The sequence below is a fragment of the Leucopleurus acutus genome, assembly GCF_964270905.1.
Source record: "Leucopleurus acutus genome assembly, chromosome: X".
NCBI lineage: Eukaryota > Metazoa > Chordata > Mammalia > Artiodactyla > Delphinidae > Leucopleurus > Leucopleurus acutus.
Window position 1 is genome coordinate 85,212,103 of NC_139148.1, and position 144,179 is coordinate 85,356,281.

Below are 144,179 nucleotides of genomic sequence, written 5' to 3' on the forward strand. Positions count from 1 at the left end.
TATTATTATTATAACTAACATATACTGAGCATTATACATTGAACCGGCTACTGTGCTAAGTGTCTAACTTGTAGTACTTTTGTAATTCTTTCCAGGATCACCTTAGTTTAGTACCATTATTGTGTACTAGGTACTTGTTAAATGCTTTATTGATGTTCTCTCATTTATCCTTCCAACAATCCTAGGATTTGGCTACTATCATTTACTTTCATTTTCAGGTCAGGACACAGCAGTTTTGAGAGGTTAGATAACTTTCACAAGGTGGCACAGCTCCTCTGTGGTTGAGATAGGATATGAAGCTAGTTTGTCTGATTCCAGAAACCATACTTTCAGCCACAAAATTGTACATCCCCTTCTTCAAGATTCTAAATATTCTGAGTCATAATGGGAAATCTCAAGCAGTTACCAAACAGATGTGGAACACAATTGTGTCTTGACTTTTAAAATTTAATAGGCATAATTTTAGTTGAAGAGGCCTGATTTGATAGTCATGAGTGAAGCTCTGCTTAGTCATAGAACAATATTAAATCCTTCATTTGCTACCAAGATTTAATGCTCCCACCCTGACCAATGCATGCCATCTTCCAGGGCCAGCTCTTTCATTAAGGGCTGGCCAGTTTGGACTCATTATAACTTCACTGAGAGTTAGAACTTAGTACTTTAAGTCTTAGACTCTACCAGCATTTAATCATTCTAATTGTTTTGTTACCTGTCATGGCATGAATATAATTGCCTTTGTTTCAACATTTTGTATTCCTCCATAGGAATCTCTTAAATATGACTTTTATCTCTTGTAAACTGGAGTAAATAAAATACAAAGGAGTTGTGTGCAACATAAGCCTCATATGTCACTAGCATTCTCTTTTGTCCTTTTATATTGTGGTGCTAAGCTTCTAGATAAATACTATTTTATGAATTTAAACAACTTTTCTTGATCATAGTTTTCTTCCATCTACTATACCTTGTTTCCAATCAATTCTTACCAATTCATTTTTATCATGATTTGAATTTTTAAAATTTCTCTTTTTTGCCTTAATATACCAATTTCCCACCATTTCATTCTGTTTTCTGTGTAATGTTTTAATTCTAATACAGTGACATTTTTACCTTCATCACTTGGTGAGTTTCCTCATCAATCTTGATCAATTCTTATTCAGTAGGTTATTTTTCTACATGCCTTGCTAATTACTGGCTTGGCAACATAGCTTTAAGCTTTGTGGTATAGATGCATTTGTTGTCCTTAATATCTCCTATTGGTTTTTTCTTTCCTTTCATAAACCTCATCACCAGGTCTGGTTTTCATATTTATCAAGGTTTGTCATTTCAAAGGTAAATGTTTTCATCCTTTCTACAACTGATGTTCACATTTGTCACAACTTTGTCAACCAACATAATTTCTCTTAACAAATCTTTAAATATTATGAACACTGATTAGATAAGCTCATAAATATTCACCAAACTAACACACATACCCAAGAAAACATGTCATTGGAAATATTAACAGTATGATTAAACAGCAGCAAAAGGAGCTTGACTAAATCACAAAAAGAAAATATTTTAGGCTTAAATGCAAATATATGAGCACAGACTACCTTGCCACAAAGCAAAACTTAGCAAATTATTAGCCACCCAATTAAACCTAGTACCAGCACTGAGATAAGTAAAAATTGCAAAGAAATTATATCCATGTAACTGGGCTTGAAATTATTCATCTGAAAAGTTGTATAAGATATCAGCTATGGGGACTTCCCTGGTGATGCAGTGGCTAAGAATCCACCTGCCAATACAGAATACCTGGGTTTGATCCCTGCTCTGGGGAGATCTCACATGCCACAGAGCAGCTAAGCCTGTGCACAACAACTACTGAGCCTGTGCTCCAGAGCCCACATGCCACAACTACTGAAGCCCACACACTCTAGGGCCCGTGTGCCACAACTACTGAGTCTGAGTGCTGCAACTACTGAAGCCCGTGTGCCTGGATCCCGTGCTCTGCAACAAAAGAAGCCACTGCAATGAGAAGCCCACACACTGCAACAAAGAGTAAGCCCCCTCACCACAACTAGAGAAAGCCCACATACAGCAACGAAGACCCAATGCAGCCAAAAAAAAAAAAAGATATCAGCTATGCAAGATTGATGAGACTGAATGGCTTTGGCCTCAGTAAGGAGACACTATAGAATGTAAAGTCAGCCTCACTTGGACTCCAGAGTGTATTTATATGAATTTTATGTTCAGGGCTGATATTACTATAATAGGAGTAAAGGGAAAGCTGCACACGTACAAACTTTTGCATGAGATGAATAAGGTAAAGTGCATTTCAAAAACTATATGGCAATTTTGTAACCTGCCAAGTTGGATAAGCTTCTGGCCAAAAAAGGTACACAAAATAATCAAAACTCCAGAGGCTATGTTCATGATTTGTTGCCATGAAAATTAAGGTTTGGGCCAAAAATGAAATAATGAATTTCTTAACTTTACTTTTCTCTATTAATTAAAATTTTAACTCAGGATGATTTGTTCATTCCTTTGATTGACCTCATTGGTATCTCCCAAGCCTGAAATAGCTCTCTCTAGGAAGTGGCATTCTTACAGGATTTCCATTTTTTTAATGTATAATAAAATATCTGGCAATCAGCAACACTTGAAAACTCAGGCTTTGCATATTTAAAAATCCCAGAAAGACAACTTAAACTGCTCTATACTAAGAGAACAAAGTTTAGAAATACATACACTTTATATTAGAATACTAAAATTGACCAAATCACAATGTTTTTAATAATGATGAAAGAGAACCCATAAAATATTTGTAAAGTCAGTATAGCAATGTAATGGCTTTAAAGAGAGTCTGCAGCTCTTACATCCTGTGACAACATTTTGGCTATATGTGTTAGTCAGTCTCTAAGGTAACCCCCAATGAATTCTGCCTCTGGATATTCATGTCCTTGCTCCATTCTCCCTTTGAGTGAGGACCAGATGACTCGTGACTCCCTTTTAAACAATAGAATACAGCAAAAGTGAAGGGATGTCACATACGAGAATAGGTTACCAAGAGATTACACCCTTGGGTGGCCTCTTTTGCTCTCTCACTGTCTTGCTCACTCACTCTGAGTTGTCATGTTTTGAGCTGCCTTACGGAGAGTCCCACATGGCAAGGAATCGATGTCTCCATCTATCAGCCATTGAAGACCTGCAGCCTTCCAAGAACTATGTGAGTACATTTGGAAGTGGATCCTCCCTTAGTAGCACCTTGAGGTGACTGCAGAACCTACTGATAACTACTTAATTGCAGCCTTGTGAGAGACTTTGTGTCAGAGACACACAGATGAGGCACATCTAGATTTCTGACCCACAGAAAATGTGAGATAATAAATGTTTGTTGTTTTAAGCCACTATATATTAGGGTTATTTGGTAGACTGCAATAGACAACTAATGCACCATAGTAGCGTTATTTATTATTTTTTGTTCATTATGACTAAGGATCTTCTTATATATTAGTAATGTAGATGAAAAGAGATAAGACAAAATACTTTAAATTAAAACTCTATTGTTAACTTTGGAAGGTAATTTACACACCAAGGACTTTGATGATTCTCTCTTTAAAATGTTGCTTTCTATCGTCACTTCATAGTTTTAATAGGATCTAAGCATTAACCCACATGAGGCTTGCATTACAGAGAAGTTAAACTGCAAATATGATGATTTGCAACAAGGTAAGTGTGAAAGTAGAGAGAAAATATCACTATAGTCTTGCTGGAGAAGGACATTAAGACAGAATTCTCCTTCAGCTTCTCCATTGAAAACTACCTCTCAACATTAAGTATTACCATATATATCTAGTTAGTCACACCAGAGCTCAGCTTCGTACCTGAACCTAAGTAAACACTGGGGATACCGTCATGCTTTTGTTTTCCCACACAAAATTTAGTGAAATTAGAAGGAAGAACAATAAGAAAAAGAGTTCAGTTCATAAGTATGCCAAAATGGGGAGGGGAAACATCTTCTTGTAAGTTCACTGTGAGGAACTCACTGATTTTTCTTCATTTTTTGTTTTGTTTTGTTTTGTTTTGTGAGACACTTCAAGACTGTTGGAAGGTATGCTCAGATATGCAACAGATTATGAACTGATTTGCAGGGGAAGTATTTTTTCTTTGGCAGTAAGTATGAAAGCTGAGACAGTTCCAATCTGCACAGCCTCATTGGCCACAGAAAGTAGTAAGTTGTCATTAACATCTACTGCTAGTCACTGTAGAGTGTTCTCAAGTGATAGACCCATGGAGAAGATGGAAATCTTGTAGGCATAGAGAAGTATTAATTCAAATGAATTATTAAAAGAATCGAATTAAGGAACTTTCTAAATATATTCATTTCCTAGGGTTGCTGTAACAAAGTGTCACAAACCAGGTAACTTAAAACAATAGAAATTTAGTTCAGGAGGCCAGACATCCAAAATCAAGGTGTTGGCAGGGATGGTTCATTTTGGAGGCTCTGAGAGAGAAACCATCCATACCTGTCTCCTAGCTTCTGGTGGTTGTTGATAAGCCTTGGCATTCCTTGACTTGTAGACACATCACTCTGATGTCTGCCTCCATCTTAACATTATATTCTATTTTGTGTCTCTGAGTCCTCTCCACTTCTCTAAAGGACACCAGTCATTGGATTTAAGATCCTCCCTAAATCCTGAATGATTTCATGTAGAGATCCTTAATTAATTACCTCTGCAAAACCCTATTTCCAAATAAGATCATATTCTGAGGTTTCAGATAGACATGAATTTTGGGAGGACATTATTCACCCCACTACACTAAAGTTAGGTGTATAAAAAAGGTAGTGATGTCCTGCTTGAATATTTGTATGAACTAAATTTACAAACACAGTCAGGCACTGGTTAAGATTTATCCAAAAATTTTAAAAGATTCAAAATCAAATGTAGGATAGATACTTACAATAAGATTTTGGAGTCTTTATTTTTGTTTGAGAGATCAGACTTATTAGAATATTGTCAGACAGTATTAAAAAAGATGTCAGTCACCATGGTCCCCTCAAGGATATTTGGCAAATATGCTAGGCATTCTGCACTGCAAACTTCATGAACAATGCAAAGGCAGAAATTCTCAACTCTAAACATTTGCTGAAGGATATGCATTCTGGAATAGGCAATTAATTCATGCATGGGTGACACTGAATCACTCAGTAAATGACCCAGTGGTAAACCATATGATTCCTACTTTGATTCACTAACTTTCAATAAAATCAAATTGACTTAAGGATAGGAAGTTGAACTACTTCTTACAAGTTTCTACATGCTGCTCCATGTTGCTTTTCTCTTCATTTCACATATTTGCCTGGATAATGGTTTGTTATTGGAGTATATATCACTTGCCTAACCTCTAATAAATTAGTGTTTAAAATTACTAATAAATTAATATTTAACATTTTGAAAAGTAGCATTCCAGTGTTGGGGAGCATAGAATGAAATAAATACTACCAGACGTTGCTAATGAGAATTATCTTCCATAGAGCCTTTCTAGTGAGAATTCTGAAAATATGTCACAAGTCTTAAGAATACTCATATTCTTGTCAAAACATCCACTTAAAAATAAATTGATAGCACTTCCGTGGTGGCACATTGGTTGAGGGTCCGCCTGCCAATGCAGGGGACACGGGTTCATGACCCAGTCCAGGAGGATCCCACATGCTGTGGAGTGGCTGGGACCGTGAGCCATGGCCACTGAGCCTGTGCATCCGGAGCCTGTGCTCTGCAACGGGAGAGACCACAGCAGTGACAGGCCCACATACAGCAAAAAAAAAAAATAAATAAAAGATAAGTACACAAAAACGTATGTTCTAGAATATTCATGGCAGTATTGTTTGTGAGTGAAAAAAAAGGAAATATCCTAAATGTCCCAAACAAGGTTTTGATTAGATACAAGTGAAGACATAGAAAAAAATAGAATGAAATACTATGTAGTCATTAAAAGTAATTTAGTTGAAAAATACTTAATGACATAAAGGATCTTTATGGGTGATTGTGAAGTGAAAAAAAGTAAAACAAGACAATATAAAAATGTGACCTCATTTATGTAAAAAAATGCCAAGAAAGAAAATCCTAAATGTATATAGATTAAAATGTTAATGGGGGGGGGCAAGGGGAAGATAAAGGAAGAGTAAGACGCGGAGATCACCTTCCTCCCCACAGATACACCAGAAACACATCTACACGTGGAACAGGACACCTACTGAACGCTGGCAGAAGACCTCAGACTTTCCAAAAGGCAAGAAACCCCCCAAATACCTGGGTAGGGCAAAAGAAAAAAAGAAAAAACAGAGACAAAAGGATAGGGATGGGACCTGCACCAGTTGGAGGGAGCTGTGAAGGAGGAAAGGTTTCCACACACTAGAAGCCCCTTTGTGGGCGGAGACTGCGGGTGGTGGAGGGGGGAGCTTCGGAGCCGCAGAGGAGAGCACAGCAACAGGGGTGCGGAGGGCAAAGTGGGGAGATTTCCGCACAGAGGATAGGTGCCTACTGGCACTGACCAGCCTGAGAGGCTTGTCTGCTCACACGCTGGGGTGGGAGGTGCTGCGATCGGAGGCTTTGCAGAGAGGACTGGGGTTGGCCGCGTGAACACAGCCTGCAGGGGGTTACTGCATCACGGCTAGCCGGGAGGGAGTCCAGGAAAAGGTCTGGAGCTGCCGAAGAGACAAGAGACTTTTTCTTCCCTCTTTGTTTCCTGGTGCGCCAGGAGAGGGGATTAAGAGCTCTGCTTAAAGGAGCTCCAGAGACAGGCGCGAGCTGCAGCTAAAAGCGCAGACCCCAGAGAAGAGCAGGAGACGTTAAGGCTGCTGCTGCCACCACCAAGAAGCCTGTGTGCGAGCACAGGTCACTATCCACACCTCCCTTCCGGGGAGACTGTGTGGCCCGTCACTGCCATTTTCCCGGGATCCAGGGACAACTTCCCCGGGAGAACGCACGGTGAGCCTCAGGCTGCTGCAACGTCATGCCAGCCTCTGCAGACGCAGGCTCGCCCCACACTCCGTGCCCCTCCCTCCCCGCAGCCTGAGCAAGCCAGAGTCCCCAAATAAGCGGCTCCTTTAACCACGTCCTGTCTGAGCGAAAAACAGACACCCACCGGTGACCTACATGCAGAGGCGGGGCCAAATCCAAAGCTGAGCCCTTGGGAGCTGTGAAAACAAAGAAGAGAAAGGGAAATCTCTCCCAGCAGCCTCAGAAGCAGTGGATTAAAGCTCCACAATCAACTTGATGTACCCTGAATCTGTGGAATATATGAAAGGACAACAAATAAACCCAAATTGAGGAGGTGGACTTTGAGAGCAAGATTTATGAATTTTTCCACTTTTCCCCTTTTTTCTGAGCCGTGCGGATGAAAGGCTCTTGATGCTACAACCAGGAGTCAGTGCTGTGCCTCTGAGGTGGGAGAGCCAACTTCAGGACTCTGGTCAAAAAGAGACCTCCCAGCTCCACATAATATCAAACGGCAAAAATCTCCCAGAGATCTCCATCTCAATGCCAGCACCCAGCTTCATTCAACGACCAGCAAGCTACAGTGCTGGAAACCCTATGCCAAAAAGCTAGCAAAACAGGAACACAACCCCACCAATTAGCAGAGAGGCTGCCTAAAATCATAATAAGTCCACAGACACCCCAAAACACACCACCAGACTTGGACCTGCCCACCAGAGAAACAAGATCCAGCTTCTTCCACCAGAACACAGGCACAAGTCTCCTCCACCAGGAAGCCTACACAACCCACTGAACCAACCATAGCCACTGGGGACAAACACCAAAAACAAAGGGAACTACGAACCAGCAGCCTGCAAAAAGGAGACCCCAAACACAGTAATTTAAGCAAAATGACAAGACATAAAAACACACTGAAGATGAAGAAGGAAGGTAAAACCCCACCAGACCTAACGAATGAAGACAAAATAGGCAGTCTACCTGAAAAAGAATTCAGAATAATGATAGTAAAGATGATCCAAAATCTTGGAAATAGAATAGACAAAATGCAAGAAACATTTAACAAGGACCTAGAAGAAACAAAGATGAAATAAACAACGATGAACAATACAGTAAATGAAATTTAAAATACTCTAGATGGGATCAATAGGAGGATAACTGAGGCAGAAGAATGGATAAGTGACCTGGAAGATAAAAGAGTGGAAATAACTACTGCAGGGCAGAATAAAGACAAAAGAATGAAAAGAACTGAGGACAGGCTCAGAAACCTCTGGGACAACATTAAATGCACCAACATTTGAATTAAAGGGGTTCCAGAAGAAGAAGAGAAAAAGAAAGGGACTGAGAAAATATTTGAAGAGATTATAGTGGAAAACTTCCCTAATATGGGAAAGGATATAGTTAAAAGTCCAGGAAGCAGAGAGAGTCCCATACACGATAAATCCAAGGAGAAACATGCCAAAACACATATTAATCAAACTGTCAAAAATTAAATACAATGAAAGCATATTAAAAGCAGCAAGAGAAAAACAACAAATAACACACGGGAATCCCCATAAGGTTACCAGCTGATCTTTCAGCAGAAACTCTGCAAGGCAGAAGGGAGTGGCAGGACATATTTAAGTGATGAAGGAGAAAAACCTACAACCAAGATTACTCTACCCAGCAAGGATCTCATTCAGATTTGATGGAGAAATTAAAACCTTTACAGACAAGCAAAAGCTGAGAGAGTTCAGCACCACCAAACCAGCTTTACAACAAATGCTAAAGGATCTTCTCTAGGCAAGAAACACAAGAGGAGAAAAAGACCTACGATAACGAACCCAAAACAATTAAGAAAATGGGAATAGGAACATACATATAGATAATTACCTTAATTGTAAATGGACTAAATGCTCCCACCAAAAGACACAGGCTGGCTGAATGGATACAAAAACAAGACCCATATATATGCTGCTTACAAGAGCACCACTTCAGACCTAGAGACACATACAGACTGAAAGTAAGTTGATGGAAAAAGATATTCCATGCAAATGGAAACCAAAAGAAAGCTGGAATAGCAATTCTCATATCAGAGAAAATAGACTCTAAAATAAAGACTATTAAAAGAGACAAAGAAGGACACTACATAATGACCAAGGGATCGATCCAAGAAGAAGATATAACAATTGTAAATTTTTATGCATCCAACATAGGAGCACCAAAATACATAAGGCAAATACTAACAGCCATAAAAGGGGAAATCGGTAGTAACACATTCATAGTAAGGGACTTTAACACCCTACTTTCACCAATGGACAGATCATCCAAAATGAAAATAAATAAGAAAACACAAGCTTTAAATGATCCATTAAACAAGATGGACTTAATTGATATTTATAGGACACTCCATCCAAAAACAACAGGATACACTTTTTTCTCAAGTGCTCATGGAACATTCTCCAGGATAGATCATATCTTGGGTCACACATCAAGCATTGGTAAATTTAAGAAAATTGAAATTGTATCAAGTGTCTTTTCCGACGACAATGCTATGAGACTAGATATCAATTAAAGGAAAAGATCTGTAAAAAATGCAAACACAGGGAAGCTAAACAATACACTACTTATTAACGAAGTGATCACTGAAGAAATCAAAGAGTAAATCAAAAAATACCTAGAAACAAATGATAATGGAGTGATGACGACCAATATCTATGGTATGCAGCAAAAGCAGTTCTAAGAGGGAAGTTTATAGCAATACAAGCTCACCTTAAGAAACAGGAAACATCTAGAATAAACAACCTAACCTTGCACCTAAAGCAATTAGAGAAAGAAGAACAAAAAAACCCCAAAGTTAGCAGAAGGAAACAAATCATAAAAATCAGATCAGAAATAAATGAAAAGAAATGAAGGAAACTAGAGCAAAGATCAATGAAACTAAAAGCTGGTTCTTTGAGAAGATAAACAAAATAGATAAAGTATTAGCCAGACTCATCAAGAATAAAAGGGAGAAGACTCAAATCAATAGATTTAGAAATGATAAAGGAGAAGTAGCACTGACACTGCAGAAGTACAAAAGATCATGAGAGATTACTACAAGCAACTCTATGCCAATAAAATGGACAACCTGGAAGAAATGGACAAATTCTTAGAAATGCACAACCTGCCAAGACTGAATCAGGAAGAAATAGAAAATATGAACAGACCAATCACAAGCACTCTAATTGAAACTGTGATTAAAAATCTTCCAACAAACAAAAGCCCAGGACCAGATGGCTTCACAGGCGAATTCTATCAAACATTTAGAGGAGAGCTAACACCTACCCTTCTCAAACTCCTCCAAAATATAACAGAGGGAGGAACACTCCCAAACTCCTTCTACGAGGCCACCATCACCCTGATACCAAAACCAGACAAGGCTGTCACAAAGAAAGAAAACTACAGGCCAATATCACTGATGAACATAGATGCAAAAATCCTCAACAAAATACTAGCAAACAGAATCCAACAACAAATTAAAAAGATCATACACCATGATCAAGTGGGGTTTATTCAAGGAATGCAAGGATTCATCAATATATGCAAATCAATCAATGTGATAAACCATATTAACAAATTGAAGGAGAAAAACCATATGATCATCTCAATAGATGCAGAGAAAGCTTTTGACAAAATTTAACACCCATTTATGATAAAACCCCACAGAAAGTAGGCATAGAGGGAACTTTCCTCAACATAATAAAGGCCATATATGACAAACCCACAGCCAACATCGTCCTCAATGGTGAAAAACTGAAAGCATTTCCACTAAGATCAGGAACAAGACAAGGTTGCCCACTCTCACCACTCTTATTCAACATATTTTTTTGACGTTTTAGCCACAGCAATCGAGAAGAAATGGAAATAAAAGTAATCCAAATGAGAAAAGAAGAAGTAAAGAGGTCACTGTTTGCAGATGACATGATACTATACATAGAGAATCCTAAAGATGCTACCAGAAAACTACTAGAGCTAATCAATGAATTTGTAAAGTTGCAGGATACAAAATTAATGCACAGAAATCTCTGGCATTCCTATACACTAATGATCGAAAATCTGAAAGTGAATTGAAGAAAACACTCCCATTTACCATTGCAACAAAAAGAATAAAATATCTAGTAATAAACCTACCTAAGGAGACAAAAGATGTGTATGCAGAAAATTATAAGACACTGATGAAAGGAATTAAAGATGATACAAAGAGATGGAGAGATATACCATGTTCTTGGATTGGAAGAATCAAAATTGTGAAAATGACTCTACTACCCAAAGCAATCTACAGAGTCAATGCTATCCCTATCAAACTACTACTGGCATTTTTCACAGAACTAGAACAAAAAAATTTCACAATTTGTATGGAAACACAAAAGACCCCGAATAACCAAAGCAATCTTGAGAAGGAAAAATGGAGCTGGAGGAATCAGGCTTCCTGACCTCAGACTATACTACAAAGCTACAGTAATCAAGACGGTATGGAACTGGCACAAAAACAGGAAGATAGATCAATGGAAAAGGATAGAAAGCCCAGAGACAAACCCACACATATATGGTCACCTTATCTTTGATAAAGGTGGCAGAAATGTACAGTGGAGAAAGGACTGCCTCTTCAATAAGTGTTGCTGGGGAAACTGGACTGGTACATGTAAAAGTATGAGATTAGGTCACTCCCTAACACCATACACAAAAATAAGCTCAAAATGGATTAAAGACCTAAATGTAAGGCCAGAAACTGTCAAATTCTTAGAGGAAAACGTAGGCAGAACACTCTGTGACATAAATCACAGCAAGATCCTTTTTGACCCACCTCCTAGAGAAATGGAAATAAAAACAAAAATAAACAAATGGGACCTAATGAAACTTCATATCTTTTGCACAGCAAAGGAAACCATAAACAAGACCAAAAGACAATCCTCAGAATGGAAGAAAATATTTGCAAATGAAGCAACTGACAAAGGATTAATCTCCAAAATTTACAAGCAGCTCTTGCAGCTCAAGAACAAGAAAACAAACAACCCAATCCATAAATGGGCAGAAGACCTAAATAGACATTTCTCCAAAGAAGATATACAGACTGCCAAGAAACTCAGGAAAGAATGCTCAACATCATTAATCATTAGAGAAATGCAAATCAAAACTACAATGAGATATCATCTCACACCAGTCAGAATGGCCATCATCAAAAAATCTAGAAACAATAAATGCTGGAGAGGGTGTGGAGAAAAGGGAACACTCTTGCACTGCTGGTGGGAATGTGAATTGGTTCAGCCACTATGGAGAACAGTATGGAGGTTCCTTAAAAAACTACAAATAGAACTACCATATGACCCAGCAATCCCACTACTGGGCATATAACCTGAGAAAACCATAATTCAAAAAGTCATGTACCAAAATGTTCATTGCAGCTCTATTTACAATAGCCCAGAGATGGAAACATCCTAAGTGCCCATCATCGGATGAATGGATAAAGAAGGTGTGGCACATATATACAATGGAATATTACTCAGCCATAAAAAAATGAAATTGAGCTATTTGTAATGATGTGCATAGACCTAGAGTCTGTCATATAGAGTGAAGTAAGTCAGAAATAGAAAGACAAATACCGTATGCTAACACATATATATGGAATTTAAGAAAAAAAATGTCATGTTGAACCTAAGGGTAAGACAGGAATAAAGACACAGACCTACTAGAGAATGGACTTGAGGATATGAGGAGGGGGAATGGTGAGCTGTGACAAAGCAAAAGAGAGGCATGGACTTATATACACTACCAAACGTAAGCTAGATAGCTAGTTGGAAGCAGCCGCCTAGCACAGGGAGATCAGCTCGTTGCTTTGTGACCACCTGTAGGGGTGGGTTAGGGAGGGTGGGAAGGAGGGAGACGCAAGAGGGAAGAGATATCGGAACTTATGTATATGTATAACTGATTCACTTTGTTATAAAGCAGAAACTAGCACACCATTGTAAAGCAATTATACCCCAATAAAGATGTTAAAAAATGTTAATGGGTCATTTATTACCTTTTTCTTTTTCCTAATCTGTATTTTGTAATTAGAAAAATAAACACATTTAATTAGAAAACATATCAATAAGTGGTAACAAATTCTTAGCTTAAAATGTGAGTTTATTAGGGCATGTATTCCCAAATATTTTCCTCTTCTCCTGTCAACTTAATTTACTAACTCAGTATCTCAATTTTTAAAAAGTAAAGCAAAGGGAGATTTTCTAAACTTTAGCTAAACTGAAATCAATTTATTTTATTAAAGTTGTCCTTACATGTTTTTTATATTTAGGTGATTATGTTTTCCTGAGCAAACTTAAAAACAAATCTAACCACTAGAAAAAAAGAAAGCTTTCCAAATGCTCTTACACTGCCATTTATCAAACTATCCTTGGGGAACAACTAGCATATCTTAGGCCAGGCCATTGGGCATTATAAGATCCCTCTCTTGTTGACACCTCAATATTGTATCATTGATTTCTTCTTCATTGTAAGTTATTATTGCAATTCATACCACTACAAGATCCCTGGTAAATACAATTATTTTCTATCTACTGTCCAGTCATTTTCGTCTAGCATAAAGAGAGCTATTTTGAATGTAAAGCATTCGACAGCAAGGCATCAACACATATTTCATATGATTTGATTTTTATGAATTATCAGATGACAGGAATAAATTTGAACAACTGAAAGAAAAATAAATCTTGCTACTGGAGAACAATTAATCTACTCAAAAATAGTCATTTACTATGGAAAAAGAGTAAACTCTTCTCATATCCATCAGAATTACAACAGACATTCTACTACAGTTGTTATATGCATTCATTGAATCCTTTCCTAAACACTGAAGCCATTTCTTTTTGAAAAACTGGAAATACATCTACATTAGAGATTTAAGAGCCACACTTTCATTTTCTCACCAGGTAGGTGTGCAATCAAGCAGTAAAAAATTTCTTGTAGGAAAACAACTCTAATACTTAAATCATAATTAATTTCACTGCTGTAACTTTTCCAAATGTAATATTCATTTTCATGACATTCCAAAAAATTAATTAAAATATTCAAATTAACACACGACTAATTTGATGGTTCCATTCCAAGACCTAGTAGGCATGAGTTCAAATTTCTAACAACTTTTCAATGCAAAGAGAAATGACTTAGTCTCCCATAGGAAAATGAATGAAAAGTTCTTGTGTTTAAAACAAGGAACCTGAAAATCGTCTCTTGGTTTAAATTCCTCAACCACCAAGTGGAGAGGTGTCATAGCCTATAATGCACAACTCAGGAAATAATCTCAAGCATTAATGAAAAACCAAAGAAAACAGAGTGTGATCATAACCAAGTTACATAACGTTTCCTCATCTGTAAAATGTATGTGGTGATACACCACGTGTAGGGTCTTCATGACAGTTACATGAGATAATATATGCCTGTTTAGTCACAGGCTTAAATTTGGAATATATTCTAGCCTGGAGGTGGTAGCAAACTTAGTATTTATATTCATTTTGTGATCTTGACAGCTTTGGAACAAGCTGCCCTATGAATCTCGTTCAACCAGAAAGCTGGCCCCTGTTTCTATCTCCAATTCTTCTAACTCTCTACTTGACCACCATGGACAAGAGAAGAGATACAGTAACCTTTCTATTTCATGGTCTCCTATGTGGAGATCAGTCTTTCCATTTCTGAACCTGCAGGAAACAGTTTCCACAAGAGATGCTATGATCATTCATCTACGTCTACACAGTGACCACCTTTAGATATTTTTACAATAGAAAAATAGACTATTTCTGGGGCTGAGTATATCAGTGAGTTTGTATCACACTATGAATCCAGGTTATTTTTCTATCTCCTAAATTATAATTTTGCTGCTGCTTCTCAGATTATTTCCATCAAAGTACTAAAAAGCACGAGAAGATGATACGTACAGCAAGGAGAGGGTAAGAATGGGGTGGGGTGGGTTCGGCACTGTTGCAGGGTGAGGATTTAGTTTAAGTCATGTTTTATCCAATCATACAAAGTTTGCATTTCACCCCACAATATATCATGCTTGTATATGTATAACATATAAAATATACGCTGGTCATAATATTTTTAAAATGTTTTATCATTGAGTAAAACTGACTCTTCCAGAATATATTCTATCTTCAGATGAAGTATCTAAAGCTACAAGTATCTCTCTCCCTGCATACAAATGTGTACCCCAGTTTTAAGGCAGACATGTAGTGTTTCTAAGAAATTTACTAAAGAATATTGGTGAGGATTACACTACCTCAATGTGTAATCAAAAATGATTGGTTACTCCTCATTAAGAGTAGGTCCTTTGTTAGCTAAATCATAAGCAATAAGTTCTTTTTTTTTTAACATCTTTATTGGGGTATAATTGCTTTACAATGGTGTGTTAGTTTCTGCTTTATAACAAAGTGAATCAGTCATACATAAACATATGTTCCCATATGTCTTCCCTCTTGCGTCTCCCTCCCTCCCACCCTCCCTATCCCACCCCTCCAGGCTGTCACAAAGCACCGAGCCAATATTCCTGTGCCATGCGGCTGCTTCCCACTAGCTATCTACCTTACTACGTTTGTTAGTGTGTATATGCCCATGACTCTTTCTCGCCCTGTCACAGCTCACCCTTCCCCCTCCCCATAACCTCAAGTCCGTTCTCTAGGAGGTCTGCGTCTTTCTTCCTGCCTTACCCCTAGGTTCTTCATGACATTTTTTTTCTTAAATTCCATATATATGTGTTAGCATACGGGATTTGTCTTTTTCTTTCTGACTTACTTCACTCTGTATGACAGACTCTAGGTCTATCCACCTCATTACAAATAGCTCAATTTCGTTTCTTTTTATGGTGGAGTAATATTCCATTGTATATATGTGCCACATCTTCTTTATCCATTCATCTGATGATGGGCACTTAGGTTGTTTCCATCTCCAGGCTATTGTAAATAGAGCTGCAATGAACATTTTGGTACATGACTCTTTTTGAATTATGGTTTTCTCAGGGTATATGCCTAGTAGTGGGATTGCTGGGTCATATGGTAGTTCTATTTGTAGTTTTTTAAGGAACCTCCATACTGTTCTCCATAGTGGCTGAACCAATTCACATTCCCACCAGCAGTGCAAGAGTGTTCCCTTTTCTCCACACCCTCTCCAGCATTTATTGTTTCTAGATTTTTTGATGATGGCCATTCTGACTGGTGTGAGATGATATCTCATTGTAGTTTTGATTTGCATTTCTCTAATGATTAATGATGTTGAGCATTCTTTCATGTGTTTGTTGGCAGTCTGTATATCTTCTTTGGAGAAATGTCTATTTAGGTCTTCTGCCCATTTTTGGATTGGGTTGTTTGTTTTCTTGTTCTTGAGCTGCATGAGCTGCTTGTAAATTTTGGAGATTAATCCTTTGTCGGTTGCTTCATTTGCAAATATTTTCTCCCATTCTGAGGGTTGTCTTTTGGTCTTGTTTATGGTTTCCTCTGCTGTGCAAAAGCTTTGAAGTTTCATTAGGTCCCATTTGTTTATTTTTGTTTTTATTTCCATTACTCTAGGAGGTGGGTCAGAAAGGATCTTGCTTTGATTTATGTCATAGAGTGTCCTGCCTATGTTTTCCTCTAAGAGTTTGATAGTTTCTGGCCTTACATTTAGGTCTTTAATCCATTTTGAGCTTATTTTTGTGTATGGTGTTAGGGAGTGATCGAATCTCATGCTTTTACATGTACCTGTCCAGTTTTCCCAGCACCACTTACTGAAGAGGCTGTCCTTTCTCTACTGTACATTACTGCCACCTTTATCAAAGATAAGGTGTCCATATGTGCATGGGTTTATCTCTGGGCTTTCTATCCTGTTCCATTGATCTATCTTTCTGTTTTTGTGCCAGTACCATACCGCCTTGATAACTGTAGCTTTGTAGTATAGTCTGAAGTCAGGGAGCCTGATTCCTCCAGTTCCTTCTTTCGTTCTCAAGATTGCTTTGGCTATTCGGGGTCTTTTGTGTTTCCATACAAATTGCAAAATTTTTTGTTCTAGTTCTGTGAAAAATGCCAGTGGTAGTTTGATAGGGATTGCATTGAATCTATAGATTGCTTTGGGTAGTAGAGTCATTTACACAATGTTGATTCTTCCAATCCAAGAACATGGTATGTCTCTCCATCTATTTGTATCATCTTTAATTTCTTTCATCAGTGTCTGATAATTTTCTGCATACAGGTCTTTTGTCTCCTTAGGTAGGTTTATTCCTAGATATTTTATTCTTTTTGTTGCAATGGTAAATGGGAGTGTTTTCTTGATTTCACTTTCAGATTTTTCATCCTTAGTATATAGGAATGCCAGAGATTTCTGTGCATTAATTTTGTATCCTGCCACTTTACCAAATTCATTGATTAGCTCTAGTAGTTTTCTGGTAGCATCTTTAGGATTCTCTATGTATAGAATCATGTCATCTGCAAACAGTGACAGCTTTACTTCTTCTTTTCCGATTTGGATTCCTTTTATTTCCTTTTCTTCTCTGATTGCTGTGGCTAAAACTTACAAAACTATGTTGAATAAGAGTGGTGAGAGTGGGCAACCTTGTCTTGTTCCTGATCTTAGTGGAAATGCTTTCAGTTTTTCACCATTGAGGATGATGTTGGCTGTGGGTTTGTCATATATGGCCTTTATTATGTTGAGGAAAGTTCCCTCTATGCCTACTTTCTGCAGGGTTTTTATCATAAATGGGTGTTGAATTTTGTCAAAAGCTTTCTCTGCATCTATTGAGATGATCATATGGTTTTTCTCCTTCAATTTGTTAATATGGTTTATCACATTGATTGATTTGCATATATTGACGAATCCTTGCATTCCTGGAATAAACCCCACTTGATCATGGTGTATGATCCTTTTTATGTGCTGTTGGATTCTGTTTGCTAGTATTTTGTTGAGGATTTTTGCATCTATGTTCATCAGTGATATTGGCCGGTAGTTTTCTCTCTTTGTTACATCCTTATCTGGTTTTGGTATCAAGGTGATGGTGGCCTTGTAGAAGGAGTTTGGGAGTGTTCCTCCCTCTGCTATATTTTGGAAGAGTTTGAGAAGGATAGGTGTTAGCTCTTCTCTAAATGTTTGATAGAATTCGCCTGTGAAGCCATCTGGTCCTGGGCTTTTGTTTGTTGGAAGATTTTTAATCACAGTTTCAATTAGAGTGCTTGTGATTGGTCTGTTCATATTTTCTATTTCTTCCTGATTCAGTCTTGGCAGGTTGTGCATTTCTAAGAATTTGTCCATTTCTTCCAGATTGTCCATTTTATTGGCATAGAGTTGCTTGTAGTAATCTCTCATGATCTCTTTTATTTCTGCAGTGTCAGTTGTTACCTCTCCCTTTTCATTTCTAATTCTATTGATTTGAGTCTTCTCCCTTTTTTTCTTGATGAGTCTGGCTAGTGGTTTATCTATTTTGTTTATCTTCTCAAAGAACCAGCTTTTAGTTTTATTGATCTTTGCTATTGTTTCCTTCATTTCTTTTCGTTTATTTCTGATCTGATTTTTATGATTTTTTTCCTTCTGCTAGCTTTGGGGTTTTTTTGTTCTTCTTTCTCTAATTGCTTGAGGTGCAAGGTTAGGTTGTTTATTCGAGATGTTTCCTGCTTCTTAAGGTGGGCTTGTATTGCTATAAACTTCCCCCTTAGAACTGCTTTTGCTGCATCCCACAGGTTTTGGGTCGTTGTGTCTCCATTGTCATTTGTTTCTAGGTATTTTTTGATTTCCTCTTTGATTTCTTCAGTGATCACTTCATTATTAAGTAGTGTATTGTTTAGCCTCCATGTGTTTGTATTTTTTTACGGATCTTTTCCTGTAATTGATATCTAGTCTCATGGCATTGTGGTCAGAAAAGATACTTGATACAATTTCAATTTTCTTAAATTTACCAAGGCTTGATTTGTGACCTAAGATATGATCTATCCTGGAGAACGTTCCATGAGCACTTGAGAAATATGTGTATTCTGTTGTTTTTGGATGGAGTGTCCTATAAATATCAATTAAGTCCATCTTGTTTAATGTATCATTTAAAGCTTGTGTTTCCTTATTTATTTTCATTTTGGATGATCTGTCAATGGGTGAAAGTGGGGTGTTTAAGTCCCCTACTATGAATGTGTTACTGTCGATTTCCCCTTTTATGGCTGTTAGTATTTGCCTTATGTATTGAGGTGCTCCTATGTTGGGTGCATAAATATTTACAATGGTTATATCTTCTTCTTGGATCGATCCCTTGATCATTATGTAGTGTCCTTCTTTGTCTCTTTTAATAGTCCTTATTTTAAAGTCTATTTTGTCTGATATGAGAATTGCTACTCCAGCTTTCTTTTGGTTTCCATTTGCATGGAATATCTTTTTCCATCCCCTTACTTTCAGTCTGTATGTGTCTCTAGGTCTGAAGTGGGTCTCTTGTAGACAGCATATATAAGGGTCTTGTTTTTGTATCCATTCAGCTAATCTGTGTCTTTTGGTGGGAGCATTTAGTTCATTTACGTTTAAGGTAATTATCGATATGTATGTTCCTATTCCCATTTTCTAAATTGTTTTGGGTTCATTATTATAGGTCTTTTCCTTCTCTTGTGTTTCTTGCCTAGAGAAGATCCTTTAGCATTTGTTGTAAAGCTGGTTTGGTGGTGCTGAACTCTCTCAGTTTTTGCTTGTCTGTAAAGCTTTTAATTTCTCCATCAAATCTGAATGAGATTCTTGCTGGGTAGAGTAGTCTTGGCTGCAGGTTTTTCTCCTTCATCACTTTCAGTATGTCCTGCCACTCCCTTCTGGCTTGTAGGGTTTCTGCTGAGAGATCAGCTGTTAACCTTATGGGGATTCCCTTATGTGTTATTTGTTGTTTTTCCCTTGCTGCTTTTAATATGTTTTCTTTGTTTAATTTTTGACAGTTTGATTAATATGTGTCTTGGCGTATTTCTCCTTGTATTTATCCTGTATGGGACTCTCTGTGCTTCCTGGACTTGATTAACTATTTCCTTTCCCATATTAGGGAAGTTTTCAACTATAATCTCTTCAAATATTTTCTCAGTCCCTTTCTTTTTCTCTTCTTCTTCTGGAACCCCTATAATTTGAATGTTGGTGTGTTTAATGTTTTCCCAGAGGTCTCTGAGACTGTCCTCAGTTCTTTTCATTCTTTTTTCTTTATTCTGCTCTGCAGTAGTTATTTCCACTATTTTATCTTCCAGGTCACTTATCCGTTCTTCTGCCTCAGTTATTCTGCTATTGATCCCATCTAGAGTACTTTTAATTTCATTTGTTGTGTTGTTCATCGTTGCTTGTTTCATTTTTATTTCTTCTAGGTCCTTGTTAACTGATTCTTGCATTTTGTCCATTCTATTTCCAAGATTTCGGATCATCCTTACCATCATTAATCTGAATTCTTTTTCAGGTAGACTGGCTATTTCCTCTTCATTTGTTAGGTCTGGTGCATTTTTATCTTGCTCCTTCACCTTCTGTGTGTTTTTCTGTCTTCTCATTTTGCTTATCTTACTGTGTTTGGGGTCTCCTTTTTGCAGACTGCAGGTTCGTAGTTCCCGCGGTTTTTGATGTCTGTCTCCAGTGGCTAAGGTTGGTTCAGTGGGTTGTGTAGGCTTCCTGGTGGAGGGGACTAGTGCCTCTGTTGTGGTGGATGAGGCTGGATCTTGTCTCTCTAGTGAGCAGGTTCACGTCTGGTGGTGTGTTTTGGCATGTCTGTGGCCTTATTATGATTTTAGGCAGGCTCTCTGCTAATGGGTGGGGTTGTGTTCCTGTTTTGCTAGTTGTTTGGCATAGGTTGTCCAGCACTGTGGCTTGCTGGTCATTGAGTGAAGCTGGGTGCTGGTGTTAAGGTGGAGGTCTCTGGGAGATTTTCGCCATTTGATATTATGTGGAGCTGGGAGGTCTCTTGTGGACCAGTGTCCTGAAGTTGGCTCTCCTACCTCAGAGGCAGAGCCCTGACTCCTGGCTGGAGCACCAAGAGCCTTTCATCCACACGGCTCAGAATAAAAGGGAGAAAAAGTAGAGGGAATTAGTAGAAGTATGAGGAAAGAAAGAAGGAAAGGAGGGAACCAAAGAAGGAAGGAAGGAAGGAAGAAAGAAAGAAAGAAGCAAAGAAGGAAAGAAGGCAAGATGGAAAGAAAGGAGGGAGGGAGGGAGGGAGGAAGGAAGGAAGGAGGGAAAGAAGGAAAAATAGAAAGAAAGAAGATACAGTAAAAATAAAGTATAATAAAGTTATTGAATTAAAAAATTCTTATTTAGAAAAAAAAAAGGGACGGATAGAACCTTAGGACAAATGTTGGAAGCAAAGCTATACAGACAAAATCTTACACAGAAGCATACACATACACCCTCACTAAAAGAGGTAAAGGGGGAAAAATCATAAATCTTGCTCTCAGAGACCACCTCCTCAATGTGGGATGATTCGTTGTCTAAAGGAGGGAAGGAAGGAAGGAAGGAAAGAAAGAAAGAAAGGACGAAGGTAAAGTATAATAACGTTATTAAAATTAAAATTGATTATTAAGAAAAAAATTTTAAGGAAAAACCATGGACGGATAGAACCCTAGGACAAATGATGGAAGCAAGACTATACAGACAAGATCTCACACAGAAGCATACACATACACACTCACCAAAAGAGGAATAGGGAAAAAAATCATAGATCTTGTTCCTAAAGTCCACTTCCTTAATTTAGGATGATTGGTTGTCTATTCATGTATTCCACAGATGCAGGGTATATCAAGTTGATTGTGGAGCTTTAATCCGCTGCTTCTGAGGCTGCTGGGAGAGATTTCCCTTTCTCTTCTTTGTTCTCACAGCTCACAGGGGCTCAGCTTTGGATTTGGCCCTGCCTCTGCATGTAGGTCGCTGGAGGGCGTCTGTTTTTTGCTCAGACAGGACGGGGTTAAAGGAGCCGCTGATTCGGGGGTTCTGGCGCACTGAGGCCGGTGGGGAGGGAGGGGCACGGAGTGCGGGGCGGGCCTGCGGCGGCAAAGTCTGAGCGTGACTTTGCACCAGCCTGAGGCCCGCAGTGCATTCTCCCGGGGTAGTTGTCACTGGATCCCGGGAACCTGGCAGTGGCGGGCTGCACAGGCTCCGCGGAAGAGGGGTGTGGAGAGTGACCTGTGCTCGCACACAGGCCCCTTGGTGGTGGCAGCAGCAGACTTAACGCCTCCCGCCCGTCTCTGGGGTCCGCGCTTTCAGCCACGGCTCGTGCCCGTCTCTGGGGTCCGCGCTTTCAGCCGCGGCTCACGCCCGTCTCTGGGGTTTCTTTAAGCAGCGTTCTTAAACCCCTCTCCTCACGCCCCAGGAAACAGAGAGGGAAGAAAAAGTCTCTTGCCTCTTCGGCAGGTGCAGACCTTTCCCCGGACTCCCTCCCGGCTAGCTGTGGTGCACTAACCCCTTCAGGCTATGTTCAAGCCGCCAACCCCAGTCCTCTCCCTGCACTCGGTCCGAAACCCGAGCCTCAGAGCCTCAGCTCGCAGCCCCGCCCACCCCGGCTGGTGAGTAGACAAGCCTCTCGGGCTGGTGAGTGCCAGTCGGCACTGATCCTCTGTGAGGGAATCTCCCCGCTTTGCCCTCCACACCCGTTGCTGTGCTCTCCTCCGCGGCTTCGAAGCTCCCCCCTCCGCCTCCCGCAGTCTCCGCCCGGGAAGGGGCTTCCTAGTGTGTGGAAACTTTTCCTCCTTCACAGCTCCCTCCCACTGGTGCAGGTGCCGTCCCTATTCTTTTGTCTCTGTTTTTTCTTTTTTTCTTTTGCCCTACCCAGGTACGTGGGGAGTTTCTTGCCTTTTGGGAGGTCTGAGGTCTTCTGCCAGTCTTCAGTAGGTGTTCTGTAGGAGTTGTTCCACGTGTAGATGTATTTCTGGTGTATCTGTGGGGAGGAAGGTGATCTCCGCGTCTTACTCTTCCGCCATCTTCCAGCAATAAGTTCTTAGTACACCTTTTCATAAAAAGTTTTGGCAAAAAATCAGTGACTGTAAAGCAGTGCAACATTGTTTAACAGTGATTAGAGTGAGGTATTGGAAGACAACTCTGAGTGTTGTGTAGCAAGAGAATCTCAAAGAACAAAGAGCCTTGCCATTTTGACTTGCCCAGGAAAATGAAAGTAGAACAAATGTGTCTAATTCTCTTTTCACCTTCAAATAGTTTCCATAAGTAGTCAAGATTGTAAACTTTTATATTCTTATTCTTTATTTTCCGGAATCACAGAATTTGAAGATAATCAATTAAAATTTCATAACATCTCTTTGGCTCTAAGAAATAGTGTCATCACATTTATTTTATTATGTGTGACCATCAATTAAGGCATTCCTAGCTCAGAAATTATGTGGTAGTTTGTGAATCAGTAGTGAATAGTCAATAGGAACACATGGCATTAGCTGGGGTACAACATTACATCTGGAGGGATCTTCATTTGAAAACATCAACTTTCCCACTGGAAGAGAGTCTAAATTTGAAAAATCTTTCAAGTGACATTATTTTATGGTGTTTCATGCAAGGACTGACTTAAAGCTTATCTGGTTCATACTTCACAGTTTTCAACAATTGAGTTTCTCTCTCTTTCTCTCTCTCCTCTCTCTCTCTCTCTCTCTCTCTCTCTTTCTATCTCCCCCAAGTAGGTTACCTGTACTTCTTTCATAGAATAACATTCATAATGGTCCTGGGCTGAAAGAAGTACTAGTTCGGTTTTAAATATAATTGTCATTTTGGAAATGCAGATTTGAACAATAATAAAGTCACAGTGGAAATAGTTTAACAGCTTCTAGGTGGCCTTGGTTTAATCTGGCTATTTAAAAATTACAATGCTGTAAGAATTTACTGACCAAGGCTGCAGAAGGACTGACCATTGCCAGGTTTGTGAAGCAGTTTTGTTTGACCTGCTAAATTATGTGTCATCATACAGCGACCTGATTTATCAGGGTTCATCAGATAGTATCAAAAAATAGTTTGGAGTATTGTAGTCAAAGGATAATACATTTGCATCATCTCTTTTAGGAAAATAAAACACAAAAATTAAAGAGCTGAGCTTTGCTCAGATATGCAGTCTCTTTCCATCTGACCTTCGTCATATATTGCCTTGTTTTTTAAGATTTTATGTAGCTGCTATTTCTCATAGAAGATAAGTTCCTTGAAGCTGTGGGCTGGCTTACACTTCACATTCCTCAGAGGACTTACCTTTTACATCTTGCACATGGTAACAAAGAGCTTCAGTAGATATTTTTTGAATGAATGCAACCTTTTTTCCTTACCAGCTTCCTGATCTGTGTCCATACACAAAGGCATTCTCAGAACATATGCTAATGACACAGTTTTCTTGTATACATACAAGTAAGTCATCTGCAACTGTTCAGACTGAATGAACAGGATTTCCAAAAAATTACTGAGTAGTTAGAGAGTAATCAAGTTATGCTGAATCTCAACAAAACAATTACAATTTTATTTTATTATACTTAAAGACTTGATAAAAAAAGGCACTTCTTAGAAATTAATGTTAATGGTACTATAGTTTACGTTAAAACATTAGCTTAACAATGTATCTGGGTGTAAAACTAAAACCAAATTCAGTCATTCAAAGACAGTTTAACAGATCTAATTGGGGAAGTAGCATCAAAATGGATTTTTACTGACTCGTTAGACAATGTTTATCACACAGAGCAGCAGAGGAAGCCTGCAATGCATCGATCCTGTCCCACTTTAGCTATGGGAAGACAACCTGAGTCAATGTTCAAACAAAAAGTTTTAAGATAAACTGTAATATTTTAGAAAACATTCAACTAGGTGAGTTATGCCAAATAACAACTGAAAAAGAAAAATACTTTCACCGCAACTTTGCTGAAGTGAATCAATTCCGTCTTAGGATGAAAACAAAGATTCCAAGATTCCTAGCCTTAGTTGACAAAAACTAATTAGAAAAATTAATGTGTTAACGGTCTTCTCATCAGCAATGGATTATGTATCATAATTATCTCAATGTTTTAGTTATAGCTGAGTTTAAAAATAGAGATTGGAGCTACCTAAAAACGACTGTGCTATATATACGATTCAGCTCATTAGACTGACACTGGGATTTTCTTTGAGACAGAATTCTATCTAAGGTGGCAATTTAGATGCCAAGTATTAGCCAGATACAATTTAGAACGAATGTGAAATAGCTCAGAGGAATAAAAGAAATGCTGATAATGAAAATGCTGACAAAGTTGAACCACTGGAAGCTGCCCAATGCCACCCACTACAAAGTAAACCTCCAAGTACGGAAAGACCAATTTCATAATATAAACGATTGTAATGAAAGATTCACTTGATACTCAAAAAAACTACTGCATGCACTATAAATGTTTGTTAGTAAATAAATTGTTAATGTATTAGAGAGACCATTTCAAGATAAAAAATATTGGAAAAGCCCTATCTCTAGTTTTTGGTGCAATCTCTGGAATAACTCCCAGATTTTATTTTATAAATTATGTATGATTTTCTGCTTGATGGAGTTGACTGGTTGCAATGGGCCTGTTCAATATTTCTGTGTTTGATTGTGATTTGTCCTCCAATGAGATATTCTTAAGCATTAATTTCTATGGTACAGGAACATTACTGAAACTTGTTTTCAAAGATAATGTAATGCTTTCTACTCACATTGTCGGCAGCATAATTGATGAGAGTGATATTTAATTTCCAGGGTACAGTTATCTTGAAATCAAAGGGGTGGAATGATAAGATCAAGGATGTTCTGCAATGTTGATGTGGTTAGTGCTGTCAACAGTCTTGTCAAATGAGATAGAGAATCCACTCTGTTCTGCTTCCAACATAGAATATTGTTTTTACTATTGTCATATTTCATGTGTCAACTCTTCCTACCTAGATTGCATTCAAGCCATCCTAACTTCTTAGTATCAAAGTATAATATTTTATCTGTTTATACAAAATTGTATATAGACAAGTGTGATGTAACTCATGAGTGCTGAATAATGTATTTTGAAAGACCACAGGCTTTCAGGCTATACAGATCTGAGTTCAAATCCCAGTTTAATCTCTAACTAGTTATGTGCTTATGGGCAAATCATTTAGCCTCTCCGAGACTTAGTTTCTCCATCTGCAAAATGAGCCTAATACAACATATCTTGGCTTGTTGTGAAGATTACAGACAACATGTAGAAAAGTGCCTAACATTGCCTAAACTGTCTTGAGGTCCATAACATGTCTTTCTCTGCTCCATTTTAGTGCTTTTGCTTCAGGATCTTTGCAGGTTCTCTCTTCCACACTGTCTATCAAGGATCCCCAACTTCAACAGAGCTCTAGTCTCAGCAGAGACTCAGCTTCCTTTCCCATCACTCAAAGTTTTTGGAAAGAAAGTTGGACAAGCACAGTGCCTGGCATATTGCACTTGTTTGATAAATATTTAAGATTATTATATTATGTATACATTGTGAAATAAAATTAATGTTTTAGGGAAAGACAAGAAAGATTTAAGCACAAAAATTTTCTCTGCCTTTTGGCCTCTCTCTCCTCACTGTGCATCATGTATCTGTATTATGCATCAACCAAACCTCATCCATTGGCAGAAGTACCTGCTCAACCATAAGAACAACACTCTCCCAGCACCAACAGGACAACTCTTTAGAAAATAACCTTCCTTGTAAGGGGTCACAATGACCCACCACTTTGCACTTGCAGATCTGGATTGTATAAACTGTCAATAATAAGTCATTTAATGTATAGCGTTCTGTTTCAAAAAACTTATATAACTGCATTATGACCTATAATGGGCAGGCAGAACAGTTCTTGGAGCTTTCTGAGATGCGGTTCCCAGGTTATAATCCTCAATTCAGCTCAGATAAAATCCATTTCTTTCTTAGATTGACTGATTAACTTTTCACCAACAACACTTTTGTATGTGTCTAAAAAAACTATCAATGTATATACAGAATATTCATGGTGTACTGTTGAAGTAAACGTCTTTTTAATTTTGCCAGCCAAACATCATAATTCATGTATCTTTCTTTTAGCATTACTCTCACTTTCCTATGAGGAACCAATTGCCATTCAGTTTTCTCAATGCATCTGGTTTGAGTGAAGTTCTTGGTCTCAGAAATAAGAGTGTGATTCAGGCTTGATCAACATCACAGATATTTGTTTATCCACATAGGACCAATGCAAATAAGAGTGAACACTCAGAGTTTTGTTGGGTCACTTCTTTATGTTAGGATTGCTAGCTTGTAGAAGTAACCCTGGGGTTGTTGCCATGACCTAGGGAAAGTCTGCCTGCATAGAGAAAATCTGCCACAGAAAAAAGCACATAAAGCAAGTACAGATAAAAGCTGAGCCAGGAGATGCAAGGAGATCAAGTCTTGATGAAAATGTTTAAGCTCCTGAATTCAGACCTGCTTATAGCTGGATCTTCTTGGACATTTTAGTTTTGTGAGTCAAAATGCTTTAACATGAATTATCATCATCATCATCACTATCATCGTATCGTTCAATCATTCAAGCCAATTTCAGATGAGTCTTCGTCACTTGCAATCAAAAGTCCTAATACAGTTGATTTTTTTCCACAGAAATACCTCCCCACATACAGGTGGAAGCATAACTACTAACCAGAATTCTTTTCAAATTCCAATACTTTCTAAAGTGGTATCAACAATGATAGCAATAATGTAACAAACACAAGTTAAAAAAAATACTCACCACACCGAAAATAATCATGTATCACCATCATTTCTGAAGACCCCATTAAAAACCTCACTACTGAACATTTAAAGAGAGAGAAAAATAGCTCTATAATAGAGTTGGGCTAGATCTTTTATTCCTGGTCTGCTTTGAAATTGTGACACTTTAGGTATTTGAGTTCATGACTTCCAATAACCATGCTATGTGGCATAATTTTGTGATTTGGAAGGAATTAAAAGTAATTTTGTTTTGAGAATTTTTTGACAGCTCCTGACATTCTTGGAGACAACTTGAGTTGTTACACAACCAGGATTAGGAATCATGGCCTTAGGCTCTCTTTACACAATAGAAGATCAACTGGCAAAAAAAAAAAAAATCTGTCAAGTGGTTTTTGAGCTACAAAAAAAAATGTATCATTTCCTGGAATTTTTTTTACCACTGAGTTAACTAGATGTTTGATTGAGCTGACTAGCTTAACCTATGGTTTTGGAATCATGTAGACATGGCTTCATAAATAAGAGCATGTTTTTCCTTATTCAGTTATACAGAATGAAGTTCATAGAGGCCAAGTTTAAAAGTTTTAATATTGTCCAGCTGTTTTCCCAGACTGGAAGACTCCACATAGCATAGATTTATGCTGTCCTGCTGAGATTAGAATTCTCTTATAGTTCAAATACCTCATTGGTCTGTATGCAGTTCTTTATCAGGTTGCACGTGTCTACCTTTGGAGATTATAACAACTAGCACTCTATTCCTAACAATAATTCTAATATTTATGAACCCATGGAATTGTTTTACTTTGAAAATGGCTAAATGACAAAATGGAAAAAAAATTCAACTACCACATCGACAAACAGTTCATCATTAAACTGTTATTGAGTGCCATTAGTTGAAGAGCTAACACTACAGGAGGTTTGATACCTTCCAAAGACAATTTTCAAACAACCATAGATGAATCAGGCACTTTAACCTGTAAGAACAAGATTTCTCAGGAGATGAAAATATTTTGGACAATAACCACTTAAATATTAAACTATTTCCTTAGATTTCATTTTTGCATGTATCTTGACAACAGGAAGTCTCTAATAGAAATGTGTTTCCTCACAATAGAAACTAATACTAAAAAGGATATACCTCTCACATATCACTTTTTAAAACCTTGTTATACTTTGTTCTGCATGTACTTCAAAGTGATGGCCTCCCATGGTCCTCAACACAGGAGCCTGGCACAAAAGATAAAACAGCCTGGTGCTACTATAAGATGACAGACAAAATATTTTGTCCAAACTCCTACTGGCAGTGGTTTGCATAGGCAGACAGCCTGCCCTCTGCCCCTTGTTGGCTAAAACTTAGCAACCAAACATGTAACTACCAGTTTATCTGTCTTTTTTTTTCTTTTTCTCCAAGGACAGCCCCATTATTCTAATTCAAACATATAATTTTCAAATATAAAAGTATTAACTTTTCAGACTACCTTGCAGCCTGAGGCAGCTATCAACAAAAAGGGGAAGAGGAAAGAAGAACACCCAACCTGAGAAAGCTGAAGAGAGCCAGAGAGAAGCCAATGTGGGAAGTCAGGACCAAGACCTATCAAGTAAGCTGGGAGAACCAACTGTGAGATGACTTTGGCAAATGGTAAAGGAGAAAGTGAATTTTTTGGGTGTAAGCAATTCAATGACATAAGGGGGTCATGATGAGGAGGAGAGGAGGAGGGAGGGAAAAGGAGGAGTTTGGAAAGGAGAACAAAGAGTATTAAAACCTGTCAGTGAGGTGCATTTAAGAAATACAGCAGAGGAAGCCTGAGTTCCAGATTTCTTCTTCCCTAGTGCAGAATGTCTGATCAACTCATGCTAGTTTCTTGTGATGCCTATTTATTTAACCAATTATTCATTCTCTGCTTTAGTTAATTCACATTTTTCTTCAGGTCTCATGTAAACTCCATACAGACTTTGAAGATTTTGTCTCTTTAAATCACAAATGATTTCCAAGTATTACCTTCTTCACTCTTCTGTTTTGAAATTTACAACTTGTAGAACATGGATTTTTTTTTCTGGGGGCGAGGTGGGGGGAGACAGGGTGGGGTGGGCTTGGAGACCGGGTGCAGGGGAAACCTTCAAGATGGTGAAGGAGTAAGACGTGGAGATCACCTTCCTCCCCACAAATACATCAGAAATACATCAACATGTGTTAACAACTCCTACAGAACACATACTGAATGCTGGCAGAAGATCTCAGACTTACCCAAATACAAGAAACTCCCCACGTACCAGGGTAGGGCAAAAGAAAAAAGAATAAACAGAGACAAAAGAATAGGGACAGGACCTGCACCAGTGGGAGGGAGCTGTGAAGGCGGAAAGGTTTCCACACACTAGGAAGACCCTTCACAGGCGGAGACTGCAGGAGGAAGAGGGGGGAAGCTTCGGAGCTGCGGAGGAGGGTGCAGCAACAGGAGTGTGGAGGGCAAAGTGGAGAAATTCCTGTACGGAGGATCAGTGCCAACCGGCACTCACCAGCCTGAGAGGCTTGTCTGCTCATCCGTCGGGGCGGGCGGGGCTGGGAGCTGAGGCTCGGACTTCAGTGGGAGAGCAGGGAGAGGACTGGGGTTGGCTGTGTGAACACAGCCTGAAGGGACTAGTGCACCACGGCTAGCCGGGAGGGAGTCCAGAAAAGAGCCTAGAATTGCCGAAGAGGCAAGAGACCATTGTTTCGGGTGCGTGAGGACAGGGGATTCAGAGCACTGCCAAAACGATCTTCAGAGACAGGCACTAGCCGCTCTATCAGTGTGGACCCCAGAGACGGGCATGAAACACTAAGGCTGTTGCTGCAGCCACCAAGAAGCCTGTGTGCAAGCACAGGTCACTATCCACACCTCCCCTCCTGGGAACCTGTGCAGCCCGCCACTGCCAGGGTCCCGTGATCCAGGGACAACTTCCGCAGAAGAATGCACAGTGTGCCACAGGTTGGTGCAAAGACCCACTGGCCTCTGCTGCCGCAGGCTCACCCTGCATCTGTACCCCTCCTTCTCCCAGGCCTGAGTGAGCCAGAGCCCCTGAATCAGCTGCTTCTTTAACCCCGTCCTGTCTGAGTGAAGAACAGACGCCCTCCGGCGACCTACGCGCAGAGGCGGGGCCAAATCCAAAGCTCAACCCCAGGAGCTGTGTGAACAAAGAAGAGAAAGGGAGATTTCGCCCAGCAGCCTCAGGAGCAGCAGATTAAGTCTCCACAATCAACTTGATGTACCCTGCATCTGTGGAACACATGAATAGACAACGAATCATCCCAAAATTGAGACGGTGGACTTTGGGAGCATTTATAGACTTGGGGTGTGCTGTATGAGACTGACTGGTTTATGGTTTTATGTTTATCTTAGTTTAGTATTTAGAGATTATAATCATTGGTAGATTTATTGATTTGGTTGCTTTCTTCCTTTCTTTTAAAAATATATATATATATAATTTCCCTTTTCTCTTTTGGTGAGTGTGTACGTGTATGTGTGATTTGTCTGTATCATACAGACAAATAGCTTTGCTTTTACCATTTATCATAGGGTTCTGTCTCTCTGATTTTTTTTTTTAATAATACAGCTTTTAGCAATTGTTATGATTGGTGGATTTGTTTTTGGTTTGGTTGCTCTCTTCTTTCTTTCTTTTTACTTTTTTATTTTTAATAATTTATTTATTTTTTATTTTAATAAACTTATTTTATTTTATATTTTTCTTTCCTTGTTTCTTTTTTACTCCCTTTTCTTCTGAGCCGTGTGGCTGACAGGGTCTTAGTGCTATGGCCAGATGTCAGGGCTGTGCCTTGGAGGTGGGAGAGCTGAGTTCAAGACATTGGTCCATCAGAGACCTCCCAGCTTCACATAATATCAAACGGCAAAAACTCTCCCAGAGATCTCCATCTCAATGCTAAGAACCAGCTCCACTCAACGACCAACAAGGTACAGTGCTGGACACCCTATGCCAAAAACTAGCAAGAGAGGAAAGCAACCCCACTCATTAGCAGAGAGACTGCCTAAAATCATACTAAGGTCACAGACACCCCAAAACACACCACCAGATGTGGTCTTGCCCTCCAGAAAGACAAGATCCAGCCTCATCCACCAAAACACAGGAAACAGTGCACTCCACCAGTAAGCCAACAAACCCACTGAACCAAATTTAGCCACTGGGGGCAGACAAAACAAAAAAATGGGAAACATGAATCTGCAGCCTGCGACAAGGAGACCACAAACACAGTAAGTTAAGCAAAATGAGAAGAGAAACACACAGTAGATGAATGAGCAAGGTAAAACCCACCAGACCAAACAAATGAAGAGGAAATCGGCAGTCTACCTGGAATGTAACTCACAGTAATGATAGTAAAGGTGATCCAAAATCTTGGAAATAGAATGGAGGAAATACAAGAAACGTTTAACAAGGACCTAGAAGAACTAAAGAGAAAACAAACAATGATGAACAACACAATAAATGAAATTAAAAGTTCTCTAGAAAGAATCAATAGCAGAATAACTGAAGCAGAAGACTGGATAAGTGACCTGGAAGATAAAATAGTGGAAATAACAACTGAAGACAAGAATAAAGAGAAAAGAATGAAAAGAATTGAGGACAAAAAAAAAAAAGAATTGAGGACAGTCTTAGAGACTCAAGGACAACATTAAACACAACAATATTTGAACTATAGTGGTTCCAGAAGAAGAGAAAAAGAAAAGGACTGAGAAAACATTTGAAGAGTTTATAGTTGAAAACTACACTAATATGGGAAAGGAAATATTTAATCAACTCCAGGAAGTGTAGAGAGTCCAATATAGGATAAACCCAAGGAGACACACGCCAAGACACATATTAATCAAACTATCAAAAATTGAATATAAAGAAAAAACACTAAAAGCAGCAAGGGAAAAACAACAAATAACATACAAGGGAATCCCCATAAGGTTAACAGCTGATCTTTCAGCAGATACTCTGCAAGCCAGAAGGGAGTTGCAGACATATTTAAAGTGATGAAAGGGCAAAACCTACAATCAAGATTACTCTACCCAGCAAGAATCTCATTCAGATTTGATGGAGAAATTAAAACCTTTACAGACAAGTAAAAATTAAGAGAATTCAGCACCACCAAACCAGCTTTACACCCAATGCTAAAGGAACTTCTCTAGGCAGGAAACACAAGAGAAAGAAAAGACCTACAATAACAAATCAAAAACAATTAAGAAAATGGTAATAGGAGCATACATATAGATAATTACCTTAAATGTAAATGGATTAACTGTTCCCACCAAAAGGCACAGACTGGCTGAATGGATACAAAAACAAGACCCATATATATGTTGTCTACAAGAGACCCACTTCAGACCTAGGGAAACACACAGACTGAAAGTGAGGGATTGGAAAAAGATATACCATGCAAGTGGAAATCAAAAGAAAGTGGGAGCAGCAGTTCTCATATCAGACAAAATAGACTTTAAAATAATGACTATTACAAGAGACAATGAAGGACACTACATAACAATTCAAGAAGAAGCTATAACAATTGTAAAATTTCATGCACTCAACATAGGAGCACCTCAATAGATAATGCAAATTCCAACAGCCATAAAAGGGGAAATCGACAGTAACACAATCATAGTACTGGACTTTAACACCCCACTTTCACCCATGGACAGATCATCCAAATGAAAATAAATAAGGAAAAACAAGCTTTAAAAGATACATTAAACAGGATGGACTTAATTGACATTTATAGGATGTTCTATCCAAAAACAACAGAATACACTTTCTTCTCAAGTACTCAGGGAACATTCTTCAGGATAGATCATATCCATATTTTGGATAAGAAATCAAGCCTTGGAAAATTTAAGAAAATTGAAATTGTATCAAGTAACATTTCTGACCACAGTGCTCTGAGACTAGATACCAGTTACAGGAAAAAAATCTGTAAAAACTACAAACACATGGAGGCTAAGCAATACACTAATTAATAACCAAGAGATAACTGAAAAAATGAAAGAGGAAATCAAAAAATACCTAGAAAAAAATAACAGTGAAAACACCACGACCCCAAACCTATGGGATGCAGCCAAAGCAGTTCTAAGAGGGAAGTTTAAAGTAATACAATCCTACCTCAGGAAACAAGAAACATCTCATATAAACAACTTAAGCTTACACCTAAAGCAATTAGAGAAAGAAGAACAAAAACCCCAATGTTAGCAGAAGGAAAGAAATCATAAAGATCAGATCAGAAATAAATAAAAAAGAAATGAAAGAAATAATAACAAAGATCAATAAAACTAAAAGCTGGTTCTTTGAGAAGATAAACAAAACTAATAAACCATTAGCCAGACTCATCAAGAATAATAGGAAGAAGACTCAAATCAATAGATTTAGAAATGAAAAAGGAGAAGTAACAACTGACACTGCAGAAATACAAAGGATCATGAGTGATTACTACAAGCAACTCTATTCCAAAAAAATGGGCAACCTGGAAGAAATGGGCAAATTCTGAAAAAAGCACAAACTTCTGAGACTGTACCAGGAAGAAAGAGAAAATATAAACAGACCAATCCCAAGCACTGAAATTGAGCCTGTGGTTAAAAACCTTCCAACAGGGCTTCCCTGGTGGCGCAGTGGTTGAGAGTCCGCCTGCCCATGCAGGGGACACGGGTTCGTGCCCCGGTCTGGGAAGATCCCACATGCCATGGAGCACCTGGACCCATGAGCCATGGCTGCTGAGCCTGTGTGTCCAGAGCCTGTGCTCTGCAATGGGAGAGGCCACAACAGTGAGAGGCCCATGTACCGCATAAAAAAAAAAAAATCTTTCAACAAACAAAAGCCCAGGACCAGATGGCTTCACAGGCAAATTCTATCAAACACTTAGAGAGGAGCTACCACCCATATCTCTCAAACTCTTCCAAAATATAGCAGAGGGAGGAATACTTCCAAATTCATTCCACAAAGCCAGCATCACCCTGATACCAAAACCAGACAAAGATGTCACAAAGAAAGAAATCTACAGGCCAATTTCACTGATGAACATAGTTGCAAAAATTCTCAACAAAATACTAGCAAACAGGATCCAACAGCACATTAAAAGGATCATACACCATGATCAAGTTGGATTTACCCCAGGAATGCAAGGACTCTTCAATATATGCAAATCAATCAGTGTGATAAAACATATTAACAACTTGAAGGAGAAAAACCATATGATCATCTCAATAGATGCAGAAAAAGCTTTCAACAAAATTCAACACCCATTTATGATAAAAACCCCACAGAAAGTAGGCATTGAGGGAATTTACCTCAACATAATAAAGACCATATATGACAAACCCACAGCCAACATCATTCTCAATGGTAAAAAACTGAAAACATTTCCTCTCAGATCAGGAACAAGACAAGGGTTTCCACTCTCACCACTATTATTCAACATACTTTTGGAAGTTTTAGCCACAGCAATTAGAGAAGAAAAAGAAATAAAATAAATCCAAATCAGAAAAGAAGAAGCAAAGCTGTCACTGTTTGCAGATGACAGGATGCTATACATAGAGAATCCTAAAGATGCTAACAGAAAACTACTAGAGCTAAGCAATGAATTTCATAGAGTAGCAGGATACAAAATTAATGCACAGAAAACTCTTGCATTCCTATACACTAATGATGAAAAATTTTAGAAAAGAAATTAAGGAAATACTCCCATTTACCATTACAACAAAAATAATAAAATACACAGGAATAAACCTACCAAAGGAGACAAAAGACATCTATGCAGAAAAATAAAAGCCACTGATGAAAGAAATTAAAAATGATACAGCAGATGGAGAGATATACCATGTTCTTGGATTGGAAGAATCAACATTGTGAAAATGACTATACTACCCACAGCAATCCACAGACTCAATGCAATCCCTGTCAAACTAACAATGGCATTTTTTCACAGAACTAGAACAAAAAATTTCACAATTTGTATGGAAACACAAAAGACCCCAAATAGCCAAAGCAATCTTGAAAATGAAAAACGGAGCTGGAGGAATCAGCCTCCCTGACTTCAGACTATACTACAAAGCTACAGTAATCAAGACAGTATGGTACTGGCACAAAAACAGAAAGATAGATCAATGGAACAGGATAGAAAGCCTAGAGATAAACCCACACACACATGATCAACGTATCATTGATAATGGAGGCAAGAATATACAATGGAGAAAAGATAGCGTCTTCAATAAATGGTGATGTGAAAACTGGAGAGCTACATGTAAAAGAATGAAATTAGAACTTCCTAACACCATACATGAAAATAAAATCAAAATGGATTAAAGACCTAAATTTAAGGCCGGATACTATAAAACCCTTAGAGGCAAACATAGACCAAACACTCTATGACATAAATCACAGCAAGATCCTTGCTGACACCCCTCCTAGAGAAATGGAAATAAAAACAAAAATAAACAAATGGGACCTAATGAAACTTCAAAGCTTTTGCACAGCAAAGGAAACCGTAAACAAGATGAAAAGACAACACTCAGAACAGGAGAAAATATTTGCTAATGAAGCAACTGACAAAGGATTAATGTACAAAATATACAAGCAGTTCAATATCAAAAAAGCAGACAACCCAATCCAAACATGGGCAGAAGACCTAAACAGACCTTTCTCCAAAGAAGATATACAGATTGCCAACAAACACATGAACGGATGCTCAACATCACTAATCATTAGAGAAATGCAAATCAGAACTACAATGAGGTATCACCTCACACCTGTCAGAATGGCCATCATCAAAAAATCTATAAACAATAAATGCTGGAGAGGGTGTGGAGAAAAGGGAACCCTCTTGCACTGTTGGTGGGAATGTACATTGATACAGCCACTATGGAGAAGAGTATGCTGGTTCCTTAAAAAAACTAAAACTAGAACTACCATACAACCCAGCAATACCGCTACTGGGCATGTACCCTGAGAAAACAATATTTCAAAATGAGTCATGTACCACAATGTTCATTGTAGCTCCATTTACAGTAGCCAGGACATGGACGCAACCTAAGTGTCCATCGACAAATGAATAGATAAAGATGTGTCACATATATACAATGGAATATTACTCAGCCATAAAGAGAAACGAAATTGAGTTATTTGTTGAGGTTGATGGACCTTGAGACTGTCATACAGAGTGAAGTAAGTCAGAAAGAGAAAAATAAATACCATATATTAACACATATATATGGAATCTAAAAAAAAATAAAATGGTTCTGAAGAACCTAGGGGCAAGACAGGAATAATGATGCAGAGGTAGAGAATGGACTTGTGGACATGGGTAGGGGGAAGGATATGCTGGTATGAAGTTAGAGAGTTGCATGGACTTATATATACTACCAAATGTAAATTAAATAGCTATTGGGAAGCAGCCGCCTAGCATAAGGAGATCAGTCCTGTGCTTTGTGACCACCTAAAGGGGTGACAAAGGGAGGGTGGGAGGGAGATGCAAGAGGGAGCGGATATGTGGATATATGTATACATATAGCTGATTCACTTTGTTATCAAACAGAAACTAACACACCATTGTAAAGCAATTATACTCCAATAAAGATGTTAAAAATAAATAAATCAATAAAACCTTCACTATGTTCTCAGTTCAAGATGTTTTATACTCTTCGATATATACTGCTATTTTGGTGGTTCTTCCAACTTTATAATACACTGTTTAAAAAAATGAAAGTAGACAGTTTGGGGCTTTGGTTCACAGCAGGAATGTTTTACTTAATCTTTTATATTTTACAAGGCAATGGGCCCTTTTGAAGGTCTGATCGGGGGTAGGAGAGAAGAAAGGCCTCAGAAAGAAAGCTTTTAGTTTATAATGGACAAGAAGTATAGCAGTCAGAAAATCAGCATGGTACTGCCTTGATTCTACTTTCCTTTAGCGTATGAAATGGCTGCTAGAACCATCAGGGGGGAAATGCTAGCCTTTGTGACAAGGTCTTTTAGAAGGAAAATGTCATTGGATTGAATAATAGGGGAAACACCTATATAAACATAATATATTATATCAATATTGTTCCTGGGTTCAGATGCTTATTTTCAATGAGGCTGTTTATACGAGGTCTAAAGGAAAGGTGTGAGGAAGGGAGGAGAGCTGCTCTGGGACACAAGAGTTTGTGCAGCTGTTCAAAACATGTAACTGCTTTTGAAACATTGGCAAGATCACACTCACAGGGGCTTCAACTGACCTCTTCTGGGTGGAAAAGAACAAAAAAAGAATGCCATCAAGAAGTGAGAAAAAAAAACTTTGCTCATGAAGAGAAAAACACATTTTTATTTATTTCTGCTCTTCTGACAGTCCCTGAGATAGAACACATTAGTTGACAGTAGCCTTTATATACAAAAGGACTCTTTTTGATACACTTCCTTCTCACCAAGTCATTACCAGAGTTCATTGTCAGCCAGGTCATAAGAGAGAGCTCTTTTAGTACAGCATGAATAGTGTCTGGATTACTTTTTAAAAGGTAGAATGGAAAGTTTTGGGCTTTGGCAAGCCTTGTTTGGTGATGAGAGTCAGAAAGAGATGAGACTTGTATTTAATTTTCATTAAAATATTTTATACAGAATAATACATGATTTTTTTGAAAAAACGTCAAACAGTAAAGAAATATAAACAGTTAAAAGTGTTCTCTCTTCCCCCCTCATTTCCACTCTTAAGAGATGAACACCAATAACATTTTAATGTGTGTCCTTTAGCATTTTTTCTATGAACATACAGGTACATCTACATATGTGTAAACATATACATCATATATATATATAAATGTTATATATATTCATATATAATATATATATGTCATATGTATTATATTCTTTTTATATAAAAAATATATAAAACATTTCTTTTCACAAAAATGGAATTATTTTCCAACTTTCTGGGCAACTTGCTTTTTTCAGTAAATGTATCAAAGATTAACTTCTATGTAAGAACATACAAATATCCCACATTCTTTGTGATGGATGCAAAGCATCCCATTTTATGTGTACCATAATTTATTTACTCTCCTGATATGAACACTTTGGTTGTTTCTAGTCAGTTGCTATAAAAAATAAAGCTGTAATGAATGTCCTTTAACATATGTCCTTACATAGTTATGCAACAATTTTTGTATAATACTTTGTATTAATCATTATGTCTATCAGGTATTATTTGAAATGATTAAAATAACTATAACATATATTTAACATATGAAGCACAATAACTAAGTGAATAATTATGAATCCATCACTCAAGAATTAAGGCATTGACATTCCTTTGTATCTCCCTGTGTACTTGGTCCCTATTTCTATCCCATTCCCCTGACTCCACTGCCTGCAACTCACTTAGAGTTTGCTGGATTTTTGTATGTTGCTTTTTTTAAAGTTTTTTCTATTATTACTGAATGCATAAATGATGAACTTGATTTGAATGTTTTTGACCTTTATAAACTTTTTATTTTACTGTGTGTAGTCTGCAGCTTGCTTTTTTTCATCAATATTATATTAAGGGTTTACCCACATTGTTGTGTGTATCTATGGCTAATTAATTTTCATTTTTAAACATTACAATTTGTAACTATACTATAACTTATTAATCCATTCTCCTGCATTGCTGGATCATATAATATGTATATGTTCAAATTTCCAAGACAGTTCAAAATTGTTTTCCAGAATGATTGTAGAATTTCAAAGTTTCATTAGCAGAATATCAGAATGTAAGTATTATGGTTGTTCCACATTTTGGTATCATCACACTTTTTAATTTTAATAGACTTCTTAAATTTTGCCAATTTTTTTGGTGTGTGTATCTCATTTTGCTAGTAATTTGAATCTCTCTGGTTCCTAATGAGGTTAAAAAACTTTTAAATATATTCATGGTTCTTTTGTTTTCCCTATATTGTGAAATGGTTATTCATGCTTCTGCCCAGTTTTCTATTGAACTGTTTGTCATTTTCTTATTGATTTGTGACAATTCTTTATATATTCTAGATAATAAAATTTTGTCAGTTTTATGTACTTCAAATATCCTCTCCTAGTTTTTCGTTTGTCTTCCCACTTTCTTTATTGTGTCTTTTCATGAACAGACATTCTTATTTTAATCTAATTAAATTTATTAATCTTGTATTTTATGGTTAGTGCTTTGTGTGTTTTTAAAAAAATTCCTTCCTTACTTTGAGGCCATAAAGCACTCCTCCTGTAAGTTTCCAGGTTTTGCCTTTCACGTTTAGTCCTTAATCAATCAGAAATTGATTTTGGTGTTTGTGAGATAAGGATACTACATCTTTCTCTTATATATAATCAGTTGCCTCAGCACAACTTATGAAATAGTCCATCCTTTCCCACTGATCTTCCATGGCACCTCAATCATAGATTGTTTATACATATGCCAGATTGTGGCTGAGTCTGTATTCCAAAGATGGCTGCACAAAGAGTCCATGTTTGCTCCCCTTTAATCTGGCCATGTCAGTGACTACAGTGGGAGTCTCACTGGTTGAGATTTTTCTTTTTTGGCTGCACAGCCGGGCATGTGGGATCTTAGTTCCCTAACGAGAGATCAAACTGGGGCCCTCAGCAGTGAGAGTATGGAGTCCTAACCACTGGACTGCCAGGGAATTCCCCACACTGGTTGACTTCTGAGGCTAGAGCATAAAAGATGATGCAGCTTCTTTTTGTCTGGCTGGCTCAGACATGTGGCTTTTGAGCCTGAAGTCACCATGGAAGAATTCTGGCTGTATTAAAGCTAACATGCAGAAAAAGACAAGTGAAATAGATTTAAATTCTCAAGGTGCCCCAAGTATTCCAGCCCCCAGCTGTCTGAGTTTTCCCAGTGTCGGCACCAAAGCCTTTGAGAGGGCCCCTGGCTTACCACCATCTGACAACAACCTAATGAGACCCCAAGCTAGATCCTCCCAGCTGAGCACTCCCAAATTCCTAACCCACAGAAACTGTGACAGGGAATAAATAATTGCTGTTGATTCAAGCCACTAAGTTTTTGGGATGATTTGTTACATAGCATTAACAGAAAGATCATTAAGTCTCCTTCCAAAATCTCTATGTGTTCATTGGTCAGTTTTTTTATTACTTAACTTCTTTGCAATTCAGTCTTTTAAAGTGTAAAATAAAGAAAAGGAACACAGCAATACCACTCCTGGGCATATACCTGGAGAAAACTATAATTCAAAGATACATGCAACCCAATGTTCACTGCCGCACTATTTACAATAACCAGGACATGGAAGCAACCTAAATGTCTAATGACAGAGGAATGGATAAAGAAGATGTGGTACATATATACAGCAAAATATTACTCAGCCAAAAAAAGGACAAAATAATGCCATTAACTACAATGTGGATGGACCTAGAGATTGTCATACTGAGTGAAGTAAAAGAGAAAGGCAAATATCCTGTTATCACTTATATGTGGGATCTATAAAAAATGATACAAATGAACTTATTTACAAAACAGGAGTAGAATTATGGATGTATGAAAAAAACTTATGGTTACCAGGGGATAACGGGGGGAGGGATAAGTTGGGAGATTGGGATTGACATATACACACTGCTATATATAAAATAGATAACTTCTAAGAACCTGCTGTATAGCACAAGGAACTCTACTCAATACTCTATAATGGCCTATATGGGAAAATAATTCAAAAAAAAAAAGAAGAGTGAATATATGTATATGCATAACTGATTCACTTTTCTGTACACCTGAAACTAACAGAACATTGTAAATCAACTGTACTCCAATAATTTTTTTAAAAAAATAGCTTCATAAAAAAAAAAGAAAGATAGAAAAGGAACACTCTCCTCATAAGGTTGTAGTGAAGATTAAATGTTTTTTATCAGTGCCTAGCATATAGCACATAGTAAGTGCCATATAAGTGTCAACTATTACTAGTGGTACCACTAGGACTACTACTAATGATTAAAATTATTATTATGTTTGAACGTGTAACATATTATAATTTTCATATCATTATTATTGTTCATAATATCCAGTAGGGTTATTTCCCCTATCTTTTTTTTCTTCTTCCTCATGTTTCTTTTGACTATTCCTGGATGTTTGTTCTTTCATATAAATTTTGGAACTGCTTGTAAATTTCCTCAAAATAATATGTTCATATTTATTTTTTTACATATTTATTGGAGTATCATTGTTTACAATGGTGTGTTAGTTTCTGCTATATAACAAAGTGAATCAGTTATACATATACATATGTTCCCATATCTCTTCCCTCTTATGTCTTGCTCCCTCCCACCCTCCCTATCCCACCTATCTAGGTGGTCACAAAGCATTGAGCTGATCTCCCTGTGCTATGCAGCTGCTTCCCAATAGCTATCTATTTTACGTTTGGTAGTGTATATATGTCCATGCCACTCTCTCACTTTGTCAAAGCTTACACTTCCCCTTCCCCATATGCTCAAGTCCATTCTCTAGTAGGCCTATGTCTTTATTCCTGTCTTACCCCTAGGTTGTTCATGACATTTTTTTTTTTAGATTCCATATATATGTGTTAGCATACGATATTTGTCTTTCACTTTCTGACATACTTCACTCTGTATGACAGACTCTAGGTCCATCCACTTCACTACAAATAACTTAATCTCATTTCTTTTTATGGCTGAGTAATATTCCACTGTATATATGTGCCACATCTTCTTTATCGATTCATCCAGTGATGGATACTTAGGTTGTTTCCATCTCCAGGCTATTGTAAATAGAGTTGCAATGAACATTTTGGTACATGACTCTTTAAATTATGGTTTTCTCAGGATACATGCCCAGTAGTGGGATTGCTACGTCATATGGTAGTTCTATTTGTAGATTTTCAAGGAACCTCCATACTGTTCTCTATAGTGACTATACCAATTCACATTCCCACCAGCAGTGCAAGAGTGTTCCCTTTTCTCCACACCCTCTCTAGCATTTATTGTTTATAGATTTTTTGCTGATGGCCATTCTGACTGGTGTGAGATATCTCATTGTAGCTTTGATTTGCATTTCTCTAATGATTAATGACATTGAGCATTCTTTCACATGTTTGTTGGCAATCTGTATATCTTCTTTGAAGAAATGTCTATTTAGGTCTTCTGTGTATTTTTGGATTGGGTTGTTTGTTTGTTTGATATTGAGCTGCATGAGCTGCTTGTAAATTTTGGAGAGTGATCATTTATCAGTTGTTTCATTTGCCATTATTTAATCCCATTCTGAGGGTTCTCTTTTGGTCTTTTTTATGGTTTCCTTTGCTGTGCAAAAGCTTTGAAGTTTCATTAGGTCCCATTTGTTTATTTTTGTTTTTATTTTGATTTCTCTCGGAGGTGGGTCAAAGAGGATCTTGCTTTGATTTATGTCATAAAGTGTTCTGTCTATGTTTTCCTCTAAGAGTTTGATAGTTTCTGGCCTTACATTTAGGTCTTTAATCCATTTTGAGCTTATTTTTGTGTATGGCATTAGAGAGTGTTCTAATTTCATACTTTTACATGTACCTGTCCAGTTTTCTCAGCACCACTTATTGAAGAGGCTGCCCTTTCTCCACTGTACATTCCTGCCACCTTTATCAAAGATAAGGTGACAATGTGTGTGTGGGTTTATCTCTGAGTTTTCTATCCTGTTCCATTGATCTATCTTTCTGTTTTTGTGCCAGTACCAAACTGTCTTGATGACTGTAGCTTTGTAGTATAGTCTGAAGTCAGGGAAGCTGATTCCTCCAGCTCCGTTTTTCCTTCTCAAGATTGCTTTGGCTATTAAGGGTCTTTTGTTTTTCCATGCAAATTGTGAAATTTTTTGTTCTAGTTCTGTGAAAAATGCCAGTGGTAGTTTGATAGGGATTGCATTGAATCTGTAGATTGCTTTGGGTAGACGAGTCATTTTCACAGTGCTGATTCTTCCAATCCAAGAACATGGTATATCTCTCCATTTATTTGTATCATCTTTAATTTCTTTCATCAGTGTCTTGTAATTTTCTGCATACAGGTCTTTTGTCTCCTTAGGTAGGTTTATTCCTAGATATTTTATTCTTTTTGTTGCAATGGTAAATGGGAGTGTTTTCTTGATTTCACTTTCAGATATTTCATCATTAGTGTATGGGAATGCCAGAGATTTCTGTGCATTAATTTTGTATCCTGCTACTTTACCAAATTCATTGAGTAGATCTAGTAGTTTTCTGGGAGCTTCTTTAGGATTCTCTATGAATAGTATCATGTCATCTGCAAACAGTGACAGCTTTACTTCTTCTTTTCTGATTTGGATTCCTTTTATTTCCTTTTCTTCTCTGATTGCTGTGGCAAAAACTTCCAAAACTATATTGAATAAGAGTGGTGATGGGGCTTCCCTGGTGGCACAGTGGTTGAGAGTCCGCCTGCCGATGCAGGGGACACGGGTTCGCGCCCCGGTCCGGGAGGATCCCACATGCCGCGGAGCGGCTGGGTCCGTGAGCCATGGCCGCTGAGCCTGTGCGTCTGGAGCCTGTGCTCCGCAATGGGAGAGGCCACAACAGTGAGAGGCCTGCGTACCAAAAAAAAAAAAAAGAGTGGTGAGAGTGGGCAACCATGTCTTGTTCCTAACTTTAGTGGAATGCTTTCAGTTTTTCACCATTGTGGATGATGTTGGCTGTGGGTTTGTCATATATGGCCTTTATTATGTTGAGGAAAGTTCCCTCTATGCCTCCTTTCTGCTGGTGTTTTATCATAAATGGGTGTTGAATTTTGTCAAAAGCTTTCTCTGCATCTGTTGAGTTGATCATATGGTTTTTCTCCATCAATTTGTTAATTTGGTGTATCACGTTGGTTGATTTGCGTATATTGAAGAATCCTTGCATTCCTGGAATAACACCCACTTGATCATTGTGTATGATCCTTTTAATGTGCTGTTGGATTCTGTTTGCTAGTATTTTGTCGAGGACTTTTGCATCTATATTCATCAGTGATATTGGCCTGTAGCTTTTTTTCTTTGTGACATCCTTGTCTGGTTTTGGTATCAGGGCGATGGTGGCCTCATAGAATGAGTTTGGGAGTGTTCCTCCCTCTGCTATATTTTGTAAGAGTTTGAGAGAGATAGGTGTTATCTCCTCTCCAAATGTTTGATAGAATTCCCCTGTGAAGCCATCTGGTCCTGGTCTTTTGTTTGTTGGAAGGTTTTTAAGCACAGGCTCAATGTCAGTGCTTGTGATTGGTCTGTTCATATTTTCTATTTCTTCCTGTTTCAGTCTTGGCAGGTTGGGCATTTCTAAGAATTTGTCCATTTCTTTCAGGTTTTCCATTTTATTGGCATGGGGTTGCTTGTAGTAATCTCTCATGATCTCTTTTATTTCTTCAGTGTCAGTTGTTACCTCTCCTTTTTCATTTCTAAATCTATTGATTTGAGTCTTCCCCCTTTTTTTCCTTGATGAGTCTGGTTAATGGTTTTTCAATTATGTTTATCTTCTCAAGGAACCAGCGTTAAGTTTTATTGATATTTGCTATCGTTTCCTTCATTTCTTTTTCATTAATTGTGATCTGATCTTTATGATTTCCTTCCTCCTGCTAACTTTTGGGGGGGTTTTGTTCTCCTTTCTCTAATTGCTTTAGGTGCCATGTTAGGTTGTTTATTCGAGATGTTGCCTATTTCTTAAGGTAGGTTCGTATTGCTATAAACTTCCCTCTTAGAACTGCTTTTGCTGCATCCCATAGGTTTGGGGTCATCGTGTTTCCATTTTCATTTGTTTCTAGGTATTTTTTGATTTCCCATTTGATTCCTTCAGTGATCACTTCGTTGTTAAGTAGTGTATTGTTTAGCCTCCATGTGTTTGTATTTTTTACAGATCTTTTCCTCTAATTGATACCTAGTCTCTTAGTGTTGTGGTTGGAAAAGATACTTGATAAAATTTCAATTTTCTTAAATTTACCAAGCCTTGATTTGTGACCCAAGATATGATCTATCCTGGAGAATGTTCCTTGAACACTTGAGAAAAATGTGTATTCTGTTGTTTTCGGATGGAATGTCCTATAAATATCAATTAAGTCCATCTTTTTTAATGTATCTTTTAAAGCTTGTGTTTCCTTATTTATTATCATTCTGGATGATCTGTCCATTAGTGAAGGTGGGGTGTTAAAGTCTCCTACTATGAATTTGTTACTGTTGATTTCCCCTTTTATGGCTGTTAATATTTGTTTTATGTATTGAGGTGCTCCAATGTTGAGTGCATAAATATTTACAATTATCATATCTTCTTCTTGGATAGATCCCTTGATCATTATGTAGTGTCCTTCTTAGTCTCTTCTAATAGTCTTCATTTTAAAGTCTATTTTGTCTGATATGAGAATTGCTACTCCAGCTTTCTTTTGTTTTCAATTTGCATGGAATAACTTTTTCCATCTGCTTACTTTCAGTCTGTATGTCTCTAGGTCTGAAGTGAGTATCTTGTAGACAACATATATCTGGGTCTTGTTTTTGTATCCATTCAGCCAGTCTGTGTCTTTTGGTAGGTGCATTTAATGCAATTACATTTAAGGTAATTATCAATATGTATGTTCCTGTTCCCATTTACTTAATTGTTTTGGGTTCGTTATTGTAGGTCTTTTCCTCCTCTTGTGTTTCTTGCCTAGAGAAGTTCCTTTAGCAGTTGTTGTAAAGCTGGTTTGGTGGTGCTGAACTTCTCAGCTTTTGCTTGTCTGTAAAAGTTTTAATTTCTCCATCAAATCTGAATGAGATCCTTGCTGGGTAGAGTAATCTTGGTTGTAGGTTTTTCTCCTTCATCACTTTAAAAATGTCCTGCCAGTCCCTTCTGGCTTGCAGAGTTTCTGCTGAAAGATCAGCTGTTAACCTTATGGGGATTCCCTTGTGTGTTATTTGTTGTTTTTCCCTGCTGATTTTAATATGTTTTCTTTGTATTTAATTTTTGAGCATTTGATTAATATATGTCTTTGCATGTTTCTCCTTGGAATTATCCTGTATTGGACTCTCTGTTCTTCCTGGACTTTATTAACTATTTCCTTTCCCATATTAGGGAAGTTTTCAACTATAATCTCTTCAAATATTTTCTCAGTCCCTTTCTTTTTCTCTTCTTCTTCTGGAACCCCTATAATTCGTATGTTGGTGTCTTTAATCCTGTCCCAGAGGTCTCTGAGACTGTCCTCAGTTCTTTTCATTCTTTTTTCTTTATTATGCTCTGCAGTAGTTATTTCCATTATTTTATCTTCCAGGTCATTTATCCATTCTTCTGCCTCAGTTATTCTGCTATTGATCCCATCTAGAGTATTTTCAATTTAATTTATTGTGTTGTTCATCGTTGCTTGTTTCATCTTTAGTTCTTCTAGGTCCTTGTTAAATGTTTCTTGCATTTTGTCTATTCTTTTTCCAAGATTTTGGATCATCTTTACTATCATTATTCTGAATTCTTTTTCAGGTAGACTGCCTATTTCCTCTTCATTTCTTAGGTCTGGTGGGTTTTTATCTTGCTCCTTCATCTGTTGTGTGTTTTTCTGTCTTCTTATTTTGCTTATCTTACTGTGTTTGGGGTCTCCTTTTTGCATGCTGCAGGTTCGTAGTTCTCATTGTTTTTGTGTCTGTCCCCAGTGGCTAAAGTTGCTTCAGTGGGTTGTGTAGGCTTCCTGGTGGGCGGTACTAGTGTCCATGATCTGGTTGGTGAGATTGGATCTTGTCTTTCTGGTGGGCAGGTTCACGTCTGGTGGTGTGTTTTGGAGGTGTCTGTGGACTTATTATGATTTTAGGCAGCCTCTCTGCTAATGACATAGGGTGTCCAGCACTGTAGCTTGCTGGTCGTTGAGTGAAGCTGAGTTCTGGTGTTGAGATGGAGATCTCTGGGAGATTTTCGCCATTTGATATTACGTGGAGCTGGGAGGATTTTTGTGGACCAGTGTCCTGAAGTTGGCTCTCCCACCTAAGAGGCACAGCTCTGACTCCTGGCTGCAGCTCCAAGAGCCTTTCATCCATATGGCTCAGAATAAAAGGTAGAAAAAATAGAAGGAAAGGAAGAAAGAAAGAAAGAAAGAAAGAAAGAAAGAAAGAAAGAAAGAAAGAAAGAAAGAAAGAAGATAAAATAAAATAAAGTAAGGTAAATAGTTATTAAAATAAAAAATAATTATTAAGAAAAAATTTTTAAAAAATGGATGGATAGAACCCGAGGCCAAATGGTGAAAGCAAAGCTATACATCCAATATCTCTCACAGAAGCATACACATACACACTCACAAAAAGAAGAAAAGTGGAAAAAATAATAAATTTTGCTCTCAAAGTCCACCTTCTCTATTTGTGATTATTCATTGTCTATTCATGTATTCCGCAGATGCAGGGTACATCAAGTTGATTGTGGAGATTTAATCCACTGCTCCTGAGGCTGCTGGGAGAGATTTCCTTTTGTCTTCTTTGTTCACGCAGCTCCTGTGGTTCAGCTTTGGATTTGGCCCAGCCTCTGGTTGTAGGTCGCCTGAGGGCGTCTGTTCTTCACTCAGACAGGACTGGGTTAAAGGAGCAGCTGACTCAGGGGCACTGCCTCTGGCTCACTCAGGCTGGGGGGAGGGAGGGGTGCAGATGCAGGATGAACCTGCGGCGGCAGAGGCTATTGCACCAGCCTTGATTTTGCACCAGCCTGAGGTATGCCATGCTTTCTCCCAGGGAAGTTGTCCCTGGATTCTGGGACCCTGGCAGTGGTGGGCTGCAGAGGCTCCCAGAAGGGAGGTGTGGATAGTGACCCGTGCTCGCACACAGGCTTCTTGGTGGTGACAGCAGCAGTCTTAGCATCTCATGCCTGTCTCTGGGGTCTGCGTTGTTAGCTGCAGCTCACGCCAGTCTTTGGAACTCCTTTAAGCCGCACTCTTAATCCCCTCTCCTCATGCACCACGAAACAAAGCGGCAAGAAAAAGTATCTTGTCTCTTTGGCAGGTCCAGACTTTTCCCCGGACTCCCTCCCGGCTAGCCATGGTGCACAAAACCCCTGCAGGCTGTGTTCACGCGGCCAACCCTAGTCCTCTCCCTGTGCTTCAACCGAAGCCCAAACCTCAGCTCCCAGCCCCTGTCCACCCTGGTGCATGAGCAGACAAGCCTCTCGGGCTGGTGAGTGCTGGTCCGCACCGATCTTCTGTGCGGGAATCTCTCAGCTTTGCCCTCCACATACCTGTTGCTGCACTCTCCTCCATGGCTCTGAAGCTTCCCCCGTCCACCACCCACAGTTTCTGCCCATGAAGGGGCTTCGTAGTGTGTGGAAACCTTTCCTCCTTCACAGCTCCCTCCCACTGGTGCAGGTCCCGTCTCTATTCTTTTGTCTCTGTTTATTCTTGTTTCTTTTCCCTACCCAGGTACGTGGGGAGTTTCTTGCCTTTTGTGAGGTCCGAGGTCTTCTGCCAGCGTTCAGTAGGTGTTCTGCAGGAGTTGTTCCACGTGTAGATGTATTTCTGGTGTATCTGTTGGGGGAAAGTTGATCTCCACGTCTTACTCTTCCGTTATTGTCCCCCTCTCCAATATGTTAGTATTTTAAATGTAATTGAATTGACATTATTATTCAATTTGGAAAGAATTAATATTTTTAAGATTCCTAGAATTGTAAACCCAGCAAAATAATGTTTCAAGAACAGGAGTGGGAAAACCTTTCCTATAAAGGGCCAGATAGTAAATATTTTCAACTTTGAGGGCTATGCAGTCTCTATTGCAATTATTTAATTCTGCATTTGCAGAGGAAAAGCCGCCATGGACAGTACTTAATCAAATGCACATGGTTGGCCAGTTATGGCCCCCTGGCCGTAGTTTGCTGACTTCATTCAAGAAGAGAGTGATATAAAGTCTTCCTAGCTAACTTGATTGTATATCAAACTCCATACACAAAATAGATCTCTTTTTGAGCTCTTTTTCTATTCCTTTTGTCTATTTGTCAGTGAGTTCACCACTTAAGATATCCATTGAATTTATCATTTATTTAAAGAATGGTGATTTTTATTTTCTTTTTTTAATTTTTTCAAATTTATCTGCTCACATTTTATTTTTTGTAGATTACCCATTTTATACTTCCATCCTTTACTCATTGTGGTTTTCTATTTAATTGTAGTTTTAATATATTCTGTATTTGAAATTTTTAGATTCTGGATCCCCTATGGGGCTAAATTTGTTGGGGATTTGTTGTTGTTTATCCCTGCTAACTCTAACTCATGATGGTTCATTTCATTTTGTGTTTTGTGATCTTCAATTATGAGCTTAGAATTATTATTTTTTTCAACTTTATATATCCTGAATGCTTTCCTCCAAAGAGGAATTGTATTTGCTTTTTCTGAGAGCCATGGATTGCTACTGACCTGGAATATCTTCATTTTTATCATCCACACAGAGGCCTTCACTTACCCAGGATTCTCAGGTTCAAATATGCCTCTTTCTACCTGCAGTGTGGTTTTCAGCATTTATCATTAGGACAACCAAGTATTTCATGCATTTTCTGCCCACTCCTCTATTTTCAGCTTGCTTTTTCTCAATCTATTGGAGATTTCCTTATTCTATCTGTGTAATACAACAAATATTATACTTTATGTGGTATCTATTTTTATTTTTTGAATTAAGAGCACTCCCTCAGATAATTTAATTTTCCATAGTGCCAGAAGCAGTAATATCTGATAACTTTTTTAAAATAGAAATTATAATGGAGAATAAGATATGTGACTTTAAGTTTTGTTTCATGTTACCAATCGCCCTCTGGAAAATGTTTAATCAATTTATGCTCTCAATGACACTGAATGAGAGCAACCACTATCTCCTATCATTATCAACAGTGGATATCATTCATCTTTTTATTTTCTCTTTCAGATAAATATGTATGTGGCTTCTTGCCATAGGGAAGAGAGAAATTAAGATACATAGAATCAGGATACATACATAGTTTCACTGTTTACCTGCAGGACACTAAACAAGGATTCCATAATCCTCTGTGCTGAGGTGACCAGATTTCTAGGCCTGCTCAGGCTCTGCTGTGCATAAATGAAGATCTTGGAGGCTTCATTATCATTTTGAGATTGGAGGGATGGTAGCTATCCTTTGACCTGGACAAACTACTGTATGACGAAGTGAAAACCATGTGCACTCCCAACTACATTCTCCCTCTGGCACTGTGACCTTGAAGAAATTGTATCTGTTAAACCTTAATTCCCATGTTTGAAAGAAAATGGGGAAAAATATATTCTGCTTCACAGTCTGACTCCATAAATGTACTCTAAAGTCTTTAGAAAGGTGTTACATAAATCACGTGTATCATGAGAATGCAATTTCAGTGTATGTTCAGAGATTCTAAGGATAAAAACTTCTCAAAATACTGCTTCTATTGACAGAATCTTTTCAATTCTATTAATTTGAGTGTTTAGTAACTGGCCCAATAAAATCATTGCCCTTAATTGGCACTTTACTAACCTGGTGCAATGGGAAAAATTAGAAAAAGCCTTATGAATAAAATCTGATTATCATATCCTTCTAAGGACCCTAGTCCCCAGGTTCCATTAGAAACATAGTTGAAGTGCAAAGACGTTCTGCCATGGGGTTTGTAAATTAAACCAAACTTAACAAGATGACTGATGGCTATCTCAGCATATACCTGAAATTCCTTTCAACAAGTATACTCTCCAATACACTTTAATGCTGAGGCATTATGCTTAGTGGGAAAAAATGCCTTCCCAGCAACAAATCAAGAGTTAGTATTTGAGAGGCAACATGAACTGACATTTCTATTAGCATAAGAGTGTTTTAGAATGTCAGAGAGACCACAGTGTGACCATTAATACTGCATTAAGTCCATTTATATTTCTTAGCTTGAAAAATCTTTTTCTAAAATAATATCTCAGAGTCTTCCTCAAAATTGTGCAATTCAAATAAGTAGTCATTACTTTTAATTTGATTGACAAAAATTTAAACTAATACACATTTTCAGAGGCCATGCATTGCTTTTTATTAAATTATGATAGCAAATGACACATTTGTATCCTATTTTAATCTGTGTGTTTACCCAACTTTAAAATCAATTAAGATGATTATAAATGACCTTGGTCTTTTCATCTGAGAAAAGCTATCTGAGCAAAATTAAAAGTATATTTTTGTTATTTGCCAGTATTTTAAAAATATGTTATTTTAGAGGAAAAGACCTAACATATATGTCAATGCTAGCCCAAATATATATAAGTTTAAAAATAAAACTCATCTATTTATCCATCATCCTTTATTGGCAATAATCAAGACTCATCTATCCTACCTCCTAACCTAGTACTACATGATTCAGTCTTTCTTGGTCATCTTGAAACAGAATATAAAGGCAACGATTTGCAATCTCAGATGAGGTATAAAAATGACAATTCTTTGACATAGGTAAGATAGTTTGAGGCTTCTCGAATATTGAGGCTTCATGATGTTTTGCTGCATTAGAGATAGCTGCTAAATCAGAGGTAAATGATACAAAGCCAGAGCAGCAGGTTGTAAATAAGGGAGATATGATGAGGAAGCCTGTCTGTGTCTGGTAGAGCTCAGTAGAAGGTTAACCCCATGCCAAACAGAGGCAATGAAACGTCTTTCTATAGGGCAAACACAAAAATAATTTTCTCTTTACTTATCAACAAAGCAAGCAAACAAACAAATAAATAAGGTGGATTTCACAGCAAAAAGAGAAGCTCTTGTAACAATACACAAGGTGGCTTGGAAGGAAGCACAGATCCGATTAATACATGGGCATCCCATCTCTGGAGAACAAGGTTTAATTCCAGCTCCTGTCACAAATGAAATGAGTTTGACGGTCTGTAGTGAGCAGTAATGCATGACACAACAAACTGCTGCACTCCTTGGCAGAGAAAATCAAGAGTGTTCTATCTAGAACAAAGTTAATCCTATTTGATAGAAAATAACTCATAATGCAATTCCTTTAGGTAGCTGGGGAGAAAAATCCTTTACAGATAGTGAGCATTGTTGATTGCAAGATATAGGAAGCAATTGTCCTCCAACTCATTACTCTTTTTGGTCGGTTGATCAAAGAGAGTTTCAAGAACCAGAAATATAATCTTTCACATTTTTATTAGCAACAAATAATATTGGTGTGTCATTAACCCATGTGCCAACTCCAAAACAGATATCTATGCACTAGGATAAAATTGGCCAAGTGTGTGTTTTGTCACCGACATATCACCATGTGACTCACCAAGCTTGAGGGCACAAATTATTGATTTTTAAGGCTCATGGAGTAAACCTCATATATAGTATAGTTTTGAGGTATATTTCTGGCTACCAATTTCACAATTTTAATTTCAACCAACTGCTTTGTGCTATCACTTCACAGCTATTCATCCTTTGAAAATAATACAATAATAATGTTTCTCATGGCTTTCATATACATAGACTAAGAAATTTACTAAATAAAGCATTGTTTTTGGTCTCCAACCATTCTGTTTCCAATCCCTCTTTCTAGACCACTCCAATAAGCTATGTGGTTTTTAAGGAGTCATTGCATTCCTGTGTCAGTTTCATCATTTGAGTCTAGACACTAAATCACAATGATGAAATACTGCAAAGACTTCAGGGATTAACCACATTTCCTGTTTTAACACTAGAATGTTGCGAGGACTTGTGATTTAAGTCTTGTATTAATACAAAAGTCTCTCTGGCCAGTCATTTTATACCAAAAGACATGAAACATATTTGTTTGTTCACTGAGCCATCATAGCCTTGACATATAGATCTGCAAAAAATCAGTCTGTTAAAATGATTTTCTCTTTCCAATTGTATATATTCTTAAAATGACTCAGTATATGTCAAACTCTATTTTAAAATTTAAAAAAAATTGGTGTACAACACTGGATGTTGATTGGGTTAATTAAATTGTATAAATAGGAAGAGTTGATGTCATTAGTGAAATATTGAATGAAAAATTTAAGTTCAATAATAAAGCAGAAAACACGTTCTCTAATGAGTGTGACAAAAAAACTACAAAAGAACACTTATTAAGCACTGCTTTGTATTCCAGGCACATGCAAGATGATATACATCCATTGTTTCACTGAATCCTCATAGCAACACCATGGGTGGATATCTCGCAGATGGGGAAATGAGTTCATACAGTTGAAATAACTTACTAATGTCACATATAAATGATAGAACTAGAAATTCTAAGTCTGACTAACCTGCAAAGCCATTATTTTCTCTACACTTACAGCATGTTATACTAGTGCAATAATTAAGGTATAGGTTAAACTGCTGTAACAGAGAGACCCCCAAAACAGTGACATACATAAGATATTTGTTTGTTTATTAAATAAGTTTACTTTTCTCCCCCATAATGGTCTTGTAGGTCTCTGCTGGATTTTCAGCTCTGTTCCACAGAGTCATTCATGGTCACAAATTCCTCCCCTCTCTCTGGTCATCCATCCTTTAGGGTGTTCTCATCTGCATCATCAAAGCAGGGTTGCTTCCATGTTCATATTCCAACATACAGAAAGAAACAAAAAAATCTAGAGAAAGTAACATGGTTTTCAAGTGGAAATGGTCCACATTCACTTACTTTCACATCCCATTGGTCCAAACTTAATTCTTTACCTCCTGGTCAAGAAAAGTGGGAAATTTAGTCTCAAGCTTGGTGGCTATGTGCCTATAAAACAAAGGAAGAATGGATTTGGAGGAAAAATTAGTAGAGTGTCACTATTAAAGATTGTACAGAGGGGTCAGGTTTATGCTGTGTGTGGTGAAGGGACACCACGAGAGAGTTAAGAACACAGTGTAAGCATAGAGTGTGCTCGGATGAAGATGTGATGAGAGGAATACATTGTGCCCCAACAATTGTGTAATGAATGGACGTTTGAGTTTTGAGGCATATTTTATCTGAATTGCTTCTTGAATGAGAGGTCAATTATTTATAATATATTATAATATGATATATTATAATACAGGCTGTGTATAAAATATAAGACATTTGGACTATAATTAAGGATATTTATTACATTCTAATCTTAATTTACTATCAAAACTTAAAAATCATTTATTACAAAAAGTAAAAGGTAATAGATAAAGCAGGTTTGGCAAAATCTTGAATGCTGTTGATTCTGGGAGTTGAGTATAAAAACATTTACTATTTATTGCTTTCTATTTTTATATGTTTGAAGGGTTCACAATACCAATGTGAATAGACTGATAAGTGGAAGCAAAGAATAGAAGTGAAAGTCAAACCTCTTTGTTTTCTAAAATGATTCTATTTAACAATTTCAGATGGTGTACGTTCACAGTAATGACCTGTTATTTAGACCACATCATAGCAACTTTAATTCCAATGCTGTTGTCCTTTTAGTGTTTTTCAGGTGGAATGTCTTCTTGTGTGTTTCTATTCTTCGCCACATAACTTGCTCCAATGCTCTAACTTAAATTTATTTCTCCATCCTCTAAAATTTTTCAGTAATGATAGACCACAATACACATCTTTGTGCTTCATCAGATATTATCAGATATGGTTACTCAGTGTCTTGTAGTCTTAGAAGCTTTATGTCAAAATATTCCTTATCATAAAATTATCAGTAGAATTTTAAAAGACAACTCTCTGTTAGACAAAATTTACATTTTTTCAGAGTTTGAATTCTTATCACTACATTTTTGTTTTTGAAAGAACTGGATTTATCACCCTTATTATTTATATGACTTTAGGTAAGTAACACAACCTCTCCGTGTTCCAGTTTCTTCATTTGTAAAATAAAAGTAATGATGCTTACTATGTAGAATGTTTTGAGTATAAAATGGGACACCTTAAGGTAAAGCATGTAGCAGAGTGATTGGCATATGTTAAGTGCTTAATAAATTTCAGTTCTCTATTCTCCTGCCTCTAAACATGATAAGGAACAGGTGTTAATTCCAACAACTTACTTTACATGTTTTTAACAACTTTATTCTTGTATATTTTAATATTATAAAATCCATCCATTTCAGGTATAAAATTTAATGATTTTTGTTTGTTTGTTTTGTGGTACCAGGCCTCTCACTGTTGTGGCCTCTCCTGTTGTGGAGCACAGGCTCCGGACGCGCAGGCTCAGCAGCCATGGCTCACGGGCCCAGCCACTCCATGGCATGTGGGATCTTCCTGGACCAAGGCACGAACCCGTGTCCCCTGCATCGGCAGGTGGACTCTCAACCACTGCACCACCAGGGAAGCCCAAATTTAATGATTTTTACTAACTTTACCAAATGATACAATCATCATGATAAACTAGTTTTAGAACAGTTTCATCCCACTCAATAACACCCCTTATGTCAATATGCTTTATCATCTTTAAACATACTTTCTTTTATTGGATATTGCTTAGAATAAGACTTATGTACTTCTATTTCAAACTTCTAACATCTTCCTAAACTACATTGAGCCTTACAATGCTACTATCTTAACTGGTTCCCAGGCTATTGCTTTGCTTCCTGTGTTGCTATAATGCACAATAAATTTGAACCTGAGCAACTTGGGCAACAGAACCTTTAATAGTGATGACGTTCGACTACTAAGTATCTAAGCAAAGCTCTTCAAGCCACAGCAACGTGGAATATATGCCTTTCTTTGAGCCTTTTTCTTATGCTAACATCTATAACATGTAGTAACTAGTCTCTTTTTACCTTCTCAGTCAATGAGAATCTGACATGAGACAACAATATTGATTGCTTATATTCATTTCTGTTTTAGCCAGAGTCCTCAGAAGTTTCTTGTTGATTAAACGTTTCCTATTACTATTATTAATTAATTTAGTGCTTAATATATACCAGGAATCATGCAAATATTTCTTATGCTTCATTTCATTTGATTTTTATGATAACTCTATTAAATAGCTATTACCATCTTTATTTTGAAGATATAGAAATGTGTTTCCTATTTTACAGATGAGGAAACTGAGGTCTAGAGATGTAAAATACTTTCTGAATATCACATAACAAGTAAGTAATAGAGCCTGACTACAAAGTCCTCTTAGCACTTTCTCAAGAGTAAAGGTCACAAACTGAGTGCTTAGTAAATATCAACCATTATTATCATTTACAATTATAAACCCATAAATACCCTGTGTGTGGTAGGCATTATTAACCCCATTTAGTTGAAGAGGAAACTGGGGGTCTGAGAGCTTAAGTAACTTTCTTAGTAGCTCACAAGTACTAAGTAACAAATGTGGAACTTAAACCAAGTATGCTCTTGGACCTCCCTGCCTCTGAGTCAAATACTGGTTTGTGACTTACTAACTATTTGACCATGGGAAAATTATTCAACATTTCTGTGCCTCAGTTTTCTTATCTACCATATGGGGTTAATGATAGTAGCTACTGAATAAATTGTGAAGATTAAATTAGTTAAGATATATAAAACACTCAGAACCAGGGCCTGGTACTTAATAAGTGCTATATTAAAAACTAGCTATTATTATTAGTAGAAGTGGTATCTATTATTATTATGCTCTGCTTTGGGCCATGTATTATTTATCATATAAAGAGCACTGTTTTTCTGCCTCATAATCTTCTGCATAGTCCTGTTTCCTTGCAACAACTTTTTTTTTAACACCTTTATTGGAGTATAACTGCTTTACAAATGTTGTGTTAGTTTCTGCTATATAACAAAGTGAATCAGCTATACGTGTACATATATCCCCATATCACCTCCATCTTGTGTGTCCCTCCCACCATCTCTATCCCACCCTTCTAGGTGGTCACAAAGCATGGAGCTGATGTCCCTGTGCTATGCGGCTGCTTCCTACTATCTATTTTACATTTGGTAGTGTATATATGTATATGCCACTCTCTCACATTGTCCCAGATTACCCTCCCCCTTCCCTATTTCCTCAAGTCCATTCTCTACGTCTGGATCTTTATTCCTGTCCTATGCCTAGGTTCTTCAGAACCATTTATTTTTTAGATTCCATATGTATGTGTTAGCATATGGTATTTGTCTTACTCTTTCTGACTTACTTCACTCTGTATGACAGACTCTAGGTCCAACCACCTCACTACAAATAACTAAATTTTGTAGCCTTTTATGGTTTAGTAATATTCCATTGTATATATGTGTGACATCTTCTTTATCCATTCAACTGTCAGTGGACACATATGTTTCTCCCATTACCTGGCTATTTTAAATAGTGCTGCAATGAATACTGTGGTACATGACTCTTTGAATTATGGTTTTCCCAAGGTATACGTGCATAAGTGGGATTGCTGGGTCACATGGTAAATCTATTTTTAGTTTATTTAGGAATCTCCATGCTGTTCTCCATAGTGGCTGTATCAGTTTACATTCCCACCAACAGTGCCAGTGGGTTCCCTTTTCTCCACACTCTCTCCAGCATTTATTGTAGCAGATTTCTTGATGATGGCTATTCTGACTGGTATGAGATGATATCTCATGGCAGTTTTGATTTGCATTTCTCTAATAATTAGTGATGTTGAGCATCCTTTCATGTGTTCCTTGGGAATCTGTATATCATCTTTGGAGAGATATCTATTTAGGTGTTCTGCCCATTTTTGGATTGGATTGTTTGTTTTTTTGATATTGAGCTGCATGAGCTGCTTGTAAAATTTGGAGATTAATCCTTTGTCAGTTAGCTTCGTTTGCAAAGATTTTCTCCCATTCTGAGGATTGTCTTTTTGTCCTGTTTATGGTTTCCTTTGCTGTGGAAAAGCTTTTAAGTTTCATTAGGTCCCATTTGAATATTTTTGTTTTTATTTCCATTTCTCTAAGAGGTGGGTCAAAAAGGATCTTGCTGTGATTTATGTCGTAGAGGGTTCTGCTTATGTTTTATTCTAAGAGTTTTATGCTGTCTGGCCTTACATGTAGATTTTTAATCCATTTTGAGTTTATTTTTGTGTATGGTGTTAGGGAGTGTTTTAATTTCATTCTTTTATATGTAGCTGTCCAGTTTTCCCAGCATCACTTATTGAAAAGCCTGTTTTTTCTCCATTGTATATTCTTGCCTCCTTTATCATAGATTAGTTGACCATAGTTGTGTGGGTTTATTTCTGGGCTTTCTATACTGTTCCATTGATCTATATTTCTGTTTTTGTGCCAGTACCATACAGTCTTGATTACTGTAGTTTTGTAGTATAGTCTGAAGTCAGGAGTCCTGATTCCACCAGATCCGTTTCTCTTTTCAAGATTGCTTAGGCTTTTTGGGGTCTTTTGTGTTTCCATACAAATTGTGAAATTTTTTGTTCTAGTTCTATGAAAAATGCCAGTGGTAGTTTGATAGGGATTGCACTGAATCTGTAGATTGCTTAGGGTAGTATAGTCATTTTCACAATGTTCATTCTTCCAATCCAAGAACATAGTGTATCTCTCCATCTGTTTGTATCATCTTTAATTTATTTCATCAGTGTCTTATAGTTTTCTGCAAACAGGTCTTTTGTCTCTTTAGGTAGGTTTATTCCTAGGTATATTATTCTTTTTGTTGCAATGGTAAATGTGAGTGTTTCCTTAATTTATCTTTCAGATTTTTCATCATTAGTATATAGGAATGCAAGAGACTTCTGTGCATTAATTTTTCAATGTGCTACTTTACCAAATTCACTGATTAGCTCTAGAAGTTTTCTGGTAGCATCTTTACTTTTCTCTATGCATAATATCATGTCATCTGCAAATAGTGACAGTTTTACTACTTCTTTTCCAATTTGGATTCATTTTATTTCTGTTTCTTCTCTGATTGCTGTGGCTGAAACCTCCAAAACTATGTTGAATAATAATGTTGAGAGTGGGCAACCTTGTCGTGTTCTTGATCTCAGTGGAAGTGGTTTCAGTTATTCACCATTGAGGATGATGTTGGCTGTGGGTTTGTCATATATAGCCTTTATTATGTTGAAGTAAGTTCCCTCTAGGCCTACTTTCTGAACGGTTTTTATCATAAATGGGTGTTGAATTTTGTCAAAAGCTTTTTCTGTGTCTCTTGAGATGATCATATGGTTTTTATCCTTTGATTTGTTAATTTGTTGATTGGTTTGCATATATTGAAGAATCCTTGTATTCCTGGGATAAAGCCCACTTGATCATGGTGTATGATCCTTTTAATGTGCTGTTAGTATTTTGTTGAGGATTTTTGCATCTATGTTCATCATTGATTTGGGCCTGTAGTTTTCTTTCTGTCTGACATCTTTGTCTGGTTTTGGCATCAGGGTGATGGTGGCCTGGTAGGATGAGTTTGGGAGTTTTCCTCTCTCTGCTATATTTTGGAACAGCTTGAGAAGGATAGGTGTTAGCTCTTCTCTAAATGTTTGATAGAGTTCTTCTTTTGGAAGATATTTTATCACAATTTCAATTTCAGTGCTTGTGATTGGTCTGTTTATATTTTCTATTTCTTCCTGGTTCACTCTCAGAAAGTTGTGCTTTTCTAAGAATTTGTCCATTTCTTCTAGGTTGTCCATTTTATTGGCATTTACTGTTTGTAGTAATCTCTCATCATCCTTTGTATTTCTGCACTCTCAGTAGTTGCTTCTCCTTTTTCATTTCTAATTCTGTTGATTTGAGGTTTTTTTTTCTTTTTTTTCTGAGTCTGGCTAATGGTTTATCAATTTTGTTTATGTTCTCAAAGAACCAGCTTTTAGTTTTATTGATCTTTGCCATCATTTCCTTCATTTCTTTTTCATTTATTTCTGATCTGATTGTTATGGTTTATTTCCTTCTGCTAACTATGTTTTTTTTTTTTTTTGGTTCTTCTTTCTCTAACTGCATTACATGTAACGTTAGGATGTTTATTTGAGATTTTTCTTATTTCTTGAGGTAGGAATGTATTGCTATACGCTTCCCTCTTAGAACTGCTTTTGCTGTATCCCATAGGTTTGGGGTCGTCATGTTTTCATTGTTATTTGTTCCTAGGTATTTTTTGATTTCCACTTTGATTACTTCAGTGATCTCTTGGTTATTTAGTAGCATATTGTTTAGCCTCCATGGCTTTGAATTTTTTACCATTTTTTCATGTAATTCATATGTAGTCTTATAGTATTGTGGTCAGAAAACATACTTGATACAATTTCAATTTTCTTAAATTTACTGAGAATTGATTTGTGACACAAGATATGGTCTCTCCTGCAGAATGTTCCATGAGCACTTGAGAAGAACGTGTATTCTCTTGTTTTTTGAATGGAATGTCCTGTAAATATCAATTAAGTCCATGTTGTTTAATGTGTCATTTAAAGTTTGTGTTTCCTTATTTATTTTCATTTTGGATGATCTGTCCATTGGTGAAAGTGGGGTGCTAAATACCCCTACTATGATTGTGTTACTGTTGATTTCCCCTTTTATGGCTGTTAGCATTTACATTATGTATTGAGGTGCCCCTATGTTGGGTGCATAAATATGTAAAATTGTTATATCTTCTTGTATTTATCTCTTGATCATTATGTACTGTCCTTTGTGTCTCTTGTAACAGTCTTTATTTTAAAGTCTATTTTGTCTGCTATGAGAATTGCTACTCCAGCTTTCTTTAGATTTCCATTTGCATGGAATATCATTTTCCATCCCCTCACTTTCAGTCTTTATGTGTCCCTAGGTCTGAAGTGGGTCTTTTGTAGACAGCATATATAAGGGTCTTGTTTTTGTATCCATTCAGCCAGTCTATGTCTTTTGCTTGGAGCATTTAATCCATTTACATTTAAGATAATTATCAATATGTATGTTCCTATTACCATTTTCTTAATTTTTTTCGGTTGGTTTTTGTACATCTTTTCCTTCTCTTGTGCTTCCTGCCTAAATAAGTTCCTTTAGCATTTGTTGTAAAGCTGGTATAGTGGTTCTGAATTCTCTCAGCTTTTGCTTGTCTGTAAAGGTTTAAATTCTCTGTCAAATCTGAATGAGATCCTTGCTGGGTAGAGTAATTTTGGTTGTAGATTTTCCCCTTTCATCACTTTAAATATGTCCTGCCACTCCCTTCTGGCTTGCAGAGTTTCTGCTGAAAGATCTGCTGTTAACCTTATGGGGATTCCTTTGTATGTTATTTGTTGCTTTTCCCTTACTGCTTTTAATATTTATTCTGTGTATTTAGTTTTTGATAATTTGAATAATCTGTGTCTTGGAGTGTTTCTCCTTGCATTTATCCTGCATGGGACTCTCTGTTCTTCCTGCACTTGATTGACTGTTTCCTTTCCCATATTAGGGAAGTTTTCAACTATAATCTCTTCAAATATTTTCTCAGTCCCTTTCTTTTTCTCTTCTTCTGGGACCCCTATGATTCAAATGTTGGTGTGTTTAATGTTGTCCCAGATGTCTCTGAGACTGTCCTCAATGCTTTACTTTTTTTTTTTTATTCTGCTCTGTGGTAATTATTTCCACTATTTTATCTTCCAGGTCACTTATCATTCTGCTGTCTCAGTTATTCTTCTATTGATTCCTTCTCGAGAGTATTTAATTTCATTTATTGTGCTGTTCATCATTGTTTGTTTTCTCTTTAGTTCTTCTAGGTCCTTGTTAAATGTTTCTTGTATTTTCTCCTTCTTTTTCCAAGATTTTGGATCATCTTTACTATCATTATTCTGTATTCTTTTTGGGTAGACTGCTTATTTCATCTTCATTTGTTTGGTCTGGTGGGTTTTTACTTTCCTCGTTTATCTGCTGTATATTTCTCTGTCTTCTCATTTTTCATAACTTACTGTGTTGGGGACTTCTTTTCACATGCTGCAGGTTCGTAGCTCCTATTGTTTTTTGTGTCTGCCTCCAGTGGTAAGGTTGGTTCAGTTAGTTGTGTAGGCTTCCTGGTGCAGTGAACAGTTGCCTGTGTTCTCATGGATGAGGCTGTATCCTGTCTTTCTGGTGGACAGGACCACGTCTGGTGGTGTGTTTTGGGGTGTCTGTGAATTTACTATTATTTTAGGCAGCCTCTCTGCTAATGGGTGGACTTGTGTTCATGTTTTGCTAGTTGTTTGGCATGGGGTGTCCTGCACGGGAGCTTGCTGGTCATTGAGTGGAGTTGGGTCTTATCATTGAGATAGAGATCTCTGGGAGAGCTCTCATCAATTGATATTATGTCAGGCTGGGAGGTCTCTGGTGTCCAATGTCATGAACTTGGCTCTCATACCTCAGAGGCTTAGTCCTGACACCTGGCTGGAGCACAAAAACCCTGTCAGCCACACAGCTCAGGAGAAAATGAAGAAAAAAAAGAAAGAAAAAAATGAAATAAAATAAAGTTATTAAAATAAAAATGTTTGTATTATTAAAATAAAAAATTAAAAAGTAATAAAAAGGGAAAGATCAACCAAACCAATAAACAAATCCATCATTGATAACAAGTGCTGAAACTTATGCTAAGTTAAACATAAAAATCAGAAACTACTCTGTTGCATAAAGACAACCCCATGTCTACATTTCCTCCCAAAGTCCATTGCCTCAATTTTAGGATGATTTGTTGTCTATTCAGGTATTCCACAGACGCAGGGTACATTAAGTTGATTGTGGAGATTTAATCCACTGCTCCTGAGGCTGCTGGGAGAAATTTCCCTTTCTCTTCTTTGTTCACACAGCTCCTGGGATTCAGCTTTGGATTTGGCCCCACCTCTGCATGTAGACGCCCTCAGAATTCTGTTTCCTCCCCAGACAGGAAGGGGTTAAAACAATGTGTGATTAGGGCACTCTTGCTCACTCAGTCTGGGGGGTAGGGAAAGATACAGCAGTCATAATTGGAATGCAGGGTGAGCCTGCAGTGACAGAGGCCAGCATGATGTTGCAACAGCCTGAGGCATGCCATGTGTTCTCCAGGGGATGTTTTCCCTGGATAAGGGGACCCTGGCAGTGGCAGGCTGCACAGGCTCCTGGGAGGGGAGGTGTGGATAGTGTGTGTGCTTGTACACAGGCTTCTTGGTGGCTGCAGCAGCAGCCTTAGCATTTCATGCCCATCTCTGATGTCTGTGCTGATAGCCGTGGCTGGCTTCCATCTCTGTAGCTCGTTTAGGCGGTGCTCTGAATTCCCTCTCCTCGCGCACCCCAAAACAATGGTCTCTTGCCTCTCAGGCAGGTCCAGACTTTTTCCCAGACTCCCTCCCAGCTCGCTGTGGTGCACTATCCCCCTTCAGATTGTGTTCATGCATCCAACCTCAGTCCTCTCCCTGGGATCTGACCTCCGAACAAGCTGGAGCCTCAGCTCCCAGCACCCAGTGACCCCGGGCGTCAGGTGAACCGGCAAGCCTCTCAGGCTGGTGAGTGCTGGTCGGCACTGATCCTCTTGCAGGAATCTCTCTGTTTTACCCTCTGTAGCCCTGTTGGTGTGCTCTTCTCTGTGGCTCCAAAGCTTCCCCCAAGCCCACCCCTGTCCCCACCAGTGAAGGGGCTTCTTAGTGTGTGGAAACGTTTCCTCCTTCACAGCTCCCTCCCAGAGGTGCAGGTCTGGTCCCTGTTCTTTTGTCTCTGTTTTTCCTTTTCTCTTTTACCTTACCCAAGTACATGAGGATTTTCTTGCCTTTTGGGAAGTCTGAGGTCTTCTCCCAGCGTTCAGTAGGTGTTCTGTAGGAGTTGTACCACGTGTAGATGTATTTCTGATGTATTTCTGGGGAGGAAGATGATCTCCATGTCTTACTCCTCCTCCATCTTGAAGGTCCTCCAGCAACTTCTAAAAGATGTTTCAAAGTTATATTTTTAGCATTACACCAAACCAATCAAAACTATTTTTAAAGATGTAGGACTGAGTTTTTTCACACTGTGCACTTGTGATTAATATGCTTTCCAATGTGATGAGTGTATGAGAACAGAAATTCACTCTCTTTTTTTGTGATAAGGGCCAAGCTTCATACAATTCTCCAGAATCTCTATAGTCTTGTTTCTCACAAGCCGTGGGGAAATAATGCCGTTATCAAAGCTAATGAAGTGAGAGGTCTGTATCATTATTATGAGCAGTGAGCCCAAAAGGAAAAGGCCCAAACCTCTTGGCCAGGACAAATATCAGCTGGAGCCCCGGGGAGGCTTTATACAAATTTCAAACACTACTTAGGAGGTTAGAGTCATTTCTGATAAATAGAATTGCTAGCTGATATCTCTTGAAAGTGGCAAGAGTAGCTGGAAAGAAAATATCAACCTAAAATAGAGTCGTATTTCTCATAAGCAGTGATTTACAGGTGAATCCACCTGGATGGCTACAAACACTAGCTACCTAAAAAATAAAAAAATAAATAAATAAATAAGGCTAAGCTTTCATGAATCATTTGTTATGTGTGCCAAATATACAACTGTGATTAAAACTTGTCTGTAGTTTGCCCATTCATTCATTCATGAAATGTTTCTCAAGTGCCTACTACAAGCTATGCACTTTAGATTGGTTCTTTGATATTGGGAATGAGTAATAACATTGTCAAAAAATGTCTTTACCTCTGCTGTGACCCTGGAGATTCCCTCCATTTTACCTCTGCTGTGACCCTGGAGATTTCTCAGCTTCATTATAGATATATTCTGTCTTCGTTCTGGTACAGATGATCGAATCAATATCCTTATCCCAGGATATCTTAGATCCTGCCATGATAGTAGAATGTTTGAAATTAATTTACTTCATTTAAGAGAAAAATCAATATTTTGTCTGTGATCAATTTAATAGGGGCTAAGTGACTAGTAAATACATTAGTCATTTTTAATATTTACCTTAAAAGTATATTTAGTCTGGCAAAACCTATGTTCCAAACATTGTTATAAAAATGTGATTATCTTGTTCCAAAAACAGATACAGAAAAAATGGGGAAATTAATTCAATCTCTACTGCATCGTGATCCTATTTCTTTAATGACCTGAATCTAAATGTTTCAGTAATGATCAAAGTAATTATTAAAAATGCATATAAATTTCTTTTATTTTCCAAAAACAAAACTGACAAGAATAAATCAGAGACCCCACCATGTATTTAATGATAATTTTGAAGTATATATATATATATATATATATATATATATATATATATATACATATATTTCTTGTCCTAACAATATTGAAAAGGTATTTATAATCTACACTACTTGCATTATTAGAGTCAGTTCAAGATGGGAACAATGGACCATAACTGTTGTCCTTTTTTTCCAAGTGACTTTAAAAAGATCTTTATAACTTGTAATTAATTGGCCAACTAGGGAAATCTGCTGTAGAAATAAATATAGTTCAAATAGTATTCCATAGTAGATGGCATTTGTTCAGAAAACATTTTTCTGAAAACTATTAAAACATACATGAGAAACTACCAATTACTTAGCCCATAGAGAGTTCCTTACAGAAAAAGCTGGGGGAATTATCATACAATAAGAATAAAAACACTGAATGTGTTACCTTGGGCATGAGATCATATACTCTTGGTGACTTTAGTCACTAGGTTTTATATCTAATTAGGTCGATCAATGTGCTTCAGCATCAGTTTAAATAGTTGACACTTTACTGAAAAATTAAAATTTATTTGCCTGAAATATGTAGAGAACTGCAGTCTTAAAGTGACATTGGATGTTTCACTCACAAGAATACTTTTCATCACTATATAACATTAAAAAAATAATTTATTTACTATTTATATTGGCTGCATTGGGTCTCTGTTACGGCATGTGGACCTTTCATCATGGTGGCCTCTCTTTGTTGCGGAGCACGGGCTCCAGGTGAGCGGTCTTCAGTAGTTGTGGCACACGGGCTCAGCAGCTCTGGCCTGCGGGCTCCAGAGCACAGGCTCAGCAGCTGCAGCGCATGGGCCTAGCCACTCTGCAGCATGTGGGATCCTCCCAGACCAGGGCTTGAACCCACATCCCCCACACTGGCAGGCAGGCTCTCAACCACTGCACCACCAGGGAAGCCCCTATATAACATTTTTGATAGGAATCTTAAAGTGAAACAGTAGATAAGAAGATATTAGTTTTCACATTTCCCTAAAGACTATAACAACTTTAATTTATTGCAGAAGAAAATGCCTGGAACACATGATGCAAATGTAGTTTAAAAAAATGTTCTCTCTTGTTTTGAACTAAAATCTACAATTAAACTTCACTCATCGAAGTCTTGTTTACCCCAAACCAGTCATTTAAATGAGGTCATTTTGCAAGACATGCATATTTACATGAAAAGCTTTTTCTTTTCCTTCTTATGTGACCATTAGTTTATTCAAATGAGCTCCTTTTGGGTAATTTAAATTTGACTGAATTATTTAGATAATGGTCAGTACTTAAATCTGTGCCAAGGTATTGTTGACCTAAAACAAATAAACTGCCAGTTATTTCTCCAGCAAGAATGGGTTTATTTGAGATCAGCAAAAAATTGGAATTGGTAGTCTGCAACCATGGCTCACCATGTGTAAGTCCTTGCACAGCAAGGGAAAGAGAATTCTTTTATGGAGAGGAAGAGGAAGTTGGGAAGACTATAGTAAACAAAGATTCCATAGCTTTTCATTGGCTGAGTTGTTGCCAGGAAAGAAAATGGAGTCTTTCTTTTTCTTCTTCTTGGGTTCTGTTATCATTGTAAGACATGAAAGCTCCCCTTTCTGGTCTCCTGACTCCATTTAATTGAGGTTTCTGTTTATTACGTTTTAATATTTTCCCCTTTTGATCAAGATCTTTCTCTGAAAGCATCACTGATCAAGAGTCAGGTTTTCCAGTTTCAGTGGTTTTTTCCTTTCAATGCCAGGAAGGATCTTTCCTGGGTGTAGTGTCTCATGTCAGAGGGAAAGTGCACAGATTGGAAATATATTGAAATCACATTCAAATTACAAGGAGGGGTAAGAGGGAGAACTCTCAGGCACTTTTTATCTAAAGTTCATATGTTATTAATATCATAGACATTGGAGATCATATGAAGCATTATGCCATCATCAAAGTTTGGTTACAAATTTCCAACAGGCCTGGTCTGGATATCTTGAGAAAGCCATCTCATCAGATCTTGTCTGCTTCAGTTCTGAGAAATTTTTATTTTCAGGTCACCAGATGAAGTGTAGGTCCAGTCAGGGTTTGACACTTTCTTTATGTGTGTCATGTAAATCCAAGAGCCTAGTCCCAAAAGTTTGGCAGCACAAGGGTTGGTTACCAGTACCTGATAAGAGCCTTTCCAAAAAAGTTGAAGAGCATCTTTCTGGAGGTATCTTTTCCAATAGACAAAATCTCCAGGTTGCAATGTGTGATGCTTAAGGTCTTTGTTTTCTGAGAGCACATTGTGAAAAGATTGTTCTACCAAACATGGTTACTTCAAATAGAAGTAATTAGTTTGTAATATTGGAGTATCTCCACTTTTATCAGTTGTGGATCAAAAGAGGCAGGAGCCAAGTGCATTGGGCATCTGTGACTATCTGAAAGGGTAAGAGTTTATGAGTTTCAAAAGGAGTGTATCTGAGATTTAGAAGGACCAACAGCAATGCTTTTGGCCAAGGTGTTTGAGGGTCTCTACAAATTTTTTAACTGAATTTTAATAATACTATTAGTGCATTTGACTATCCCAGAATATTGAAGATGGTAAGCACAGTGAAAATGTTGCAAAACCAGCCAAATAGAGCAGACTTGTAGAAGTATCTGATGAGTAAAATGGGTTCTTCTATCATTATGAAGTTAAAGAGGAGTTTCTTAGGTATGAATAAACTTTCCCAAAAGGACTTTAAACATGGAAGAGATTGTGGCCTGTCTAAAAGAGAAGGCTTCAGTCCAGTGTGGATATATATACACCATAACTAAAACACATTTAGATCCATAAGATGGAGGAAGTTGTATTTGCCAGACCTTGAATTGTCCATTAGGCAATTTAAAATGTCTGGGAGCAGTACAAATAGGCTTCCCTGGGTTGTACTTTGGACAAGTGAGACAAGTAAGGTAGGCATTTTTTTAGGCTTTGTTAATGTTTCCCCACCAATATTTATTCATGAAGGCTATAATTTTTTCAGCTGACCAAGGGTTTAATGCATGTACAGTGGTAAGGAGTGGGAATTTTCAAGTCTCTAGTAGGACTGGGTTATTATTTGGTTCAAACCAGAGCTTTCTCTTTTTGTCAAACCAATAATTGCTGAATTTCCAATATTGTTTCTTCTTTTCTGAGGCCAGTTTTTGGGCTTCTCCAGACAGTTTTTCCAAATTATCATTTGGGGAAGTATCATTTTGGACCATGACAGAGACTTGGCTGCTGTTGGTTCCTTTAAGGGCAGCATTCCTTACAGTAATATCAACAAGGTGATTATCTTTTAGCATCTAGAGCGTCAAGTTTAGAATGCCCTCAAATCTTAATAATACCTAAAGTGGCAGGTAAAGGTATTGCATCCAATAATTCCTAAACATAGGGGTTATTTTAAATTTTATTCCTGCTGGAATTAAAGAAGTGATGTTGCTTCCACAACATTGCCAAATCATGAGCTACTCCAAAAGTATATCTACTATTAGTTTAAATATTGACAGTTTTGCCCTTGGCTAAAGTGACAGCCTGTGTAAGAGCATATAATTCAGCCTATTGAGTTGAAGTAGCCATAGGTAAATTTGTTGCCTCAACAACAGCAAGAGTTACAATAGTAAATCCAGCATAATATTTGCCATTGTCACCTTTTAAATCAGAACCATCAGTGAACCATGAGAAGTCAGCATTACACAAAGGAATTCCTTGCAGATATCATGAAGAGTCAAGATGATTTGTCAGCATTAACCAGTCTTGAGGGACTTTGTTGTTGATGGAGGAGAGAAAAGTAGCCAGGTTAAGGTTATTACAAAATAAAAGAGTTATGGGAGGAGCAGTTAACAAAGAACTTTAGAGGAGGTGTGGTGGCTGACTGAGAAATGATGAGTGTGATGGGAATTCAGGAAGGCTTCTACTGCATGAGGTACAAAAATGGTTAAAGGAGATCCTACAACAATTTTATTGTTGGCCTTGACAGAAAAGGCAGTGACAGTAATCGCTCTAAAACAGGGGGGCTATCCCCATGTCACAAGGTCAAGTTGCTGGCCATAATACCTTATGGGTCAGTGGCGGTCCCATGTTTTTGGATGAATACCCTGAAGATATTCCCTTTCTTCTCATATATAAAAAGGAAAAAGGAAATCTGAAAATTGGGATGCCCAAGGGTAGGTGGGTTCATCAAACTCTCCTCTAAGTCCTTAAAGGCAATTTTGTCTGGTTCTACCAATAAAATTAGGTTGGAGTTGTTATTCTTTAGTAAAACTTATGGTGGTTTAGCCATAAGAGAAAAAATTTGAATCCAATTTTGGAAGAAACTAACTAGCTTGAGAAAACTTCACAGTTGGTGCTTAGTTTTGGGTTTTGGGAAACTTAGGATACTATGAAGCCCATCTGGGTCTAGGTATAACCCTTGTTCTGAAATCAGATGCCCTACATATTAAACCTGGGTTTGGGAAAACTGCAATTTTTCCTTGGTGACCTTATGTTCCTTTAAGGCTAGATGGCTTAGCAGGTGGATTCTGTCTTCCCGTGAAGAAGCTTGAGGAGGAGAGCAAAGAAGCAAATCATCCACATATTGCAGCAAAGTAGAATGCCTAAGAAACTTTATATTATCCAGATCAGACATCAGGATTCGTGAGAAATAAGAAGGACTGTCAGTAAAATCCTGAGGCATTACTGTCTAGGTAAACTGTTTTGCTTCCCAGGTGAAGGCAAAAATATATTGGTTAGCTTCATCAACTAGAGCACTAAAGAATGCACTGCATAAATCAATTACAGTAAAGAATTTGCTTCCAGAAGGAGTGGATGTTAGTAGCGTATGAGAGTCAGGGACAACAGATGTGGAAGAATAACAATGCTGTTTATTGCTTGGAGATCCTGGACAAACCTCCATCCTTGTCCCTTAGGTTTTCTTACTGTTAAATATAAGTATTACATGGACTAGTACAAGGAATAATGAGGTCTTGAGACTTGTAATCCTGTTATGGGCTTTATACATTAAAGGGTTTCTTTACTTATAGGGTATTGATTAATTCTGGGAAGAGGTTTTGAAGGATCTATTTGAATCTTAATGGGAGATGCACTGTGAATTTTACCAATATCAGTTGGAGATTTTGCACATAAGGTTAGTGGTAACTGATCCAGTAGAGACAAATGATCAGTGTTTCCAGAATCAGCTCTAGTACTGTAAGAGATGAAAGAAATAAAATATATCAAAGGGTTATTTAATTCACCTGATTGGTTTCTTTGCCAATTACTGTCAAATTCTTGAACTATTTCCACTTTTGAGGAGAAGTATCCAGCGTGATGCTTCCCTAAGAAGTCTCAGCTTAATAAATGGGTAAGGGTAGAGAAACTAAGGAGAAAAGAGTGTGTATCTTTCAAAGGATCTAAACAAAAGGGAATGGGTTCAGAGAAAGGAACTTCTTGAGGTTCATTAGGGATTCCCACTCTTTGAACTGTCTTAGTACTCCAAGGCAGGGACTGTCTTATAGTACTGGAGTTGAGCACCAAGAATGTGGCTCCAGTGTCAGCTAGAACAGGAAGAGATTCATCCACAATCTGGAGAAATATTTCTCTAAGTCAATAAAGAGGGAGGATTGGGAAGATCTCCTGTAGTTTCTTAGAGCCCTATCATTGAGAATTGGGAGGACTTTGGAAAGGCAGGTTTGAGGACTGAAGGAGTCTGAAGTGACTAAACTTGTAAAAATCTGGTTTCCAATGTCCTGGGTTTGTTTGTTTGTTTTTCAATAATGGCAGAAACTAGGAGGGTTTTGGTTTCATTTAGGGGCCTTCCTTTGCTGGAGCTGAAGAATAAGAATTTCAGTGGTCCTCCTTTTAGGTGGTTCATCCAGAGTATGAGAGAACTGGTTTACCAGTATAACTAAATCTGGAGTGGACATAGTTTCCCATTCCATCCTTGTCCTTTTTACTAGAAGAGAAAGGTCCCAGTTCAGCCCATAAATATAGAGTTAAAAATGACCTGGGGTGGAATAAAAAAAAAATCTGAAGTTAATTGTAATAGTCATGAACAGGCTCATCAGATTTTTATATGCAAGCCTGGATTTTGTTCCAATCAATAGATTGGAAAAGCCTTAGGAATTGCCCAACAAAGTTACCTAGAGATTACCTGAGTATGATCATATAATAAGTTAGTAGGCTGTTCTCCTGGTTGTAATTCTAGAGACCTTTCAGGATTTTCCCTATAGCGGTTTTCATCCAATGCTGGTCCTGGTCTTCACAGACAAGCATACAAACTAGCTGATAGAAGTCAGAGAAACAAGTTGATAAGTTGGAATGACTGTATTAAATTCCTCAGCAAATCTGTAAGAAACTTTGGCTACTTTGGGAAAATCTTTGACTGTGGCTCACAGTTCAGTTTTAGTTCAGAGAATACAAGAAGTTAAGAGTTTAGCTTCTGGATCCTCAGAAGGCTTAATTTTAAAGGGACAGGTTCTGATACATTCAGAGGAAAAGGGAGAGGGACATTTTCAGAGAAAAAGGGCAGTTCAGCAAGATAATTAGTATTGTGAAATTGAGGGTTTAGAGGAGGTGTAGGCAGTATAGGAGGGAAGGAGGAAGATGGCCCTGGAGGTGGGACCTGAGCATGAGGAGCTGAGGGAGAGAGACAAGATAATACTGGAGGCAGGTACTGAGACAAAGAAGCCAACAAAGAGGAGAATGAAACTTTGAAAGCCATTTTATCTTTGTTTGCCTCAGTTAATATTAAAATCTTATTTTGCAGAAAGGCAATTTTAGGCTACTGATAATATTTGGAAGCCTCAAAATCAATCAATATACACATTCCATTCAGTTCTGGAAATCTGAGAGTTATGGTAGTCCAACTCAGTTTTAAAAAGGTAATGGCCATTGATATTCTAAATTGCCTTTAGTCAAGTTGGTCCATTTAGTTAGAAATGTGCTTAAGGAAAGACCAGGGTATTTAAACACAAAATCATTCAGAGTCCCTGTAGCGGGACTCAAAATATTTACGTAAATTGGATCCCATTTCTCAGAGGTTTTTCTCTAAAATAAAAGAATAATTTTTAAATAGCTTAAACGCAAACAGCTTACAGCTCAAACAACTCAAACAGCCTGAACAGCTCAAATTTCTCTAACAGCTTACCATTCAAAGTGCTTAAACAGTTCAAATAGCTCAAACAGCCTGCAGGCCTAATACCAGCCAGTTCTAAGAGAACAGCTTGGTCCCGAAGGAGCCAAGCTGAAGGCTTCTCAACTCAGTTCCCATAGAACAGCCACTATTCTAAAGGAATGGGTTGAAGGCTGAACTAGCACAGTTCCAATGAAACAGCCCCTGCTCCTAAAGGCATGGTCCAAAGGCTAGTCAGTTCCTGGAAGAATAGCTTCTCTTCCAAAAGGAATGGGCTGAAGGCTGAACCAGTTCCAGTTGGAACAGTCTGATTTCAAATAAGACTGAAGTGCCAAACAAGCACTTGCATATAGAACAAGGCCTTAACCAGAAAGGATGAAATCTTAAAACAGATCTCTAATAAAACCTAGAGAGCTTCAAAATGTAAAGAGGACAGAAGCTTAGATCCAGTACAAAGACATACCTTCAAACTCCAGTGTTGGCAAGAAAAGCAGTGAGGAACAATGGGCTTAATGTAGGTACCACACCTGTTTACTTACCAGCTCTGGATTTGTTGGCAGGATTCTCTTGATCCCTATATTAGCCACAAAAATGTTGACCTAAACAAATAGATTGCCAGTTAGTTCTCCAGCAAAAATGTGTTTATTCAGGATTGGCAAAGAATTGAAATTCACAGTCTGTACCTGTAAGCAGTTAGGGTAGGGGGTCCCCAGACAGAGAGAACCAGGCATGGCTTTCTTGACAGAAGAGAAGCCATTTTTGGCCAAAACCATTTTGTGATCTAAGCCTGGCCACAGTTCTTGTCCTTGAACAGGTCTCAGTAATTAATGATCTTAAGAGAAGAAAAGAATGCAGAAAGAATGACTTATCAGGCAAGAGATGTAACAATAGCAAAGGTAATGTATCAGTTGTAAAGACTCCCAGTTCTGTTTCAATAGTGAAGATTACCCTGAAGTGTTCAAACACTAGATCAACTGGAACCTAAGGGATGATGTTGACTTTTTCTGACTCTCGTAACTACAATCAACTAATGCTTAGGCTCTGTCAACTGTCCAAGCCTTTACTTGAATATGCATGTAGCCTTAGCTTAAAACTTCCCCAATATTGCTGTTTGGAGAGACACTGCTTTGGGAAAGATTCTCAGTGTTCTCCTTACTTGCTGCAAGTAATGATCTTTCTTTCTCCTGATCTTTGGTTTTGTTGTTTCTTTTAACTTGACACACATCAAGAGGCAGACCCAGTTTTTGTGTAACACAACTGTGGCAGGCCATGTGCAAGTGCTCACAAAGCAAGGGAAGGGGAATGTTTTAATAGAGGAGAAGAGGAATTTGGGATGGCTATAGTATACAGAGTCTATGGTTTTCATTGGTTGAATGTTGCCAAGAAAAAGGAATTTTTCTTCTTCCTGTTGGGTTCTGTTATCATCACTGGGCATATGATCTCCCCCTTCTGATCTCTCAACTCTACTTAATTAAGGTTTCTGTTTATTAATTTTTTACAATAGTATTTCACCTTGTTTTCTTTCAACCAACTGCTAACTTAAAGTGAAACATTCCTAGTGATATTTGATCTGCTAGAGTCTCACCTTTAGGCCCTTGGTTGCCAGGTATCTGCACAAAATAACACAGGAATTAAGAAAAAACTTGAGGAGGCATTGAAAAATTATTCAGCCTTCAAATTTCTTAAAGTTGAGTGATTAACAAATATGAAGAACAGTTAGGGCTTTGGTAGTCACAGATGCTTTTCTGAAGATTCATAGTTCAGAAAGAACAATTTTTGATTGAAGTCCAATGTAGTTTGCATTTTATCCTAAGGACTATGATCTTGGCTACTGACCTCCATTGGGTGTGGAGTTGTGCTCACTCAATATCCTTGGATGGTGCTGATACTTGTTCATTCAATATAGGTGTTGATAAATGTCACACAAAAGAGAATGATAAAACTCATGCTGGGGGGCTTCCCTGGTGGCGCAGTGGTTGAGAGTCCGCCTGCTGATGCAGGGGACGCGGGTTCGTGCCCCGATCCGGGAAGATCCCACATGCCGCAGAGTGGCTGGGCCCGTGAGCCAGGGCCGCTGAGCCTGCACATCCGGAGCCTGTGCTCCGCGGCGGGAGAGGCCGCAACAGTGAGAGGCCGGCATACCGGGAGGGAAAAAAAATTGAGTGAGCTTCGGCAGCCACGCTACCTTCCCCTGCTGTTCCTCATCCTCAAGGGCCATCCACTTCCCCTGTGCCCTCCTGTCTCCATAAGCCCCTGCGCTTACCCTTTCATCAACCTCTCTCCACCTTCAAGGACTCCGCCCCTCAGCTTGTAAACATGTTCAGTCTCTTCCATCTTAAAAAAAAAAAAAAACTCATGCTGGGAAAACAAAATGAATACACTTTCATTACAGAGATATCAGAAATATTTTTCATGTCTGTTGCCTGAATATGGATGGGGGGAAATGAGTCAAAAAATAATTTGGCACTAGAAAGCAAATTTCAGTCAGATTTAGGATGGAGCAATTTGACAAGATGGTAATAATAGTTAAGGACATTGCCACCAAACATGTTAATGTGAAAATCAAATTTTCCCTTTGTCATTTACTAAAGTTGTCTGCTTTGATCCTGGTTTGATATTGAAACACATTCAAGAGAGCTTTATTTTTAAGACATAGTGTTTTGAACTTCTGATTCATGTTTGAAAGGGATCCATAAGTGAAGTTTTACTTAAGTATTCTAAACAATGCTACCTAGGAAACAACCTAAATGTCCATCAACAGAGGAATGAATAAAGAAGATGTGGTACATATATAAAATGGAATATTACTCAGCCATAAAAGGAACAAAATAATGCCATTTGCAGCAATATGGATGGACCTAGAGATTGTCATACAGAGTGAAGTAAGTCAGAAAGAGAAAGACAAATATAGTATAATATCACTTATATGTGGAAAAATGGTACAGATGAACTTACCTGCAAAGCCAAAATAGAGTCACTGATGTAGAAAAAAAAATATGATTACCAAGGGAGGAAGGGAGGGTGGGATGAATTGAGAGATTGGGGTTGACATATATACACTACTATATATAAAATATATAACTAATGAGAACCTACTGTATAGCACAGGGAACTCTACTCAATACTCTGTAATAACCTATATGGGAAAGAATCTAAAAAAAGAGTGGATATATGTATAAGTATAACTGATTCACTTTGCTGTACAGCAGAAACTAGCACAACATTGTGAAGCAACTCCACTCCAATAAAAAAAATGAAAAAACAAAACAAAACAAAAAAACAATGTTACTTGTAATTGAATAGTTCTTGTAAAAGGTCATTCCTATATAAATAGATAGCTATAATTACATAAAAATTAAGAATTTCCAATTCTCATTAGCAGGGTTGTGACAAATATCTTTATGAAAGAACAAGTAATTGGTTCAAGCTAGTGAGGCTGGTTGGTTTTGGAAGAATTACTGACCACACTAAAAACTAATCAGTATAACAACTAGTAATTATTGATAGGTCTTACACTGAAATATTTGAGTACACTGTTTTGGTGTCTGAAACTAATAGCACAAAATAAATTTTAAAATATTTTTTGAGATTCATTGCTACAGAAACAATAAGTATAGAGGAATCATTATGTAGTAGGACCAAAAATATGAAAAGTAAAGTTAGGAAACTGGGAGACATGAGATAGAACAAAAAGCTACCAGTTAAAAACAACAACATTAATAACAATATTCCCTTAAGTGTGCTCCAAGACAACTATCTTTCAGAATCTTGATTGATAACTATGTTTTCTAACCTTAAATTCATGTTTTTAATCTCATGAGGAACTCATTGCCTCTTTTTGACCACTGCTGTATTTGCATTGATGCTGTTAAAGTCATATTGGGTTCCATCTGTACAAGTTAGTGACCTCCAGGTTGTGTGTTGAATGTTATGTCTATGAGAGTCTGACAGATTCCAAGTGACAGATGAAATCATTGAGTTGAATTGGCAACTGCAAAATGGACACAATTACATTAGTTGTGAAATTCCAGAGATAAAACTTTGCTTGATGGGGATGAAGTTCCTTGCAGTGCCAAACCTGCTAGTTTTTGATAACCAACTTATATTTGGAACAATTTCTTATAAAGAGCTTTTCCAGCTAAAATTTTTATCAGCTCTGAAAGCGGAAACACCCTTTCCCTGAATCTTGAGAAAGTTAAAAAAAACACCTAGGCAATTTACATTTGCCATCTTTAGACATAACTCTTTACTTTCCCTGAACCCACTGACCTGGAGGGGCTCATATATTTTGCTCAACTCTAGTTCTAGAGGATAAGTCAAAAAGAAATTGGATAATATTAGTAGCACTCTAATTTTACAATCTAACATTATTCAGTGCAAAAGCACAGCCATCAGCAACATTGAATTAGCTTTCATACATATGTTACGGGAAAAAAAACAACACTTAAAAATTCATATAGAAAAAGCAGGGGGAGATTAGAAATAATTCCTGAAAGTGAAAAAATGTTATCCTGATTAAACAAAAAAAATTTGATCATGGCAAACAAAGAGTTTACTTAGTTGATTACGATTATTGAAATGAAAATGATACACTATTATTTTATGGTAAACTTGCTTTTCCCATTTTCATTCTCGACTTATAACTCCAATTTTACATTCAGTTGTTAACAATCTTACAAAGTCAGTACAAATCTACAGAGATAATGAAAAATAAATGATGCTACAAAGTCTAGATGAAATTAACACTAGACCATTAAGATGTCAAGTTACAATGGGTTAGTTTCATCAGGTATAACATTTTGTAGTACAGTATCGGGCAACTACAGGAGAAATAAATTATTCAGACTCTGTTCCTTTTAGGATTCTATTGAACAACTTGTGCAAGCAGATTCTGTCTTCTGCTCTGCCAGAGCATGGAAAATAATTCAGGCTTTATTCTTATAGACTCTGAATCATCTGTGACGATTTTAATGTTTTAAAATTTCATTATATTTTAATGACATAGTGTATCATCAGTATTGTTGAAAGTTTTCATTACTCATTGTATCAAGTTGAAATGCTCCATTACTCATTATATCAGGTTCAAATAAGATATAATTCCTTTGTAATATAATGTTTATTTATTAAAATATATTTATCTTATCTGGTTCATTAATATGTGTTTTTCATAAGAGATGTAATTTTAATAACAATTTTCCATAAAATTAGAAGAGTTATCTGAAACCTTTGAGCCAATTTAGCAGAATATTAATTTTCTAAAATTGCTATGCTAATAATGCTCTTCTAAGTAAATACAGTGAAGTTTCATTATAGAATTCCTAAAATGATGTGTAATCCACCACTTTTAGTCCTTTACAAAAAATACATTCCTTAACATTAATGTTACCTTGACATTTATAATTCTGCTGTGTGGCAACTTCTTTATCTGTTGAAAATTAATTTCAAATATTTTTCTGTTGAATCAGTTCTAAATGAAGGGACATATTACATAACATAGCAACACAATCTATTGGTTGTCCATCTGGCTTACCCTAATATTAAACTTGGATGAGAGTGATTAGTAGAGTTTATAAGCAGGATTTTTTTAAAGTAAAGTATAGCTGATTTACAATATTGTGTTAGTTTCAGGTATACAGCAAAATGATTCAATTATACTTATATATTTTTCAGATTATTTTCCATTATAGGTTATTTCAAGATATTGAATATATTTCCCTGTGTTATACAGTAAATCCTTTTTGCTTAGCTATATTAACTATAGTAGTTTGTATCTGTTAATCCCATACTCCTAATTTATCCCATGCCTTCCTCCTTTTCCCTTCTGGTAACCATAAGTTTGTTCTCTGTGTTTGTGAGTCTGTTTCTGTTTTGTTTATAGATTCATTTGTGTTACATTTTCGATCCCACATATAGATGATATATAACATTTGTCTTTGTCTGACTTATTTCACTAAGTATGATATATGCTAGATCCATCTATGTTTCTGCAAATGGCAATATTTCATTATTTTTCATGTGTTAGCAGAACTTTTAACTCCACTGCAAAAACAAAACCAAAATGTAATGTTGACATCTTGTTTCCTCAAAGCCTAGAAGGTAAATGAGAGTGAAAAGTAAAAATTATCCCAGTTATTATGGAGTAGATCAAAAATCAAATTGTTTTGAGACAAACCTGGGAATCTCAATTGATAGAGAGATGTGTGTTTGTCAGTCAAACAGCAAAAAATAAGAATAGTATATTTGTCAAGCATATAAAGCAAATGAAAAGACAACTCTTAAAAAATGACCAACTTCTTATTTAAAGGGCCTGGTTGGCACACGGACTCTAATGAGAGATTACGTCAAACAGAAATAGAAAAAAGAAAAGAACAAAGAATCATGAGAGATTACTACAAGCAAGTCCATGCCAATAAAATGGACAACCTGGAAGAAATGGACAAATTCTTAGAAAAGCACAACCTTCCGAGACTGAACAAGGAAGAAATAGAAAATATGAACAGACCAATCACAAACACTGAAATTGAGACTGTGATTAAAAATCTTCCAACAAACAAAAGATGGCTTCACATGTGAATTCTACCAAACATTTAGAGAGGAGCTAACACCTATCTTTCTCAAACTCTTCCAAAATATAACAGAGGGATGAACAGTACCAAACGCATTCTACAAGGCCACTATCAAGCTGATACCAAAACCAGATAAAGATTTCACAAAGAAAGAAAACTACAGGCCAATAATAATGATGAACATAGATGCAAAAATACTCAACAAAATACTAGCAAAAGGAATCCAACAGCACATTAAAGGATAATACACCATGATCAAGTGGGGTTTATCCCAGGAATGCAAGGATTCTTCAATATACACAAATCAAGCAATATGATAAATCATATTAAAAAACTGAAGGAGAAAAATCATATGATCATCTCAATCGATGCAGAAAAAGCTTTCGACATAATTCAACACTGATTTATGATAAAAACCCTCCAGAAAGGAGTCATAGAGGGAACTTACCTCAACATAATAAAGGCCATGTATGAGAAACCTACAGCCAACAGTGTTCTCAGTGGGGAAAAACTGAAACCATTTCCCCTATAGATCAAGAACAAGACAAAGTTTTCCACTCTCACCACTGTTATTCAACATAGTTTTGGAAGATATAGCCACAGCAATCAGAGAAGAAAAAATAAAATAAAAGAAATACAAATAAGTAAAGAAGAAGTAAAACTGTCACTATTTGCAGATGACATGACACTATACATAGAGAATCCTAAAGATGCTACCAGAAAACTACTAGAGCTAATCAATGAATTTGGTAAAGTAGCAGGATACAAAATTAAGGCACAGAAATCTCTGGCATTCCTATACAGTAATGACAAAAATCTGAAAAAGAAATTAAGGAAACACTCCCATTTACCACTGCAACAAAAAGAATAAAATAGCTAGGAATAAACCTACTGAAGGAGACAAAAGACCTGTATGCAGAAAACTATAAGACACTGATGAAAGAAATGAAAGATGATACAAGCAGATGGAGAGATATACCATGTTCTTAGATTGGAAAAATCAACATTGTAAAGTGACTATACTACTCAAAGCAATCTACAGATTCAATGCAATCCCTATCAAACTACCAAGGGCATTTTTCACAGAACTAGAATAAAAAGCTTCACAATTTGCATGGAAGCACAAAAGACCCCGAATAGCAAGAGCATTGTTGAGAAAGAAAAACAGAGCTGGAAGAAACAGGCTCGTGAACCTCAGACTACTACAAAGCTACAGTAATCAAGACAGTATACTCCTGGCACAAAAACAAAAATATAGATCAATGGAACAGGAGAGAAAGTCCAGAGATAAACCCACACACAAATGGTCACCTGATCTTTGATAATGGAGGCAAGAATATACAATGGAGAAAAGACTGTCTCTTCAATAAGTGGTGCTGGAAAAGCTGGACAGCTACATGTAAAAGAATGAAATTAGAACACTCCCTAACACCATACACAAAAGTAAACTCTAAATGGATTAAAGACCTAAATGTAAGGCCAGACACTATAAAAATCTTAGAGGAAAACATAGGCAGAACACTCCATGACATAAATCACAGAAAGATCCTTTTTGACCCCCCTCCCAGAGAAATGGAAATAAAACAAAAATAAACAAATGGGACCTATTGAAACTTAAAAGCTTTTGCACAGGAAAGGAAACCATAAACAAGACCACAAGATAACACTTAAAATGGGTGGAAGTATTTGTAAATGAAGGAACTGACAAAGGATTAATCTAAAAAATTTACAAGCAGCTCAACATTAAAAAAGCAAACAACCCAATCCAAAAATGGGCAGAAGACCTTAATAGACATTTCTCCAAAGAAGAAATACAGATTGTCAACAAACACATGAAAGGATGCTCAACATCACTAATCATTAGAGAAAGGCAAATCAAAAGTACAATGAGGTATCACCTCACACCAGTCAGAATGGCCATCCTCAAAAAACCTACAAACAGAAGGGAAGATGGCGGAAAAGTAAGACGCGGAGATCACCTTCCTCCCCACAGATACACCAGAAAAACATCCACACGTGGAAAAACTGCTACAGAACACCTACTGGACACTGGCAGAAGACCTCAGACCTCCCAAAAGGCAAGAAAGTCTCCACATACCTGGGTAGGGCAAAAGAAAAAAGAATAAACAGAGTCAAAAGGATAGGGATGGGACCTGCACCAGTGGGAGGGAGCTGTGAAGGAGGAAAGGTTTCCACACACTAGAAGCCCCTTAGCGGGCAGAAACTATGGGTGGTGGAGGGGGAAATCTTCAGAGTCGAAGAGGAGAGCACAACAACAAGGGTGCAGAGAGCAAAGTGGAGAGATTCACGAATGGAGGATCGGTGCTGACTGGCACTCACCAGCCAGTCTGTTCACCCACCGGGGCAGGCGGGGCTGGGAGCTGAGGCTTGGGCTTCGGTCATAGTGCAGGAAGAAGACTGGGGTTGGTGGCGTGAACACAGCCAGCAGGGGGTTAGTGCACACTGGCTAGCCGGGAGGAAGTCCGGGGAAAAGTCTGGACCTGCCAAAGGGCAAGAGACTTTTTCTTCCGTCTTTGTTTCCTGGTGCACGAGGTGAGGGGATTAAGAGCACTGCTTAAAAGAGCTCCAGCGACAGGCATGAGCCACGGCTAACAGCGCGGACCACAGAGACGGGCATGAGATGCTAAGCCTGCTGCTGCCACCACCAAGAAGCCTGTCTGCGAGCACAGGTCATTATCCACACCCCCCTTCCGGGGAGACTGTGCACCCCACCACTGCCAGCGTACCGAGATCAAGGGACAACTTCCCCAGCAGAACGCATGGTGCACCTCAGGCTGGTGCAACGTCACGCCGGCCTCTGCTCCCACAGGCTCGACCCACACTCTGTACCCCTCCCTCCTTCCTGTCCTGAGTAAGCCAGAGTTCCCAATGCAGTAGCTGCTTTAACCCCATCCTGTCTGAGCGAAGAACAGATGCCCTCCGGTGACCTACATGCAGAGGCGGGGACAAATTCAAAACTGAGTCCCGGGAACTGTGAGAACAAAGAAGAGAAAGGGAAATAACTCCCAGCAGCCTCAGAAGCAGCACATTAAATCTCCACAATCAACTTGATGTACCCTGCATCTGTGGAATACATGAATAGACAATGAATCATCCCAAAATGAGGAGGTGGACTTTGAGAGCAAGATTTATTATTTTTTCCTCTTTTCCTCTTTTTGGGAGTCTGCATGTGTATGCTTCTGTGTGAGATTTTGTCTGTATAGCTTTGCGACCACAATTTGTCCTAGGGTTCTATCTGTACTTTTCTTGTTTTTTTTTTTTGTTTATTTTTTTAAATTTGTTTGTAATAATTATTTTTTATTTTAATAACTTTATTATATTTATCTTATTATATTTTACTTTATCTTCTTTCTTTCTATTTTTCTTCCTTCCCTCCTTCCTTCCTTGTCCCTCCCTCCCTCCCTTCTTTCTTTATCTCCTTGTTTCTTTCCTTCTTTCTTTCTTTCTTCTTTCTTCTTCTACTAATCTTTTCTTTCTACTTTAATCTTTTCTTTCTACTTTTTCTCCATTTTATTCTGAGCCCTGTGTATGAAAGGCTTTTGGTGCTGCAGCCAGGAGTCAGTGCTGTGGCTCTGAGGTGGGAGAGACAACTTCAGGACACTGGTCCACAAGAGACCTCCCAGCTAAACATAATAGGAAATGGTGAAAATCTCCAGAGATCTCCATCTCAACAGCAGCACCCAGCTTCACTCAACGACCAGCAAGCTACAGTGCTGGACAACCTATGCCAAACAAATAGCAAAACAGGAACACAACCCCACCCATTAGCAGAGAGGATGCCTAAAATCATAATAAGGCCACGGACACCCCAAAACACACCACCAGATGTGGACCTGCCCACCAGAAAGACAAGATCCAGCCTCATCCACCAGAACACAGGCACTAGTCTCCTCCACCAGGAAGCCTACACAACCCACTGAACCAACCCTAGCCACTGGGGACAGACACCCAAAACAACGGGAACTACGAACCTGCAGCCTGCAAAAAGGAGACCCCAAACACAGTAAGATAAGCAAAATGAGAAGACAGAAAAACACACAGATGGTGGAGAAAGATAAAAACCCACCAGATCTAACAAATGAAGAGGAACTAGGCAGTCTACCTGCAAAAGAATTCAAAATAATGATCGTAAAGATGATACAAAATCTTGGAAATAGAATAGACAAAATGCAAGAAACATTTAACAAGGACCTAGAAGAACTAAAGATGAAACAAGCAATGATGAACAACACAATAAATGAAACGAAAAATACTCTAGATGGGATCAATAGCAGAATAACTGAGGCAGAAGAACGGATAAATGACCTGGAAGATAAAATAGTGGAAATAATTAGCACAGAGTGGAATAAAGAAAAAAGAATGAAAAGAATTGAGGACAGTCTCAGAGACCTCTGGGACAACATTAAATGCAGCAACATTCGAATTATAGGAGTTCCAGAAGAAGAAGAGAAAAAGAAAGGGACTGAGAAAATACATGAAGAGATTATAGTTGAAAACTTCCCTAATATGGGAAAGGAAATAGTTAATCAAGTACAGGAAGCACAGAGAGTCCCATACAGGATAAATCCAAGGAGAAACACTCCAGGACACATATTAATCAAACTGTCAAAAATTAAATACAAAGAAAGAATATTAAAAGCAGCAAGGGAAAACAACAAATAACACAAAAGGGAATCCCCATAAGGTTAACAGCTGACCTTTCAGCAGAAACTCTGCAAGGCAGAAGGGACTGACAGGACATATTTAAAGTGTTGAAGGAGAAAAAGCAGCAATGAAGATTACTCTAACCAGCAAGGAACTCATTCAGATTTAATGGAGAAATTAAAACCTTTACAGACAAGCAAAAGCTGAGAGAGTTCAGCACCACCAAACCAGCTTTACAACAAATGCTAAAGGAACTTCTCTAGACAAGAAACACAAGAGAAGGAAAAGACCTCCAATAACGAACCCAAAACAATTAAGAAAATGGAAATAGGAACATATATATCGATAATTACCTTAAATGTAAATGGGCTAAATGCTCCCATCAAAAGACACAGACTGGCTGAATGGATAAAAAAAAAACAAGACCTATATATATGCTCTCTAAAGGAGACCGACTTCAGATCTAGAGACACATACAAACTGAAAGTAAGGGGATGGATAAAGATATTCCATGCAAATGGAAACCAAAAGAAAGCTGGAGTAGCAATTCTCATATCAGAAAACATAGACTTTAAAATAAAGACTATTAGAAGAGACAAAGAAGGACACTACACAATGATCAAGGGATCAATCCAAGAAGAAGATATAACAATTGTAAATATTTATGCACCCAACATAGGAGCACCTCAATACATAAGGCAAATACTAACAGCCATAAAAGGGGAAATCAACAGTAACACATTCATATTATGGGACTTTAACACCCCACTTTCACCAATGCACAGATCTTCCAAAATGAAAATAAATAAGGAAACACAAGCTTTAAAAGATACATTAAACAAGATAGACTTAATTGATATTTATAGGACACTCCATCCAAAAACAACAAAATACACATTTTTCTCAAGTGCTCATGGAAAATTCTCCAGGATAGATCATATCTTGTGTCACAAATCAGGCCTCGGTAAATTTAAGTAAATTGAAAGTGTAACAAGTATCTTTTCCGACTTCAGTGCTATGAGACTAGATATCAATTAGAGGAAAAGATCTGTAAAAAAATACAAACATATGGAGGCTAAACAATACACTAATTAATACCATAGTGATCACTGAAGAAATCAAAGAGGAAATAAAAGAATACCTAGAAACAAATGACAATGGAAACACGATGACCCCAAACCTATGGGATGCAGCAAAAGCAGTTCTAAGAGGGAAGTTTATAGAAATACAATACTACCTTAAGAAACAGGAAACATCTCGAATAAACAACCTAACCTTGCACCTAAAGCAATTAGAGAAAGAAGAACACACACACAAAAAAACAAAATTAGCAGTGGGAAAGATATCATAAAAATCAGATCAGAAATAAATGAAAAAGAAATGAAGGAAATGATAGCAAAGATCAGTGAAAGTGAAAGGTGGTTCTTTGAGAAGATAAACAAAATTGAAAAACCTTTAGCCAGACTCATCAAGAAAAAAAGGGAGAAGACTCAATTCAATAGAATTAGTAGAAATGAAAAAGGAGAAGTAACAACTGACACTGCAGAAATACAAAAGATTGAGAGATTACAACAAGCAACTCTATGCCAATAAAATGGGCAACCTGGAAGAAATGGACAAATTCTTAGAAATGCACAGCCTGCAAATACTGAATCAGGAAAAAATAGAAAATATGAACAGACAAATCACAAGCACTGAAATTGAAAATGACATTAAACATGTTACAACAAACAGAAGTCCAGGACCAGATGGCTTCACAGGCGAATTCTATCAAACATTTAGAGAAGAGCTAAAACCTATCCTTCTCAAACTCTTCCAAAATATAGCAGAGGGAGGAACACTTCCAAACTCATTCTACGAGGCCACCATCACCCTGATACCAAAACCAGACAAGGATGTCACAAGAAAGAAAACTACAGGCCAATATCACTGATGAACAGAGATGCAAAAATCCTCAAAAAAATACTTGCAAACAGAATGCAACAGTACATTAAAAGGATCATACTCGATGATCAATGGGGTTTATTCCAGGAATGCAAGGATTCTTCAATATACGCAAGTCAAACAATGTGATACACCATATTAACAAACTGAAGGTGAAAAACTATATGATCATCTCAATAGATGCAGAGAAAGCTTTTGACAAAATTCAACACCCATTTATGATATAAACCATCCAGAAAGGAGACATAGAGGGAACTTTCGTCGACATAATAAAGGCCATATATGATAAACGCACAGCAATAATCATCCTCAATGGTGAAAAACTGAAAGCATTTCCACTAAGATCAGGAACAAGACAAGGTTGCCCACTCTCAGCACTCTTATTCAACATAGTTTTGGAAGTTTTTGCAACAGCAATCAGAGAAGAAAAGGAAATAAAAGGAATCCAAAATGGAAAAGAAGAAGGAAAGCTGTCACTGTTTGCAGATGACATGATACTATAATAGAGAATCCTAAAGATGCTACCCGAAAACTATTAGAGCTGATCAATGAATTTGGTAAAGTAGCAGGATACAAAATTAATGCACAGAAATCTCTGGCATTCCTACACACTAATGATGAAAAATCTGAAAGTGAAATCAAGAAAACACTCCCATTTACCATTGCAACAAAAAGAATAAAATATCTAGGAATAAACCTACCTAAGGAGACAAAAGACCTGTATGCAGAAAATTATAAGACACTGATGTCTTTAATTTACTCCCCCAAGCCCAAACTCTGTTTAGATTCTTCACTAACCGAGCACCCAAAATCTAAGTTTCTTTGTCCTGTCAATTTCTCACAAATTTACTGTTCCTTTGTCTAAAAAGCATAAAAGCTGCCTGCTTTGACCACTTCTTGGGTTCCATTTCTATGAGACCTCAGTGCAACAAATTAAAAATGTGTTTCTTTTTCTCCTGTTAATAAAAAAAAAAGACACTGATGAAAGAAATTAAAGATGATACAAATAGATGGAGAGATATACCATGTTCTTGGATTGGAAGAATCAACATTATGAAAATGATTCTATTACCCAAAGCAATCTACAGATTCAATGCAATCCCTATCAAACTACTACTGGTATTTTTCACAGAACTAGAACAAAAAATTTCACAATTTGTATGGAAACACAAAAGACCCTGAATAGCCAAAGCAATCTTGAGAGCAAAAAATGGAGCTGGAGGAATCAGGCTCCTTGACTTCAGACTATACTACCAAGCTACAGTAATCAAGAAAGTATGGTACTGGAACAAACACAGAAATATAGAACAATGGAACAGGATACAAAGCCCAGAGGTAAACCCACACACACATGGTCATCTTATCTTTGATAAAGGAGGCAGGAAGGTACAGTGGAGAATGGACAGCCTCTTCTATAAGGGGTGCAGGGAAAACTGGACAGGTACATGTAAAAGTATGACATTAGATCACTCCCTAACACCATACTGAAAAATAAGCTCAAAATGGATTAAAGACCTAAATGTAAGGCCAGAAACTATCAAACTCTTAAAGGAAAATGTAGGCAGAACACTCTATGACATAAATAACAGCAAGATCCTTTTTGACCCACCTCCTATAGAAATGGATATAGAAATAAAAATAAACAAATGGGACCTAATGAAACTTCAAAGCTTTTTTACAGCAAAGGAAGCAATAAACAAGACCAAAAGACAACCCTCAAAATGGGAGAAAATATTTGCAAATGCAGCAACTGACAAAGGATTAATCTCCAAAATTTATAAGCAGTTCATGCAGCTCAATAACAGGAAAACAAACAACCCAATCCAAAAATGGGCAGAAGACCTAAATAGACATTTCTCCAAAGAAGATATACAGACTGCCAACAAACACATGAATGAATTCTCAACATCATTAATCATTAGAGAAATGCAAATCAAAACTACAATGATGGGGGACCTTGAAGATGGTGGAAGAGTAAGACGCGGAGATCACTTTCCTCCCCACAGATACACCAGAAATACATCTACACGTGGAACAACTCCTACAGAACACCTACTGAAGGCTGGGAGAAGACCTAAGACCTCCCAAAAGGCAAGAAGCTCCCCATGTGGAGTGCACAGCAACAGGGGCGCAGAGGGCAAAGTGGGGAGATTCCCCCACAGAGGATCGGTGCTGACTGGCACTCACTAGCCCGAGAGGCTAGTCTACTCACCCGCCGGGGCGGGCGGGGCTGTAAGCTGAGGCTTGGGTTTTGGTTGGAGCACAGGGAGAGGACTGGGATTGGCGGCTTGAAAATAGACTGAAGGGGTTAGTGCACCACAGCTAGCTGGGAGGGAGTCCGGGGAAACGTCTGTACCTGCCAAAGAGGCAAGAGACGTTTTCTTCCCTCTTTGTTTCCTGGTGTGCGAGGAGAGGGGTTTAAGAACGCTGCTTAAAGGAACTCCAGAGACGGGCGCGAGACGCGGCTAAAAGAATGAACCCCACAGATGGGCGTGAGCCGCGGCTAAATGCATGGACCCCAGGGACGGGCAGGAGACGCTAAGGCTGCTGCTGCCGCCACAAAGGGGCCTGTGTGTGAGCACAGGTCACTATCCACACCCCTCTTCCAGGGAGCCTGTGCAGCCCGCCACTGCCAGGTTCCCGGGATCCACGGACAACTTCCCCGGGAAAACGCACGGCGGGCCTCAGGCTGGTACAACGTCACGCCGTCCTCTGCCGCCACAGGCCCGCCCCGCACGCAGTGCCCCTGTCTTCCCCTGGCCTGAGTGCGCCAGAGCCCCCGAATCAGTGGCTCCTTTAACCCCGTCCTGTCTGAGCAAAAAACAGACGCCCTCCAGCGACCTACACGCAGAGGCAGGGCCAAATCCAAAGCTGAGCCCCTGTGAGCTGTGAGAACAAAGAAGAGAAAGGGAAATCCCTCCCAGCAGCCTCAGAAACGGTGGATTAAAGCTCCACAATCAACTTGATGTACCCTGCATCTGTGGAATACATGAATAGACAACGAATCATCCCACATTGAGGAGGTGGGCTTCGAGAGCAAGATCTATGATTTTTTCCCCTTTTCCTCTTTTCATGAATGTGTATGTGTATGCTTCTGTGTGAGATCTTGTCTGTATAGCTTAGCTTCCACCATTTTTCCTAGGGTTCTATCTGTCCATGTTTTTTTTTAATTTTTTCCTTAATAATTAATTTTAATAACTTTATTATACTTTACCTTCTTTCTTTCTTTCTTTCTTTCTTTCTTTCTTTCTTTCTTTCTTTCTTTCATTCTTTCTTTCTTTCCTTCTTTCTTTCTTTCCTTCTTTCCCTCCTTTAGACAATGAATCATCCCAAATTGAGGAGGTGGTCTCTGAGAGCAAGATTTATGATTTTTTCCCCTTTACCGCTTTTTGTGAGGGTGTATGTTTATGCTTCTGTGTAAGATTTTGTCTGTATAGCTTTGCTTCCAACATTTGTCCTAAGGTTCTATCCGTCCCTTTTTTATTTTTTTCTAAATAATTATTTTTTATTTCAATAAGTTTATTATACTTTATTTTATTTTACTGTATCTTCTTTCCTTCTGTCTTTTGTCCTTCCTTCCCTCCTTCCTTCCACCCTCCCTCCATCCCTCCCTCATTTCTTTCCTTCTTGCCTTCTTTCCTTCTTTGCATCTTTCTTTCTTTCTCTTTCTCTTTCTTTCCTTCTTTCCTTCTTTCTTTCTTTCTTTCTTTCTTTCTTTCTTTCTTTCTTTCTTTCTTTCTTTCTTTCTTTCTTTCTTTCTTTCTTTCTTTCTTTCTTTCCTTCTTTCTTTCTTCCCTCCCTCCTTTCTTTCTTTCATTCTTCATACTTCTACTAATTCTCTCTACTTTTTCACCCTTTTATTCTGAGCTGTGTGGATGAAAGGCTCTTGGTGCTCCAGCCAGGAGTCAGGGCTCTGCCTCTGAGGTGGGAAAACCAACTTCAGGACACTGGTAAACAAGAGGCCTCCCAGCTCCACATAATATGAAATGGCAAAAATCTCCCAGAGACCTCCATCTTAACACCAGCACCCAGCTTCACTCAACGACCAGCAAGCTACAGTGCTGGACAACCTATGCCAAACAAATAGCAAAACAGGAACACAACCCCACCCATTAGCAGAGAGGCTGCCTAAAATCATAATAAGGCCACAGACACCCCAAAACACACCACCAGACGTGAACTTGCCCACTAGAGAGACAAGATCCAGCCACATCCACCACAGCACACGCACTAGCCTCCTCCACCAAGAAGCCTACACAACCCACTCAACCAACCTTAGCCACTGGAGACAGACATCAAAAACAGTGGGAACTATGAACCTGCAGCCTGCAAAAAGGAGACCCCAAACACAGTAAGATAAGCAAAATGAGAAGACAGAAAAATACACAGCAGATAAAGGAACAAGATAAAAATGCAGCAGACCTAACAAATGAAGAGGAAATAGGCAGTCTACCTGAAAAAGAATTCAGAATAATGATAGTAAGGATGATCCAAAATCTTGGAAATAGAATGGACAGAATGCAAGAAACAGTTAATAAGGACCTAGAGGAACTAAAGATGAAACAAGCAATGATGAACAACACAATAAATGAAATTAAAAGTACTCTAGATGGGATCAATAGCAGAAAAACTGAAGCAGAAGAATGGAAAAGTGACCTGGAAGATAAAATAGTGGAAATAACTACTGCAGAGCAGAATACAGAAAAAAGAATGAAAAGAACTGAGGACAGTCTCAGAGACCTCTGGGACAACATTAAACACACCAACATACGAATTATAGGCGTTCCAGAAGAAGAAGAGTAAAAGAAAGGGACTGAGAAAATATTTGAAGAGATTATAGTTGAAAACTTCCCTAATATGGGAAAGAAATTAGTTAATCAAGTCCAGGAAGCACAGAGAGTCCCATACAGGATAAATACAAGGAGAAATACGCCAAGACACATATTAATCAAACTGTCAAAAATTAAATACAAAGAAAACATATTAAAAGCAGCAAGTGAAAAACAACAAATAACACAAAAGGGAATCCCCATAAGGTTAACAGCTGATCTTTCAGCAGAAACCCTACAAGCCAGAAGGGAGTGGCAGGACATACTGAAAGTGATGAAGGAGAAAAACCTGCAGCCAAGACTACTCTACCCAGCAAGGATCTCATTCAGATTTGATGGAGAAATTAAAACCTTTACAGACAAGCAAAAGCTGACAGAATTCAGCACTACCAAACCTGCTTTACAACAAATGCTAAAGGATCTTCTCTAGGCAAGAAACACAAGAGAAGGAAAAGACCTATAATAACGAACCCAAAACAATTTAGAAAATGGGGAAAGGAACATACATATCGATAATTACCTTAAATGTAAATGGACTAAATGCTCCCACCAAAAGACACAGGCTGGCTGAATGGACACAAAAACAAGACCCTTATATATGCTGCCTACAAGAGACCAACTTCAGACCTAGAGACACATACAGACTGAAAGTAAGGGGATGGAAAAAGATATTTCATGCAAATGGAAACCAAAAGAACGCTGGAGTAGCAATTTTCATATCAGACAAAATAGACTTTAAAATAAAGACTATTAGAAGAGACAAAGAAGGACACTACATAATGAACAAGGGATCAAACCAAGAAGAAGATATAACAATTGTAAATATTTATGCACCCAACATAGGAGCACCTCAATACATAAGGCAAATGCTAACAGCCATAAGAGGAGAAATCAACAGTATCACAATAATAGTGGGGGACATTAACATCCCACTTACACCAATGGACAGATCATCCAAAATGAAAATAAATAAGGAAACACAAGCTTTAAATGATACATTAAACAAGATGGACTTAATTGATATTTATAGGACACTCCATCCAAAAACAACAAAATACACATTTTTCTCAAGTGCTCATGGAAAATTCTCCAGGATAGATCATATCTTGGGTCACAAATCAAGCCTTGATAAATTTAAGAAAATTGAAATTTTATCAAGTATCTTTTCTGACCACAACGCCATGAGACTAGATATCAATTACAGGAAAAGATCTGTAAAAAAATACAAACACATGGAGGCGAAACAATACACTACTTAATAATGAAGTGATCACTGAAGAAATCAAAGAGGAAATAAAAAAAATACCTAGAAACAAATGACAATGGAGATACATTGACCCAAAACCTATGGGATACAGCAAAAGCAGTTCTAAGGTGGAAGTTTATAGCAATACAAGTCCGCCTTTAGAAGCAGGAAACATCTCGATTAAACAATCTAACCTTGCACCTCAAGCAATTAGAGAAAGAAGAACAAAAGAAACCGAAAGCTAGCAGAAGGAAAGAAATCATAAAAATCAGATCAGAAATAAATGAAAAAGAAATGAAGGAAATGATAGCAAAGATCAATAAAACTAAAAGCTGGTTCTTTGAGAAGATAAACAAAATAGGTAAACCACTAGCCAGACTCATCAAGAAAAAAAGGGAGAAGACTCAATTCAATAGAATTAGAAATGAAAAAGGAGACGTAACAACTGACACTGCAGAAATAAAGAAGTTCATGAGAGATTACCACAAGCAACTCTATGCCAATAAAATGGACAATCTGGAAGAAATGGACAAATTCTTAGAAATGCATAACCTGCCAAGACTGAAACAGGAAGAAACAGAAAATATGAACAGACCAATCACAAACACTGAAATTGAGACTGTGATTAAAAATCTTCCAACAAACAAAAGCTCAGGACCAGATGGCTCCACAGGCGAATTCTATCAAACATTTAGGGAAGAGCTAACACCTATCCTTCTCAAACTCTTCCAAAATATAGCAGAGGGAGGAACACTTCCAAATTCCTTCTACAAGGCCACCATCACCTTGATACCAAAACCAGATAAGGATGTCACAAAGAAAGAAAACTATAGGCCAATATCACTGATGAACATGGATGCAAAAATCCTCAACAAAATACTAGCAAACAGAATCCAACAGCACATTAAAAGGATCATACACCATGATCAAGTGGGGTTTATTCCAGGAATGCAAGGATTCTTCAATATACGCAAATCTATCAATGTGATAAACCATATTAACAAATTGAAGGAGAAAAACCATATGGTCATCTCAATAGATGCAGATAAAGCTTTTGACAAAATCCACACCATTTATGATAAAAATCCTGCAGAAGTAGGCATAGAGGGAACTGTCCTCAACATAATAAAGGCCATATATGACAAGCCCACAGCCAACATCATCCTCACTGGTGAAAAACTGAAAGCATTTCCACTAAGATCAGGAACAAGACAAGGTTGCCCACTCTCAGCACTCTTATTCAACATAGTTTTGGAAGTTTTAGCCACAGCAATCAGAGAAGAAAAGGAAACAAACGGAATCCAAATCGGAAAAGAAGAAGTAAAGCTCTCACTGTTTGCAGATCACATGATACTATACATAGAGAATCCTACAGATGCTACCAGAAAACTATTAGAGCTAATCAATGAATTTGGTAAAGTAGCAGGATACAAAATTAATGCACAGAAATCTCTGGCATTCTTATATACTAAGGATGAAAAATCTGAAAGTGAAATCAAGAAAACACTCCCATTTACCATTGCAACAAAAAGAATAAAATATCTAGGAATAAACCTACCTAAGGAGACAAAAGACCTGTATGCAGAAAATTATAAGACACTGATGAAAGAAATTAAAGATGATACAAATAGATGGAGAGATATACCATGTTCTGGGAGTGGAAGAGTCAACATTGTGAAAATGACTCTACTACCCTAAGCAATCTATAGATTCAAAGCAATCCCTATCAAACTACCACTGGCATTTTTCACAGAACTAGAACAAAAAATTTTGCAATTTGTATGGAAACACAAAAGACCCCGAATAGCCAAAGCAATCTTGAGAATGAAAAACGGAGCTGGAGGAATCAGGCTCCCTGACTTCAGACTATACTACAAAGCTACAGTAATCAAGACAGTATGGTACTGGCACAAAAACAGAAAGATAGATCAATGGAACAGGATAGAAACCCCAGAGATAAACCCACACACATATGGACACCTTATCTTTGATAAAGGTGGCAGGAAGGTACAGTGGAGAAAGGACAGCCTCTTCAATAAGTGGTGCTGGGAAAACTGGACAGATACATGTAAAAGTATGAGATTAGATCACTCCCTAACACCATACACAAAAATAAGCTAATAGTGGATTAAAGACCTAAATGTAGGGTCAGAAACTATCAAACTCTTAGAGGAAAACATAGGCAGAACACTCTATGACATAAATCACAGCAAGATCCTCTCTGACCCACCTCCTAGAGAAATGGAAATAAAAACAAAAATAAGCAAATGGCACCTAATGAAACTTCAAAGCTTTTGCACAGCAAAGGAAACCATAAACAAGACCAAAAGACAACCCTCAGAATGGGAGAAAATATTTGCAAATGAAGCAACTGACAAAGGATTAATCTCCAAAATTTACAAGCAGTTCATGCAGCTCAATAACAAAAAGCAAACAACCCAATCCAAAAATGGGCAGAAGACCTAGACATTTCTCCAAAGAAGATATACAGACTGTCAGAAAACACATGAAAGAATGCTCAACATCACTAATCATTAGAGAAATGCAAATCAAAACTACAATGAGATATCATCTCACACCAGTCAGAATGGCCATCATCAAAAAAATCTAGAAACAATAAATGCTGGAGAGGGTGTGGAGAAAAGGGAACCCTCCTGCACTGTTGGTGGGAATGTGAATTGGTTCAGTCACTATGGAGAACAGTATGGAGGTTCCTTAAAAAACTACAAATAGAACCACCATATGACCCAGCAATCCCACTACTGGGCATATACCCTGAGAAAACCAAAATTCAAATAGTGTCATGTACCAAACTGTTCATTGCAGCTCTATTTACAATAGCCCGGAGATGGAAACAACCTAAGTTCCCATCATCAGATGAATGGATAAAGAAGATGTGGCACATATATACAATGGAATATTACTCAGCCATAAAAAGAAACGAAATTGAGCTATTTGTAATGAGGTGGATAGACCTAGAGTCTGTCATACAGAGTGAAGTAAGTCAGAAGGAAAAAGACAAATACTGTATGCTAACACATATATATGGAATTTAAGAAAAAAATGTCATGATGAACCTAGGGGTAAGACAGGAATAAAGACACAGACCTACTGGAGAACGTACTTGAGGTTATGGGGAGGGGGAAGGGTGAGCTGTGACAGGGCGAGAGAGAGTCATGGACATATATACACTAACAAACGTAAGGTAGATAGCTAGGGGGAAGAAGCCGCATGGCACAGGGATATTGGCTCGGTGCTTTGTGACCACCTGGAGGGGTGGGATAGGGAATGTGGGAGGGAGGGAGACGCAAGAGGGAAGAGATTTTGAAACATATGTATATGTATAGCTGATGCACTTTGTTATAAAGCAGAAACTAACACAACATTGTAAAGCAATTATACTCCAATAAAGATATCAAAAAAAAAGAAAAGGAAAACAAAATATAAAAGGAAAAAGAAAAAGGAATGTCTTAGAATACCTTTGAAAGACTGGTGACATGCATTCTTGAGTACTTAGGTTGCTGGCAGATATTTCTTTAGTTACCAGTATTATGTTTAAGGCTTTTTATTAAGAAAAAGTGGGAAAGGGTAAAGAAAAATGTTAAGGGAAAGAAACTAATGTTTAATGAATGACCAAAAAGCTATGAGCTAAGAATTATTATATCCATCTTACAGGTGAGGAAACAGAGGCTCAGGAAGTTTAAATAATATATTCAATGTAGCACTGGTAATAAGTGGCAATATGAAGATTCTAACATGTGTATCTGGTTCTCTGTTCTACACAAACATGTGTTGCTTGGATAAATGGAGGGATGCTATGAAGATCTACAAAGTGAATGTAGTCTTTCACTAAGAAAATGAATACATAAATTTTGAAAATCATCTGTTTACATGGCATCAGAAATGTAATTTCTATTGTTTTCTTCCCATTTTTAATCAATTGCTCAGCATCACATATACATAATCATGTTTTCTTTGAGAATATTATGATTTACTAACAGAGACACTGACACTTTTCAAATAGGCAGATGAGGAAAATATTATCTTCAAAGACATCGAGATAGTGTTTAAAAGAAGAAATTATTTATATGAAAATATATTAAGCAGGATACAAAAGTGGGTCATAGGGTCCCTCTATGTGGAGGCAATAATAAATGGCAGAGTGCTCCACTTATAAATGACTTCATTTAACATCACCTGTCATGTTGGTAAATGAGAAGCCTTTTCAGTCAGTCATGAGAAGCCTGTTTACCTTGGATATCTTTAAAAGCAAATGAAAAGCAAAACAAAACAAAACAAAAAGCTAGACATACCACTTTCCTTCTGAACATTATGTTGACTGGATATGAGGCCCAGAACTTCTGTAGCCATTTCAATATCAGCCTGAGAATGCAGCCAACACCCTCCAGATGAGAGTAGAGATAAGGGAATTCAGAAAAGCAGAGCTAGAGCTTCGGAATTACATCAACTCTGAAGACTGCTCTGTCTCTGGACTTCTAGTTATTTGAACCAATTTATTTCCTTTATTATTAGGAAAAAATATGCCCATAATAAAGGAAACCTATACTTATTGAAGAAAGTATTTTCATCACGTAGCATTTTGTAGATAGAAACTAGCAACTTAAATGAACCCTGAGTAGCAGGTAAAATGTAGACAATCTGCTGAAAAAAATTTTAGCCAATCACCAATTTACTAGAAAACCTGTTCTAAATTTCCTATTTCTTCCAAAAGCAAATGAATAAAAAGAAAACATTATTCTAGTGCCAAATTTTGAGTAGATGATAATAGGATGTCCAAAATGACAGCAAAATTATTTCCTTAAATCTTTATTGAGATAAGCCCCATTAGGATGGTAAAATTCTGTAGTTTCACAGCTGATGCAATGATAGCAAAACAATATCCATCTACATTACCATAATCATAAACAGATAGTGCTGAGGTTTTCTGCAAATATTAACATAAGTGAAATGGGCATTTGTGCCATTTCATTGCACAAGGGTTCTTAATTTGTTCAAGAACAAAGAGTAATTTCTAATTATATTTTGGAAATTGCAGAAGTACATAAACTATACCTAAAATATAGAGATTATTCCAATTCTGAATACATTCCTGGTTTTAAACAATCTCATCCACATGTATAGATTCAAAGAACTGTTGAAGGGAACCACACTACCCAAAACAGAAACATAAGCACAATTTGTACTTTGGTGCCTTATTTCTCTTAGCATACTATCACTCCTTCTCTACTCTCCATGCTAAAGCAGAAATGTTACTATCAAAGCTTTAGTTAAAAACACTGATGAACAGAGAGGTCAAGTCATCTGTGAGAAGGCACACAGCTACTGACAGAGCTGGAATACTGACTCAGGTTTGTCTGACCCCCAAACTGCTAAACTACAGTTGCTATCCAAACTCTGAAGAATCCATTTTGTTTTTGATAGGAAAGAAGGAAGGAACAAAAGAGGAAATGAAGGAAGGAGGATGAAAGGTAAAAAGGAAGGCAAATTCTAGCTCTGCCATGACTGAAACATAGTCTTTTCTCTCAAAGATCTTATAGCCCAGTAGGGGAAAATAAGAGAAATACACAAATGATGCATAGTGCAAACTAGAGAAAAATGTTCCATAACATAGCTAAGGTCCAAATGCAATTGGAGTTCATAGGTAAATGGATAGGCAGGGATTAGGAAGTATCCAGCCCAGAGATAGCTACTTGGTTTAATGTTTCTCTTGACAGTGTTTCTCTGGTAATGTTTCTCTTGGCCTGATGTTTATAGGATTAATTATGCCCCAGACTAGAGTCACAAGAGCAAAAGATTGTTTGTATCTACCAAGAACATTAAAAAAAGGGACAGGTAGAATGCCTGCCAGGTATTGGCCGTACCTGACATAGCCCAACCTTGTTGATCTTAGCCTTTGGCTCTGAATGTTTATTCACACAGAGTATTTTTCTAAACGGCACCCAAAGATTACTTCTCCTGAGCTTCAATATGATCTACATCAACTTTGTAGTGTTGATCTAGGTTTTCTCCAGGCTGCCTCTACAAGTAGTCCTTTAGAATTACAATTTTAGTCAATTGAAATGGGTTAAAAAGGCAGGTACAAAAGACTTTAGGGAAGAAGTCAATTTGAGATGGACCTTGGAGGTTGACTAGCATTTCTCTGTGGAGAGAGGGAGAGAAAGCACAGCATAAACAAAGGCAAATGAAAGGGTAATACAGGTCATTTTCAAAAAGTCAGCAGTCTGGTTTCATTGGTCATAGGTTGAATGTAGAGGAACCACAGCAGATGGAGTTTGGTACCATATCATAAACAACCTTAAATGCCAGAGTCAGTGATTAATACTTGTTTTGGCAATAGGAAGGTACTGAAAGTTTTTGAACATGGTGGTGATTCATCAGGGTTGCTTTAAACAAGAGTTCTCTAACAGTGTATGTAACATTCAATGTCATGAAGAAGAATAAGTGGTGACAGACCAATTAGGAAGTTTTTAGAATAGTCCTGGATGAAAAGTAACAAGAGCATTAACCAGAGTGTTGGCAGTGACAACAGCTAGGAGGAGACAGATGCAAGAGATATTGAGGCAGTAGAATCAAGAGCACTTGGAAACAGATTACGTGCGAAGGGTCATGGAGAGAAAGGAGTCTAGGGTGACTAAAATGCTCAAGCCTGAGTGACTGGGAAAGAAGTTGTAGTATTCATAGTAAAAGCAAAGTCAGGAACTGCAGTTTAAGAAGGATGTATATGGAAAGGACCAGTGGGCTATCCAGTGGGAGATGTAAATCCTGCATTTGGCCACATGGATCTGAAGTTCAGACAACAGTTGAGGGTCACTATTTAAGAGTTCACTGGAAAGAAGTGACAGTAGAAGACCCTGGATTGGTTAAAATAAATAGTAAAGTGTTATATACAATGAGAACAATCTTCCAGATGTTGTGTGAATGGAGGTGAGAGTGGGAAAGATGAACTGTGGCAGCTCAATGAATAGTACTGTGAAAACAAGATAGAAACTGAAAGAGAAATTTCAGTTGTTACTAGACAGATATAAAATGTTGTAGGCCCCTGTTAAATTCCCCCCCAAAGTCAACAGAGGAAAGTGAAGATCTTACTAGGAGAAGAGAAAGCACTGTGAACGCTATAAACACAGCACACAAAATTGGGCTTAGCAACCTAGAATGTCTTTGAAGGTGGATAGATAATTTCACTACAAATAGTTTCTGTTATGTTTTATATATTACGCTATGGATTCATTTAAAGCTACAGCAGGTTAGCCTTAAACTGAACTTGAATAATCAGTGGATCAAAGTTTTGACATATGTTCCTTTTACTTTAATTCAAAGCATCATTAAATCAAATATGGATGCATTTTTACTGTCCTTTGATCTGTGTCTTCTGGGGATTTAAAATAACATTTTCTAGTGAGTCAAAGCTGCATTTAAATTGTATATAAAGGGTCTGACTTCACTTCATAAAAACAAGGACATTCAGAATTAAAGCTGAAAACATTGACCTTAACTTACTTCATCAAAACCATTGAAACATTTTTTTTTCGTTTTGTGTGGTTTTCATATTTTTAGAAAAAATGCAAATGTGAGAAATCAAAGTATGAACCTGGGTATCTAATAAAGGTGTCCAAAAAGAAAGGGCTAATGGAAGCAAAGGAATGAACTACAAATCGAAAATAAGGAAATTACTGCATCCCCTATACATATTATCCTATGATTTTCTTTGCATCTTTAAATTAGTATCAAGATTCTTTTCTTACCTGAGCAAAATAATTATGCAGTTAATTCCTGTTCCTCTATTTGTGAATCAGGAGGCTAGACTACATTGTCAAGTTGACAATGATTGTTTCCATTATCTTTCCTTCCCTGATTCCCTGAATGGTGCCTTTTATCTTATTCCCTTGTCACCATACCCTTCTCTTGTGACTGCATTTTTCTTTTTTTGTCTCCAAGTTTACTTTCTAACCCATCTCCTCAAAACTTGGATGTCTTGTTTTCTCTTGTTTGTCTTGTCTTCTCTCCTTTAAGAATATTTTTCTCCTTTAAGGTAAAAACTAGCTAATCAGGTAAATTTATGGGAGATATTGTACTATTAATTTTGCTGTGTTCTTGAGAGTGGCTAGAACTTTCTCTAGCATATTTTATCCTTCCTCATGTATCCATTTGGAGGGACTTTAGGCAATTCACTTCTGCTCTCTGGGCTTTAGTTCCTCCGTCTGAGAAATGAGGAAATTGATGAACTATAACCCAGCATTCTTGTGGTTTCTAAATCTTCTCTTTAAAAAAGTTGACTTTAAATATATTTCTCTTATACTCTTAGTAAAAGATATCCTAAAAGTGTCCATTTCAAATGAAGCAGGAAAACAGGATGATAAGCCCCCAGAGGAAGAGGATCTTTTTTTTTTTTTTTTGCGGTACACGGGCCTTTCACTGTTGTGGCCTCTCCCACTGCGGAGCACAGGCTCTGGATGCGCAGGCTCCGTGGCATATGGGATCTTCCCACACCGGGGCACGAACCCGTGTTCCCTGCATCGGCAGGCGGACTCTCAACCACTGCGCCACTAGGGAAGTCCAGGAAGAGGATCTTGTCCACCTTTGATATCATCCTCTCTAGATAGCTGCAGATTCTGCTTACCTGTAAGGCTGTTCCTGAAAGGAAACTATGTATTTGCTTTTGCAGACATTTGAAACAAAAGATCAATATTCTTTAAAAACTTGGCTTTTTATTTGTTGACTAAAATATTTTTAAAGTGAGAAACGGTTGGGATTGAAATGGTTCATTAGTCTGTACTGTATTCCTTTCCTTTTCTTCTTTTTCTCACCCTGTCTCTGTTATCTTATGCAGATCATTCCCAGTGCCCGTGGGCAGTCACCTCAATTGTGGAGCACAAGTTGCACATTTATGGCTGGTCAGCAAATTGAAGAATCATGCAATCTGTGAGTTTCTAATAAAGGCCAAAATAGGTACTAAAGGATCTGACAGTATTTTATTTAGTATTTCAACATGCATCATTTTCCTGTCACAATGATTTTTTTTTCAGTTCCAGCACAGAGTGTGGCTGCTTTTTAGACTGAGCTCTTTCAAAATAGTGCAATTATTCCAGCTACAGATCAACCTTTTCAAAAGCATTCATTTAGCAAATGTTTTCACTCTTGCTCCTGATAAAGTTTTACAGTGGTCTGCTTTGCATAGCTGTTATCCTCTGTGTTGTTGCTAACAACCATAGTCTACAGAAATCCTCTACTGGTTACTTCTACCGTAAATAAAGGTTTTTATCAGGTAAGAGGTTTTTTAGCACCTTTTTCTTATCAGTCTTTGGTCATTAAGATCAGAAGATAAATAGAGTTGCCTTGCTATTTATAAAAGGATAAGTAACAAAGTAACACGCATTTAGATTACAGATCAGAGTGCTTACCCTATCTGAGGTTTACCTATAAATGCATTCTCAAGTGATTCTTTCTGGTAAAAAGTATCCTTTCTGATCCTTACCTAAAGAAATAGCCAGATTTTTGTCCAGGCCTCTAGTGGTAGCCAGTGGAAGCTTGTAAACATATGAGAACCATTCTAGTACCCAACCTCCTGCAAAGCAATAACCTTCTTGAGAATGCTGGTATAACTTCATGAAGACTCAGTTTTCCAGCTTGCAAAATCTTAGGAGCCTTCATTATGTTAATTCTAAATCAACAGCATGGATGTAGCAAATGCAATGTCTCAGCTCAGCTCAAAGTTTCAAGCTTTCACAAATTTTATATGAACATTTCATTACGTATGGCTCTCTCAGTTCAATTCTCATCCATCACCATCCTTGTATAAGTATGCAAGGCTGTTATCATGAAAGATAAGAGAAATGGCTTTACATGGTAACTTTAACCTGTAATTTGGAGTAGTTGCTTCTCACAATTCCCATCTGATAAATCTATCTTCCTCTTGTGGATCCTTGATGTTCGATGATAAACATTACACTCAATGAAAATTTCAATTTTCCCATCTGGATCAACCTGCTCCCTCTGGCTTCTGTTGCTGAGAGTACTTAGCAGAACTCTGTATGTCCTTTTCTACATCTAGCAGTAGTAGATTAGATAAGAAGCCAGACTACAAAAATATCTGGAAAAGCTAATATAGATAAGGTATGAATATCTTAACCTGAAAGTAGAATATAAAACTTTATATGGTAAAAGACAATGCAGATTGTCACCATGGAATACTTTAATCTTAGTTTAAGTGGAGGTACTATAGAGAAAAGTACAGAAATTCCAAATGTTGTGGTGGATATTTACTATAAGATATATACTCCATTGGATATACTCCATTGGTTTACTCCTTTGCAAAGCTGAACAGGACCCTGTAGGGGCTCCTGGGCATGAGGAGCCTTTCTGTTCAGCCTCCATGACCTTCCCTGAGTTCCAAAGGGCAGATTTGAACAGTTGCTAATCCAGGAAGGGAAAGGATGCAGAGTCAAGGGAGCAACAGCCAAGAAACAATAGTACAACCTTGGGTCAGGGTCCTGGTTCCACCTCAAGGGACACACATAACAATATCTTTAAGCCCTTTTATAGAATTAAAACCCAACAAATGGAAGATGTTAGCATTCTCCATACCAGAGAAGACCACCTGAAGCCAGACTAAAGGAACCAGAGAAGCTCATCAAGAAGTCTACCCGAGACCAGATTAGAAGAAGGCAGCCCCCACACACACCCTAATCTTATCAGCAGCCCCACCCTTGAACTATTGCCATAAAAATCCTCACCAAACTCCCCTGGTTTGGGATGCATAGTTTTCGAGGGCAGGAGCCCTCTGTGTCTCCCTTTTGCCTGGCAAAGCAATAAAGCTATTCTTTTCTACTTCACCCAAAACTCTTTCTCCAAGATTTGATTTGGCACCAGTGTACAGAGAGGCTGAGATTTCAGCATCATTTGCTTGGTATCTACCACATGTCACCCAGTTTTCTTCTGAGTGTTCCTAATGTTAGCTGTGTTCAATATATATTCTCAATATAAAATAAGTTTTTATCAGTCAATAAGAATAATATTAGTGACAACAAATCAAAGGATAAATGGCATGAATGGGCATACTACAAAAGAAAAATATGAAAAAAATGGCTGAAACTCACTATTTAACTTGGAAAAGGAAGGAAAATATGGTAATCTTTAATGTTTACAAGGGTGTAGAGAAACAACAAGTCCCGTAAAATTAAAGTAGAAGCATTAATTAGTACAAATTTTCTCAAAGGCAATTTGGCAAAGTATACTAGGTAATTTAAAGCAATAACTCCATACCTAAGAATTCATCCTAAGAAAAATCAGAAAGGAAGTCCAAGATTAATCCATGTGGATGGTCATCACAAGTGTTTGCCCTAATAGCTTTAAAAGAATGGCAACAATTTAGAGGCTCAGTAATGGGGGACTGATTAAATAAATGATAGTATATTTATGTTATAGAATAATATGAGTCCAATAAAAATAATTTTTTGAATTACATTTAAGGGAAATGTTTGTGATATACTGTAAAGTGGAAAAGCAATTTATAGATATACATGTACTGAAAAAAAAGCAGTTTATAAAAAGACTATATATCTCTAAGTTTATCTTATCTATGTAGAAAAATATATATGCCAAAATATTCACAGTGGTTGTATTTGGGTGCCAGGATAGATGATTTTGATTTTCTTCTTTATACTTTTCTACAATTAATATCTGCAAGTTATAATAACTTTAAAAGAAATTTTGTTTTGATTTATTCCATCTATTATATAGTGGTTTTAACATGATGGTATAAAAATATACACATTCAGATGTAATGATGTAGTCTTCAAGTATATTTGAGACTTTAAAATATTTTTCTTTTTACAATAATAATATCCACTTTAGAAAACATTGAAAATGTAATAAAATGTAAAGAATGAAAAATTTTGCCATTTCATTACCTCACGTTAATCATAATTATTTTTTTAGGTACATGCCTTTTGGACATATGCATGTGCATGTGTGTGTAATGCTCACATTTTCTTTTATTAAAAAAAAGTTTATGCTTCACAATAATATGATATTTTCACTTAACTGTTTGTCATGAACATTTTGCACATTATTAAATGTTCTTTTTCAGCATTATATTTGATTATTAGTGTTCCTTTTGTATGAATATACAGCATTTATTTAATGACTGTTCTATTATTGGATATTTGTTGCTATTCTTTAATGCTATAAACAACACTTCAAAGTATTCTTGTAGTAACATCTAGGTGCACATACATTATTTCCTTAGTATAAATTCATATATTAAGAAAAAGGGCATGCAAAATTCCATAGCTTTTGGTGAATACTGACACATTTTCTTCAAGAAAGACTGTACTAACTTATTTCCCACAAATCATGGATGACAATGCCCATTTTCCTGCACCTTTACCGAGAAAGAATATTATTATTTCTTAAAATGCTTTGTTAACTTGATGGTTAAAAATATTAGTTTTTAATATAATTTCTTTGGGACAGCCCCTGTCAATTTTTTTCCCTATATTTATAAGCCATCTAATTTTCTTTTTTGTTGTATTGTCCTATCCTAACTTTGCCCATTTTTGTATGCCTGTTCATCTTTATTGATGTCTAAGAGCTCTTTTTACAATGAATAACCTCAGTCTGGGGTATATTCTATGTGTACTTTTCTTAGTTTGTCATATGCTTTTCAGTTTTGTGAATGCTATCATACTTAATTATTGTCATTTCATGTATTTCAGTTCCTTCATCTACATATTCTCTTAATTGCTTTTCAACTATTAGTCATAGATAGGCAGCATGGAAGAGCTGTTATTTCACCTAACATTGGATTCTTATCTGTAAATTATTGCCATCCTTTATGCATAAACTTCACTGTGGTGTTATTTTTAAGGCATTATCTCCAAACAAATGCAATGTCCAAAGCCTATCTATAACAGCATGATCTTCTCTTAGAAGGCATCTGTAATTCTGTCAAGCAGTTCCATATAAAGCAAGGGATCAGCCAGATGCATAGAGTGGAATTAAGAAAACAAGAGAGCTGATAAGTACACTTCTATTGCCCTTTGCTGTGGTTTCCTGAAAACCTTATATCAAATTCATAGCTGGAGCTGAACCACATGTTGTGTCCCTTGTCAGACATTCTTTTCCAAAAAAGGATATCTAATAACTTTATGAAAGTGTGTGCAGAAAAATAATTACAGGTCTTTTGGGGCTTCTCCACCAAGACTTTCAGTATCAAGTGTCTCACATTCAGATTATAAATCTGCCCTTGTAACTTGCACTTTGGAGGGTTCAGCTGAACTGAGAAGCAATGGGAAGGATTAGTGGATTACTTTCTCTCCCTGTGCAGTAATGGGAGATAAGCACTATTCACAGGCTCCTGAAGCCTAACTAGCTTACAACACGTCAGAAATGGCGCCTTTAGGATTTACATAGGCGTATCCGTTCAAGGATCCTGTGCAGAAACATTATTTAAGTGCTTATAATACAGCTCCTGCTGTCATATGACTTTACAATGTCAAACCATGCTGAAATCGAGTATAAAATCAAGAATTTTTAACTCAGAAAGAATCACTTAATTCAACTATCATAGGAGGAAACAGAAGCTCAGAAATCTGAAGTGACTTGCCTGAGATGACCTTGTGAGTTAGTGACTCTTCAATAATTATCATTGCTATCAGGTAGAGATGCCTAGGAGGTAGAAGTCAGTAGGCGTTGGACAGCCCAGGGTAGGCCATAGTGGTGTGATATTGGGGGTGGGGTGGGGTGGTTTTACTCTTCCAGGATGAGGAATAGTTCAAGGTTTGTCAGCTAAAACATTGTATGGGACATTTGACATTAAAATCCTGTATGGAATGAGAAATAATGCAGAGAGAGGCAGGAAAGAATCCAGGAAGAATTTGTATTTACTTGACAGTACTGTGAGAGACCACTTTGAAGTATACAGGATTCCTTAAATAAAACATCTCAGAAAAGTTTAAATGTGGGAGTGAAGCAAGGCATCTGTCGATCCTTCTATGAGGAGTTGATGGTAAAAGAGCAACTTCAGGTTCCAGTTCTTTTATTTCATCCTCACTTCACTCTGTAACACATTTAGTTATACAACTGAAACGACCAGCATTAACAAAGTACTAAGTTGAAGCACTGTTTTAGTATTAACTCAGAGGTATGAGTCATCCATGAAGATCCACAAACCTCTTCTTTACAGGATCTTCTTTCTTAAGTCATTTGTAGAATGTTCAAAATGGAAGGGCTTTTAGAGATCATTTAGTTCACCCTCTGCATCTCACAGGAAAGAAAATCGGGGTCCAGGGAAAAGAGGTGATTTACACAAAACTTTTATTTATGGCAGAGCTAGAGCTCTGGTCTTCTGGATCTCAGGCCAGTGAGTTTGTGCCTCCCATCCTACTTCTCACCAAGATGCTAATCAGCTCTAAGTTGGTTGACATCTCAAACCAGAAAAAGAGACTTCTTTAATGTCAGGATCTTTAGAAAAACCTCATGCCCAAGATTTGCTTTCTTTCTTTTAATCTCTAGAGATCGCTCTCTCTCTCTCTCTCTCTCTCTCTCTCCCTTTCTCCCTCTTTCCCTCTCTCCCCTTCTCTCCCCTTCTCTTCCCTTCTCTTCCCTTCCTTTCTCTGGTCTATAACAATGATATCATTGGGAACTGATATAGTGATAACTATATTTGTTGAGCCAAATCAAGTGCTAGTTGCTCTCAAAATCCAAGTTTTATTATTATACTGGGAGCTCCAGGTGGTGGCTATAGTGGAAATAACACAGTAGGCATTTCTGTAATATTAAGTGAAATCATTTTGTAGAAATGAATTTATGATAATTGATTTTTAGGTTGGAAATCCTGTTATATAAACTATATCTATATTACCCAGTAGCACACATACACCCCCCCACACCCACACAAATATTTTTAGGGGAATGGCCATAAATTATCTCTGTTGGTAACAAGTTAAGATTTCTTCTTAATTGGAGCTGAACTTTCTAAGGGTAACACTTGCCTGGGCCTGTTGACTTTTAGCCAACTACTTTCCAGAAGGATAGACACAATACTGCAGAATTGTATGGCCACTGCATCCACACCCCTAAATTTACATATTATGAAATAAGGACCTGGGGAGTCTTATAGCTCAAGGAGGAGCAGAACAAGTATAAGCTTCAAACCCTATCAGGCCCGGCTCTTCCTTTCTACTGTGTGCTGGTGTTTCTACTCTCTACTATCACATTCTTCTGATTACCCAGAGGATGTCTTCCTCATGATGTTTGGTTGGATTGAGAATTAAAGGTACTGGCAAGTCAGTTTTATTAAGTTGTTTTCTCCCATAGTGCAAAGAACAAAACTGAATATTTAAATGAACTATCCTACAATGCTTTTTAAAAACTTTGGCATCAAAAATACTATTTCAAGTTCATTTCATTCAAAAAGTAAGTGCTAAATTCAAAGGGAAATGTGCAAGATCACAGGATGGGGCTAAGACACCCTAAATGTGTAGGTATTTAATTTTTTTCAGCTCACACGGAGAGTAAAACAAGTTATCCCGACTTGAATAAAAATAGTACTGTAATTAACGAAAAGAAACGTTTTGCTTGGAATCCGGAATTGACTGTGAGCTCTATCTTATGAGTGTTTGATTTGTCATATTTTAAAGCAAAAATGTGTTACAAAAACAGTAATGACAGTAAAAGTCAACTGCCTAAGTTTAATAGTAGAATAAAAGTTCCATCTTATATTTGTATTGTGCTTTTCAGTTTTTAAAAGCAATTCCAAAAGTCTTCATCATATTTTTGGAGCCTCATAACAACCATGTGAGATAAGTAGCAGAGGTATGTTCCTTGTAGGGAATGCAAGTATCTCTTTTTACAGATAGTGCAACAAAAGCCCAGGGAACACTACAGCAATTTGGTAGTAAGTGGCTTCAACAGGACTAGAATCTAAGTCCTCCATCTTGTGATTCAGTAGACTTCTAATATTATTTATATATTTTAATGAAAGTAAACAATCTCCACTATCAATGTTTTATTGCTCCAACTACATACATTTCTATAGAAATCACAGTAACAAGAATGACACATAAAACTATAATTCAAAATGTTGCATGTAGGAGTCTTATTAAATAGAAGTCACAACTTTTTATCGGAGAGCTATTATATGTGCATGTCTTTTTACGGGACTCAGAATGGAAAGTAATCTTGAATGAATGTTGTAAGTTTCTCCATGTAAGATCCAACACAAGCAGAGATTTGGATCACTAGAGTGAAGTTGGTTTTGAAAATGAAAGGAGAAAGGAGAGTTTTAATAACCTATGACATAGTAGAAATTGTCAAGAATGACTTACCAGTCCTATCCAGGAATGCCAAACAGAAGAAAGCACGTAGAAATCAAAAGTACACAAGCCCACAGATCTTCTACTCACATTTTAGAATACCCACTTGAGATTCAGCAACAGTTATCTAGAGATTCTGCTACTTATATGTTAGTGGCTTAGTTGATTAAAAATAATAGGTGCTATTCTTGGGTTTTTAGAGGAACCAGTAAAAATAAAACATTTCAGTGCTGGGTACCAGGAAATCGAACTATAATGTGGGGGTAGGTGCCTGGTGTGAAGAGGGAAGTGAGAAGCATACTTTGAGCTATTATTGTTAGAAAAGCATATATAAATACGATATAGACTGTAAGATTTAAAGACAAAGGGATTCACTTTGGGCTCACTAAAAAGGATTAATGACCAGGGAAAGGGAAAATTCACCTCTTATGTGCTCTCATAGCATAATGGATTTCCCCTTTTACCTCTTCTTTCTTTCTCCTGTTTATTTGTCTGCTGGTTCCACTAGACTGGAAAATCTGTGAGGACATGAAACATGTCTGTATTGTTCTTTGCTTTATCCCTAATGCCTTGTGTGGTGCCAGGCATACAGTAAGACTTAAAATATGTCTGTTAATGGAAAGAAGGGAGGAAAAAAGGAAGAGAGACAGGAGAGAGAGATGGAAGCAGGGGAAAAAGGAGGGACATTCGAAATGAAATGAATTTACCAGAGACTGATCATGTTATACTTAACTGCATTTATACAATATATCAGCTTAAATTTTTATTTTTCTTGATTGGAATGTAAACCAAACAGCATTAAAATATTATGCTATGTGCATTTTTCTGGATGTTTATTACACTTCAGTAAAGAGTAAAAATGTGTCTTTGAAAAAGAAATCCTACAAAATGTATTCAAATATTCACAGATTCAGAGTGGGCACTATTTATTGAATGAATTTTCCCTGCAGTAACTTTAAACTTCAAGTCTTTTCCCATAATGATAATTTAATACCTTCTCTAAGAATATGCTACCAAATTCCTATGGACATTCCATTCTATATTCAAAAATAAGCTTACCATTCAGAAGTATGAAACAAGTTCTGTTCTTCTGTCTGCCGGTGACTAGGGGGCAACTATTTAGGGCCTTTCACTTTTTCTCCTTCATGTGCTTTGGAAACCCTGAGACCTAAATGGAAAACAAGTATTTATCTACTTTTCTTTGTTGCTACTTACAGTTCTATTGGTGAGGTTGTTTTCATCTATCAGATAATTTCACAATTTTTACTTTGGAACTGAAAAGCTATTTGTGTATATAAAATATGAGGTCAAAACCAAACTTTGAAATAAGTAGCTAGCATTGTGAAATCATAGCAACACCCAGCAGAATTAGGAAGTCAAAAGATGTTGGTTTTCCCATCTCTTCTAAGTGAAACATTGATTTGCTTTCTATGGAGCTAAGCTGAAAAACACTGAAAGTGATTCTTTTTCCTCCTTCCATGATATTGAAATTAAAATGTGCTCATTTCTAGAAGCCACTTCATATAACATATGCAAAATTATCATACCAATTTTCAACATTTTACTAACTCTTTAAATCAGAGTCTCTTGCTAGTCCTTATTAAAGCTTGTTATTTCCCCATGGGATGTAATAATTGTGTTTTTCAAAATCATCATCTGTAAATACTGTTAGCTTCATGAGTGTATTCAAACTTTAAGCATTTAAAAAATTAGGTTATGTTACCGAACATAATATTTTTAAAGTTATGTGAACTTTTTCTTAGAAAATATCAAACATATGCAGAAATAGAGGGAATAGTGCTCCAATCACCCAGCCCCCCAAAACTTCAATAGCCCTCTTGGCTCATCTATACTTCTACTCACTCCACTTCCCTTTGCCCTGAGATCATCAAAAATTTAAATAATAAAAAGTGTGTTCAACTACTTTAAAATTATATTTTCCCAAAAAATGATTATGTAAAACTATGGTAACAAAATACATAATGTAACAAGTTACATGTACCTATACCTTAGATGAATATTAAGGAGGTTTCATTGCAGCATTAAGTTATGAACTTTAATATAAGCATTATCACAATAGAATTAAATTGAGATATAGAAATATTATGTGTACAAATATACACACAAGGATATATGTAATATTTATATCTTTCATATTTCTGTTTATACGTCTAAATTTTTTCCTTTAAGTCAACTGATTCTCAATGCCTTCCTTTGATATAAAAATAGACTCATTCTTCCTTTTAAAATGGGAAAATAAAGGCAAGTATATTAAATAGTTTACTCAAGGCCATGGCCATAGTTGGAAACAGAAAAGTAATTGGTATTAAATAGCTTCCACACTCAAATGCTGTAGTCAGACCACTGGAATAGCTTTCTTGTCATTCATTACCATTATCAGGAAATGTGCCTGGTGAGCTTCTGTTTTGATATTCCAAGAAGAGGATTATAATTATTTACTTTACAGATATATAAGGTGGGAATGCTATTTTTAGTAATATCTCATGAAATATTTGGAATAAAAAGGAGAAAACTAAGAGAAAGTTGTAAAGAAAACAATTTTGGTGGAAATCAATTGTAGAAGAAGAAAAACAATATTGTTTCTTTGTGCAGTTATGTTTTAAAACTTTAGGAAAATTCGCTGGACGTATTGTATATTTTATTTGGGCTCTATAATAAGTAGTTTAGAAAAATTAAATTAAAGTCACGTTTGTGTAGTTAATGGAAGATTAGCTGAGTTTCCAAACAAAAAAAGAGCAGAAAAGTATATGGTATATTTAAGACCAGTGAAAAGATTTTTGCCTCTGCAATCTTTTATTGGAAATAATTGTGAAGATTTGCTCATAAATGGCATCAACTGCTAAGGACATATGTACACTGACTTAAAATGGGAGTGAATCTTTTTGTTCAAGATATTTTTCAAAGGGTTAGTAACATGTATTTATTTATAATTATTTTCCAAATTGCAGAAAAGCATTGTAGGTAAAGTATTACATATATTCCTACAGGCCACTTTGCTACTAAGAGGCAAAATTAAATGTCTTTAATAGAAGTGGATCTAGAAATATAGTAAAGATATGCAAAGGAAATTGAGAGTGCTGGTTAGTAAAATGCTTCCACTTAAAATAAGTGTTCTAGTTAAGATAGAAATGTAGCATCAGGACCTCAGCAAAAGTATAAAGTAGATGGAGTTTCTTTCTTAAAATTCCTCAACATACCCTCCTCCCTATTACCAACATTCTATATCTTTATGCTGCCTTGGGCTCCTTGTATCAGAGGAAAAAAGCCACTAATGTGATATTTATTTAATGGATTAACTCTCCAGGGGCATTTGCATTTTAAAAGGCCACCATAGAAAGTGTCATATTTAACCCAAAGGAGGGCTGGCAAATATGCTCAAGTTTAATACATATTCCTACCAATGAAAGATTTACTGTAACTTTCTGTTTGGTGCTTTTAAAGTATAGGAATTATAATTTTGGTTTCACTTCATTTCTCAGAGCAACACATTGTGAGCCTCACACTTACATGAAGTTTGAAGATCACTATCACCCCTGCATGACATTCTTTGGAATATCTTTTACATTCACTAGACTGTGAGCTCCTTGGGAGTTGAGACTCTGCCTTATTAATCTTGGCATTAGTAGTGTGTGCCATAGCCTGGCAAATAAGAAATAATAAATGCTTGTAGAATGAATAAATGCATAAACAAGCAGACACTTGTCAATGTACCACATAGCTACTCAGCGTGATCTCACACAATACAATTTAAGGGAATGTATACCATAAAAATGCCTAACATATAATAATACTGTGTATTAACTATCAAGACTGTTATAATTAACTGTGTGTGTTTGTGTTTGTGTGGGTAGACTTGCATATGTGTACATCTCCCTGTGAAATTATAGGAAATACATGTATATTGCTCTCTGCCCCTGATTCCTGGCACAGCACTCCTAAAATCATTGGAATTTCCTATGTGATAAGAGTGGTAGGAGCATCTTTTGTTCCAATATTTGCCTTTTGACCCTGGTTCCTGACACAGAGCTAAACCCTAGGAATTTCCTGGGTGACTGCAGTGTCCTTTGTTCTAATGAGGTGACTCTTGGTGGGCTCCTGGATGGGAGCTGCTCACCAGAAAGAACAAGTCATAATTCTACATAGATAGTGTCAGTACCGAACCGAATTTTAGGACACCCAACTGGTGTTGGAGAATAGGTTGGTGTGGGAATAAACCCAGACCCTTGGTATCAGAAGTGTTGAGTGTGGTAGCAGTGTGAGAATAAAGGAAAACAGCTTTCCCTAGACACTTCCCCACTAGTGAAAAAGATTTTTCAGAACAGAGAGCATGTTTTGTCCATCTTTGTAACTCACAAGTACAGTGCCTGGCACATAGTAGGTATTCAATTCATTTTTCTTGAATAAATAATTGATAGATCATATAGATAAGTAAAAAAATTAAAGTATAATTCATCTATGTTTAATTCATAAGGACATCTTATCCTGTTACAAATGATATTTTTCTCTGTAACCTTGGAAAGCATGATAGTACTGTTAAGGACTATTAGTTGACTTGAAAATTTATATTCTAATGATAGTAATAAGTAGAGTTGTGTCAACCATGGGTGGCAAGTGTAGGGAATAGGGGCAGAGGTGATATTTACCTCCCTCAAATATTTTATTTCATTCAGTTTAATATTCTCACCAATTTTCCAGATACATAGAATTAGGTGGGGTTGACAGTACTTTAAAAACTCAAAATACAAAGTGAAATATACAACTAAAAGGCAAAAACCACCAGCAGGTATCCCATAATTCCCAAACCAGAATATGAATTAATAATGCAATTCCATGTGATAAAAGATATGGTAATCCTGGTATGCATTACTAGAAGCTAGAAATTTTCTTTCTGTATTTATGTCTGTCTGACTGTGTCTACCTGTATCTATCTATCTATCTATCTATCTATCTATCTATCTCTATCAAGCTTCCAATCACTTCCAACAATCTTGTGAGCTGTATTCTACTATTACTCTAATTTTATTGGTGATCAAACTAAGAGTCACCAGGTTAAAGTAACTTGCTCAAGTCACACGGCTGCAAAGCTCACTTTTCACTAGATCATAAAACTTCTGATAGTCCACAAGTCTACCTAATGTTCTATACAAAACCTACTCATTGCCTGAATCTCTCTGCTTTGATTCATGCTGTTTCTCCCACTTGGAATAACATCCTTGGTCCTTTCTCCATATGTCCAAATTTTATCTATTTTTCAAAGATGAATTCAAGCCCATTTTAATTCTGGAGATTTTTCAATAATTTCCATCCCTTCCTGATGTCCTGTAGTGTGGTAGGCAGTATTCTTAATATGGATACCCAAGAGTCTTGTCCTCTGGTTATTCAATCAAACATTAATCTAGATACATTTCTGAAGGAATTTTGCAGACATAATTAAAGTCCAAAGTCAATTGATCTTGAGATATACAGATTACCTCTGTGGGTCTGCCCCAATCAGCTGAGCCTTTTAAAAGCAGAGAATTTTCTCCAGCTGGTCAGAGAAGGAAGAGTCAGGCTCAAAACACAGGGGGAATTTGGTGTGCCATTGCTGGCTTGAAGGTGGATGTGACCAAAAAGAAAGAATGTTGATAACCTTTAGGAGCTGAGAGCAGTTTTCGACTGACAGCCAGGAAGAAAGCAGCGACCTCCATTCCATAACCACAAGGAGCTGAATTCAGACGACATAAATGGGATCAGAAGTAGAGTCTACCCTGGAGCCTCTAGCTAAGAGCCCAAGCCAACTGACACCTTGATTTTGGCCTTGTGAAACCAGGATCAGAGATACCAACTGAGTCCACCTGGAGTTCTGACTTATGGGCCTGTGAGCTCATAAATTTGTGTTGTTTTCAACCACTAAATTTGTGGCATTTTGTTATGCAGCAATATCAAAGGCTGGTGCTTGATTCAAATCAACACTTGACTGTATTACTTCATTCAGATAATGTATGTGGAGATGTTTAAATATTGATATTCTTAGAACATTTTTTACATGACAGTCTTATTTCCTTAATATGCTTTTAAGCTCTTTTACACAGATCCCACATTTTATACTGAAAAAAATAATCAAAACCTTTCCCACTGAGCTAGGCACATCACTAACACTCCATAAATAACTGATAAAGTGAACATAATATAAACAGAATGTACACCTCTTCAGCCTTGGCTTTCGTTCTTGAAATATCATGAGAGAAACTGCTAGAATTCTTAACCATTTGTCATGAAACTACTTTTGTAAAGAAGCAGGCACTTTAATTTGAAAGGCCATGTATAAATAGTTAATATTCTCCAAAGTAAGGAATACATGTGTTTTGCTAAAGAGTTAACATGTGCTAGTTTAATATAATGCTATAATTAAGGTTCACATGGATGCTGTAGATGTTATTATTGTGCTTGTTGCCTAGACAACCATATGTACTATGCTCAAAAGGTTGAATTTTTTTCCCCTCCTAAGTGAGAAAGAAAAAACCTTACTTAAAAATCTTTTTAGAAAAGAACAACCTGGCATTTTTAAAATCTGGTATTTCACTTCATCTTATCAAAAGTCATTCCCCCAAAAATGTCAAATATGAAAGCACCAACTTTTTAATCAATCCATTTATTTATTTTTCTAGAATTGCTTTTTGGTTGTTTTTTATGGGCGCTAGGGCTCCTGTGTTATTCCCTTACCTCATCCCTCACATTGGAACAAACACCACATATATCCACATTAGTCATCAGAAAATACAACAGGTATTCCTATATTGTGATATTGTTGTTATATAGTCATACCCTGAGAACAAACTTTCTAAATTTCAATGACTATATTTACTAATTTCAATCAGACAAGTAAGTCACCATTTGAAAATTCGGGCATCCTGTCATATTGCTGTAGTCATCTTGAGTCGTTGACAAATGTCGTGCTTTATTCCCATTACCAACCACTTAAGCAAAGAATGTGTTGGAGAAAAGGCAACATGCTTTATACAAGGAGAAATCAAGCATGACTGATCTATTGTAATTCTTCCAGGGGAAAAATACATATGCAGATAAAGGGAGTCCAGCAGATAGAATCTATTTAGATTTTCACAAAAAAACTTTTGACAAGATTCCACATTTTCAAAGGCTGTTAAAAGACAAAACAAAATGAAACAAACAATAAGCAAAAGCATACCACTATAGAAAATCAACAAATCTCAAAGGAAAAGAGCAAGTGTAAAGGAATAAAAGAGTTACAAAGCAGCCAGAAAATAATAAACAAAATGGCAATATGTCCATAAAGAAAACAAACAAACAAACAAACTTCATTACAGAATAGAGAATTGGCTTCAATTTAGGAAACAAATAAGCATTTCTAAAATAGAAAATTATGAACACTAGCATTCCCTGGGGATCTGGGTAGTTAATATTTTAAAAATGATCCTCATGTAAGGGCATAGGAAAGTCTTTAAGCTGGCAGAAGTCTTCAAGCACTTTTGTGCAGTTAAATGATCAAGGGATGTAAGAAGATCCAGCAAGGCTTTGTGACCCTACAAAATGGCAGAGTGACAGTGCAAGGGCATGTCCTCCGGGAAGTTTTATCTAAATTGTACCCAAAGGAAACCCAAGAAAAGACCTGGGAATCAACAGAAACTATTTCCCAAAGATATCTGACCAATGTGTTGCTGACGTTAAAAAAAAAAAAGGAAAAAAAAAAGAAATAATTGATGTACTTCATTAGGAGAGGAATGAAATGGAAAACAGCAAACATTCTCCCTTTGACTGCAGATTATTGTTGCAGTATCAGACAATTATGATCAGTGAACTAAATTCAGGAAGCAGTGGAATAAAAGGAACAGATCAAGGGATTGGGCAGATTGTTTCCAAAAATGAGGACTGATGGGAGGTAACACTAAGGTGAGGATGTAATTTACTTCTTTAAAAAACTTTAATTTACTGAATCCCCAGATACTTGAATGAAATAGATGAAACTTAAGAAAAGTTTAGCAAAAAAAAAAAAAAAAAAAACCCAAGAAACACTGAAGATCTACATCCTACAGAGAAGAATAGATGTATGGAAACTCTTATTACTAGAGGTTTTTTTTTTACTTCATCTCTTTCTCAAGTGATAGACTTTTATTTCTAACCTCTTGTTTTACTCCTCTACTTCATTCTTGCACAGACCCATTAAAGCCAACATCTGTAAAACCAAATATTTTATCTTCTGTCCCCTATATGTGCTTTTCTCCTCTTGTGTGCCCTTCTCACTGAATAATATCCCACAGACCTTTTAAGTGCCTTCCTCTCCCAAACAGCCCTCTGCATCACTGCAAAATGACACAGCTACATGTTTTCAAATCCTGCCAGTTTGATCTCTAAAATATGCCCCAAATCTAGACCTACTTCTCCGTTCCTACTGCCATCCCCTTGGTTCTACCCCTAATCATAGTTTGCCTGGACTATGTTAGGAACTTCCTCAACTGTACTAATCTGTTTCTACTCTCTCCTCTCTCCCCTTTTTCAGACCACTCTGCACCCAATTTCAAGATTTACCTTTAAAATTCATGTTTGGTCATGTGATTCTCTTACATAATAGTTTTAAAAGGCCTCCCACTGCACAAGGGATAACTTCCAAACTCCTTACTCTGCCATTTAAGCCCCAGTGGGGTCTGGTCCTAAACACTTTATCTCTTGTCTAACCACTGCTTTCCATTCCAGGCTCCCTAAGCTCCAGGCACAGAAGACTACCTGTAATTTCCAACATACTCCATGAACTCTCATGTTCATACTTCTATAACAGCATCTACCTCTTCTTATTATAGTCGATTGTCTCCTCACAATCTCATGAGCACTTTGAAAACAGAGAAAATACCTTTTGTTACAAAATTATAAAGGGATAAAAAGAGTAACTCCATAAACTTTGAATGATTAAACAAACAAGCTAACCAGGGCAATGTGTGTTGAAAATATGAATCTCTTCCATAAAGTTTTTTTTGTGTGTGTGATAAGCTCATAGGTGACAAAACCATAAAGAAACCAAAGGTAATATCTTACTCATTTAAAAAAATAAAATGTACTAGTCAAATGCCTGGTATAAGGTGTATCCTTACTGTGTATGGGAGCGGTGAGAGAATTCCTATCAGTTTGGGCTAGTTCATAGCAGTCATTTGAAGATACAGCTTTTCTTTTTGAAGTTTCCAGGTTCCTACATTTCTTTTTTACATTGAAAAATTCTAAAGCTATTTCTGATGCTTCCTTGGGTAGATTCCCTGATTTGAAGCACCATACAGATTCTCGTCATTTTCTATGCCCTTAACACAGATTGCCATCAGCCATAAAACTAAAAGTTGCCAAACTTCCTCGAAGGACATACATATGGAAAGCGATCCATCAAACGTTATAAATGGTAGTATCTAGTTCTGAATCAGAGAGGGCACTTCAAATTGGAAAGTCAATTTCCCAAACCTGAAAGCATTTGCAAACATTCACAGATGTAGTGACAGCACAACTACAAAAATAAGCTGAGTTTTGAAAAAAAGCCATTTGATACTTAGAGTAATGGTGCCAAAGTTTCCTCTAGAGAAATTGCTAATAACTCTTCCTTACCGGAATGTAACTAGGCAGCGATCACAAACTCCGACATTTTTGATTTGTGTAATCTATAAATTAGGAACACTTTTATATGCTTATTGCCCAGTTCTATTCCTGTGTGTCCCTCCCCACCCGCCAGTAAGCTTTACTTTCTATATTTATGGTGTCTTCTAAGACTCAATCCCACAGTGCATAACAGAGGCATAAGACTTCAGCATATGTTTTTCTAGAATCAGATTCCCTTTAGGAGAGGTTTCCTACTTTCTGTTCTTTAAAAATGTTTTTGAATTTATTTTTTATTGCAGACATAACATCTCTTCCTCAACAAGGGATTTACCACCTCAGGAATATAATATTTTCCGTATAGTATTCCATATAATATTACCTTGCTGCTGCTCCGTTTTTATTATGTAAACTGAGCCCAACAAAGAGGAGGTAGGGAAAAGCCACACATTTGTCAGCAGAGTCCTGGCATTTTATTTTTTAGACATCCCTCAAACTTGCAAGATAACATGCTGTCAAACTTGAGAATCTCAGTACACGTAACACAAAGAGTTCAAGGGCTGACTGCTGAATCCAATCTAAGTGCCAGGCGCCAAAACTTTTCATGCCTGGGTTTTGCTGAAGGACTCACATCTACAGTTCATCTGTCCTTTTCAATGTATGTACAGTAGCAGTTGGGGCTATGCAATTTCCCTTCTCCAGGAAAAGTATTGATTGCTTAGGAATTATTGTCAGCATTTTAAAATAAAATATGCTTTGCTTTTATCATCAGAGGGAGAAGTATATTATAGATTGTAATTTACTGGTGCTAACTCTGGATCTGCAGGTTTGTTACTTCAGTGATTTAGTGGATTCTCAGTGGATAGTTTGTTACATCTCTAATTTGAACATATATCTGCAGCATGTGTTTAATGTTATGCAGTTTTCAGCGAGGCATGAAGGTTTTGGCACTACAAAGCAAAAAAGTGAAGGGACTGTGTGGCTGCAGGGACTGGTCATGAGGTAACTGAGCTAGTTGGAAAATCAAGTCCAAATCTCACCACCACAAAGGTCATACCGAGAAAGGATGGCTGTAGAAATCTTCTGAGAAAATACCAGTGGCAAAAGCAAGCCTGCAAACGGCCTAACAAAATACCCTTCACCAACAGAAGAGGAAGGAACTTAGTCCTTATATGTTAATTACATGTTAACAGAGGTGAAATGTCTTTCCTTCTTTAACTCTCAGTGTGGCTTCTTTTGTGCTGGCAAAAAGTGTCCCTGTCTTGGAGGATGTCACCTCTCTGGGATTCTAGAGCAATGTGGTTTTCAAGTGGTGATCTCGGCTGGGGGATCTCTATTGGGAAAGGTGTTATTTAAGAATTCTGAGGAATCCACAATATGAAAAAGTTAAATTCCTTTAAAATATACTACATAGTGGGAGAGATATTGTACAGGTAAACTAAAGAAAAGAAGATGACTATGCTAAAAATGCAAAAGGAAGATAAAAGCAGACATTTGTGAATGCAAACTAATAAACCGCAGAGTTCCGGGATATCCTTTGTTGTCTGATCACTTGTTTTGCTCATCTCTTCACCCCAGGGTTTGGACTGAACCATTAAAACAGGTGATTGTTTTCTTTCCTTTCTTTTCAAATTATTATAATATTTGAAAATAGACTGGTTGCCTTATATTACTCTGATAGGCTCTTTCTGTTACCAAGGCTGTGCAGAGACCTAATTTCTGCTTCTCCCTCTCTTCTTTGTATCATTTCCCTCATCTAACCCCTGATGCTAGACAATCTTAGACATCAATTAACCACAAAACATGTATTTTCCCCAAATGTGAATAGTTCCAAGGCATGGTTCATTACTTATTCTGAGAAGCAATGTAAAATGCATAAAACCTGATTTTGTTGCCACTCAGATTATTAAAAATTAATAACTAAATGCCAAGACTAAGGTATAAATGTGCCTTTTGAAGGCAGAGACACCTGTTCCAGATACGCTATGACTCACACTGGGGTGAGACAACAGCAAGATACTTGCCTGTGGGGAGTTTGCACTATTTGTGTTTTCTGATATTTTCAATAAACTGCTTCCCACTTCTAACTATTTCTGAAGAATAAAATGAATTTTTGAAATCCCTCCAGCTTTTAAAACCAAACACGCTTTATGAAGCTATTTGTTCAAAATGTATTTTTCAGCTAGTGTAGCCTTAAAATATTTCAATTCCATACCACAGAAGACTCAAACAGAATTGTCAAGTCTCACTTATTCTTTCTTACCAACCTCTAATCTGCTACTCTGTATGTTCTGCAAGCACAGCTTTGGAAGCCAATAAATTAATATTTGAGATGTTTAGCAGTCTGCTCAGTTGCAACCCTTATATCTTTTAGGACACAATATACAGTAAGATTTTATATGGGGAATAAACAGTCTTTGCAGTAGATGATTTCAAAGCTTGAGTGCTTTAGCCCTTTACTGAATGCAGTAAATTTTAGTTAGATTGTAATCCCATTCATACTTTGGCTTTTAGAATGCCTAACAACTTGCAGCAACTACAAATCATTATACAAATGCAATAGAATCATAGTTTGCACAATAAAATTCCTATCATTTTCAGTAAAAGTAAAAAGTATATTTCTATATGTAGGTTAATCATAAATATGTATCTGTCAGCTATTATTCCACCTAATGTAGCTCCCAAAATTTCACTGTATTAATTCATTTGGTACTTATGACAATCATGGCTTAATACAGACTGATTGAAGCATCATGGAGTCCACTCCAAAAGATTCATTGGCTTCCTTAAAAGCTTTTATAGCATCATCCTACTAGGTGTATTAAAAATAAAATGACAATTTATTATAACTATAAATCAGTCATTTAATAAGATTTGAAAATCCTACGTATAGAGTCAGTAATATCAAAATGCTTTTTCTCAACATTAAAAAGAAAAGGTTTCTAATTAAGTTTATAATGGAATGAACTGTTAGGGAGAATCAGAGCATGGGACTTATTGGGCCAAACATGTTTAAATGCATCTTAACCTTTTTCATTTTACCTGCTGTGTCACTCTTCTATACTAATGTAGCAGATGAGACCCTCAACCAGACACTGAAAAAATACTTCTAATGAGATGAATTATCTTCATCTCTAAACCAATTCAATAATTAATTTAGAAATAAATGTATTACAAACTCAACAGCAGTATGCTTGTATTAGACTCTTTAAGGGAAGATATTCTATTTTATACACTCTTTTAACTGTCATAACTTCTGCTGCCATGCTTTCCATAATCTAAAGTTAAACATTTTTGTCGATTTATATATATTTATTTTATTTTTTAATTGAAATATAGTTGATTTACAACATTATTTTAGTTTCAGGTGTATAACATAGTGATTCAATGTTTTTAAAGATTATACTCCATTTAAAGTTATTATAAAAATATTGGCTATATTCCCTGTGCTATATAATATATCTGATTAATGCATATTGAATAATACTTTGGTTACTCTGCTTGAATTAAGCAACAGGGTAAAATTTCATAAATGATGATGAAGCAATAGGAATTCTGTTCTGCTTGCTAAAGAAATATTGTTTTTAGGTAGTATTTTTCGGTCAGTGGTTGTTGGGGAAGAACAATATTGGTGTATATGTGCAATAATAGTCATATTTAAGAGAGGCTTGTTGCAAGCTTCTGGTGGAAATGATTCATGAGGACTTATTCCATTCTGTTGTATTTATTTACCTTTGTAAATGAAATAAATTTATCCCCAGTCCATCTTCACTAAATTTAGTTTGATTCACACTTGGAAACCTTTCTGCAAATGCTGCAGGATCTTATAATAGTCCAAAATATCAGGCTTTTTACATAAGTGTTATTAGTCTTTTATGGGCCATCTTTGCAAAGCATCCTATAATGGAAGCTTTATAGTTTCAGTAATATAGGTACAGTTCATCAGCATTTTCTACTTTTGTAAATTGTAGAATTAGTCAGTTCAACTATACTTTGCCCAGAACGTAATACTTCATCAGATTAGGATCTGATTAGGATCCTACAGTTTGTGGGATATGTGAATTTGGCTATTTATTGTGGGTTGCTCTTGAGAGAAGTAATATATGTTTTTTATACAATCACAAAACCAAACTCCTCTAACCTTCACCATGACCTCTTATTGCACTTCATGATTGATTTGCTGTTTAAAGCTACTAGATTTAGAGACCATAAGGTTATAAATGGGGACAATGCAAATTTGTGCACAGCAGAAGCACTGGATTTTTCAGATTTGGAGAGAAATTGTAGGGGAGGTTTTGTCATTTAGACCTTCTTAAAGTCAAACTGGTCATGTACAATCTCATATTTCTATTATGCTCTTTTTGGTTCATCATTTATTTTGAGTGCATTAAGATTCTTTGTGCAGGTATGATGTATAATTTAGCACATTAAGTACATAGATAAAAATTTGCTATGTCACAGTTTCTGAACAGTGGAATGGATACACAAATACACAGCCTGAATGTATCCATTTAATCTTATGCTGAGTTTTATGGCAGCTTCATGATCTGAGATTTCAAAATTGGTAATAGAAACAAGTAAGGTCAGTTTTGAGTCAACAATTAATGAAGAATGACCATTAAGATTTATATGACAGATTGTTCACAATTATTTCCTCTGTTTCTATCCAAAATGATGTATGTGCGGGCAGATCTCTATGGCAAAACCCTGACAGCTGAGTGAGAAAACAATCATCCTATCTATCTTGACTGAAGAAAGGGTTCTAGGAAGCAGGACAGTGTCAGACAGCTCAGGTGGGTGATCAGACATCAGGGTAACCTGACCTTGTTGGCACATCCCATGAAGTAGAAGGAGAATTTAAGTATTAAACTCTAGAAACTTTTCTTATGAATTATACATCCAGAGGCCTCAAATCACAACCTGTCCAAACCGAAGATTGTATTGAGCTGCTGTAATAGACAGTATTCACATTCTAGGATTGACATACTGCTTCCAAGTGCTCCTATATAATTTTTGGGTGGTTACGGCTTCCTTCCTTCCTTCCTTCCTTCCCTCCTTCCTTCCTTCCTTCCTTCCTTCCTTCCTTCCTTCCTTCCTCCCATCTTCCTTTCTTTCTTGCATGTTTCCTCACTTCTCCTTCCCCTCCTCCTTTTTCTTCCTCCTCTTCTTCTTTTTCCTCCTTTTCTTATACATTTTCTTAACCCTCTCCTGCTCCTCCTCCTCCTCCTTTTTCTCTGCCTTTTTTTCTTCTTAATCGCCAGAGCCCCTTATGATTAAATGTATGGAATCTCAGCTGTTTTGAAAAATTAAGTAGAACAAGCATTTAGCAAGTGAAAAAAAATTGGAAAAATAATCCATGTAATTAAAGAATCTATAGCAGATAAATCCAGTACAGTGAGAAATGGTGTATTCTCTTTTTCATTACCACATTAGATCCAAGCAAGAGGAATCCCGTGGTGAACAGACTCTTAGAGTGAGCTCTTACCTGTTAGTGTCCACACCCATATAATCCCTCACTTTGAGTGTGGGAAGGACCTGTGACTTGCTTCTAATGAATAGAATATGGCAGAGATAATGGAATGCATATGATTCCATGCATATTTGATTATATAAGATTGCAGCCCCAGTCTTCCTGGAGTTTCTTCATTACTGTCTTTGAGGAAGTAAATGGGCATGTTGGAAACAAAGATATGTTAAGGTGCTATGAATGACTTCCAGGAGCTAAGGGTGGCTTCCAGCTGACAGCCTGCAAGGGCTAGCAGCCAACAGCTGACAAGAAAATGAAGCCTTTAGTCCTACAACCAAGAAAAACTGAATCCTACCAACCAACTGCACTTGGAAGTGGATCGTATCCTGGTCAATCCTGTGAAGCTACAGCCCCACCTGACACTTTGAATGCAGCTTTATGAGACTCCGAGGCAGAAGACACTGCTAAGCTATGCCTGAACTCATGGATCATAGAAATAGTGAGATAACAAATATGTGTTGTTTTAACACATTTAACAATTGTAAGACTGTTATGCAGTAATAACTAACTAATACAGACCCCTTTCCTGGGGCCTCCACACAAAGACATATATAAACACACATACTTGAATAACTATATTAACACAGGTGTGCTGTCACTCAGGTTCTGGTGCGCTATCTTGGCATAACAAGACCAGTAAATCTTACCTTCTGCTCATGTGCCTGCTGTTCAGACTCTAGGGAATCACTCCACATCTCTTTCTTTATGTACTCCAAAGAAAAGACAATTGCATCAGGATGCTGTAAACGTTTTTTGAGTTGTGCCAAAATCAGAGAAGAGCACTACTTTAGGACATGAGGGGAATTTGAACAGAAGAGCTTAAAAGACAAAATAATTAAGTAGTCCAATCCTTATTCCTAGATAGCATGAATGCAATAAATATTGCTTAATGAAGTATTATTTCCCAGGAGTGTCAATTGTCCAGTTTCTTACTTCTAGTGATATTTTAATTCATGGTTCTAGGGGCACTCACAAATTAACATGGTATTCACAAAAGTTGCACGTAACAGCTGATGACTATATAGTAATATTAATTCATTTTATTTTTAAATTTGTATGTAAGGAATTCTGTATATGACATGTTATATTGACAACTATATGAAATTGATCACTAGAATTGCAAATCATTTTAAAATCCAATCTTTAATCAAGATTTAATTAAATTTTTAAAAAGATATAAAAATTTTACCTTAAATTTAAAATTTGATTTAAATTTTTAGTTTTCACAACTTATAATTTGTACTTTGTCTTTTATTTTAATTCATTATTTTGAATTTTTAGAAGATGCATGTGAAAAATGATTTTAATTTTTCAAAATTTTACATTTACTATAATTTGTATTCCTTAATGAATTATATTTAAATTTTATTCACTCTGAATAAAAATACTTTTAATTTTTGAAAATTCTTTAGATAAAGGGTCAGTGAACAATATAGCCTGCAGGCCAAATCCAGCTTCTTTTTGAGTGACCTGCAAGTTAAGCACGGTTTTTACACTTTTGAGTGTTGAAAAAATCAAAAGAAGAATAACATTTTGTGACATATGAGTTATGTGAAATTCAAATTTCAGTGTCCATAAATAAAGTTTTATTGGAAAACAGTCATGGCCATTCACTTATGTATCTTCTATTGCTGGTTTCACAGTACAATAACAGAGTTGAGTAGTTGCTAAACAGACTAGATGATTCACAAAGCTGTAAATATGTACCATCTGGTCCTTTGCATTAAAAGTTTCCTTGACCCTTACTTTAGATCTTTACTGTCAGTAGAACATATATTATGTGAAAATCTTCATTATAGCAACAGAATTACTTATTTTGCCAAAATAAAGATAATTAAAAATTATACTCATGAAATAAATATATAGTGATTTTTGAATTATATATGTCTTTATTTTATTACTCACCTGAATATTGCTGTTTCATGATCAGAGCACCCAGATATGCTCAATAATAACATTCACTGATTTTTGATAGTTTGCCAACTTTCAGTTATATAAAAAACATAGCTTTTATATATTCTTCCCAATTTTGTTGTTATGAAGATCAACGTTATGAGTGTCAATTTTGTTATGAACATCAAGGTAGGAGGACAGAATATATTTATTTAATAGTTTGTTGATTAATACCTTTAAAATATTTAGGAAAATGTATGTAGCTTCTAGTTGTACTCTTAACTTGGGCCTCACAAATTTCTGGGAACTGCCTTTTTAAAAAGAATGTCCTTCAGAGTTCAGAAATATTTCCTCCAAGTGAACACATACATGCACACACGCATACGCATGAGTGTATATCCATGTGTACTGTATCAGGTTTGGTTTTCAAATGACCATTCTATACATTTTACTTTTTTTTTAGGAGTCAACAAATGTTCAGACATTTAATTTCATTCATGTATAAATTGGCAGATTTGAGTAAATCAAATATTTATAGTTATTAAAAGGGGTAGGGAAAGGTTGAAGAAGCTGAGAATTTAAATTAGAAATGCCTTAACAGGTTTGTGAGACACAATTCCTGAGAAAGTAATACATTGGATGAATGGTACTCAAAGTTAAAGGCAATGGGCATTTAATGAGATCTAACTAAGTTACACATATGACTAGACCTTGATTGATTCAAATGAGGAATCATATGTTCGAATCATTCAGGAGGGTATACTGAGAACCTGTAGTTGTTGAAGCTTTAGCAAAGTACCTTTGGGCAGACAGAATAGTTGGGTAAATAAGCAAAAATGAGTCTAGAAAAGGAAAACTTTTATTTTATGATTTAGACTGGGAAATATAGTTCATATCATTTTCCCCCATCATTTATCACACAACAAATGCATGAGGTGATTAGCATGAAGAGGTATAGAATCATTGTATTTAAAACCTTTAAAAGATGTAATTTCAGATGAGTGGGGTTTTATAGTTGTACTATGAATATTAGAGATATATTTTTTATTGGAAACAGACTACTTAATAGATTTTCTATTTTAAATCAATTTTCACAGTGCTATATTCTTACTTAAAAATTGTGTACTATGCAGATATGATCAGCATATGTCTACTTTTTATTCTTCTCTTTTGCAAAAATAGACTTTGTGCACAAGAAACTCTCAGTTCAGTCACCACATCCCAGAACAATGTTTTTATTAATATATTTTATTTAGTTTAAGGTTTATAGAAAAACTGAGTGGAAAGTACAGTGAATTTCCATATGTTCCCTCACCATTACCTCTACCCCCTTCCCAGCTTTCCCTATTATTAACACCTTATATTAGGTACATTTGTCACAATTGATGAGCCAATATTGATACATTATTATTATTAATTAAAGTCCGTAGATCACACTAGAGTTTACTCTTGGTGTACATTCTATGGGTTTTGACAGATGTATAATGACATGTATCTACAATTACAGTATCATACAGAGTAGTTTCACTGCCCTTAAAATCTCTACTCTGTCTAATCATTCTTCCCTTCCCCCAACCCCTCACAACCACTGATCTTTTATTGTCTTCACAGTTGCGCCTTTTCTAGAATGTCATATAGTTGGAGTCATACAGAATTCAGCCTTTTCAGAGCAGCTTCTTTCACTTAGCAATATACATTAGGTTCTTTCGTGTCTTTTCATGATATGATAACTCACTTCTTCTTATTGCAGAAAACTATTCTATTAAATGGATATATCTCAGTTTGTTTATTCATTCTCCTTTTGAGAGAGATCTTGGTTGCTTCCCAGTTTTGCCTATTGTGAATAAAGCTGCTATCAATATTATGTGCAGGTTTTTGTGTGAACATAAGTTTTCAGCTCATTTGGGTAAATATCAAGGAGTACAATTGCTAGACTTGTGTGGTAAGAATATGTTTAGTTTTATAAGAAGCTGCCAAACTGTCTTCCAAAGTGGCTGTATCATTTTGCATTCTCACCAGCAAAGAACGAGAGTTCCTGTTGCTCCACACCCTCACTAGCATTTGATGTTGTCAATCTTTTGGACTTTAGACATTCCAAAGTTGTGTAGTTGTATCTTGTTTGAATTTGCAATTTCCTTATGACCTCTGATGTGGAGCATATTTTTATATGTGTATTTGCCATTCATACACCTTCTTTGGTGAGGTGTCTTTTCAACTCTTTTGCCTATATTTTATTTGGGTTGTTTGTTTTCTTATTGTTGAGTTTAAAATGTTCTTTGTATATTTTATATGTCAGTCCTTTACCAGATATGTATTTTGCAAAGGTTTTCTCCAAGTATGTGGATTGTCCTTTCATTCCCTTAGCAGTGACTTTCACAGAAGAGAAGCTTTTAATTTTAATGAAGTCCAAGTTACCAATAATTTTTTCATGGATTGTGCTTTTATGTCATATCCAAAAAACCAGAACCATACCTGTGGTCATCTAGATTTTCAACTATGGCATCTTCGAGGAGTTTCACAGTTTTGAGTTTTAAATTTTAGGGCTATGATACATTTTGAGTTAATTTTTGTGAAGGTTTAAAATCTGTGTCTAGGTTCCTTTTTTGCAAGTGGATGTCCAGTTGTTCTGTCATCATTTGTTGAAGACTGTTCTTTTTCCATTGAATTGCCTTTGCTCCTTTGTCACAGATCAGTTGACAGTATTTTTGTGGACCTGCACACAAACGTAAACCCACTGTTTCTGCATTATATATGTATAATATTCTTTAAATTGTGAATACCCTACTATTGCTATGAATTTTAAGCTACCTGTCTATCTCTTCCTCATGTGAATGTAATGGGTCCCATTTACTTTAGAAAGTACATTTAAAAGATGTGCAACTTGGGCTTCCCTGGTGGTGCAGTGGTTGAGAGTCCGCCTGCCGATGCAGGGGACATGGGTTCATGACCCGGTCCGGGAAGATCCCACATGCCGCGGTGCGGCTGGGCCCGTGAGCCATGGCCGCTGAGCCTGCGCGTCCGGAGCGTGTGCTCCGCAATGGGAGAGGCCACAACAGTGAGAGGCCCGTGTATCACAAAAAAAAAAAAAAAAAAAAAAGAAGTGCAACTTGAGGAAGTCAAAATCATTTCTAACATAACAAGTGTTCAACACAGGATAGAAGCAACATTTTACCCTTACAACTTAAGCTGAGGCACCTAGATGGAGGGAAACTAAATTTTTGGTGGTGAGCATGCTGAGAGTATACAGAAGTAACAATGTAATGTTGTACACCTGAAACTTATATAATGCTATAAACCAATGCTACCTCAACAACAAAAAAATTACTTCCTTAGGAGAATCAATTGTAGAATTGTTAATAAAGAGTATGTATATTTTATTATTTGTAAACTGTGTGCTACATATCCTTTGTATCAACAAAATTTTGCAGTAAATTTCTATATGCACGTATATTCCACTGAAAATATTAAAAAAATAAAAATAAAGATGAAGCACCTAGCTAACTCTATGGCAATGTACAATTGCTAGTCTTATTTTTGCAGGCAAAAAAAAAAAATTGGAAAATTTGCCCTTTCAAAATAAAGTGATTGCTAAAAGTGGTATGAAGTTCACCTTAATGAGATATGAGACCAACTATTGAAATGTTAATAGTATTAAACATTTTTCTAGAATGTAAATATCTAACTTAAATCAATAAAATGCAAGCATTGAGGTTACAGAGTTCACTTCTATGTCTGACCATGATCACCTTCATAACACTATCTTCTGAGAATAAACAAGAACTAATAAAAATAAACAAAGAGAGAAATGATAAAAGAGAATATAACTTGACAGAGATCTGCTAGCTTTATGTAGATAATACTGACAGGCATATCAATGATTTTTTTCTTGAGTTCTTTTTATCATAATTTTTGAGTATATTTCATTTGAAATAAGGTTTTATTCTCATAACACACAGTTTTATTGTCGTGATTGAAAGATATTGTCCTCAAAACTCAATGAGACTTTTTGAAACACCACCCACTCTTTTCTCACATCATTCAAAGTCCCTCTAGTTAGAGCATAACAAGGAACACTAGGTTGACATTTATCAGAAACTTTGTGCATAGTTATTCCCTTTACACCCTCTCTCCTTTCTTTGCAATTCTTACAGTTTACCTGTGAAAGTTGAGTGTTGGTGAACTTAGAAATGTCATTGTGTCTTTCTGGTTTAATGTCAAAAACTACACCAAATGCTAGAACAAAGCTTCTCAAACAAGTTTGCCACCCACATTGAAGGTGAGTAATGCTTTTCATTAAAGGTTTCAGAGTAAGTTCGCTTGTTCATTTTGGCTCACCCCACCCCCTTTCTGTAGGTGACAATATCACATGCCTTTGTCTCATGTCATAATATATATATATTCTCTGTCATTTACACAGTCCAAATATTTTGGTGTTATTGGGAAGAAAGCCTGGCTTCACCACCGCTTAGGTGAAGCAGAAGGTAAATGCTCTATGCCTATTTCTTTATCTTGAAATGGAGTGCATAATAATAATAGACTGACTAATGAGACAAACAAAAAAGGAAATAGTTAATGTGAGTTTCCACTGTATGCAGTTCTGCACTCCTGACCTGAGGGAAAAGTGAAGAACTCAATTCAAAGGGTTAAGACTGCAGATAAGATAAAAGTAACACTATATATGAAGTCATCTTAGACTCTGATTTCACATATATTGTGATATGTTGTATATTTACAGTGATTTAAGCTTCTGTTGGATGTTTATCCTCATAAGGGTTTAAAACCTTAAAAGACAATCTGTTTCTTTTTCTTAGGACTAACATGGAGGAAGTATTTGAAGTTAATATGAAAAGGTCTTAACCCTAGACTGGAAAAAGAATTTCTTGCATATACAAGGCCACTTAATGTTACTGCTTCTAATGTAATAATGTTGTGTGTACACTTTGCCTATCGGAATTCAGCGTTGAAGGCTTTTCAATTTAGTTATCTCCCATTCCTATGTAGACCATCCTCATTATGGGAGGAAAGCTTTGTTTTATATATTCTGCATTTTGTTACCTTGGGCTTGGGTCATGCTATAACTAGATATCTATACAATTAAATTGCTTTCGCAGACTTTTAACCCTATTCTCACAGCGTAGGTGAGAAGAAACATCCTGTTAATGGTGGTTTCACTTGCTTTAGGTCAGCACCTTGTCTAGATTATACATCATTCTTTTGTTTGTGAACTGAAAGGCACACTAAAGTTTGCTAATGCCCTAGTTACCCTAAATTACCATGGTGAGTATGACTGTTGTTTTGGACTTTAGAAACTGGGAACAATTTTGGTGCTTTTCTTTCTGAGGTCATTTAGCCCTTTAATCGAATCAGTAGTCACTAAGAAAGGAGGCTGTGGTTTCTCCAGAGTGGTGGAGTCACTAAGTCAGTTCTCAATTTAGCCAGCAATGTACCTCACCAAAACCAAATGAACCATGGAGTTCTTGATTCAGGCTTTGCAAGTTAAAAAAGGGGCATTTTTCATTCTCTTTGATTCTTAATATTATAGGATATGTACAATCAAAATGTAAAGGTTCTATGTTGTGTATACTCAAAAGGAGAGACTGGCATTTATCTTAGGACTAAAAAGAGAAGGTTGGAAGGGACCTTAGGGAACTTCTGGGCATGGAATTGATCTCCAATTGTTCTGAGTTCACACTGTCTTCTAAACTTAAACTTATTCTTCTTTTGAACTTTTTTAAGGGTTAGATAGTTTTTATTTTAATCCATAAAATAAATATTAAATAAGTCTGATTTGAAAACCATAATTCAAATGTTAAGAGTTGGACCAGAGTAAGTACGTTTTATATTATTGTATGACTGTTCAAAATATTTTCCTTGTGTGAATACATACCAGAATATTAATGACATCAGTGAAAATATGGAATCATTCAACATACATTTTTTACTTTCCAAAAAATTTTCAGAAATGAGTTAGAATAAAGTAAGACCAACTTCTCAATGACATTCCTTACTGAAAAATAATAACTAAAATAATACTGTATACATGTCATATTTCACATATTCTATAGCTAGTGCAGGACTAGATTTAAGGAATTCAACTGTACAGTTATCACCTACTACTTTTTGGAAGATTAAACAATAGTCTAGTTGATATACTTAACAAAAACTATATTTCTCTTTTTTTAAACATATTTATTGGAGTATAATTGCTTTACAATGTTCTGTTAGTTTCTGCTGTATAACAAAGTGAATCACCTATATGTACACATATATCCCCATATCCCCTCCCTCTTGTGTCTCCCTCCCACCCTCCCTAACACACCCCACTAGGTGGTCCCAAAGCACCAAGCTGAACTCCCTGTGCTATACAGCTGCTTCCCAATAGTTGTCTATTTTACATTTGGTAGTGTATATATGTCCACACCACTCCATCACTTGGTCCCAGCTTACCCTTCACCAACCACATGTCCTCAACTCCATTCTCTACGTCTGCAACTTTATTACTGTACTGCTCCTAGGTTCTTCAGAAACAATTTTTTTTTTTAGATTCCATAAGTATGTGTTAGCATACAGTATTTGTTTTTCTCTTTCTGACTTACTGCACTCTGTATGACAGACTCTAGGTCCATCCAGCTCATTACAAATAACTCAATTTCATTTCTTTTGATGGGTGAGTAATATTCCATTGTGTATATATGTGCCACATTTTCTTTATCCATTAATCTGTCAATGGACACTTAGATTGCTTCCATGTCCTGGCTATTGTAAATAGTACTGCAATGAACATTGTGGTACATGACTCTTTTTGAGTTATACTTTACTCAGATTTATGCCCAGTAGTGAAATGGCTGGGTCACATGGTAATTCTATTTTTAGATTTTTAAGGAACCTCCATACTGTTCTTCATAGTGGCTGTATCAATTTACATTCCCACCAATAGTGCAAGAGGGTTCCATTTTCTCCACACCCTCTCCAGCATTTATAGTTTGTAGATTTTTTTTTTTTGCAGTACAGGGGCCTCTCACTGTTGTGGCCTCTCCCGTTGTGGAGCACAGGCTCTGGACACGCAGGCTCAGTGGCCATGGCTCACGGGCCCAGTGACTCCACGGCATGGGGGATCTTCCCAGACTGGGGCATGAACCCGTGTCCCCTGCATCAGCAGGCGGACTCTCAACCACTGCACCACCAGGGAAGCCTTGCTTGTAGATTTTTTGATGATGGCCATTCTGACTGGTGTGAGGTGATACCTCATTGTAGTTTTCATTTGCATTTCTCTAATGATTAGTGATGTTGAACATCCTTTCATCTGTTTGTTGGCCATCTGTATATCTTCTTTGTAGAAATGTCTATTTAGATTTTCTGCCTATTTTTGGATTGGGTTGTTTGATTTTTTCATATTGAGCTGCATGAGCTGCTTGTATATTTAGAGATTAATCATTTGTCAGTTGCTTCACTTGCAAATATTTTCTGCCATTCTAAGGGTTGTCTTTTTGTCCTGTTTGTGGTTTCCTTTGCTGTGCAAACGCTTTTAAGTTTCATTAGATTCCATTTGTTTATTTTTGTTTTTATTTCCAATTCTCGAGCTGGTGGGTCAAAAAGAATCTTGCTGTGATTTCTGTCATAGAGTGTTCTGCCTATGTTTTCCTCTAAGAGTTTGATAATGTCTGGCCTTACATTTAGGTCTTTAATCCATTTTGAGTATATTTTTGTGTATGGTGTTAGGGACTATTCTAATTTCATTCTTTTACATGTACCTGTCCAGTTTTCCCAGCACCATTTATTGAAGAGGCCATCTTTTCTCCATTGTATATACTTGCCTCCTTTATCAACAATAAGGTGACCATATGTGCATGGGCTTATCTCTGGGCTTTCTATCCTGTTCCATTGATCTATATTGCTGTTTTTGTGCCAGAACCATACTGTCTTGATTACTGTAGCTTTGTACTGTAGCTTTGTAGTATAGTCTGAAGCCAGGGAGTCTGATTCCTCCAGCTCCATTTTTCTTTCTCAACATTACTTTGGCTATTTAGGGTTTTTTGTGCTTCCATACAAATTCTGAAAATTTTTGTTCTAGTTCTGTGAAAAATGCCATTGGTAGTTTGACAGGGATTGCATTGAATCTGTAGATTGCTTTGGGTAGTATAATCATTTTCAGAATGTTGATTCTTCCAATCCAAGAACATGGTATATCTCTCCACCTGTTTGTATCATCTTTAATTTCTTTCATCAGTGTCTTATAGTTTTCTGCATACAGGTCTTTTTTCTCCTTAGGTATGTTTATTACTAGGTATATTATTCATTTTGTTGCAATGGTAATTGGGAGTGTTTCCTTAATTTCTCTTGCAGATATTTCATCATTAATATAAAGGAAAGCAAGAGATTTCTGTGCATTTATTTTGTATCCTAACACTTTACCAAATTCATTAATTAGCTCTAATAGTTTTCTGGTAGCATCCTTAGGATTCTGTATGTATAGTACAATGTCATCTGCAAACAATGACTGTTTTACTTTTTCTTTTCCAAATTTTGTTCCTTTTTTTTTTCTCTGATTGATGTGGCTAGTACTTCCAAAACTATGTTGAATAATAGTAGTGAGAGTGGGCAACCTTGTCTTGTTCCTGATCTTATTGGAAATGATTTCATTTTTTCACCATTGAGAATGATGTTGACTGTGCGTTTCCCTCTTTGCCTAATTTCTGGAGAGTTTTTGTTATAAATGGGTGTTGAATTTTGTCAAAAGCTGTTTTTGCATCTCTAGAGATTATTATACGCTTTTTATCCTTCAATTTGTTAATATGGTGTATCACATTGATTGATATGCATATATTGAAGAATCCTTGCATTATTGGGATAAATCCCACTTGATCATGGGGTATGATCCTTTTAATGTGTGGGTGATTCTGTTTGTTAGTATTTTGTTGAGGATTTTTGCATCTATGTTCTTCAGTGAAACTGACCTGCAGTTTTCTTTTTTTGTGACATCTTTATCTGGTTTTGGTATCAGGGTGATGGTGGCCTCAAAGAATGAGTTTTAGAGTGTTCCACGCTCTGCTATATTTTGGAAGAGTTTGAGAAGCATAGCTGTTAGTTCCTTAAATGTTTGATAGAATTCGCCTGTGAATCCATCTTGTCCTGGGCTTTTTTTTGTTGGAAGATTTTAAATCACAGTTTAAATTTCAGTGTTTGTGATTGGTCTGTTTATATCTTCTATTTCTTCCTGGTTCAATCTCAGAAAGTTGTGCTTTTCTAAGAATTTGTCCATTTCTCCCAGGTTGTCCATTTTATTGGCATATAGTTCCTTGTAATTATCTCTCATGATCATCTGTATTTCTGCAGTGTCAGTTGTTACTTCTCCTTTTTCGTTTCTAATTTGGTTGATCTGAGCCTTTTCCCTTTTGTTCCTGGTGAGTCTGGCTAGTGGTTTATCAATTTTATTTCTCTTGTCAAAGAACCATCTTTTAGTTTTATTGGTCTTTGCTGTCATTTCCTTCATTTGTTTTTCATTTATTTCTGATCTGATCTTTATGATTTCTTTCCTTCTGCTAACTTTGTTTATTTTTTTCTTTCTCTAATTGCTTTAGGTGTAAGGTTAGGTTGTTTATTTGAGATTTTTGTTGTTTCTTGAGGTAGGATTGTACTGCTATAAACTTCCCTCTTAGAAATGTTTTTCTGCATCCCATAGGTTTTGGGTCATTGTGACTTCATTGTCATTTGTTTCTAGGTAATTTTTGAGTTCCTCTTTGTTTTCTTCACTGATCTCTTGGTTATTTAGTAGCATAATGTTTAGCCTCCATGTGTTTGTGTTTTCCGCATTCTTTTTCCTGTAATTGATATGTAGTCTCATAGCATTGTGGTGGAAAAGATACTTGATATGATTTCAATTTTCTTAAATTTACCAAGGCTTAATTTGTGGCCCAAGATATGATCTATCCTGGAGAACGTTCCATGAGCACCTAAAAAGAAAGTGTATTCTGTTGTTTTTGGATGGAATGTCACATAAATATCAGTTAACTTCATCTTGTTTAATGTGTCATTTAAAGCTTGTGTTTCCTTGTTTATTTTCATTTTGTCTGATCTGTCCATATGTGAAAGTGGGGTGTTAAAGTCCCCTACTATTATTCTGTTACTTTTGAGTTCCCCTTTTATGGCTGTTAGCATTTGCCTTATGTATTGAGGTGCTCCTATGTTGGGTGCATAAATATTTACAATTGTTGTATCTTCTTCTTGGATTGATCCCTTGATCATTATGTAGTGTCCTTCTCTGTCTCTTGTAATAGTCTTTATTTTAAAGTCTATTTTGTCTCATATGAGAATTTCTACTAGAGATTTGTTTTGATTTCAGTTTGCATGGAATATCTTTTTCCATCCCCTCACTTTCAGGCTCTATGTGTCCTTAAGTCTAAAGTGGGTCTCTTCCAGACAGCATATATATGGGTCTTGTTTTTGTATCCATTCAGCCAGTCTATGTCTTTTGCTTGGAGCATTTAATCCATTTACATTTAAGGTATTTATCTATATTTATGTTCCTATTACCATTATCTTAATTGTTTTTAGTTTCTTTCTGTATGTCTTTTCCTTCTCTTATGCTTCCTGCCTAAATAAGTTCCTTTAGCATTTGTTGTAAAGCTGGTTTGATGGTGATAAAATCTCTTAGCCTCTGCTTGTCTTTAAAGTTTTTAATTTCTCCATCAAATCTGAATGAGATCCCTGCTGGGTAGAGTAATCTTGGTTGTAGGTTTTTCACTTTCATCACTTTAAATATGTCCTGCCACTCCCTTCTGGCTTGCAGAGTTTCTGCTGATAGATCAGCTTTTAACCTTACGTGCATTCCTTTGTAGGTTATTTGTTGCTTTATCCTTGCTGCTTTTACTATTTTTTCTTTGTATTTATTTTTTTGTAGTTTGATTTATATATGTCGGCATGTTTCTCCTTGGATTTATCCTGTATGGAACTCTCTGCACTTCCTTGACTTGATTGACTCTTTCCTTTCCCATACTAGGGAAGTTTTCAACTATAATCTCTTCAAGTATGTTCTCAATCTCTTTCTTTTTCTCTTCTCCTTCTGGAACCCCTATAATTCGAATGTTGGTGCATTTAATGTTTTCCCCAATGTCTCTGAGACTCTCCTCAATGCTTTTCATTCTTTTCTCTTTATTCTGCTCTGCAGTAGTTATTTCCACTGTTTTATCTTCCAGGTCACTTATCCATTCTTCTGATTCCTTCTAGAGATTTTTAAATTTGATTTATTTTGTTGTTCATCATTGTTTGTTTGCTCTTTAGTTCTTCTAGGTCCTTGTTAAACTTTTCTTGTATTTTCTCCATTCTATTTCTAAGATTTTGGATCATCTTTACTATCATTACTCTGAATTATTTTTCATGTAGACTGCCTATTTCCTCTTCATTTGTTTGATCTGGTGGGTTTTTACTTTGCTCCTTCATGTGCTGCATATTTCTCTGTCTTCTCATTTTTCATAACTTACTGTGTTTGATGTCTCCTTTTCGCAGACTGCAGGTTCATAGTTCCCATTGCTTTTGGTGTGTGTCCCCAGTGGGTAAGGTTGGTTCAGTGGGTTGTGTAGGTTTCCTGTTGGAAGGGACTGGTGCCTGTGTTCTGATGGATGAGGCTGGATCTTTTCTTTCTGGTGGGCAGGACCACGTCTGGTGGTGTGTTTTGTGGTATCTGTGAGCTTATTATGATTTTTGGCAGCCTCTCTGCTAATAGGTAGTTTTGTGTTCCTGTCATGTTAGTTGTTTGCCTTGGGGTGTCCAGCTTTGGAGCTTTTTGATCATTGAGTGGTGCTGGGCCTTAGTGTTGAGATGGAGATCTCTTGGAGAGCTTTCACTGATTGCTATTACGTGGGGCTTGGAAATCTCTGGTGGTCCAATGTCCTGAACTTGGCTGTCTCACCTCAGAGGCTCAGGTCTGACACCTGGCCAGAGCCACAAGACCCTGTCAGTCACACGGCCAGGTACGTGGTGAGTTTCTTGCCTCTTGGTAAGTCTCAGGTTTTCTGCCAGCGTTCAGTAGGTGTTCTGTAGGAGTTGTTCCACATGCAGATGAGTTTTTGATATATTTGTGAGGAGGAAAGTGATCTCCACATCTTACTTCTCCACCATCTTGAAGGTCCTTCTCTATAACATAGGTTCTCTTTTTTTCACAGCGTTCCCAGGAATCTTCAATTAAAGTCTGAGAAAGCCAATTATGTAGAGCTGTGATAGAAATTAACAACTAAAGCAGTGCCATTTGAATTGAACTCCAGATACAAATGCTGGTCCAGGAAACGTTTGATTGTTTTCTTTAGATGAAATTGATTTTTGGTCAATTATGATAAGTCAGAATGGAGGAGACTCCTTGCCTGACAGCAGTTTTCCAACAGCCAGTTGCAGAGGCACATAAGCCGGGGTCCTGAACAAAGGAGCTCCTGTTCTCCTAGAGTTTGGGGATCTGCACACTGGACAATGGCATGAGGAAGTGTTCTGTTTCCCCAACCTGGAAGCTCTTTGAACCAGGTCCTTTTTCATGATTGATTAAATCATTGACCACTCTATATTTCTAATATATACTCTAAAATTTGTTGTTCCTTAATTGTACCTGACAGTTTCTATATTTCAAGCTTAATCAGCAGTAAATGAAGAAAATAGACGGTATCACATGGATTGAAAATATCCAAACTTCATTCTTTCTCTACAAAGCTAGAAATTGTGAGTTACAAACTTGTCTTGAAAGAATATTTGTTTCAAAACATAGCCATGTACTACCTTTATGTGTTTCCAGAAAGTAGCATAATTTAGAAGAATGAATAATAATTTTAAAGCTGGTAGACTGGGGTTTGTCCCGAGTCTACTAGCTTTGTGACTTAAGTGATATTGCTTAATACTTCTGAATCTCATTTTCCTTACTGGGAAAATGAGGATTTAATAATACCTAATTCTCAGGATTGCTGTTAAGTTTTAATTAAATTTATGGAAAGGAAGTATTATAGAACATGACAAAGAGTAGGCTTTCAATAGACCTTCTCTCTCTCTTGTATTTCTCATTTATTGGAAGTATAAACATTTCAAGTGTATTCTAAATCATTAACTTTAACCGATACAATGCTAGTAAGCTTTCAGAGCATGCCTGAAAACAATTGCTCTACTTTTATTTCTAACAAAGCCTGCAAAATTATAAAATAACATTCTTTAAATCCATGGGCAATTGTTTGTTATAGTATAATTAGTGTCATACATTGTTTAATTTCCTGAAAATAGGAGACTCTGCACATTTTATATTATGACCCTTCCTACATAAGGTTGTCAGTTTTGTAATGGACACTAGCATGGATAAGAGTATTTGTTTATCCTAAGTAAACAGAACAAACTCATTTGAACCAGAGTTTCTCCCTTCTGGTTGGGAACAGGGAACACATATTGCTATAGTTAACAGTAGAATTGCTATACCTTGACATAATTTGTGTGTGACCAAAATTAGTTATGTTAAATAGCTAAAAAGAATACAGAATGACCCAAGAAAGGAATGTGAAGATTAAATACTGTCAACGATTAGAAAAGAATACCACAAACCTGAACCTTAATTAGGTAGATCCATAGTGAAGTTCATACAGGATATAGAGTCCTGTGAAATAAATAATATCATGCAATTGTATAATCTGAGGGCAAATGAAAATTCAACCCCAATAAAATCCTATCTGGATAGGTCTCCTTAATCTTTCTAGGATCAAATAACTCAAAAGCTAATTGAGCTGTGACTGTGCCAGTGATAAGGAGCGATAAGAGCTGAGTTGGGACCCTACAGAAATAAATCACTGAGGGAAAGATCAAGGCCTGGGAAGCTATAGACTGGCAATGCTGTGGAAAGACAGTTGTAAAATAGCACTAAAAAATGGAAAAGTCACAAGCATTTTAACAGTGTTTTGCTACTTACAAAGCCTTTCACATACATTATCTCATTGGATGCTCCCTAGAATGCTACATGGCTGACATAAAAGCTAGAAAGATACAATGACTTTCCCAAGGTTCTATATCCAGGATCTCAGACTCCATACTCCACACCCTTTCCACTATTATCACACCACTTCTGAAGAATAAGCATAAAGTTCTCTGTTTAATTCTTCAAAGTGAAAGGAATCAAGATATTTAGAGAGCAGAGCTATGGAGTGAGGAAACTGTGGGCATGGGCCAATGTTGTATATCCCAAACTAAGTAGACAGCCTTTCAGGGTTATTCTGTGACCAGAGTTCAGAGATATGACTAGACAAGGAAAGAGTACTTTGTGGGAATGGGCTAGCTGCTTCTTAAATACATTCTCCCCTTGTTTGTTCGATAATAAAATGTCCAATATTTAGCTGAGCATAAAGCAAAGCTGCTGAAAAGTACATTTCCCAGTATCTATCATAGTCAGGTATAGCATGTGACTAAGCTCTGATGATAGGATTTAAACAAAGTTGATACTTGAGACTTCTGGGTTATGCCATTAAGAAAAGGTCATGCCCTCCACTACCTTCTCTCCATTCAACTGACTAATATGTGGATAAAGATGGCTGTAGCTAGAGCAGCCACGTAAGGTATGAGCTGGCACTTCAATAGTGACAATGGCAGATTCAGAAGGAACCTAAGTCTCTGAACACCAGGTAGTCAAGCCTGGCTCTGGATTACTCACCGTCAGACTTGTTATGTGAGAAATAAATGTTTATATTTTTAAGCCACTGTTATTTGTTCTTTATTATGGAAGAAAAATATATTACCTTAACTTTAGAAATTTTGACCTGAAATTAAGGGAAATTCAGTCACAAAGGTAAAGCAATTTACCTTTTTCTGGGATCAAGGGAATAAAAAAGAGTACACTTCACACTGGAATGAAGAGTAAAGTAGTGGTATGATATAAAGGCAGGTTAGGAAAGAAAGGTGGGGAATATAGAAGCAGTAGCTGATCTAATGGATAATGGAGTAAATAGGGACAGAAAGCTACAGCTAGGCAAGAGGAACCTCTGTCTCAAAGGCTGCCTGGAGCTACATGTAGTCTTATGGTATAACCAGTAACAATAAGTGTCTACTTTCTTAACACTTTCTCAGCAGTTTAGTTAGTTAGCTTCCAGGGATGGTATGAAAGTTTCATTTCATACAACAAATTCCACTGAGTAATAGAGACTGTTTGAATTCAATGTTAAGAATAATCCTGAAGCCACTCCTTGGTGTAGAAGTGAGGAGCAATGGCGGATATATTCTGTGTGTGGCATCTTCCAGTTAGAGTCTATATGGACAACATCATAATGATGGAAAATGGGGATGAGACTGGGAAATAATACTTTTTAGGTTACTGTTTGATAATTTCTCCTGAGGGTTATGGTGGATATGATTTCCAGTGCTGAATAGACTTGGAAAGCAACAGAGGAATTGCTTTAATGAGATAAAAATGGTATTTATAGAATGAAGGGTAGGGACGATAAGCAGAATTAAAAGAGACAGTTGGTCAGCGGGGATGAAGGGATTCTGAATTTTGCATGCCTCTCATTAACATATTCTTGACCTTTAAATTAACAGTTTGAATGTTGCATTATAGGCAGCTTGCCTGAAGTATTTTTCATGAGAGAATAATTCTGGATAAAGGTCTTATGTGAAACAATTTAATTAACCTTTTTTTTTATTCTCATAAGGCAATATTAAGAGGTCGATATGTCAATTGTAGTAGTGGATCACTCACTAATTTTTATGTTTCCAATACTTTCTTAAATGGATATTTAAGTTGTAAGTTCATAGACTTCTCCTGAAAAACACAGACATCATTTTCTTGAATAAGAGGTATCAAGAGCATTCTTTTAAACTGCTCCCATATACTTGTTTCATCTTTTTACTTACCTATAATTTTATTTTATTCTAAATGAACAAGTGCTGCTTTACATTATGAAAAAATGAAAAATTAATTTAAATTTCTTTTGTTTTATTAAGGTATAATTGATATACATTATACTAGTTTCACATGTACCAATATGAATGAATGAATGAATAATGAATAATGAATCAATATTTGTATATATTATGAAATGATCACCATAAAAAGTCTAGTTAACATCCATCACTATATACATAGTTACAGAATTTTTTCTTGTGATGAGAACTTTTAAGATTTACTCTCAGGAGCTTTCAAATATGCAATACAGTATAATTAACTATAGTGAGCATGCTGTACGTTAAATCCCCATGATTTATTTATATTATAACTAGAAGTTTGTACCTTTGACTTCTTTCACCCATTACTTGCACCCCTCATCCTCCAGTTCTGACAATCACCAATCAGTTCTCTGTATCTGTGAACATGTTTTTTTTGTTTGTTTTAGATTTCTCACATAAGTGAAATCATACATTATTTGTCATTCTTACATTTTCTTTATCCATTAATCCATTGATGTACACCTAGATTTTTTCCATAACTTGGCTGTTGTGAATAATGCTGCCATGAACATGGTGGGGTACATATATCTTTTCAAGTTAGGGTTTTTACTTTCTTTGGAAAAATACCCAGAAGTTGAATTGCTGGACATATTGTAGTTCTATTTTTAGATTTTGAGGAACCTCCATACTATTTTCCAAAGTGGCTGCACCAATTCACATTCCCATTAACAGAGTACAAGGGTTCCCTTCTCTCCACATCCTCGCCAAAATTTATTTATAGACCTTTTGATGATCATCATTCTGATGAGGTGTGAGGTGATATCTCATTGTGATTTTGATTTGCAGTTCCCTGATAATTAATGATGTTGAATATCTTTTCATATACCTGTTGATCATCTGTATTTATTCTTTGGACAAAATGTCTATTTAGATCCTCTGTCCATTTTCTAAACAGATTATTATTATTATTATTATTTTTGCTATTGAGTTGTATGAGATCTTTACTTATTTTGGATATTAACACCTTATCCAATCTATGATTTGCAAATATTTTCTCCCATTCAATAAGTTGGCTTTTTATTTTGTTGTTGGCCTCCTTTATTGTGCAGAGGCACTTTAGTTCAATGTAGTCCCACTTGTTTATTTTTGCTTTTGTTGTCTTTGCTTTTGGTGTCAAATCCAAAAAAAAATCATCAAGATTTAGGGGGCTTGCCACCTATGTTTTCTTCAAGGAGTTTTATGGCTTCAGGTCTTATGTTCAAATACTTAATCCATTTTGAATGAATTTTTGTGTATGGTGTAAGACAGTGGTCCAGTTTCATTCTTTTGCATGTAGCAGTCCAGTTTGTCCAACACCATTTATTGAAGAGACTGTCTCTTCACCATTGTATATTCCTGGTCTCTGTGTCATAACTTAATTGATCATATACATGTGGGTTTACTTCTAGGCTCTCTATTCTCTCCCACTGATCTATGTGTCTGTTTTTCATGCTAATACAGTACTGTTTTGATTACTACAGCTTTGTAATAGATTTTGAAATCAAGGAGTGTGATCCCTCTAGCTTTGTTCTTTTTTCTCAAGATTGCTTTGGCAATTTGGGGTCTTTTGTAGATCCATACAAATTTTAGAATTGTTTGTTTTATCTCTGTGAAAAATACCATTGGAATTTTGATAGGGATTTTATCAAATCTGTAGATTGTTTTGGGTAGTATGGACATTTTAAACAATATTAATTCTTGTGATCCATGAACACAGGATATTTTTTCCATTTATTTGTGTCTTCTTCAATTTCTTTCATCAAAGTCTTATATAGTTTTCAGTGTATAGATCTTTCACTTCCTTGGTTAAATTTGTTTATAGGTATTTTATTCTTTTTGATGAAGTTGTAAATGGTATTGTTTTCTTTATTTCCCTTTCTGTTAGCTTATCATTAGTGCATAGAAATACAACAGATGTTTGATATTGATTTTTTATCCTACAACTTTACCGAATTTGTTTATTAGTTCTAGGAGCTTTCTGACAGAATTTTTAGCATTTTCTATACATAATATCATGTCATCTGCAAATAGTGACAGTTTTTCCCTTCCCTTCCAATTTAGATGAATTTTATTTCTTTTTCTTGCCTAATTGCTGTTTCTAGGACTTCCAATACTATTTTGAATAAAAGTGGTGAAAGTGAGCATCTTTGTCTTGTTTCTGATCTTAGAGGAAAGGCTTTTAGCTTTCCACCATTGAGTATGATGTTAAGATGAAAAATTATTTTAATTTTAAAAGGAAAATTGTCTTTAAAATAAAAATGATACATGCAAATAAGCCTGGAAGAAAATATCTTCAAATGTTAATAGTCATTATGTTTGATGATGACCTGTGTTGTTTTGCTTTCTTCAATTTTTATATGTTTAAAAAATTACCTTGGGGCTTCCCTGGTGGCGCAGTGGTTGAGAGTCTGCCTGCCGATGCAGGGGACACGGGTTTGTGCCCCGGTCCGGGAAGATCCCACATGCCACGGAGCGGCTGGGTCTGTGAGCCATGGCCACTGAGCCTGCACGTCCGGAGCCTGTGCTCTGCAACGGGAGAGGCCACAACAATGAGAGGCCCACGTACCGCAAAAAAAAAAAAAAATTACCTTGTAAGATTATGTGTTACTTTATAACAGAAGAGCCATAACAATATCTTAATGTAAAAGAAAAAAAAATTACCCTCTAATTCTAATAGTCTTCTGAAAAGACCTCTGGCAAAAATCAAATGCATAGCTATCTAAACTCCTGGGAAGTCCTAAGAAAGATTTCAAATCTATATTACTAAGCACTTTCTGTATGTTTGGGAAGTTCTTTCTCCTACCTAACCCAAATTTTCTCTTACTGTCATTAAATGACCTCTCTCTCTTTTTGTCACTTTCAATTTTTTGTTTTTAACTCTCTTTCCCACATAGCTATTCATTGGGAGATATATTTCATTGAAATGACTGATGTTTTGTGTTAAATGGAATAGCATTCTTTCTAACAGGAACTATGTTAGGAATAATCATTTCTATGAGAGGTCTCTAAAAGTATAAAGAAAATTTCTGTGTTTGGTTATTAATTAATGCTTTCCAAATTTCACCTGCTTTTGCCATATA